The sequence below is a fragment of the Salmo salar genome, chromosome 10 (assembly GCF_965601325.2).
Source record: "Salmo salar chromosome 10, fSalSal1, whole genome shotgun sequence".
NCBI lineage: Eukaryota > Metazoa > Chordata > Actinopteri > Salmoniformes > Salmonidae > Salmo > Salmo salar.
The window spans coordinates 81,275,581-81,419,759 of NC_138300.1; the positions used below are offsets into that span (position 1 = coordinate 81,275,581).

A 144,179-nucleotide genomic window follows, 5' to 3' on the forward strand; every position below is an offset into this window, starting at 1 on the left:
AAAAATACTTGCTTGATATGTTTTCCAGTTTCCTGAAATACTTTGCAAATGAAACTTATCCTTTTGCAAACGTATTAACTTATCCTGAGTAATTTACAGTGGTGAGCAGTGCTCGACTTTGGCCAGAGCGCCATACCGGCACAGCAACTTTTTTAGGAATTGCATATTTGTTCCTCTATAAAAACGAACAAAAGTAGCCTTTGGCTGGCCTAGATTCACACATAGACAAAAAAGGTTGATCAAAGCGGAATGAAGATGGGATCTGCATTGAATAGCAATGGAGAGTGGACATTAATTCCCTGATTCCACTTTTCAGGTTTATTTGCCGCCAGTCTGAATCTGAGTGATCGCAGGCTGTTCGAGATTGCACATATTGAAAATCCGTCAGCCAATGCCCATGATGCGCTGTTTCAAACTGTAAAATTAGGGTTTGTAAGGTCATGAAAAGTCATATATAATTTTTGTTAATGTAATTCATGAAGGCACGCTTTTATATCAATCACTTAAAAAGCTACATATCAGCCATTATCGGAATGACCCTTCAGTGCGTGTCTGTGTGTGCTGCGTGGGTGCCAGTGGGCAGTTGCCTGAGGAGAGAGTGCAGCATTTCAGCAGCAGGTATAAAATAATGACAGACTAACTAGATAGCCAATCCAAAACATTACTTGTAGCAGTTCTCACTAGTTAGCTAAGCATTAATGTCGTTGTTGCTTTTCCACCGGCACTGTAGAGCCTAAATAAATCTACACCGTTGGAAAGCTGGGATTCCTCTATTAAACAGTAGCCATGTAAATGCGACAACATAAAAAAATATACATTATAAAAATAGCCTAATTGGCCAAACTTGATGTGCATTGATCTCCTGTCGTGGAAATTCAACACAGGGACACTATTTTCTATTGTGTTATTGACTGTACATTTGTTTATTGTGTAACTCTGTTGTTGTTTTTTGTGTCGCACTGCCTTGCTTTATCTTGGCCAGATCGCTGTAGTAAATGAGAACTTGTTCTCAACTGGCTTACCTGGTTAAATAAAACTCAGTCAATTTTAAATGAATCAGTCTTTATTGTCGGCAATCTGGAGAGGTGTAAGAGTAAAATTACAAGATGTTATAATATTGTTTATTTGTCAAATCAGGTTTGATGAGTACTCTCTCATCTGTGTCTGTGGGTTGAGTTGGCCCTCTGGGGCTTGAACTGACAGTTGACCTGATGATAAAACCTAAAGACCACATTCCAGAGACAAGATGTGGTGGGTGTAACTGAGATAGCCTGGAGGAATAGAACAAAACCCTTATTGTGTCTAATCATTCTTGCATCTGGGAAACAGCACCGGGTGCAGATGACCACAGGATGGCTTGTGGTGCCCCTGATCAGCATTGGAAGGGTGGAACCAGTCATGTCTAAGCATTTTTAGTGTCAGCTATATAAGAACTCTGCATTGTCTGTAAAGGTTAAGCTCTCGGCAACACACTCAAGAGTGTGGTGTCGACGGCTTCATGATAGCAATAATTAATCGATATTAAATAAAGATGATTGTTTGAAGAAATGACAGTCTCTCTCAGTATGAATATCCATGACAGAGGTTGTGGGTATTTTCCAGTATCTATACTGTTTTCTTAGAAGTAGTAAGCAGAATCAATATAGGGTTAACCATTAGACATGTGTAAGCAGAATGAAAGCAGAATCCATATGATTGTGCAAAGCTGGATCAACACAGGCCTAGTCATTCTGGGTCATACCTGGTCTTGTGAAGGCCATTGGACAGACACATTAGTTAATCAGTTACAGGCACAATTAGACACGCACCTGCATTAGGAGTGCACGCCACCAATAGAATCTACGCCAATAAGAGAATGGAAACTAAGCTAAAATGAGTGCAAGGCAAAAAGATAAGGGTGGCCAAGGCTAAAGGGTATAAGTCACTCCACTTTATGTAAATGTTTATGTATGTTATGTAAGGGTAAAACTGTATAAAAGGAGAGTGCTGAGACTGAAAAGATCAGTTGTTCCATAGAACTGCTCGGCTTGTTACATTGTAATAAAGTCTATTTGAATTCACAAGTTCCGGTATCTGAGAAATATTATTGTCCTAATATTTATACGACAAGGTCACAGTCAAACTCAGATGCATAAAGTACCAGTCTGAAGTGAGCTCTAAAAAAGGCGTTCCTTACATACGGCTACATAAAAACATACATAAACATGATTCATTGGATTGGTTCCTACATGATGGCCTCTGTTTCCTATCTTAACTTAAAGAACATATTCATATTCTCAAGCCCTGGTCTAACCATATTGTCGCCTAAACATCAGCTGATCAACAGGACCTTAAGAAGAATTGAGCTTTTCAGGGCTGGATCAAAAGCCAAGCCTCCACACCCAGGAGCTCTCCAGATGGCATGGCGGGTTGACCACATGTGACTGACAGTGCAGTTCTACTTTGTGGGGGGTTAAGTGCCGTCAAGAGCACGAAGGCAGTAGATGGTAGGCCTACATTGCATTCAGAAAGTATTCAGACCCCTTGACTTTTTCCACATTTTGTTATGTTACAGCTTATGAAAAAATGTATTAAATAAAAATGTGTTTCCTCATCAATCTACACACAATACCCCATAATTACATTTTACATTTTAGTCATTTAGCAGACGCTCTTATCCAGAGCGACTTACATTAACCGTACATTTCATGCAAAACATTTTTTTTTTGTACTGGCCCCCCGTGGGAATCGAACCCATAACCCTGGCATTGCAAACACCATGCTCTACCAACTGAGCCACAAAGAAAAACAGTTTAGACAGTTTTGATAATTTGTGACTCACCACCTGGATTCAGTTTTATGTAGCAAAAATTGAAATGGTGTTTATTTACATTATATAAAAGTAGATTCTCAGAGCTACAAAATAGTACACCATACACTGCATTTGAGGAACAATGGGAAAGTAATTCTGCTTTGAAAGTTGATCAACTTGTAAACTCACTTTTGAGAAAAATCACCTTTGAATATTTTACTATCTAGTGAAGAGCTCTTTTGCTACACGCTGTCAGCATAACTCACACCCTCACCAGCTCTGCTGGCAACAATTTTGTCAGGTCGCGTCAATTCGAATCTGGTATCAGAACAAAATAGTCAGCACATAGTAACTTCTGATTTCTTTGTAGTTTAATTAATGCAAACACTTGAATGGTAAATATGTGGTTCGTATATACGGGCTCCCTGTAACACCACGCAGGGCAGACAGAGAACTGGAATGACATTACAAGTTCTTCTTTAAATACTTTGACAGACTTAGTTCGCTCTCCTTGAGGGCCTGTCATAGTAGAGGCTAGAATATGGTTTAGACTTATTCCAGCCTACCGTTGGCGTGCAGGTTGGTCCCAACCTCTAGACGCACTCCAGCTTCCTGGCGGATGTCTCAACTTGTGACTGCACAATGCACAGTCCTCTAAAACCCTTACACCCCCCGCGTATACCTTTCACCCATATCCTGTTATTGCTATTATTCTACAGAAAATCCTGTTTCTACATCAGCATTCTATCCACATGACCCACCATCACATGAGCAACTTCCTCTTAACATATAGCTGTACTCAATTATCTATAGTTTATATACTCATTATTATAGCATCTGTGTTATATTATATAGGTTATGCAAACAAATTGTTATATTATATGGGATATGCACTCAAATAGTTGGTCAAACCCTAACAATTTCATTAGGCTTTTTTGGAGACGTTTACTGACACCGGTCATATTCAACATGTGTTGTACATGTCACGTTAGTTAACGAGCCAGCCAGCCAGCCAAAGTTAGCTAGTTAAACAATAAACAGTGGCAACAATGCCACAGTGCTGGGAGCTAACTAACCATTTTCAATGTTAGCGAGCTAACATTAGGCTCTAACTTGAACAGCACACGGCTCTGGGAAACGAATAATAACGTCAGCTAACGTTAGCTAGCTAGTTATCAGTACACTTTAGCTTAAGACATATAGTTTGCTAGCTAGGTAAACAAAGTGTAAGTTCACACACATCACGTTAGCTAACGAGCCAGCCAGCGAACGTTAGCTAGTTAAACAACAATGAACAGTGCCAACAATGCCATAGTGATGGGAGTTAACCAACCATGTTCAATATTAGCTAGCTAACATTAGGCTCTAACTAAAACAGCAAACGACTCTGGGATAATAACATCAGCTAGGGAGACAACCAGCTAACGTTAGCTGGCTAACAGTACACTAGCTTGAAATGAAACCACTTTCTGTCAAAATGAGAAAACGTGTAATATCTGACAATGTAACGTTAGCTTACCTGTATACATCATAGTGCATGGACGCGTTGTGTCGAATAAATATTGGTTCAATAATATCTCAGATACCGGAGCTTGTGAGTTCATTACAGACTTAATTACAAAGTAACAAGCCGAGATCGTCCATGGAGCAACTGCCAGTCCCAGACTCAGAGACCTCTGTATATACAGCTTCAGTCTGGCATAACATACATAGTCACTCCTCTTTATCTAAATGATCCACACCGTTTAGTATTCAGACCTTTTGCACAATGTAGCAACGCCCACTTCCGCTCAACTTCCTACCACCCGATATATAGCTTCCTCTCCCGATCGCGTCCTGTCAGCCTGTTTGTAGCCATACTAGCCTCGTTTTATCTTTATCTCAGTATATTAATATAATCATATTTCTATAGTGTTTTTTAATCATTCTTGTTGAAAATTCTGCTTATCCGTTCAGTTAGTGATTTTTGTAATTCGATTATTGTGTCAAGGCGCTTGCAAGAGCTGCCAAAGATAACAGTGACGGATGTACATCGTCTGGCCAAGACAAGTAGCAAAGCACCGACCTCCAAGTTGGAAAAAGGATTCAAACTTTGTATTCAGTTACCTTTTCAACTATGAAGGTAACTTAAGTATAGCCAAGTTGCCTATCAGACCAGACAAGGACGTTTACTGAAAGCTGTAACGTAGTTTAAGACATGCCTTTTACAGTAGATAGCTAACATTATGATTGCTCATTATTTATATTCCAAACCGTTTCGAACAGGGACAAAGTGACGAGAGGTCAGCATAAGGGCTTGCTGCTACAGGTCCATGAGGAAAAATGAGAAACCACACAGTTTGAGTATAGTGTGAAAAGTCAGCTGTTTGTGACACACTATATGCCGGTTACACAGTCAGAGATGAAGCCTAGTCTTAGACTAAGAAGTTTCTGTCAATGGAGATCTGCATTAAGAGGCATTGCTTTGTCTAGGACTAGGCTTAACCCATGTCTATGAAACCGTTCTTAGTGTAGTAATTGTTCAGTTGTCTTTGTCGTTGAAATATTCAGTCAATAATATTTCTCAAATATCGGAGCCTGTGAGTTAAAATAGACTTTATTACAAAGTAATAAAAGCCGAGCTGGTTCATGAAGAAACTGCCTTCCCAGCCTTGGCACACACTTGTTATACAGTTTTCATCCTTACGTCACACACATAGTAACTCCTCTTTATGTTAATGATTCATCCACTCTGGCATGTAGCCACCATTATCTTTTTGCCTTGCACTAATTTTAGCTTGACTTCACATTAGGGCATAGATTCCATTGCTGGTGTAACCATAGCAACAGTAAATATTAGGCCATAACAATAGTACAAAAATAAACAGACATGCAGACTCCCAAGACAGGTGCATGTCTAATGGTGCCTAATGACCTAGACACACATATAGAGTGCACTTATTCTGCTTACTACTCTAAGATGTCACACATGGACTGGAAAGTTTCCAATATCTTCCTTGCTGTTGATGTAAGCTCTGTTATGTTGGACGCATAAGATCAAATTTAAACAAGGGCATATACCCTTAATAGAAAAGTTTAAACCTGTATTGCTGTAATTAATTTAGTGGCTGTTGCATGTTGCGCCAGTCACTTCTGTTTGCTGGTCGTGACTCATGTTGAGGGATTTTATAGTCTAATCATTTTCTTTTTATATCCCCACATAGGTTGTACTGAAGCCCTCTGAGCCAGTAACAATGACACAACATCACTGTTCATGTGTTGCTGGCACTGCATTATGCAACCACACAGTTGCATTACTATTCCAGTCTGCACACTATTCCCAAATGGGAACACTAGTCGTCCCACCTGTGCACAGCTGCACAGAGGCCGAGCAGCAGTGGTATAAGCCAAGGACTATGGTATGTTTTAATAGCTGTACCACATATCAACATTTACATTTACATTTAAGTCATTTAGCAGACGCTCTTATCCAGAGCGACTTACAAAATGGTGCATTCACCTTATGATATCCAGTGGAACAACCACTTTACAATAGTGCATCTAAATCTTTTAAGGGGGGGTTAGAAGGATTACTTTATCCTATCCTAGGTATTCCTTAAAGAGGTGGGGTTTCAGGTGTCTCCGGAAGGTGGTGATTGACTCCGCTGTCCTGGCGTCGTGAGGGAGCTTGTTCCACCATTGGGGTGCCAGAGCAGCGAACAGTTCCTTTCAACATCATATGGTTATAATCACATCATAATGCTAATAAATGATTTAATGAAAACTTAAATCGTCTCATGATTAGATTTAGAATAGTGCCCTTGTACTGTCTTTTTACAGGGTCTGCAACCTGGGCCCATAGACAAAATGACCATCACCGAGCCCACCAAAAATCGCATGGCAGAAGGAGGGATTAGGTGAGTATTCCCTAATAGCCAGTATAGTAGGTAGTAGCTGCTATTACACTTTGACTATATGAATGTTTTTAATTTCAGGTGGTTTCAAGTACATTGTTTAGATTGGGAAACCACAGCGGCTGCTTTGCAGAAGTACTCTCTACAGTGCCCTTCTTGGAACGCTCCCTGACCTCTCAGTTCTCCAGATAGAAGAGGCATACAAAAGCTTTGACCCTCTATCCAAGCCATTGATCTGCAGCATGGGGATGTCTGCTGAAAAGCTTTTAGTCGACTCCCACTTTGGAAAGGTACAGGTGGGGAGCCTTCTGTCTTACCAGCAGCCTCCAATCACAACGTGACACATAGTTCACCATAAGGAGACACCACCATTCCCTTCACTGCCCCTGGATGGCTACAGACTGGAGAGCAACTTTCAAGGCTGCACATTTATGCTCAGTGAAGAACACCAGCTTCACATAGTCTCTTCAGGTGAGAGAATGCATAGAGTCCCAGTGGTGTTCTCACTAATTAGAGAGAAGGGTGACTGGTACTACTTATGTGTACATGCAAAAGTTCTTAGGCAGGAAAGACTAAATATAAAGGGGCATGCTCCTTTATCTTTCAATTAATGAAAGAGAAACAAACCAACAAATCTGTCTGCAATTAATTAATGAATCATTTAAAATAATTCAGTTACATTTTTCTGTTCTCGTCACTGTAATTAAAAACTCTTTGTAGCATTTTGTTTGGAGTATAAGCAGAGGTGTTTATTATCAATAAATGGACTACGGGGTGTTAGACAATGTGGATGGTCACAGTAAAAAAAGGAAAGATGCATTGCAGTAGTAGCTCATTGCTTCTTGGCCCATGCCTTCACAAGAGGCCCACACCGGTTGTTTTGTGAGAAGGCAAGCTACAGCCCAGATGCATTTGATGCTTCCCATCAGTGACATAAGGATCTCTTGGACATGGTAATATTCCACTGGAATAGCAAAGGTACTGCTCCCTTCTTCAGATGTCAACACCCACTAGAAGGTTCAATGAAAACTTCTTAATTTCCTAACTTTCAATAAAGATGCCGCACCAACTAATAACGTTAACGTCATTAGCACTAACGTTAGCTAGGTACTGGTAGCTAACGTTTACTGGCTAAAGAGACAAAAAAAGACAGAACACAATCGAATTACAAAAATCACCAACTGAACGGATATACAGAATTTTCAACAAGAATTATAAAAAAAAAACGCTATAGAAATATGATTGTATTAATATACTGAGGTAATGATAAAACGAGCGACTTCGAGGCTAGTATGGCTACAATCAGGTTGACAGGACAAGATCGGATAGGAAGTTGAGCAGAAGTGGAGCGTTGCTACGTTGTTCAAAGAATGATTGCCATTTCTTCAAACAAACTCTCCCACTTGATTAGAATTTTCCACCACAAGGTTCACCTTCCAACAGGACATCAACCCTAAGCACACAGGCAAGACAACGAAGGAGAGGATTCATGACAAGTTTCTGAATGTCCTGAGTTGCCCAGCCAGAGTCTGGACTTGAACCCATTTGAACATCTCTGGAGAGAACTGAAAATAGCTGTGCAGCAACGCTCCCCATCCAGCCTGACAGAGCTTGAGAGGATCTGCAGAGAAGAATGGGAGAAACTCCCCAAATACAGGTGTGCCAAGCTTGTAGCGTCATACCCAAGAAGACTCGAGGCTGTAATCGCTGCCAAAGGTGCTTCAACAAAGTACTGAGTAAAGGGTTGGAATACTTATGTAAATGTGATTTAAGTTTTGTAATTTTACTACATTTGCAAAAAAAAATGGAACTTGTTTTTGCTTTGTCATTATGGGGTATTGTGTGTAGATTTTTTTTTCCCTCAATTTAATTATTTTTAGAATGAGGCTGTAACATAACAAAATGTGGAAAAAGTCAAGGGGTCTGAATACTTTCCGAATGCACCGTACATGGGATCAGGCACAGCAGCCTTCCAGTGTCAATAATGGTTACTTTTTCCATGTAAGCTATAAGTCATGAAAATTAAATTAAGTCATAGAAAAATGTTTATGAACCCTTAACAGTGAATTATCAAAGGTCTCTACAGCATAATGTCATTTGTGAATGTCGGTGAACAACTGAGCCACATCATCATATTGTAATTACTTCGCTACTATGGCCTATTTATTGCCTTACCTCCTCACGCCATTTGCACCCACTGTATATAGACTTTCTTTTTTTCTATTGTGTTATTGACTGTACGCTTGTTTATTCCATGTGTAACTCTGTGTTGTTTGTGTCGCACTGCTTTGCTTTATCTTAGCCAGGTCGCAGTTGTAAATGAGAACTTGTTCTCAACTAGCCTACTGATAGAGGAATTTAAATGTTAAGGCAGGGGCGGAAATCCCGGGGGGGACACGATCCCCCCATCCTGGGAAAAATATGATTTGTCCCCCCCAATATATCACTGAAACATAACTATGTAATTTAAATAATATTAATAATACGCAATGAAAGCAATTGTGCTGATTATAGACACTTAATAGCGTGTTTTTAAGTTTCAAAAGATTGCGACCCCCCCACCCTTTGCCTCACAATGGTTTGATCCACTGCCAGTTCCTTAGTTGGCAAGGTAACAGAGGGGTCGTGTCTACTGTCTGAAAGGCACTCAATGAACGTAACTGACTTAAGGTTAATCCAGTCAATCGCGCACACACACTAGCTGAATATGCAGAGCTAGCGCGCAAATATTAACTATTAAGCTAGCTAGTACCTATTCCATTTATGTGGCGTCGTCAAAGATGGAATCTTTGCTATCGTCAATTTATTCCAAGATCAGCATGCAGATGATGTAAGTTAGTGCGTCAAAGTCCCTGTGATAAGGTTAGCGATAAACTGAAGTCCAAACTGAACTACACTCTCTTCTACCATTGTCTTAAATATATTTAATGGTCTCGTTGCAAAAGCTAAATTGTCGCAAGGGAACTTTTATTTATTTATTTTATTTCACCTTTATTTAACCCGGGTAGCAAAGATTATAGCAAACACTGAAACTGAATTGGTGCTCGCTAGCTTTGCAAATTCAGCTATTGTTGGAAGCCAGCCAATATGAAACAAACTATTACAATTACAAAAGGTTGCAGCATATGTTGTGTAAATGGTGCATACAGCTGTCAACTCTTGTCATTTTAATCCGTTTCACATTTGCTAGCTACCTTTTAGATCGAAGCCCAAATAGAATGATAGAAGATGATAGAAGCCCATCTCCTACTGTAAATAACCTACACACTGTGTGTGTGTGTAGCCAGCCAGCCAGCCAGCCAGGTAGAAAAATGGCAGAAAAATAAAAGACGGACATCAGAGTATTTTTCAATACACCAAAGTAAGAACTCTAGTAGCCTAATATCTCAAAGACTAGTTGATAAAATGTTCATAAGAAAGAAATGAAATTCTAATGGAAATGTTTCACAATGATGTCATTAGGCAGAGCAGGCAACAGATGGCACACAGACAGCAGAGTTGGGGACAGATATACAGGGACAGACTGGCAGAGACAGGGAGTCTCAGGTAAGTTTGTTGAGTCTTTGTTTGGCAACATTATGAAAGGTTCTCCATTTTTTTTACTTGTAAAATAGGAACATAATTGGAAAATGCCATGGATACTGTAATAAAGATAATCTAACGTTTTACCTAATGATATATAAGGAGGGCATTTGCACAACATGTTTCACAACAGCACACAACAAAATTCCAGAGACATATTGAGCAACCAAGTGATACCAATCACGACCACACCCAGAGGACAGATGGCAGACTTAAGAACTCACACAAAAATGTCAAGACATGAAGGCGCCCTAGCCACACGAACTGACCACTGGTGTAAAGAACAACATTCCATGAATATCGCAAGCACCCAGACACGAATTACCAGAAATACACACACACACACACACTTAGGTGTGTTGGACTCCGAGGACAAAGGACACTGCCAAGGGCCAATGGGAAGTTGACACCACCTGGAGAATGGACCGTCCACTCATCGACCAGTCAGGAGAGCGGACCTACTAGACTCAACGTCAACACACTGTTATTTCATTGTATAAATTGGATGTACACTATGTTTCGGGGCTCTCTCTTCTGCTAGTTCCCTAAGAGCTAAACGAACGAGCCTGTGCACGCTCAGCCAAATATCTTTGTCTCATAATAAACTGCCTTACTATATACTGAATCCACCTGGTCCATCGTCTTGACTTGGTTTCCTTCTCAAATAACTAATCATCAACAAAATTGGTAGCAGAGGATGGTTTCATACTTCTGAAATTCGGTCCATTTAGTGGTTGATGTGAGAGGAGAGAAGTTTGGGACAATTTCGCAAGGACGGGTGACCTGTTCGCAGGAGACATCGGCGATTCTGCCCGCCCCAGGAAACTGATCAACGAGCTCGACTATATAAGGTAAGCAGAGCCTGTTAAAACAAAATCTGCATATTGTAATATAGTTTTATTCAAATTCTGATCAGTAGTACTGGGAGTGAGTATGAATTGTTGTCTAAATTGTAATAAATGTAATTAAAATGTTAAGGCCGAACACAAAGATATTTGACTGAATAGATTTTAAGTTATTTAAGAGCCTGTGTGCCGTCCTGTGTGGACCCGTCCTGTGTGGACCCGTCCTGTGTGGACCCGTCCTGTGTGGACCCGTCCTGTGTGGACCCGGCCTGTGTGGCCCATCATTGATAGAATATATCTGTTGACTTGGGGGACGACTGACGTGGCAACCAGTTGAGTCCACCCATATTATTCAGATCAATTAAAAGTAGATAAAGAGTCTGTGTGACATACTTTTGATAGCATAATCATTTGTGACATTGGAGGACGGCTGGAGTGGCAACCTGCCGGGACCACCAATGAAAAGTCGGATGAATTTAAAAATAAAATAATATTGTTATAACTGTTTAGCTATGTCCCGGATGTCAGCGAACTATTCTCTGCCCGGTAGATTGTATAGGTGACACAATTTGTTATATTGTATTTGTGATATCTGATGGAACTTTATCTTAAGGGTCCAATAATTATTCTCTGTCTGGTAAATGGGTGCGAAATAAGGGTTTGTTCCATGAGACATAAACAACTAAGTCGATAACCGATTAGGACTGAAACAATTCTGAAATAAAGTAGAGGGGCCGCCGTGCTGTCGGGATTGGGGTGTATTAGACAAACCATTTGGCAATTATTAACACTTTGTTTACGAGGGTGAGGCACCAGAGTTAAGTCGGTGTCCGCACCGAGAATACATCGCTGGTCCCAACCAGCGACGGGCTAAGTTTACAAAGCTAGAGGGACTAAATTGTAAAACATAATGGCAATAAGCCAACCAATTAAACTTAAATTTAGTGAATTTTTGGATCAAAAAATACAGGATAGAGCAGGAGGTAAGGAACAATATAAGGCAATACGGAAAGTGTGGGAGGAAGTAAAGTTGAGATGGACACAGGCAGGATACTTTAGCGGGGGGGCTCCGACTAAAGGCCAATTGATGGAGATGGAGGCAGGTTTAAAGGAGGGAGTTAAAAAAAGCACAGAAAATGAAAAGGAAAGAAATAAAACGTATATGTTTAAAAAAGAAGGAACCAAGAACAGAGAGAAGGCGGAGGCAGAGTTGAGAATAGGGACCTGGGCGATAGAGGAGACTAGAAGGGCACTCCCTTATAAAAAACCAGACATGATGGGGATTGTGACTTCTACAGAGACCGACTCAAACACAGGACCAAAACAAGATGGAGAGACCCCCCTGCCGACGACCCGGTTATATCCGGAACTACCAACCGAACCACCACCCTACACTCAAGGGCCCACAGTGGGGGGGAAGTCGTTGAACCCTTTCAGAACGGGACCATTCACCCCGCCACCTGCTGTACAGGCTCCGGTATTCGCCGTAAAGGGTGGAGAATTAATGGGGTCCGTCACAATGGGTGTAAAGGGTGGACACTTGGTCTGCGAGGAAGTTGAAGAAGAAGGAGAGGGAAGTGAAGGAACCTCCTCCCTCATGACCATGCCGGGAGGAAAATACAGCTCAACCCCAAGACCGTTCACTCCTGACTTCAACCCACAACACTATGTGAGATGTGGGTTCACTTCCCCAAAGACTAGTTTGGTATCCCGTAACTCGCACGACAATCTACCAAGCGAGAATGAAGAAGGAGGAACGAGTCACACCCCCAGAGACATGGAGATCGACAACCTACGAAGGGAGGTGAATGAGTCACTAGCCCTGGCGAAATCCCTGATTGAAAAATCTGAAAAGGAAGGAGGAACTTTCCATGTGGAGGGGGTGATGACTGGAAAGATAACGGACCTGGTTGACCCGGTCAGAAAGTCAGTCCGTCTGGAGAACCTAAGGGCTCAGGGAGTGACTTCAAGGACAGACTGGGATCAGAACGGGGGTTATAGCTCCGCCATGCAGCTACCACTCAGGCCCACAACAGACCCCCGATTCGAAGAGTACCAGCCATGGAAAATGACAGATCTCACCACCCTGATGGAACAACTGCCTAGCCTTCATGGAGGGGCTTCTGCGTGGCTACTCCAGCTCCAGACACTTACCTCTGGTCTGCGCCTGTGCCTGGGAGACATGAAGGCTCTACTGGCCAGGGCAACAGACCATGTGACCATGTCCTCATTGGTAAAGGAAGCAGATCTGGACAAAGCCCCTCCCACGGCACCACTGGAGGACATTCGTCAGGCACTATGGGGTGTGTTGCGTCGGGCATATCCAACTGAGAAGAACCATGCAACCCTGTCCTCTTTTACCATCACTCCGGGGGAACAACCTGCGGCTTACTTGGACAGGGCAAAAACAACATGGAGGACTGTGCATGAGGAACCATATGACCACACTGAAACCACGCTCAGCATGTGGAAAGAGATGGTGGTGAATGGGTGCCCTGGAGAAGTGAAAGTGAAACTCAGGAACACTGTGGGACTGATGGCACTTCCCCTGCCACAGTTCAACTCTCACACTCACCACCACCTCACCCAATACTACAAAGACAAGGGGGGCGCGGACACTCAAGTCCAGTCCCTTCAAGTACAACTACTGAAATTGCAATTGAAAGAAGCCCAGAAGGGTGATAAAAAAAAAACAGATGATGGAAAAAACAGAAGATTTGTCTCAGGTCATCGAGAAAACCGTAACACAGATGATGCAGCAACAGCAGACTCAGCCGACTCCCGTCGCCGAGGGGGTCCCTCAAGTGATGCAGCCCATGCCCCAACCCATGCCTATGGCAGCCCCAGGGATCTACCCACCACCACAGCTGGGTTATCCAACACCATGGATGACTCAGCCGGCCTATCCAACACAGTGGCGAGGGGGTCAATGGAGGGGGGGAGGTATGCAATGCTACAATTGCAGACAACATGGGCATATGGCTCGAAACTGCCCGCAGGCACTGACCCAATCTACTCAACAATGGCTGGCTAACAGAGGAAGCTCTCAGTTCATGGGTAGGGGAAGAGGTGGGCCCCGCCCACAACGTTACCCTGGACCACAGCCTCATCCTGCATATAATCACCCCAACCCGGATCCTGGTCAACAATCGTCCAGCTTCCAGGGTATGGCTGATGAATACGCACCATGGCCATGAAGATGCCCACCACCACCTGACGGGGGAGGACGGGAGCTCTTTCCACTCCACACTGAACCCACTGTTCTGTGTGAAGTTGAGGGAGTAACCCATCAATTTCTAGTTGACACTGGCTGTACATACTCCGCAATCCGATCCCGTCAACAACTATCTTCGGAATTCATTCAGGTGGTGGGGGTGACTGGTAACCCCGAAGCTCAAAAGAAAACAGTTCCCTTAACCTTCTCGTGGGGAAGTATGATGCATACTCATCAGTTCTTGTACTGCCCTAACTGTCCAATCAATCTGTTGGGAAGGGACCTCTTGTGCAAACTACAATGCTCCATATATCTTACACACAATGGGGTAGAAGTCACCACGGGCCCCGTTCCCTCCACCATGGCCAAACCGGTTAAAGTCCTCATGCTTCCAATTTTACCAGCCCCTGTCCTGTCGGCTACACAAGAAATCTATTGGCTTAAGTGTGTCCAGACAGGAATAGGGACCCCACGCATCCAGTTCCAATTTAATCAGCTGAAACCAAGAATCTACACGCTACATCCATACAAGACACCACTGGCAGAGGTACACTGTACCCTGAACGTCACAGAAAATGACGACAACCCATACACAGATGACTGGGATGAAAACATGATGCCCCTCACGCCTACCATTAGGTGCTGCACCATTGTTTGTGGACAAGAGGGGGTAGCAGCCCCAGTCATATTACAACCTCACCTGAAGTCCTGGTATCTGTTGGGAGCAGAGTCCGCACCACACGTCACACTTGCTGTCGGAAACGGCTTTGAGGCCCGAAGTCTGGGTCCAATGATAAGACGTGCATCCAAACTTCAGTGGGAACCTACATCTACTCCGGGCATAAATAAGGCTACAACCGAGAACGTGGAGAATCCTGGATATAAATACAGAGGAACTCTGCAAGCCTGAACGCCTCACCCTACCAAGACACCATGGTAAACCCTACACAGATCACCCATCAACTGCGGCACTGCTCTCAACAGTAGACGAAAAGATTTGGACAACCTCCCCATTTGACGTCGGACAACTCCAGGTGGAGCCAGTTACCATCACTCTGCAGGACCCAGGACAGCAGCCTGTTTTCCGGACTCAGTACCGTTTGAAGCCCGAACAGATCACCGGGATCAAACCAACTATTGAAGGACTGCTAGGTGCAAGAGTAATCTACGTAACCGTCTCCGCATGGAACACACCGATTCTGCCTGTGCTGAAGGCAGGAGGAGAAACCCACCGGATGGTCCAAGACTTCCGAGCAGTAAATGACGTTACTGTACCAATTGACCTTCCTGTACCAGATCCTCATATTACCCTGAGGAACCTGTCTCCGAAACACCAGTACTTCAGTGTTGTGGATCTGGCCAATGCGTTTTTCAGCATTCCGTTGGATGTGGCATCTCAACCACTCTTTGCGTTTACATACGAGAACCAACAGTATACGTATTCCGTTTTACCACAGGGTTACAGGTGTTCACCTGGAATCTTCAATCACATCCTGAAAACACACCTGGGAGAACTGAAGATTCCAGACGGGGTGGTTCTTATCCAGTACGTGGACGACCTACTCTTGGCTGCCCCAACCTCCGACCTCTGTCTCCAGATGACTAAGACTCTGCTGGACTTCCTTGCAACGAAAGGATACAAAGTCAAAAGAAGCAAAGTCCAGACCTGTCGCAGAACTGTGCTCTTCCTCGGAAGGGAGATATCAGGAGAGGGGGCGGGGCTTTCCAAAGGCCACAGAGACTCTATCCTCCACCACCCTCGACCTCTGACGGTCTCGGGCATGCTCTCATTTTTAGGGCTTACTGGATACAGTCGAACTCACATCCCTGTCTACACAGCAAGAACTGAGCCTATGAGAGAAATGGTTCGACAATCGGGTGCAAGGAATCTGCACGCCTCTCTAGCCTGGACGCCGGAAGCTTCCGATGCATTCGCGCTTTTGAAAACAGACCTATCCGTGGCCGCAGCTCTCACTGCTCCTGACTACAAGTCCAAGTTCCATCTGGATGTTTCTGAAAAGGAAGGATTTACATCGTCCATCTTGTTTCAGAAACAAGAGGGGGAAAGGAGAGTCTTGATGTACCACTCGTCAAAACTGGACCACATCGAATTAGGACAAACAACATGCTCAAGGTATGTGGCAGCTGTGGCAAAAGCCATAGAGAAGACAGCCCACATAGTGATGTGCCACCCGTTGGAAATCCACACCCACCATGGAGTGGCAGCATACTTGAAAAGTAAGGAGTTCACGTTCAGTTCTGAAAGAAAAAACAAAATACAGAACAAATGCACCCAATCACACATCACATTTGTCAACACAGACAAGAACATGGCAGATGCACTCAACACAGAGGAAGGCTTACCTCACTCGTACTCTTGCTACTAGGCTGATCACCACCGCTATTGACCCTGGTCAGGCTGATAGGGGCATAATGTTTCCTTTGCTTCAGTTGGAAGACACTGAACCCGAGTATGCATTTGAATAGTTTAGAATTCTCGCTTGCCATGCGGGAGGCCCGTTGTTCGGATCCCAGCCCATGCACCATGGGACTAAAATGTAAGAAGATACAGGTGGAGTTAATTTTAAATTAACAGGGAAGGTGCACATTAAACACAGTTGTGTATAATGGCAGGGTATTCCTAACAAACAGAATGGGTAGGTTTGCAGACAAACTGAAGGGGTTTTAACGTTTTAAGCAATCTTGGGTCAAATTGGTTAAACAGTACGTTAAAATATGGGGTTTCATAGATTGAAGTACAGTATTGTATAAAAGGGTAGCGCATGTTCAATTAAGTTTAAAACTAATGATTGGGGGGAATACAATGGAAGTATAAGCATTTTTAGGTTTTGTTTGTAGGTAACTTTTGGGTTTCTGAATCGGTGAAGTATGAGGAAATGCTGACCAAATGGTTATTTTATGGAATATGGAGCGCTTAGCTCTTTGGGGAAAAATTCCTAGGGACAGGATATATTAAAGGGGTAGACACACATGACATTTTAAAGTTTTATTTTCGGAGTTTTAATTAAACACGTGAAATTCTTTTGATAGGGAATGTTCTGGGAACTTGAGATACAAAATGTAGATAAGGTTATTAGCTTTCATTTGTCTAATGTAGTAAGAAAGAAAAAACGGTTCTGAAAAGGCGGTATGACTTTTTGACTCCACTGGTGACTTTTCCTTTTGTGGTCTGATCAGCCGCAATGAAAAGCCATTGGATGATGAATTTAAGGTCATTTGGAGAACTGATAATTATGATGAAGTTAAAGTTCTTAGACACAATTGATAATTTGAACCAATGAGAAGACAAAATGACGAAAAGGGTACAATAATTTTTCTTTGGGGAGTAATTTAGATTAGTCATTTTGATCTGATAATGTTACGTGAATATAATTTGGTAAAAAGGGGTGTTTAAAAATAACAAATAAGCATAGCAAATGGGTAGAAGTGTTCCCAACTTACTTGGTGGACAAGAATATGGTATAAAAAAATAAATTAAAAAAAGAAAAGAAAAATGAAGACAAGATATTATCCCTAGTGTTGATACTGGGATCTATCTCTTTAATTGATGGATGACATTTTAGCTAATTAGGTAGAGCCTATAGAATGCCAGAGTTAGAGATACCAGAACAGGTAGACATAGAAGTGAAGAAATACTAGCAGAACACATGAGAAGACTGTTTTTTAACCAAACCCGTATGTCCAAGATTTTGTGTCCAACAGGTGAATTACAGGAGAAGGTGATTCACTCAATCCAACCAGGAGACTGGGTGTGGATCCAGTCCCTGAGGAGAAAAGCAGGGAAGCAGCCCCGTGGGGAAGGCCCATACCAGGTTCTGTTAAACCATTGCCTTTGCCATTAGAAAAGATGAGAGAGTCACTTGGGTCCACGTTACCCACTGCAAGGAGGTATGTACTCATATGACCACTGCTGATCACACACAGAGTTAGGAGAAGAACCGATACCAACAGGGTCCGGGGGTTACCTCCTTAACGAAGATTCCCTATCCCGACCGTTCATCACTGTGTGTGCTCCTAGAGGTGTGAGTATGGGGTGGTACCAAGCAGAGAGACTAAGGGCAGGAGAGGGTTGACGGTTTTTGGGAAGAGTAGAGACTCTGAGCTGCATCATAGTCTAATCTTTCTGATACATTCAGATCCAACACCTACGGGTACTAAACATAGGTTACCGTTGTCATTGAGAAGAAGTAAAAGATAAACTATATAATACACTGATGAGTGACGTACAGAATAAGGAATCAAAGAAGATCAAGATGTAGAATTGAAGGTAAACATTAAACAATTTCCTGGGGAAGCAGACAACTTTACAGGAATTGGGGTTGGCCAGATTGTACTCAGCCAACCCACCTCGGTTCACCTAAATTCCGGATGAATACCAGTGTTATAGATACAAGAATGGTACCGAGAACTAAGATGATTTTAATGGCTGAAAGTAATCGTTAATGTGACTAACTTAGGTTTGAGAGATGAATAGAACATTCTTAACCTCACAGCACCTATAACTGATGAAGGGTGGGCTAGTACCAGCAAAGGACGCATACGACAGAAATTACCACAAAGGGTGGTTAGGAATTGCGCCCTGGGGTTATTGGTCTAACCAGTTCGAGTTAGTCATCAGAGGCCAGTTATAGGAGGCTAAAGTAGGCACAGGAGGAGTTTTGACCAGGATGGGAGTAGCTTTACAAGATGGATGCTATTGGCATCCTCAGGGAAGTTCCAGATGAATACAAAGCTATGAATCAAATATGTGAAGGCTTTAACACTACATTATTTTGGTGGTTAACAATAAATAATAATGGGGATTGAATTAATGACATCTTTTAATCAACAGAGATTCATGAATGAAACAGGGGATGCAGTAAAGAGGTTCTCTGACCAATTATCCGCCACCTCCCTCATGACCTGGTAAAATAGACTGACTCTAGATAGGTTACGGGCAAAGAGGATGGTGTAGGTAGAATGATTAGGTTCATTGCTGTACGTACATTTTTGATAACACAGATCATGTTTGGGAAATGGAAAAGTGTTGCAAGAACTGTATTATGGGCTGCTTTCACCTGTATGAGTGTGTTTGGGTTGTGTGGTTGTTGTTTGGTCCCGTGTGCAAGAGGTTTAATCACCAGAACTCTAGAGAGATGGATAACGGAGCAGATGGTGAGCTACGGACCGAGTCAAAGTTCAGATCAATGAGACGACAAGTACCTACCGCCGAGCAAGCCTGTTTCCCTTTTCCTTTGTCACGTCTTGCAGACGTGAAGAGGGGGATTTGTAATAAAGATAATCTAACGTTTTACCCAATGATATATAAGGAGGGCATTTGCACAACATGTTTCACAACAGCACACAACAAAATTCCAGAGACATATTGAGCAACCAAGTGATACCAATCACGACCACACCCAGAGGACAGATGGCAGACTTAAGAACTCACACAAAAATGTCAAGACATGAAGGCGCCCTAGCCACACGAACTGACCACTGGTGTAAAGAACAACATTCCATGAATATCGCAAGCACCCAGACACGAATTACCAGAAATACACACACACACACACACTTAGGTGTGTTGGACTCCGAGGACAAAGAACACTGCCAAGGGCCAATGGGAAGTTGACACCACCTGGAGAATGGACCGTCCCTCCACTCATCGACCAGTCAGGAGAGCGGACCTACTAGACTCAACGTCAACACACTGTTATTTCATTGTATAAATTGGATGTACACTATGTTTCGGGGCTCTCTCTTCTGCTAGTTCCCTAAGAGCTAAACGAACGAGCCCGTGCACGCTCAGCCAAATATCTTTGTCTCATAATAAACTGCCTTACTATATACTGAATCCACCTGGTCCATCGTCTTGACTTGGTTTCCTTCTCAAATAACTAATCATCAACAATACCCGCACTCTCAACTTAAACTGGTGACTGAACTAAGATTTGTTAAAGGCAATGGTATTGCTGTTGTGTAGTTTTGGGTACCGGTAGTTAGGAGTACGGCAAACACCTTATTTCTTTGGTTCCTGTAATAAAGATAATCTAACGTTTTACCTAATGATATATAAGGAGGGCATTTGCACAACATGCTTCACAACAGCACACAACAAAACTCCAAAGACATATTGAGCAACCAACTGATACCAATCACGACCACACCCAGAGACAGATGGCTGACTTAAGCACTCACACAAACATGTCAAGACATGAAAGCGCCCTAGCCACAAGAACTGACCACTGGTGTAAAAAACAACATTCCATGAATATCGCAACCACCCAGACACGAATTAGCAGAAACACACACACACACACACACACACTTAGGGGTGTTGGACTCCGAGGACAAAGGACACTGCCAAGGGCCAATGGGAAGTCGACACCACCCGGAGAATGGACCGTCCCTCCACTCATCGACCAGTCAGGAGAGAGGACCTACTAGACTCAACCTACGTCTACACACTGTTATTTCATTGTATAAATTAAACGCACACTATGTTTCGGGGCTCTCTTCTGCTAGTTCCCTATGAGCTAAACGAAGGAGTCCGTGCACGCTTTGCCAAATATCTTTGTCTCATAATAAACTGCCTTACTATAAACTGAATCCACCCGGTCCAGCATCTTGACTTGGTCTCCTTCTCAAGTAACTGATCATCAACATTCCTCAATATACATTTACCATATTACAATGTAGGCTATGTGTTACAGCACTACTTTTGGTGTCCCCCTCAGGAATTGCTGTTGAGAAAATTTCATGTAATTGTCCCCTCCAAAGTTGATATCAGATTTTCGCCCCTGTGTTAAGGTAATGACTAAAGTATTCCACCCCGAAACTGTACAACTGTGTGAAATGTACTGTGTGAAATGTATTAGAATCCTAAAACTATAATCTGATGATGTGTGTAGTTTTAGTCAGAATTAGAACTAGGACATTTTGTTCCGTTTTAGCTATGTAAGCAGGGTGCAAGTGTGAAACAAATGATAAGAGGAACTATTAACAGACAAGTTGTGCAACTGTGAAACCAATAACAGGACGATTCTGTCCCCACCCAGGGAATGGAGAAACAAAGAGGCTTGTAGAGCTTGGTGAAATATGGTAACTATGTATGGGTCTAGTGGAAAAATACTGTCTGAGCAGGGAGTAGCCTATGATAAGAAAATGTGTGTGTGTGTGTATAAAAAGACTGGCTCTGCACTAGGGGGGCAGAGCGCTCTCTGAATAAAGAACTGATCATTTGTATGCTGAGACTCTATCTGTTTCTTAATACTGGAGATGTACAACCTCCAGGATACAGATAGAGTTATCAAATAGTTTAGTTAGAACATTGAGATAGAAATTCTTGTGACACCTACCTGGTTAAATAAAGGTGAAATAAAAAATAAAAAAATATTTAAAAAATCACAAACCACTTGATGTGTTAATGTACTCAATTACTGTATTGAACATTATTTTTCTTCATGGTGATGGAAAGTCTACAGGTACAAACCTAGATGACCAGCCTATGTACAATACAGTAATGTACATTTACATTAAGTGGTTTGTATGGATGGTAAATTAATACTGCACAAAAAGTGGTTGTTTTCCATGTTATTTGATCAAGAAAAATATATAATTTAATGTGGATGTTTTGGGTCTTTGCCCATAACTTTGAAACTTTTGATGTAAATTTTTAAGGAAAGGGTTTTGTTCTTTCTGGAATCCATTAGAATGATGTTATCAGAGAAAAGGGACAAGGCAACAGCCCTTACAATTCCAACTATTGAATCCTGCAAGATACAACTACCTTTTTTTCCAAAGAGGAGATGCTGAAAAAAACAATGTGGCCCTTGCTGCAGGTGTATATCGATCGGTCCACTAATACAGAACTAGTAAAGGCCACTTTTGTAGTGCACTTGACCTTTAATTAGAAAATATTTAATCCATCTGTTTAAGAAAAGAGTCAAATAAATGGAAATTATATACATAGATGTGAATAAGCCATTTGTAACTTATTATTATTTATTTTTTTACACAATACAGTTGTCGCTAAGTATTGTGTCATTACCACCAAATTACATTATAACTTCTTTTTTTTTAAGTTTGTGTACTTGGTCACCATGGAGGGAGATTCAAATGTTGATTTCCCGGGAAATTATATAAAAATGAAAGGTATATGACTTGAGAAGATAATCATTTTATTGTACGTCATTACCAAATAGACAATAATGTTATCAAATTGCTAGTTTAAAAAAATGTATGTTTTAATAGTGTATTTAGGATACATTCTATGCTAGCACTTCAACTGGAGTTAACATAGAAATCTCTTCTATTTATGACCGAATACTGTAAAAATGTAATTCCCACCATAATGAACTGTGATGGTAAGGACAAAATGTATTAGTTCATACATTTTAACTTACCTTAAGCCCTGAAAAGACAAACATTACATATGATCATGGTTAACTTGAAATCCAACACTTATTTGCTCAATAAAACCATAAAATTATGGATTATGTTAGGATGATTGAGTGATTTTGATGTCTATTTATGTGACTTACTATGGTTACTGACTTCAATGATGAATGTTTTATTTTTCTAAATCAACCAAGGACAGGACAAGGACATACACTATGCAAAAGTATGTGGACACCCCTTCAAATTAGTGGATTCGGCTATTTCATTGCTGAAAGGTGTATAGAATCGAGCACACAGCCATGCGATTTCCATAGACAAACACTGGCAGTAGAATGGCCCGTACTGAAGTGCTCAGTGACTTTCAACTGGCACCGTCATAGGATGCCACCTTTCCAACAAGTCAGTTCGTCAAATTTCGGCCCTGCTAGAGCTGCCCCGGGCAACTGCAAATGCTTTTATTATGAAGTGGAAACGTCTAGGAGCAACAACAGCTCAGCCGCCAAGTGGTAGGCCAGACAGGCTCAGAACGGGACCACTGAGTGCTGAAGCGTGTAAAAATCGTCTGTCCTCGGTTGCATCACTCACTACCGAGTTCCAAACTGCCTCTAGAAACAACGTCAGCACAATAACCGTTCGCCGGGAGCTTCATGAAATGGCTTTCCATGGCCGAGCAGCCGCACACAAGCATAAGATCACCATGCGCAATGCCAAATGTCTGCTGGAGTAGTGTGAAGCTAGCCGCCATTGGACTCTGGAGCAGTGGATACACTTTCTCTGGAGTGATGAATTACGCTTCACCATCCGACAGACTAATCTGTGTTTGGAGGATGCCATGAAAACGTGTCGTGGAAATTCAGTACTGAGAGAGACTTGGTCTTCAAACAATCATCTTTATTTAATATTGATGAATTATTGCAATAATGAAACTGTCATCCCAACAGTCTTGAATGTTAGGCTGAGCCTCCCCTTTACAGACAATGCACAGTTTATATAACTAATATCCAGAATGCTTGGTTCCACCCCTCCCATATAGATTGGGGGGCACCATATGCCACTTTGGGTTCATCCTCTGCTCATCTGCCTCTGGTGCTGTCTCCCAGATGCCAGTATAATTAGTAATACTGAGGTCTTTGTTCTGTTTCTTCAGGCTATCTCTCTCAGTTACAACCACCCCACATCCTGTCCATGGAATACATCTCATCTCCCTTAGTGCACCACTGATCATAGAATGGAATGTGTCTGTAAAGTTTTATCACCCTCTAGTAAAACCCATTTCCTCAGTGCCCAGACTAGCTGCAGGAAGCTAGAATGGACACCATAAAAACTCAGCCTTAGCAGGCCAGTCTTACTCTTAGTTAAATATATAATCGTTTACTATGATTATCAAACAAATCAGGTAAGTATGTAATTTTTCTATCACTAACGCAACCTGCCCGAATCCATAGCACCAACTGTAAAGTTTGATGGAGGAGGAATAATGGTCTGAAGCTGTTTTCATGGTTCGGGCTAGGCCCCTTCGTTCCAGTGAATGGAAACCTTAACATTACAGCATACAATGACATTTTAGACAATTCTGGGCTTCCAACTTTGTGGCAACAGTTTGGGGAGGGCCCTTTCATGTTTCAGCATGACAATGCCCCCGTGCACAAAGTTAGGTCCATACAGAAATGGTTTGTCGAGATCGGTGTGGAATAACTTGACTGGCCTGCACAGAGCCCTGACGTCAACCCCATCAAACACCTTTGGGATGAATTGGAACGCCGACTGCGAGCCAGGCCTAATCGTCCAACATCAGTGCCCGACCTCACTAATGCTCTTGTGGCTGAATGGAAGCAAGTCCCCATAACAATGTTCCAACATCTAGTGGAAAGCCTTCCCAGGAGAGTGGAGGTTTTTAAAACAGCAAATCCATCTCACAACTTTCTCAGTGAGAACAAAAGGAGGCTATAGAAAATCAACCAAAGAAACAGAAGATCAACTATCCAGAAAATTGTGGTTATGGAGTCATACCTGTAAAGGAACACACCACCACATTCACCTGAAGTCTTACTGCTACAGAATGATGACATAACTGCCCCTCAAATGACTCTACATCTATGCGATTGTTTTGGCCCATGCACAAACCGTGATAATTCAACAAACAGAGGCAGACAAAGCACAAACTTCCACTTCCACAGCCATCTCCTAGCACAATACAGCCCATTGCAGACATACATGAGGGACTGATTTGAAAGTCGTGTTGTGAAATATGATGAAGACCCTTACCCTCGTATTATACAAGATGTTGATGCAGAGCGCTGCACTTTACTCAAGACAATGAGTTGTGTGGGAGCCAACTGATTCTTTTGGCCAATGAGAGAGGACATTGTATGGTACCAACCAGAGAATGTGCTTGAGCTTCTCCCTGAGCCTCATCCAGCGACAAAACAGTATATGATGCTTGATGGCGCAGTCTGGGAGGAAATTCTCTCTCTCGTTAAGCAATAGAGTGCATTAAAGGCAAACCTAATCTTGAGTGAGCACACACCTGTCTCATGAGTCTGAATCAATAGACTGCAGCCAGTGAACAATCATTTGTTTAATGTCAACCAGTTTCCAACACTACATGCATTTCTGCCTAATGCATTAAATCCCAGAATTGTTCCAAAAGATGCTTAAGTTATTGAGGCATCAATTTTATTTTGTTTGGTTTTGAATGGTGTGTTCTATGTCTTCAATAAAATTACAACTGTGATATTAAAATGTTTAATGGTACTTTTCTTCAGTTGTTTTGTATGAAATGTCATTTCCACCACTGTCATTACCACAGCGCTAAGTCATTACCATCATGGTACAGGAAAAGGTATATTAAATTACAATTGATATTGATGATTTTTCCCATGTCTGAACCTTGCATGCTTGTTATTAAGAATTCCTAAAATAATGTAAAATATTGAGATTGATGTGGTAAATACATGTTTCTGAATATCATCCAGGCATATATGGGTATTTAGACATGACAATGATGAATACATATAATTAAGACAACTTCAAAATAGTAAAGAAATATGATTTAAAAAATAATAATGTAATATAAAATACCTTAGGCACAATTTCTGTAATTTCCTTTTCAACTAAAATAGCTAATTTTATGTGGTGGTAATGACGTTTCCCCTCTAGGATTTGGGGGAACCGATAAAAATCTTTATATTCTTAAATAGTATGGTCTCAGCCACTATTAGATCTTGTTTGCAGACAGAGTGAAGAAAGTATTCAGATTTTTCAGTACCTTGAGAACTTTCCAGTACCTATACTGTTTTCTTAGAAGTAGTAATCAGAATCGATATAGGGCTAACCATGAGTCAATACAGGCTTAACAGTTCTGGGTCATCCCTGGTCTTGTGAAGGCCATTTGACAGGCACATTGGTTAATCATTTATAGGCACCATAGGCCTGGACTTGTGAAGGCCATTGGACAGGCATGTTGGTTAATCATTTATAGGCACCATAGGCCTGGACTTGTGAAGGCCATTGGACAGGCATATTGGTTAATAATTTATAGGCACCATTAGACATGCACCTGTATTAACAGCTGCATGTCTAATGGTGCCTATAAATGATTAACCAATGTACCTGTCCGTTGAAGTCGGAAGTTTACATACACTTAGGTTGGAGTCATTAAAACTCGTTTTTCAACTACTCCACATGTCCTGTTAAGAAACTATAGTTTTGGCAAGTCGGTTAGGACATCTACTTTGTGCATCACACAAGTAATTTTTCCAACAATTGTTTACAGACAGAATATTTCACTTATAATTCACTGTATCACAATTCCAGTGGGTCAGAAGTTTACATACACTAAGTTGACTGTGCCTTTAAACAGCTTGGAAAATTAAAAAAATTATGGCATGGCTTTAGAAGCTTCTGATAGGCTCATTGCCATCATTTGAGTCGATTGGAGGTGTACCTGTGGATGTATTTCAAGGCTTATCTTCAAAGTCAGTGACTCTTTTCTTGACATCATGGGAAAATCAAAAGAAATCAGCCAAGACCTCAGAAAATAAATTGTAGACCTCCACAAGCCTGGTTCATCCTTGGGAGCAATTTCCAAACGCCTGAAGGTACCACGTTCATCTGTACAAACAATAGTACGCAAGTATAAACACCATGGGGCCACGCAGCCGTCATACCGCTCAGGAAGGCGACACGTTCTGTCTCCTGGAGATGAACGTACTTTGTAGCGAAAAAGTGCAAATCAATCCCAGAACAACAGCAAAGGATCTTGCGAAGATGCTGGAGGAAACAGGTACTAAAGCATCTATATCCACAGTAAAACAAGTCATATATCGAGATAACCTGAAAGACCGCTCAGCAAGGAAGAAGCCACTGCTCCAAAACAGCCATAAAAAAGCCAGACTACGGTTTGCACAATGGAACGAAGATCGTACTTTTTGGAGAAATGTCCTCTGGTCTGATGAAACAAAAATAGAAATGTTTGGCCATAATGACCATGGTTATGTTTGGAGGAAAAAAGGGGGAGGCTTGCAAGCAGAGGAACACCATCCCAACCGTGAAGCACAGGGGTGGCAGCATCATGTCGTGGGGGTGCTTTGCTGCAGGACGGATTGGTGCACTTCACAAAATAGATGGCATCATGAGGCAGGAAAATTATGTGGATATAATGAAACAAAATCTCAAGACATCAGTCAGAAAGTTAAAGCTTGGTCACAAATGGGTCTTCCAAATGGACAATGACCCCAAGCATACTTCCAAAGTTGTGGCAAAATGGCTTAAGGACAACAAAGTCAAGGTATTGGAGTGGCTATCACAAAGCCCTGACCTCCATTCCATAGATAATTTGTAAGCCGAACTGAAAAAGCATGTACGAGCAAGGAGGCCTCAGTTACACCAGCTCTGTCAGGAGGAATGGGCCAAAATTCACCCAACTTATTGTGGGAAGCTTGTGGAAGGCTACCCAAAATGTTTGAGCCAAGTTAAACAATTTAAAGGCAATGCTACCAAATACTAATTGAGTGTATGTAAACTTCTGACCCACTGGGGATGTGACGAAATAAATAAAAGCTGAAATAAATAAAAGTAACAAGCCGAGCTGGTCCATGGATCAACATTTCCCAGCCTCAGCACACTCCTTTTATACAGTTTCATCCTTACATCACATACATAGTCACTCTATGCAAATGATCGACTCTTTCTGGCTTCGTGCCACTATTGTTTTCCCACCCTAAGTTCTTCTTTGAGGGAGAAGCCCCTGACTGCAGTGTGCAGTTCGGGGCCGGGCTCAATGTGGGCGGAGTCAGGGGTACTTGCTTTGAGGCGGGCTTTTTCCCGCCTCTACAAATCATTTAACGCTCTACAAATCACTGAACCGATTATATTGGTGGCGCAACTGTGGCAGTTTGGTTAAAAACATAATAGGGGCCCCTACCAGGCTGTAGTCATAAGTACATTCATTATATTGATTATGACATTTCTTATCCAGGCGTGCATCTGGATTACAATGTGTGTCTATTTTCTTTGTATATTGGCTTTTCGTATGCTATACAGGTGTGGTTACAGTATGTTCCATGTACTTCTGTTGTAACAAAACGTCTCGATTAGACCGACAGTTTTTTCTGTACACCAGAAGTACATTCATTTCCAATGGTACTCTGCGTTTGCCTTACAGCAATGCGTTGCACAGGAAGTTGCAGTTCGTTCTGTCCCACTCTGCACGTGACGTCATGGACTTCGAATTTTGGGCATATCATATCTGTTTTGGCCTCTTTTCCCCCCCAAAAATGTCCTCCCAAATTCGTACAAATTTAGCCTAAGATCAGCTGGACACCTTGATCACACAAAATGTTATGCAGCATCATCTGGATATGTGTGCAACAAAAGGTCAACATTCACCTTCAAATCAAATGTATTTATTAAGCCCTTCTTACATCAGCTGATATCTCAAAGTATTGTACAGAAACACAGCCTAAAACCCCAAACAGCAAGCAATGCAGGTGTAGAAGCACGGTGGCTAGGAAAAACTCCCTAGAAAGACCAGAACCTAGGAAGAAACCTAGAGAGGAACCAGGCTATGAGGGGTGGCCAGTCCTCTTCTGGCTGTGCCGGGTGGAGATTATAACAGAACATGGCCTAGAAGTTCAAATGTTCATAGATGACCAGCAGGGTCAAATAATAATAATCACAGTGGTTGTCGAGGGTGCAATAGGTCAGCACCTCAGGAGTAAATGTCAGTTGGCTTTTCATAGCCGATCATTCAGAGTATCTCTACCGCTCCTGCTGTCTCTAGAGAGTTGAAAACAGCAGGTCTCGGACAGGTAGCACGTCCGGTGAACAGGTCACAGGGTTCCATAGCCGCAGGCAGAACAGTTGAAACTGGAGCAGCAGCAAGGTGGACTGGGGACAGCAAGGAGTCATCAGGCCAGGTAGTCCTGAGGCATGGTCCTAGGGCTTAGGTCCGCCAAGAGAAAGAAAGAAAGAAAAAGAGAGAGAATTAGAGAGAGAATTGGAGAGAACATACTTAAATTCACACAGGACACCGGATAAGACAGGAGAAATACTCAAGATATAACAGACTGACCATAGCCCCCTGACAAAAACTATTGCAGCATATATACTGGAGACTGAGACAGAAGGGGTCGGGAGACACTGTGGCACGTCCGACAATACCCCCAGACAGGGCCAAACAGGCAGGATATAACCCCACCCACTTTGCCAAAGTACAGCCCTACACCACTAGAGGGATATCTTCAACCACCAACTTGCCATCCTGAGACAAGGCCGAGTATAGCCCACGAAGATCTCCCCTATGGCACGAACCTGAGGGGGGCCGCCGACCCGGACAGGAAGATCACGTCAGTGACTCAACCCACTCAAGTGACGCACCCCTCCCAGTGACGGCATGGAAGAGCACCAGTAAGCCAGTGACTCAGTCTCTGTAATAGCGTTTGAGGCAGAGAATCCCAATCGGGGAACCGGCAAGGCAGAGACAGCAATGGCGGTTAGATGCTCCAGTGCCTTTCCGTTCACCTTCACACTCCTGGGCCAGACTACACTCAATCATAGGACCTACTGAAGAGATGAGTCTTCAATAAAGACTTAAAGGTTGAGACCGAGTCTGCATCTCTCACATGGATAGGCAGACCATTCCATAAAAATGGAGCTCTATGGGAGAAAGCCCTGCCTCCAGCTGTTTGCTTAGAAATTTTAAGGACAGTAAGGAGGCCTGCGTCTTGTGACCGTAGCGTACGTGTAGGGCAGGACCAAATCGGAAAAATAGGTAGGAGCAAGCACATGTAATGCTTTGTAGGTTAGCAGTAAAACCTTGAAATCAGCCCTAGCCTTAACAGAAAACCAGTGTAGAGAGGCTAGCACTGGAGTAATATGAGGACATTTTTTGGTTCTAGTCAAGATTCTAGCAGCCGTGTTTAGCACTAACTGAAGTTTATTTAGTGCTTTATCCGGGTAGCAGGAAAGTAGAGCATTGCAGTAGTCTAATCCAGAAGTGACAAAAGCATGGATACATGTTTCTGCATCATTTTGGACAGAAAGTTTCAGATCTTTGCAATGTTACATAGAAGGAAAAAAGCTGTCCTTGAAAAATTCTTGATATCTTCGTCAAAAGAGAGATCAGGGTCCAGAGTAACGCCGAGGTCCTTCACAGTTTTACTTGAGATGACTGTACAACCATCAAGATTAATTGTCAGATTTAAAAGATCTCTTTGTTACTTCTGACCTAGAACTAGCATCTCTGTTTTGTCCGAGTTTAAAAGTAGAACATTTGCCACCACGCACTTCCTTATGTCTGAAACACAGGCTTCCAGGGAGGAGCATTTTGGAGCATCACTATGTTTCATCGGAATGTACAGCTGTGTGTCGTCCGCATAGCAGTGAAAGTTAACATTATGTTTCCGAATGACATCACCAAGAGGTAAAATATATAGTGAAAACAATAGTGGTCCTAAAATGGAACCTTGAGGAACACCGAAATTTACAGTTGATTTGTCAGAGGACAAACCATCTACAGAGACAAACTGATATCTTTCCGACAGATAAGATCTAAAGCAGGCCAGAAGTGCAGACCATTTTGGGTTTCCGATCTCTCCAAAAGAATGTGGTGATTGATGGTATCAAAAGCAGCTCTAAGGTCTAGGAGCACGAGGACAGATGCAGAGCCTCGGTCTGATGCCATTAAAAGGTAATTTACCACCTTCACAAGTGCAGTCTCAGTGCTATGATGGGGTCTAAAACCAGACTGAAGCGTTTCGTATACATTCTTTGCCTTCAGGAAGGCAGTGAGTTGCTGCGCTACAGCTTTTTCAAAAAGTTTTGAGAGGAGTGGGAGATTCGATATACGCCGATAGTGTTTTATATTTTTTGGGTCAAGGTTTGCCTTTTTCAGAAGAGGCTTTGTTAGTGCCACTTTTAGTGAGTTTGGTACACAGCCGGTGAATAGGGAGGAGTTTATTATGTTCAACATAGGAGGGCCAAGCACAGGAAGGAGCTCTTTCAGTAGTTTTGTTGGAATAAGGTCCAGTATGCAGCTTGAAGGTTTAGAGGCCAAGACTATTTTCATCAATGTGTCAACAGATAATAGTATTAAAAAACTTGAGTGTCTCCCTTGATCCGAGGTCCTGGCAGTGTTGTGCAGACTCAAGACAACAGAATTTTGGAGAAATACTGTCACGATTCCCACCGACGGTGGCGCCCCCTCCTGCTCGGGTGGCACTCGGCGGTCGTCGTAACCGGCCTATTAGCTGCCACTGTTTCCCTTTTTTGTTTTCCCCATGTTTGTGATTGTGTGCACCTGTTCTTAGTGGGGGTGATTAGCGGGGCTATTAGTGTTAGCTGGTCCGCTTGTTCATTGTGCGGGATTATTTTCCTGTTGTGCTTGGGTTTACGCTTGTGCGTTTGTTTTTGCGCCGCATGTTATTTCCCCTGTGTTTGGGACACATTATTTTGTGTGCGCATTATTTCGCTGTTTGGGGTGGCTTGTGTGTGCTCACCTGTTGCAACTATTAAAAGCCACTACCCTGTGCTCGCTGCTTCCTGCGTTTGATTCCTCACTACGACGCCCGAGCCTTACAGAATCCCGCACCAAGATACTATGGAATCAGCAGGAGCAGCGGCCAACCCCCTTCCGTCGATGGAGGAACGCGTACTCCACCACACTACTGTCCTCCACCGAATCGGATCCGCAATGGACCAGATGATGGAGAGGATGGACCGATGGGAGAGGAGTGGTCTCCTCTCTCCACCTCCGGCTCCTCCGACGCAGCCACCTCCGCCTCCCACTGCATCTGGCTCTGGCGCGCTTCGTCTGTCGCTCCCGAGGGAGTATGATGGATCGGCGGTTGGGTGCCAGGGATTTCTGCACCAGCTCGAGCTGTACCTGGCCACCGTCAGACCTGCTCCCTCGGTAGAGGAGAGCGTGAGTGCCCTCGTTTCCTGCCTGACGGGCCGAGCTCTGGAGTGGGCAAATGCTGTCTGGAATGATCCATGCTGTCTGGAATGGTCACCCGCAGCTTTCGGGCCGTGTTCGACCACCCTCCGGAAGGAAGAGCGGCGGGTGAGCGGCTGTTCCACCTCAGGCAGGAGACGAGGAGTGCACAGGACTTCGCGCTGGAGTTCAGGACCTTGGCTGCTGGGGCGGGGTGGAACGACAGGGCCTTATAGCCCATTACCGGTGTAGTCTCCGGGCGGACGTCCGCAGGGAGCTAGCCTGTCGAGACACCACTCTATCCCTTGATGAGCTCATAGGTATGTCCATCCGTCTGGACAATCTGCTGGCTGCCCGCGGGCGTTCGGAAAGGGTCCACCTCCGTTCCACCTCCATGCACCCCCGCTCCTACTCCTATGGAAGTAGGGGGGGCTGTGCCAAGGGGCACCGGAGGAGGTGGCTCCTCCTGCACCAGCTGTGGTCGGAGAGGACACACGGCCGACCGGTGCTGGAGGAGCCAGTCTGGGAGTCGAGAGGGCAGGCAGAACACTTCTCGGTCACCCCAGGTGAGTCAGCACCAGATTCACCCAGAACCCCCTGTTGGTCACGTATTCTTACCTATTTTGTTTTCTGATTTTTTCCCCTCTTCCCAGCATAGTGCGCTAGTCGATTCAGGCGCAGCTGGGAACTTTATGGATCGCGGACTTGCCATTAAGCTGGGCATTCCACGAGTGCCGATAGATTCCCCCTTCCCCGTGCACTCCCTAGATAGCCGACCATTAGGGTCAGGGATAGTCAGGGAGTCTACGGTTCCACTGGACATGGTAACGCAGGGGAATCATAAGGAACGGATTTGTTTTTTCCTTATTGATTCGCCTGCGTTTCCGGTGGTGCTGGGGGTCCCCTGGCTGGCTGATCACAATCCCTGGATTTCGTGGAAACGGGGTTCTCCAGGGGTGGTCAGAGGAGTGTTCAGGGAAGTGTCTAGGAGTTTCCATAGGTGCCACGTCGGTGGCGAGTCCAGACCAGGTGTCCACCGTGCGCATTCCCGCTGAATACGCCGATTTGGCGATCGCTTTCTGTAAAAAGAGGGCGACCAAATTACCACCTCATCGACAGGGGGATTGTGCGATAGATCTCCAGGTTAACGCTACGCTTCCCAAGAGTCACGTGTACCCCTTGTCACAGGAGGAGACGGTGGCTATGGAGACATATGTCACGGAATCCCTGGGACAGGGGTACATTCGGCCCTCCATCTCACCCGCCTCCTCGAGTTTCTTTTTTGTGAAGAAAAAGGAGGGAGGTCTGCGTCCGTGCATTGATTACAGAGGTCTAAATGCGATCACGGTGGGGTTTAGTTACCCGCTACCTCTAATTGCTACGGCGGTGGAATCATTTCACGGAGCAAAGTTCTTCACAAAACTGGATCTCAGGAGCGTGTATAACCTGGTGCGTATCAAGGATGGAGACGAGTGGAAAACCGCATTTAGTACCACATCGGGCCATTATGAGTACCTCGTTATGCCGTATGGGTTGAAGAATGCTCCAGCCGTCTTTCAATCCTTTGTAGACGAGATTCTCAGGGACCTGCACGGGCAGGGCGTGATTGTCTATATCGATGATATTCTGATATATTCCGCCACCCGCTCCGCGCATGTGTCCCTGGTACGCAAGGTGCTTGGTAGACTGCTGGAGTATGACCTATACGTTAAGGCTGAGAAATGTGTGTTTTCCAAACAAGCCGTTTCTTTCCTGGGTTATCGCATTTCCACCACGGGGGTGGTGATGGAGTGTGACCGCGTTAAGGCCGTGCGTAATTGGCCGACTCCAACCACGGTGAAGGAAGTGCAGCGGTTCTTAGGCTTTGCCAATTACTACCGGAGGTTTATCCGGCGTTTTGGCCAGGTAGCGGCTCCCATTACCTCACTGCTGAAGGGGGGGGCGGTGCGTTTGCGGTGGTCGACGGAGGCGGACGGAGCCTTCAAGAAGTTGAAGACGCTGTTCACCGACGCACCCGTGTTGGCGCACCCGGACCCGTCTCAAGCATTCATAGTGGAGGTGGACGCATCCGAGGCTGGGGTGGGTGCCGTGCTATCACAGCGCTCGGGTACGCCACTGAAACTCTGCCCCTGCGCTTTCTTTTCAAAGAAGCTCAGTTCGGCGGAGCGTAACTATGATGTGGGGGACAGGGAGTTGCTAGTGGTGGTAAAAGCCTTGAGGGTGTGGCGACACTGGCTTGAGGGGGCTAAGCACCCCTCTCTCATCTGGACCGACCACCGAAATCTGGAGTACATCCGGGCAGCTAGGAGACTGAATCCGCGTCAGGCAAGGTGGGCCATGTTCTTCGCCCGGTTTAGGTTTACGATCTCCTATAGACCAGGCTCCCTGAACACGAGGGCCGACGCGCTGTCCCGTCTTTATGACACAGAGGACCGGCCCATCGATCCAACTCCCATCATTCCAGCGTCTAGGCTGGTGGCACCGGTGGTATGGGAGGTGGACGCGGACATCGAGCGGGCATTAGTATTGGAACCTGCGCCTGCACAGTGTCCCGTGGGTTGCATGTACGTGCTGCTCGGTGTTCATGATCTATTGATTCGGTGGGCGCACACGCTACCCACTTTGGGTCATCCTGGTGTTGCGAGGACAGTGCGGAGTCTCAGGGGGAAGTACTGGTGGCCCACCTTGGCTAAGGACGTGAGGTTCTATGTCTCTTCTTGTTTGGTGTGCGCCCAGAGTAAGGCTCCTAGGCATCTCCCGAGAGGGAAGTTACAGCCCCTCCCCGTTCCGCAACGGCCATGGTCGCACCTGTCTGTAGACTTCTTGACAGATCTCCCCCCGTCTCAGGGGAACACTACGATTCTGGTGGTTGTGGATCAGTTTTCAAAGTCCTGCCGTCTCCTCCCGTTGCCCGGTCTCCCTACGGCCCTGCAGACTGCGGAGGCCCTATTTACCCACGTCTTCCGGCACTACGGGGTGCCGGAGGACATTGTCTCTGATCGAGGTTCCCAGTTCACATCCAGGGTCTGGAAAGCGTTTATGGAGCGGCTGGGGGTCTCGGTCAGTTTGACCTCCGGTTATCACCCCGAGAGTAATGGGCAGGCGGAGAGGGTAAACCAGGAGGTGGGCAGGTTTCTGAGGTCGTATTGCCAGGACCGGCCAGGGGAGTGGGCGAGGTACATTCCTTGGGCGGAGTTAGCCCAGAACTCACTTCGTCACTCCTCTACTAACATGTCACCCTTTCAGTGTGTTTTGGGTTACCAGCCGGTCCTGGCACCATGGCACCAGAGCCAGACCGAGGCTCCTGCGGTGGAGGACTGGGTACAGCGCTCCAAGGAGACCTGGAGAGCCGTCCAGGAATCCCTGAAGCAAGCCAGTGGACGGCAGAAGAGGAGCGCTGACCGCCACCGCAGTGAGGCCCCCGTATTCGTACCGGGTCTGGCTCTCGACCCGGAACCTGCCCCTCCGCGTGCCCTGCCGGAAGCTGGGGCCGCAGTGTGTGGGGCCCTTTAAAGTCCTGAGGAGGATAAACGAGGTGTGTTATCGGTTACAACTCCCTTCCTATTACCGTATTAACCCCTCGTTTCATGTGTCTCTCCTCAGGCCGGTGGTAGCTGGTCCCCTGCAGGAAGGTGAAGTGCTGGAGGTCCCTCCGCCCCCTCTGGACATCGGGGGGTCCCCGGCGTACAGCATACGGGCCATTCTGGACTCAAGACGCCGGGTGAGGGGCCTGCAGTACCTCGTAGACTGGGAGGGGTATGGTCCGGAGGAGAGGTGCTGGGTGCCGGCGGAGGACGTCTTGGACCCATCCATGTTGAGGGATTTCCATCGCCTCCGTCCGGATCGCCCTGAGCCTCGCCCTCTGGGTCGTCCTCGAGGCCGGTGTCGGCGCGCTGCAGGAGCCACGTGTCAGGAGGGGGGTACTGTCACGATTCCCACCGACGGTGGCGCCCTCTCCTGGACGGCTCTCTGCGTTTGATTCCTCACTACGATGCCCGAGCCTTACAAATACGCAGATTTAAAGAGGAGTCCGTAATTTGCTTTCTAATGATCATGATCTTTTCGTCAAAGAAGTTCATGAATTTATCACGGCAGAAGTGAAAGCCATCCTCTCTTGGGGAATGCTGCTTTTTAGTTAGATTTGCGACAGTATAAAAAATACATTTTGGATTGTTCTTATTTTCCTCAATTAAGTTAGAAAAATAGGATGATCGAGCAGCAGTGAGGGCTCTTCGATACTGCACCGTACTGTCTTTCCAAGCCAATCGGAAGACTTCCAGTTTGGTGTAGCGCTATTTCCGTTCCAATTTTCTGGAAGCTTGCTTCAGGGCTCAGGTATTTTCTGTATACCAGGGAGCTAGTTTCTTATGACAAATGTTTTTTGTTTTTAGGGGTGCGACTGCATCTAGGGTATTGCGCAAGGTTAAATTGAGTTCCTATGTTAGGTGGTTAACTGATTTTTGTACTCTGACGTCCTTGGTTTGGTGGAGGGAGTCTGGAAAGGCATCTAGGAATCTTTGGGTTGTCCGAGAATTTATAGCACAGCTTTTGATGATCCTTGGTTGAGGTCTGAGCAGATTATTTGTTGCGATTGCAAACGTAATAAAATGGTGGTCCGATAGTCCAGGATTATGAGGAAAAACATTAAGATCCACAACATTTATTCCATGGGACAATAGTAGGTCCAGAGTATGACTGTGGCAGTGAGTAGGTCCAAAACCCACTGAGTCGATGATGGCTCCGAAAGCCTTTTGGAGTGGGTCTGTGGACTTTTCCATGTGAATATTAAAGTCACCAAAAATGTGAATATTATCTGCCATGACTACAAGGTCCGATAGGAATTCAGGGAACTCCGTGAGGAACGCTGTATACGGCCCAGAAGGCCTGTAAACAGTAGCTATAAAAAGTGATTGAGTAGGCTGCATAGATTTCATGACTACATTTACATTTTAAGTCATTTAGCAGACGCTCTTATCCAGAGCGACTTACAAATTGGTGCATTCACCTTATAATATCCAGTGGAACAACCACTTTACAATAGTGCATCTAAATCTTTAAGGGGGGGTTAGAAGGATTACTTTATCCTATCCTAGGTATTCCTTAAAGAGGTGGGGTTTCAGGTGTCTCCGGAAGGTGGTGATTTACTCCGCTGTCCTGTCCTAGAAACTCAAAAGATGAAAACGCAGTCATTTCTTTTTGTAAATTGAAATTTGCTATCGTAAATGTTAGCAACACCTCCGACTATGCGGGATGTGCGGGGGATATGGTCACTAGTGTAACCAGGAGGAGAGGCCTCATTTAACACAGTAAATTCATCAGGCTTAAGCCATGTTTCAGTCAGGCCAATCACATCAAGATTATGATCAGTTCATTGACTATAACTGCCATGGAAGTGAGGGATCTAACATTAACTAGTCCTATTTTGAGATGTGAGATATCACAATCTTTTTCAATAATGACAGGAATGGAGGTCTTTATTCCAGTGAGATTGCTAAAGCGAACACTGCCATGTTTAGTTTTGCCCAACCTAGATCGCGGCACAGACACGGTCTCAATGGGGATAGCTGAGCTGACTACACTGACTGTGCTAGTGGCAGACCATCCAGTGAGGCACCCAGGATCCCAGACCCAAAGCCCAAAGCCCTGACTCCTGCACACCATCCCTGTAGCCATTTTGAATGCCTTGATGCCCTGCTCTTCATTATCTGTGCCCCACTCAGACAACACCCCATCCAACGGCTGAACACCTTGAAATGCATTCGTTGTAAGAAATGTTCTATATAAATAAAGTTTGATATGATTGATGACATTACAGCTGTAGAATATTTAATCAACTGTAATTTTCACATGAGGACAAGTGCAGTTTTTCCATAAACTTTTAATTGATAACTTGGGATTAATCACTTGACATATCAACAGCAAAACCAAAAAAAGTACTTCCTAAAAGTGTGTATAACCAGACACATGGAAGCAGAAATTGGTCCCTTATTTCCTTGTAATGTTGGCTGACCTTCACTCAGACCAGCTATACTGAAATAATGATACGGAGATAGTCATTCATATCATTTAAATCTGTCAGTGGTTTTAACCAATAAAACATGGTCCCCCTCTTTTTACCACCCGCCCATCAAAACAGAAAAAAAAGTTTAATGAATCGAATTAAACACAAACGCAGTTGTCTGTGACATACCGCCATTTTTATGGCTGTTGATGGACTGCACTGAGGGGAGACGTAAGAAAAACGGGCTGCAGTTAAATCGCAGACTTAACGAACGGATTCTCTAAATCAAGACTGTGTGAATGCATGTACCACTCCGAATAAATAAATACTGTGCCTTTGAAGATTTGTCTCTGGTTATGAAACTACAATACAGGCTGGATATTTACACAGTCAATTTTGAATGTCAATCGATTTTTTTTTAATCATTCTCATCAATGACAACATTCTAAAACTGAGTTATCACTCATCGAAGTCTGGTATCCGGGGTAATGTGGTTAATGATTATATAATTGATTAAGTGGCTCTTTCCTTGTAGAATGTTGACCGCTGTATTGAAAACATTGTTTTGCTAAGATACTTAAACTTATCTTAATAGCTACACTCACAGACACAGGATAAACTTTATCCGTCATGGTGGCACTGACCAAACCGGTAAGTTTCCCCTCACTATAGCTGCACTTCTTATAGTGGTCTTCTCCCCTTTTAATGCTTTTATACTCATCCTTAAAACATGTCATAAGGTCTGAAATAGACACCAAAAGCAACATATTGTACAAAAAATTATCTAAGCTAAGTAATTTAAAAAAATGGGGGGGGGGGGGGGGGATCTACTGATCTGCTAACTTGCGTAGGCAGTGGCTAGCTAAGACAGAGAAAGGGGAGAAAATTAATGGATTGGGCACAAAGGTCTCTGATCGCGCTGGTGAAAGGTAGATGACCGTGTCAGCAAGAGATGACTTGCAGAAGCTTCATGCAGGAATTTGTAGTCTTGAGGTCTTCTCTGTTGCTAATTAGAGTTTCGAATGTTTGATAGTCATTTGAGGAGGTGACAATGTTGAAAAAACGTGCCTAGTCCGAGAGAGAATTACATGGCTATCAAAACATCACGCCAGGGTAAGCCTACACTAAAACCATATGAAGTAGTTCTAAAATCCCCTACAAAAAAATGAATGGAGAAAAAACTATTGGAACCATTACCGGGTTTTACCGCTAGATTGTATGGGTATTATGATCCGTCCACTGTGCGGTCTATTGGCCATTCACGCCACTTGTTCTTAGAAGCCACACAGCACAGGGAGAACTTTCAAGAAGTTAAGGACAAGCAAGAGTGGGGACTGTAAGTACACATTTTTATCAGAATATTATTTGAAACATTATCTGTTCAGGTTGCAAACGCTTGTTTTCTCTAGACTTTTCTCTAGATTGCAGTTGCTAGCTAGCAAGCTAACTAACTAGCTAATTTTGCAACAGAAAGAAGTGGATAGCTAAATATCTTTGGCTAGAAACAAGGCAGGAAAGCATAGCTAACTGATTTGCTAACTATCTAATTTGCTGTATGGGTAAACTAGCTATCTAACTAGCAAACAAAAAGATTATTTCTCTCAAATTGTGTGCACAAATTTGCTTATATCCCTGTTAGTGAGCGTTTCTCCTTTGCTAAGATAATCCATCCACCTGACAGGTGTGACATATCATGAAGCTGATTAAACAGCATGATCATTACACAGGTGCACCTTGTGCTGAGGACAATAAAAGGCCACTAAAATGTGCAGTTTTGCCACACACTGATGTCTCTAGAATTTTGGCCCATCCCTCCTGACAGAGCTGGTGTAACTGAATCAGGTTTGTTGGCCTCCTTGCTCGCACACACTTTTTCAGTTCTGCCCACAATTTTTCTATGAGATTGAGGTCAGGGCTTTGTGATGGCTACTCCAATACCTTGACTTTGTTGTCCTTAAGCCATTTTGCCACAACTTTGGAAGTATGTTTGGGGTCATTGTCCATTTGTAAGACCAATTTGCGACCAAGCTTTAACTTCCTGACTGATGTCTTGAGATGTTGCTTCAATATGTCCACATAATTTTCCGTCCTCATGATGCCATAGATTTTGTGAAGTGTACCAGTCCCTCCTGCCGCAAAGCACCCCCACAACATGATGCTGCCACCCCGTGCTTTACAGTTGGGATGGTGTTCTTTGGCTTGCAAGCCTCCCACTTTTTCCTCCAAACATAACGATGGTCATTATGGCCAAACAGTTCTATTTTTGTTTCATCAGACCAGAGGACATTTCTCCATGTGTAGTCTGGATTTTTTATGGCTGTTTTGGAGCAGTGGCTTCTTCCTTGCTGAGTGGCCATTCAGATTATGTCGATATAGGACTCGTTTTACTGTGGATATAGATACTTTGTACCTGTTTCCTCCAGCATCTTCGCAAGGTCCTTTGCTGTTGTTCTGGGATTGATTTGCACTTTTCACACCAAAGTACATTCATCTCCAGGAGACAGAACGCATCTCCTTCCTGAGCGGTATGACGGCTACGTGGTCCTGTAGGGGGTGGGTCCCAAAGACCCTCCCCATTATTGATTAAGGGGACCTTAAGATTCATATGTTTTGCTGCAGGCCTTATAATAAGAAACTGCTGCTATGTGTCTAAAAACTCTGCCACTATACGTTGCACAAGCTATCTATATTAGTCTTTGTGGTTAAGCCCTGGCTGTTGCGAGTGTGTGCTTGCAGGCTAGGTCTGAGTCAGACCGAAACTAGATAAAGAGAAGTAACCACTGTCTGGTTTTTATATTTTGATCTTGTTACACAGTGGACAATTCTAATAAATTCAGAGAAGCTTCTGTACTAGGTTGCCTTATAAGGTAGCCTCAGTTTATTGATACACACATGCATTGACGTAGGTGATCAGACCACTAGGGAGTGATCACATGTATAAAATCAGCTGTGCCCTGAGGTGGGGTGCAGAACTTACTCTGAAACATGCGTGCTGTGTTTTTGTTGTCAACTTCTGTCTGCAATTGCATTAAATAAAGGTTTGATTGATTTACTTAAAGAAGATATTGCCTGACTGCTGATTTCACCAATAAGCCAAAGATTGACAAGGGAGAAGGAACATACCACGACAGTCCCATGGTGTTTATACTTGCATACTATTGTTTGTACAAATGAACGTGGTACCTTCAGGCATTTCGAAATTGCTCCCAAGGATCAACCAGACTTGTGGATGTCTACAATTGTTTTTCTGAAGTCTTGGCAGATTTCTTTTGATTTTCCCATGATGTCAAGCAAAGAGGCACTGAGTTTGAAGGTAGGCCTTGAAATACATCCACAGATACACCTCCAATTGACTCAAATGATGGCAATTAGCCTATCAGAAGCATCTAAAGCCATGACATAATTTTATGGAATTTTCCAAGCTGTTTAAAGGCACAGTCAACTTAGTGTATGTAAACTTCTGACCCACTGGAATTGTGATACAGTCATTATAAGTGAAATAATCTGTCTGTTAACAATTGTTGGAAAAATGACTTGTGTCATGCACAAAGTAGATGTCCTAACCGACTTGCCAAAACTATAGTTTGTTAACAATAAATGTGTGGAGTGGTTGAAAAATGAGTTTTAATGAGTCCAACCTAAGTCTATGTAAACTTCCGACTTCAACTGTAGATTGCTGGATGATACGGTACAATTAATTGCATACAAGGTTCATAGTCTGTGTCTTGAGATAACACCCAAGGATGAAAATGAAAGAGACGGAATGGAGATCAGCATCACATGGGCATAGAATGGAGTGGATGGACAGTTCTTTCCCCAGTCTTAGGTTGGTGTGAATTATTAAACATGTACTTTTTCTCTTTCCTTTTGAAGTCAATATGTTTTTAGGTTTTGTGGAACATAAGAGTGATCATTGTTCCAGAGGAGGGATTGATGTATATTGACTAATTGATTTGAGAATGTTTTAGTATGTTTATAACTGTAGAAGTGCATTAGGAGTAGTGACTATTGTGTATTGGGTTAGATGGAATGATACCACTCTATATATATTGTTACAGGAGGACCGCTAACTGTGCACAATGTAGGAACTATTATGAAGTTAAATTGAACATTTCACATACCCAGATCATGGTGAAAGTAGCAGAGATGGTGTTGGTATTTCAGACTCTATTGTCAACTTTCAAGAAACCTGTGACTCAAAGTTTTATTAGGTTGGATATTATTCCAACATCATTAATCTCTTTCCCAATTTCTAACAGCCGACGAACACTTGACAGATTACATGCAATAGTTATTCTGAGGCTATAGTCATGGGCCATGTTCGTAGTAGCAGGGGTTACTTTAGTAGCATTGTTGGGATATCATTTTATGAGGCCTCATGCCACATGGCTTGGTAGCTGGTAAATGGGAGAACGATGGGAGTCCCGGGGGCTGTTATTCACGTCACAAATTAGAGATCTGTCCATAATGGGAGAGTCTATGTTGTCAGGAAATGACTCATGTGTTGCAGTGTGTATATTCCCAGGTGGAAGCGGCACATGAGGAGCAGGGGATAACCGATGGCACGGGCGGAATTCTGGAGATTGAGTATACATCAAGATACCAGGCGGGGGTGTTGGGACAGCGTTGGTCTGGTCCACACACAGTACTCCTTACAGCACCTGCAGCGGTAAAGATCGTCACGCCGCTCCTCGGTGGGTGCATAGTTCTCACGTGAAGTGGGGTCCAGCTGCATAATGGGTGTGCTTGAAGACGTCATGACAGAGGAAGCGGAGCTAATGAGAGAAAGAAAGACTAGATTCACTGTAGATAGACAGATGGGTTGGGTCTGGGAGCTACTTTAAACACCATAGTTGGGTTGGGTTAGCTGCTTTATTGGTTAATGCATCATATGAAAGGATCGATTTTGGGGTAATTGTACTCTAAACAACATTTTGGAGGCATTGATGTGAAAGTCAAGCCATGGTTGAAGCCGTTTTAGGTTTGGTATATAAAGACCCGGTATTCTCTGTATGATTCAAGCGCTCGGTCCGACAGTCAAGGCTGTTGGGCTGACGGTTTCATCATTGCATAAAGATGATTGTTTGAAGAAATGACCAAGTCTCTCTCAGTACTGAATTTCCATGGCAACAGCCAATATATCTCTGTTGCTAGTCAGGAACTTAATTGGTTCCTCTCGCTGGTGTAGTCATTGTGTGTGTTATAGGACTGTTCCATCTCACTTCATCTTACCTGACCTCAGGCCGAATTCCTCGCTCCTCCCAACTCCAAGGCTGTCCTACCTTATCAGTGACTGAAACCAGACTGTTGCCCTTTGCCTCCCGCCTTAGAATCCATGAGATTTAACAATAACATATTTGACAGAATGTAAACTTCCTGCCTCCCCCTCTTGTCTCACTCAGTAACTTTCCATACACTTAGTTCTTATCCACCCTCCATTTACCAGCATATACAGTACCAGTCAAAAGTTTGGACACCTACTCATTCCAGGGTTTTTCTTTATTTTTACTATTTTCTACATTGTAGAATAATAGTGAAGACTTCAAAACTATGAAATAACACATATGGAATCCTGAAGTAACCAAAAAAGTGTTAAATATACTGCTCAAAAAAATAAAGGGAACACTTAAACAACACATCCTAGATCTGAATGAAAGAAATAATCTTATTAAATACTTTTTTCTTTACATAGTTGAATGTGCTGACAACAAAATCACACAAAAATAATCAATGGAAATCCAATTTATCAACCCATGGAGGTCTGGATTTGGAGTCGCACTCAAAATTAAAGTGGAAAACCACACTACAGGCTGATCCAACTTTGATATAATGTCCTTAAAACAAGTCAAAATGAGGCTCAGTAGTGTGTGTGGCCTCCACGTGCCTGTATGACCTCCCTACAACGCCTGGGCATGCTCCTGATGAGGTGGCGGATGGTCTCCTGGAGGGATCTCCTCCCAGACCAGGACTAAAGCATCCGCCAACTCCTGGACAGTCTGTGGTGCAACGTGGCGTTGGTGGATGGAGTGAGACATGATGTCCCAGATGTGCTCAATTGGATTCAGGTCTGGGGAACGGGCGGGCCAGTCCATAGCATCAATGCCTTCCTCTTGCAGGAACTGCTGACACACTCCAGCCACATGAGGTCTAGCATTGTCTTGCATTAGGAGGAACCCAGGGCCAACTGCACCAGCATATGGTCTCACAAGGGGTCTGAGGATCTCATGTCGCTACCTAATGGCAGTCAAGCTACCTCTGGCGAGCACATGGAGTGCTGTGCGGCCCCCCAAAGAAATGCCACCCCACACCATGACTGACCCACCGCCAAACCGGTCATGCTGGAGGATGTTGCAGGCAGCAGAACGTTCTCCACGGCATCTCCAGACTCTGTCACGTCTGTCACGTGCTCAGTGTGAACCTGCTTTCATCTGTGAAGAGCACAGGGCGCCAGTGGCGAATTTGCCAATCTTGGTGTTCTCTGGCAAATGCCAAACGCCCTGCACGGTGTTGGGCTGTAAGCACAACCCCCACATGTGGACGTCGGGCCCTCATACCACCCTCATGGAGTCTGTTTCTGACCGTTTGAGCAGACACATGCACATTTGTGGCCTGCTGGAGGTCATTTTGCAGGGCTCTGGCAGTGCTTCTCCTGCTCCTCCTTGCACAAAGGCGGAGGTAGCGGTCCTGCTGCTGGGTTGTTGCCCTCCTACGGCCTCCTCCACGTCTCCTGATGTACTGGCCTGTCTCCTGGTAGCGCCTCCATGCTCTGGACACTACGCTGACAGACACAGCAAACCTTCTTGCCACAGCTTGCATTGATGTGCTATCCTGGATGAGCTGCACTGCCTGAGCCACTTGTGTGGGTTGTAGACTCCGTCTCATGCTACCACTAGAGTGAAAGCACCGCCAGCATTCAAAAGTGACCAAAGCATCAGCCAGGAAGCATAGGAACTGAGAAGTGGTCTGTGGTCCCCACCTGCAGAACCACTCCTTTATTGGGGGTGTCTTGCTAATTGCCTATAATTTCCACCTATTGTCTATTCCATTTGCACAACAGCATGTGAAATTTATTGTCAATCAGTGTTGATTCCTAAGTGGACAGTTTGATTTCACAGAAGTGTGATTGACTTGGAGTTACATTGTGTTGTTTAAGTGTTCCCTTTATTTTTTTGAGCAGTGTATATCAAAATATATTTTATATTGTTCAAAGTTGCCACCCTTTGCCTTGATGACAGCTTTGCACACTTGGCATTCTCTCAACTAGCTTCATGAAGTATTCACCTGGAATGCATTTCAATTAACAAGTGTGCCTTGTTAAAAGTTCATTTGTGGAATTTCTTTCCTTCTTAATGCATTTTACTCAATCAGTTGTGTTGTGACAAGGTAGGCGTGCTAAAAGACCAAGTCCATCTTATGACAAGAACAGCTCAAATTAAAAAGGGAAACAATAGTCTATCATTACTTTAAGTTATGGAGGTCAGTCAATGCGGACATTTCAAGAACTTTGAAAGTTTCTTCAAGTGCAGTCGCAAAAAAATGTTTTGGTGTTATTACCATTTGGATATCAGAGTGACGGTAAATCACCACCTAACTGAGGACCTAAATGTAACCTCTTCGCTATAGGGGGCAGTATTTTCACGGCTGGATGAAAATCGTACCCAATTTAATCTGGTTACTACTCCTAGAATATGCATATAATTAGTAGATTTGGATAGAAAACACTCTAAAGTTTCTAAAACTGTTTGAATGGTGTCTGTGAGTATAACAGAACTCATATGGCAGGCCAAAACCTGAGAAGATTCCATACAGGAAGTGCCCTGTCTGACAATTTGTTGTCCTTCTGTTGCATCTCTATCATAAATACAGCATCTGTGCTGTAACGTGACATTTTCTAAGGCTTCCATTGGCTCTCTAAAGCCGCCAGAAAGTGGAATGGGGTGTCTGCTGTCTCTGGGCGAAGAACAGCAGGAGAGTTTGTAAATGGTCAGCCTGGGGACAGTGAGACTGGAGATGCGCGGTCACGAGACTACTCCATTTTTTTCTTTCAGCCTTTGAATGAATACAACTTTGCCCGGTTGGAATATTATCGCTATTTTACGAGAAAAATAGCATAAAAATTGATTTTAAACAGCGTTTGACATGCTTCTAAGTACGGTAATGGAATATTTAGATTTTTTTTTTGTCACGAAATGCGCGCGCGTCACCCTTCGGATAGTGACCTGAACGCACGAACAAAACGGAGCTATTTGAATATAACTATGGATTATTTGGAACCAAAACAACATTTGTGTAACGGCCGTCGTCAAAATGAGACCAAGGTGCAGCGGAGGATGTGTTCATCTTGAAAGATTTTAATGGACCGAATGAACACTTACAAAATAAACCAAAAACGACCAGCAACAGTTCTGTCAGGTTACCAAAACTGAACAGAAAACATTCACCCACAAAACCCAAAGGAAAAACAGGCTGCCTAAGTATGACTCCCAATCAGCAACAACGATGTACAGCTGTTCCTGATTGGGAGCCATACCCGGCCAAAACAAAGCAATCCCAAACATAGAAAAACAGACATAGAATGCCCACCAAATCACACCCTGACCAAACCTAAATAGAGACATAAAAAGGATCTCTCAGGTCAGGGCGTGACAATTTGTTGTTGAAGTAGAAGTCCTGGGAGTGCATTCTGACGAAGAACAGCAAAGGTAATCCAATTTTTCTAATAGTAATTCTGAGTTTAGTGAGCCCCAAACTTGGTGGGTGTCAAAATAGCTAGCCGTGATGGCCGAGCTATGTACTCAGAATATTGCAAAATGTGCTTTCGCCGAAAAGCTATTTTCAAATCTGACACCGCGATTGCATAAAGGAGTTCTGTATCTATAATTCTTAAAATAATTGTTATGTAATTTGTGAACATTTATCATGAGTAATTTAGTAAACTCACCGGAAGTTTTCGGTGGTTATGCTAGTTCTGAACATCACATGCTAATGTAAAAAGCTGGTTTTTGATATAAATATGAACTTGATTGAACAAAACATGCATGTATTGTATAACATAATGTCCTAGGAGTGTCATCTGGTGAAGATCATCAAAGGTTAGTACTGCATTTAGCTGTGGTTTGGGTTTATGTGATATATATGCTTGCTTGGAAAATGGCTGTGTGATTATTTGTGTCTATGTACTCCCCTAACATAATCTAATGTTTTGCTTTCGCTGTAAAGCCTTTTTGAAATCGGACAATGTGGTTAGATTAACGAGAGTCTTATCTTTAAAATGGTGTAGAATAGTTGATTGTTTGAGAAAATTGAATTGTGGTAATTTAGTTGGTTTTTTATTTTGAGCCGTGCGATGCCATTGGCAGTTGGCTAGGGGTTCCGCAGGCGGAACGGGGTTCCGCTAGCGGAACGTCTGTCCTCAACAGGTTAACTTCTATGGGCTAGGTGGGACACAGCCAGTGAAATATCAGGGCGGCAAATTCAAAAACAACAAAATGTCATAATTCAACTTTCTCAAACATACAACTATTTTACACCATTTTAAAGATACACATTGTCCGATTTCAAAAAGGCTTTACAGCGAAAGCAAAACATTAGATTATGTTAGGAGAGTACATAGACAAAAATAATCACACAGCCATTTTCCAAGCAAGGACATGTGTCAATAAAACCCAAAACACTGCTAAATGAAGCACTAACCTTTGACGATCTTCATCAGATGACACTCCTACAACATTATGTTACACAATACATGTATGTTTTGTTCGATAAAGTTCATATTTATATCCAAAAACAGCATTTTACATTGGCGCGTGATGTTCAGAAAATGTATTCCCACCAAAACGTCCGGTGAATGTGCACATCAATTTACAAAAATACTCATCATAAACGTTGACAAAATATATAACAATTATTTAAAGAATTATAGATGGACTTCTCCTGGAGGCAACCGCTGTGTCAGATTTTAAAATAGCTTTATGGAGAAAGCACATTTTTAATATTCTGAGTACATAGCTCAGCCATCACGGTGAGCTATTCAGACACCCGCCAAGTTCGGGGCAACCTAAACTCAGAATTAGTATTAGAAATATTCTCTTACCTTTGCTGATCTTCATCAGAATGCACTCCCAGGACTGCTACTTCTACAAGAAATGTTGTTTTTGTTCCAAATAATCCATATTTATGTACAAATACCTCCATTTTGTTCGTACAGATCACTTATCCAAAGGCATAACGCGTGAGCGCAGAACGAGAGACGAAAAGTCTAAATGTTACATTACCGTACTTAGAAGCATGTCAAACGCTGTTTAAAATCAATCTTTATGGTATTTTTAACGTAAAATTGCGATAATATTCCAACCGGACAATAGCATATTCATTCAAGAAGAAAAAGAAGGAAAGGCGTGCGCGCGTGACCATGCATATCCAATCCCTTTGTTGCCAGGCAGACCACTCAGTGAATGAGCTCCTATACTCTGCCCAGTGACAGGAAAATGCTCAAACCACTTTCTGAAGGCTTTAGACAGCCAATGGAATCCTTAGGAAGTGCAACGTCACCCCACAGACACTGTAGCTTCGATAGAGAATCAAAAGAAGAACTACAATTCTCAGACTTTCCACTTCCTGCTTGAATTCTTCTCAGGTTTTTACCTGCCATATGAGTTCTGTTATACTCACAGACACCATTCAAACAGTTTTAGAAACTTCAGAGTGTTTTCTATCCAAATCTACTAATAATATGCATATTCTAGTTTCTGGGCCAGAGTAGTAACCTGTTTAAATTGGGTACGTTTTTCATCCATCCGTGAAAATACTGCCCCCTAGCCCAGACAGGTTAAACAATAATGTTCTCATACCCTACATTGCTCATCTCATATGTATATACTGTACGCTATACCATCTACTGCATCTTGATGTAATGTATCACTAGCGACTTTAAACAATGTCACTTCATATAATGTTTTCATACCCTGCATTGCTCATCTCATATGTATATACTGTACTCTATACCATCTACTGCATCTTGCCTATGCCGTTCGGCCATCACCCATGTATTTATTTTTATGTACATATTCATATTCATTCCTTTACACTTGTGTGTATAAGGTAGTTGATGTGAAATTGTTAGGTTATATTACTTGTTAGATATTACCGCATGGTCGGAACTAGAAGCACAAGCATTTCGCTACACTTGCATTAACACCTGCTAACCATGTGTATGTGACAAATAAATGTGATTTGATTTGACAACCAGAGCATCATTGCAGCTAGGACAGTGGTAGACAGTGTCCAGAAACTCATTCTTGAAGAACGGGTATATGCAGCAGTCCACCACACACCTCGAGAATGACAGAGATGTGAGTTATTAGTTTCGTCATTACAACAGGGTACCACAGAAATTACAACAATTAAGTCGAGAAGAAGGGTCTAAGAACCCACCTCACCCCATAAGTAAGAACAAGGCAGTCATTGACATTGCAAGGGAGCCGGACCTATAGCGATTTACAGGCATGTCATATTTCTGACAATTAGGGCAGAAAACTAAATGGAGACAGAGAGGGGAAAGGGATAAATAGTGCAGCAAAGCGCCATTCACCCAGGTAACAGTAACAGACACATTCAAAGCAAGGCAAGCTACCGCAATGGTAAGCAATGAATAAGGTGAGTGCAGCTGATAAGGCACACCCACCACACACATCACCGTCCTGTAGATATGACTCCTGAGTTGACATAGTATCAACACTTTCGGCTGAATCAACTGTGGAATGTGATGAGCCGAAAGAATCGTTTCCAGAGTCCCCATCGACCATAGTTGCGATTGAAATATAATCAAAGGGACGTATAGCCAACAGAAGTGCTACGAGCGTGTTAGAAGAAAGGTTATGCTGCAGAGATGTATAGATAGAGAACACTACCCTCCGTAGCCTCAGCCTACTATCACCCTTACTGTCAAGCTGACTACTAAAGTTCACTGTCACAGCGTAGCTCATGCCACAGTTGAGGCGCTTTATATACAAGCATGTCCACTGAAGTGTATAGATATACATGCAAACAGCACACGGTACATCAGCTCACATCAGCCAACACCACATAAACCGCTCCCAGAGAGCCAAGAGTCTACAGGCCATTGCCAGGAATGTACTTAAAGCCTCCAGACCTCACACACGGGGGTACTATCAGTCCATTAGCCATACACACAGAAGGAACACTGTGTACTGCTGGCCGTGGCCTAATGCGGACATTGGTTAGAAGTTTCCAATATAGACAATGTAAAACTCTGAACAGCTCTTAGTGTACAGGAGGGTCACAGGGAGCGATGTGATGAAGCATATAAAGGTTAAAGGCTACAGTGCCCTGTAACTGAGGGCTCATCTCCCTTCTCACAGGGCTATTTACTGACAGCCTGCTCAACAAACCGTTTCATAGGTTACTAATCCAAGTCCTAGTCAAGGCAACAAGGAGTAAAGAACGTTAACCAGTGTAAACTATTATCTCAGGCAACAGCAAACTCCGCCCGGTTAGTGTCTCTGACAGCAACTCCCTTCGCTTTCTAAACAAACCCTTAGGACAACCTAAGCTTACCCCATATCCTATCCTATCCTACCCTCATAACCCCGCCATCCACCTCAGGAAACCACAGACTTTACTAAGGCTATGGCAGCCTGGTACGACTGCCTCCTCTTGAAGAACAGGACCCTGACAGATTACGAGAAGGAAAAGCTGGACCGCGTCAACGTGAGATCCGTCAGCGACGACGGTGTCGATGTGACGATAGGCCCAAAGGACAGTGTCTTCACCAGACCCATGTAGGTGCCGTTGACGCACTACCACCATCTCGACGCCCTATTAGCCATCATGGCGTGCGACGTCTACCCGAGAGTGGGAAGTTTGTACGACTATCCCGTGAGACACGTTCACGGTGGAGCAGGGACGCCACTCCACCACGCATCACAATCCCCTGTCAAGTCAGGGAGGAGAGGAGAAGAGTAAGGAAAGTATAGATACGATAAGGCTAAAAGTGAATATTACCATCCTATTCACACTACACCCACAAGTGGAAAGACCATGTTCCACTCTGGACCTGTGCCCCATAGCCTTAGGCGGTCAGGGAGCACAGCCATTGCTGGAACAGCCAACCCTCACGACATTGACGCGACCGCCAGCTACCAAGAACTGAGCCTCATTTCGATCGTTACACCTTGGCCGTACAGCATGTATGTACTACGGTGATGAAAAACAATATGAATAAATAGCTCAACAGTCCATCTCACAGATCCGTGTCTGTTATTACACTGACTATGTATCGACACCCCTACACCTGTCTCTCCCTCATTACTATGCAAGGCATACCTCGCAGTGTTTCATATCCCACATTGGATAGGCTTTGCACTCCCATCACTTACAGAGACGAGTGGTAGCACTATGCATCAATTTCCCAAATCTATTGTCAGGTCCAAGTTAGTGTTTACATTGGGAGGGGAATTTAGCATATACCCCCCTGACAGAGATACGGTAAATTAGTCAGCCCTGCCAAGCAACTCCCGAATGCACTCTGTGAGACTGTGATATGTGGTGACTTGGATAGAGTAGCATATTGTAGCCTAGGTCAGTTGCATATATTGTAGGCGCAGAGACATTTAGACAGAGAGTAGGCACAGAGGCATGTAGGCAGAGAGTAGGACAGTGTTTAGGAGAGACACCACAATAGCCATGGGTGAGAAAAAGCCGGACACGCTTCATATCACAGGCCTTGTGTTAGGTGGCCGAATGCCACTGTTATCCCACGTTCATCTATCACCCGGTTCCTGTGCTGTACACACAACCTACCAAAGGTCCTGGTACATGACACCTATTTCATGTGCTGCATCCGAATGAACAGTGAGGAACGGACCCTTACCCGCAATTCAACAGCACCCCTGTGGAAGCCAAGTGCAGCGACTATTACCTAGATCGGATAAAGCAGGACATGAGACCAACAGTAAGGGGAGACGATGGGAAAGCACATGCCGAAGCACACCGGGTGTGCGGCTGCTCAGGATGAGTGTTATGCTCACCTGCCACCGTGTTCCTAACCAACAGATATGTTATTGATATAGTTTTAGAAGAGTTTGAGAAAGAGGTAGTTAATAAGGGCAGACTGTGCGAACGCACACAGTGGCCTGTCCCCGGAATGTGGACGCTGTGAGTTCTGAGTCAGGACGTTCCACTAGTGTCCACCCGGGGGTAGTGTAGTTTAATATAAGTGAAATGTGTTTGTGTATAAAGAAAATTAAAGAAAAAAATCTTTGTCCAGTACTAGGTGAGAAATCGCTGTTTTGATGTCCAGAAGCTCTTTTCGGTCATAAGAGACAGTAGCAGCAACATTATGTACAAAATGAGTTACAAACAATGCAAAAAAAATTACAAAATAGCACAGTTGGTTCGGAGCCTCCGTAAAATGGCGGCCATCCCCTCCGGCGCCATTACAATCTCTCCCTATCCCAGTCTGCTGTCCCCGCTTGCTTCAAGATGTCCACCATTGTTCCTGTACCCAAGAAAGCAAAGGTAACTGTACAAAATGACTATCGCCCCATAGCACTCACTTCTGTCATCATGAAGTGCTTTGAGAGGCTAGTTAAGGATCATATCACCTCTACCTTACCTGACACCCTAGACCCAGTTAAATTTGCTTACCGCCCCAATAGATCCACAGATGATGCAATCGCCATCGCAGTGCACACTGCCCTATCCCATCTGGACAAGAGGAATACCTATGTAAGAATGCTGTTCATTTACTATAGCTCAGCATTCAACACCATAGTACCCACCAAGCTCATCATTAAGCTTGGGGCCCTGAGTCTGAACCCCGCCCTGTGCCACTGGGTCCTGGACTTCCTGACGGGCCACCCCAAGGTGGTGAAGGTGGGAAACAACACCTCCACTTCGCTAATCCTCAACACAGGGGCCCCACAAGGGTGTGTGCTCAGCCCCCTTCTGTACTCCCTGTTCACCCATTACTACGTATTCACGCACGCCTCCAACTCAATCATCAAGTTTGTGGATGACACAAAAGTAGTAGGCCTGATTACCAACAATGACGAGACAGCCTACAGGGAGGAGGTGAGGGCCCTGGGAGAGTGGTGCCAGGAAAATAACATCTCACTCAACGTCAACAAAACAAAGGAGCTGATCGTGGACTTCAGGAAACAGCAGAGGGAGCATTCCCCTATCCACATCGACGGTACCGCAGGGGAGGAGGTGGAAAGCTTCAAGTTCCTCGGCGTACACATCACTGATGATCTGAAATGGTCCACCCATACAGACAGTGTGGTCAAGAAGGCCCAACAGCGCCTCTTCAATCTTAGTATTAATTTGGCTTGGCCCCTAAAACCCTCACAAACTTTTACAGATGCACAATTGAGAGCATCCAGTCGGGCTGTATCACCGCTTGGTACGACAACTGCACCGCCCGCAACTGCAGGGCTCTCCAGAGGGTGGTGCGTTCTGCCCAACACATCACTGGGAGCAAACTACCTGCCCTCCAGGACACCTACAGCACGAGATGTCACAGGAAGGTGTGAGAGATAACTCAATGTAACTAGGTGCAGTTGCCATATGAGAAGACATCAGGACAATAATTACATTGGCCAGATGCAGAAATGATGTCACCTAGTGCATTTGCTGTTTCTGAGTAGAATAACATGCCAAAGATTACATTAAGCTAATGCACATAAGTAGATTAGCCAAGACCATAATTACATTTGTTACATCTGGACATACTAATGTCAGGAGAACATAGGAAGGAGAATGGTAGCAAAATGACTAACATGTGAAACATAAGCATACAATAAATGTATTTTTTGCATTACGTACGGGGTCCTGCTACCATTATAATCTAACTCGAAGCAGATGTGGCTGTTATTGGGCGTGAACAAGCAAAGAACTCAGACTGAAAGATAATGGTGGCAAAATACAAGGGGAGTGATTTCATTTACATATGGGATGTACCCATATGCTGTATGTCTATAAGAGCAGAGCTCTTTGCTCAGAAACGTTGGTTGTTCCGCGGATCAGCACGGCTTTGCTTCTTTGTATTAAAGCCTATATTGAATTCGCAAGTTCTTGTAAGAGTGTTATATTTCTGAGGCAATATTCCACCACAAAGGCCAAAAAGATCAAGGACATCAACCACCTGAGCCACGGCCTGTTCACCCTGCTATCACCCAGAAAGGGAGGTCAGTACAGGTGCATCAAAGCTGGGACGAGAAACTGAAAAACAGCTTCTATCTCAAGGCCATCAGATTGTTAAATAGCCATCACGAGCCGGCTTCCACCCGGTAACGGCTACCCTGCACCTTAGAGGCTGCTGCCATATATACAGAGACTTGGAATCACTGGTCACTTTAATAATGGAACACTAGTCACTTTAATAATGTTTAAATAATGTTTACATACTGCTTTACTCATCTCATATGTATGTACTGTATTTTATTCTACTGTATTTTAGTCAATGCCACTCCGACATTGCTCAATCTAATATCTTTATAGTTCTTTATTCCATTATTTTACTTTTAGATGTGTGTATTGTTGAGAATTGTTCGATACTACTGCACTTTTGGAGCTAGGAACACCAGCATTTCGCTACACCTGCAATAACAAATATGTGTATGTGACCAACAAAATTTGATTTGACTAAGCTATGGTGTGACTTGCAAGATAAAGAGGAAGTGAGACTGGCAGAAAACAGTCCCATATATCTATAGACGAGCTGACTGCAACCGCACCGGAACAAACCAAGCTACTGTTGAGCTTTACTCTTCGTGAACTGCAAACAACTGTGCTGTCAAATAAGGAACCTTGATGTGAATCATGTGTTGTTTTCTTGAGCAATAAAAGTTCTGTGTGGCTCAATCGGTAGATCTAGAGCAGTGGTCCCCAAACTTTTCATAGTCCCGTACCTCTAGGAAGAGTCTTGGTGGTTACAAACGTCTTCCATTTAAGAATTATGGAGGCCACTGTGTTTGTTCTTGGGGACTTTCAATGCTGCAGAAATGTTTTGGTACACTTCCCCAGATATGTGCCTCAACACAATCCTGTCTCTGAGCTCTGACATGCACTGTCAACTGTGGGACCTTATATAGACAGGTGTGTGCCTTTCCAAATCACGTCCAATCAATTTAATTTACCACAGGTGGACTCCAATCCAGTTGTAGAAACATCTCAAGGATGATCAATGGAAACAGGATGTACCTGAACTCAATTTCGAGTTTCATAGCAAAGGGTCTGAATACTTTTGTAAATAAGGTCTTTCTGTTTTTTATGATAATAAACATAGCCTAAATGCATTGTACCTTAAAGCAAACAAACATCTACTTCTTAACCATTTTACAATATTACTTTAAACACCCTTTAACATTTCCCAATGTTTTCAACCTTCAACATATTTAGCCTTTAATTACTATTTTAATAAATTCCAGTTCCAAATAATTTCTTGAAACGTATTTTCTAGGGTCAATGTCAATTTTCTCTCAATGTTCATTCTTCTTTGTGCTCCATGTGTGTGTAAGTGAAACTTCTTAAGTGTGTGGATGTGAGAGTGGGGCCTTCCTATTCATGCTTTATGCCACTACAATGTCATAGAAAACTAGGCCTTAGCCTGTCATTCTTGACAACACCTTAAACATCATCATTATCACTCTATCCCCTCACCATTATGACAGGTTGACTGTCCCTCTAGACACTTTCCAAACGGATCGTTCCTGCTTTGAATATTCAGATGTGATCTGACCAGACCTGATATCAACTATTATATAATGTTGGAACAGTTATTACGCCCAAGGAAAGGGAAAACAGTTCCTATTTTTTGGTTGTTTTGATCACCGCTGAACACAGGCAGCTGGGGTATCCATCCTCCTTTACTCCACACTGTGGATTGTGTGAGAGAAAAATCAGGTAAATACATCTTGTTTTGACATTTAACAATTATACCCTTAACAGTAGTAAGACATTTATGTTCTACTAATGCTGTGTTTTTATGGTCTCCACTCTAGTTCCCTGCAGCTAATCTGGGTGTATGTGTAACAGATGGATATCGTACTCTCCTTGCGTTGTGTTTTCTCCTAATAAATCACATCAGCCAATGGTCCCAGTTGAGCATCATTTATTTCTGTTGTTAAATGGGAAACAGTACGTTAGTTGTGCAGGGCTTAACAATATTGATGGCTGTCGATGGCAAAATCCCTTGCATCACATTTTCATACTGGGCGAACAAAATACAAAAATACAATACAAAATATAACATGTGTAAATACCTGTTGTTAAATGGGAAACAGCACGTTAGTTGTGCAGGGCTTAACGATATTGATGGCTGTCGATGGCAAAATCTGTAGCATGAAGACAACTGTGTTAGCAGTGGGTTTATGTGACCATTACATCGGTGTATGCTAGCTAACACTTATTTACAGCAATCATATGCCAAAGCACATCCCAGAAAGCCCCTCAATCCCTAACAGGTACCATATACCCACACATGTATAAATCAGTAACGTGCAGCAAACTTCTACACATTGTAAAATAGAAAATAGAAAACAGTATTCAGAACGTGACCTACCCCTTGCATCACATTTTCATACTGGGAAGACCTGATCTCCCCCTAGCTGCAAGCGGGGCCAATCACAACACGCCTTATTGTCATCAGAGTTGAACCAACCAATAAGAATGCTTGAACATTAAATACATATTTCTTTAGAGGCAAGTGGAAACATAACCAACCCTGTTACATATGGTTACTAGAGATGGCTTGTGCTGACAATTGATTTCAGCCTGTATTCCATAGACAAGATCTGGTGGGTGTAACCGAGATAGAGATAGCCTGGAGGAATGTAACAAAATCATCATTGCTCCTAATCATCCTGGCATTTGGCAAACTAAGCCGGGTTGGGGGTTAAAACAAAACCGGTTGCAGATAACCACAAGATGAACCCAAAGTGGCTTATGATGCCCTCCGATCTGCTTGGGAGGGGTGGAACCAGCCATGACAAAGCATTTTTAGCATCAGCTATATAAGAACCAAGATTCCTCTTTAAGGGTACACTCTCGGCAACACACACTTCAGAGTCATCGACCAGCTTCATTATTGCAATAATTAATCAATGTTAAATAAAGACTGATTGTTTGAAATTGTCCAAGTCTCTCTCAGTATACATACATTTCCACAACAATTGCCACATGCTTTTCCCACCTCAAAGTGGGATATGTACACATTTGAATTCCAATCTATCCCACTCACTATGTAAACACTTTTAGTAAGACTGACATGTATAACTACAGTTGAAGTCAGAAGTTTACATACACCTTAGCCAAATACATTTCAACTCAGTTTTTCACAATTCCTGACATTTAATCCTAGTACAAATTCCGTGTCTTAGGTCAATTAGGATCACCACTTTATTTTAAGAATGTGAAATGTCAGAATAATAGTAGAGAGAATGATTTATTTCAGCTTTTATTTCTTTCATCACATTCCCATTGGGTCAGAAGTTAACATACACACAATTATTATTTGGTAGCATTGCCTTTAAATTGTTTAACTTGGGTCAAATGTTTTGGGTAGCCTTCCACAAGTTTCCCACAATAAGTTGGGTGATTCCTCCTGACAGAGCTGGTATAACTGAGTCAGGTTTGTAGGCCTCCTTGCTCACGCACGCTTTTTCAGTTCTGCCTACAAACTTTCTATAGGATTGAGGTCAGGGTTTTGTGATGGCCACTCCAATACCTTGACTTTGTCATTAAGCCATTTTGCCACAACTTTGGAAGTATGCTTGGGGTCATTGTCCATTTGGAAGACACATTTGCGACCAAGCTTTAACTTCCTGACTGATGTCTTGAGATGTTGCTTCAATATATCCACATCATTTTCCTCCCTCATGATGCGATCTATTTTGTGAAGTGCACCAGTCCCTCCTGCAGCAAAGCACCCCCACAACATGATGCTGCCACCCCCGTGCTCACGGTTGGGATGGTGTTCTTTGGCTTGCAAGCATCCCCCTTCTCCTCCAAAAATAACGATGGTCATTATGGCCAAACAGTTATATTTTTGTTGTTTCATCAGACCAGAGGACATTTCTCCAAAAAGTACGATCTTTATCCCATTGCGCAGTTGCAAACCGTAGTCTAGCTTTTTTATGCCGATTTTGGAGCAGTGTCTTCCTCCTTGCTGAGCGGCCTTTCAGGTTATGTCGTTAAAGGACTCATTTTACTGTGTATATAGATAGTTTGTACCTGTTTCCTCCAGCATCTTCACAAGGGCCTTTGCTGTTGTTCTGGGATTGATTTGCACTTTTCGCACCAAAGTACGTTCATCTCTAGGAGACAGAGCGCATCTCCTTCCTGAGCGGTATGACGGCTGCATGGTCCCATGGTGTTTATACTTGCGTATTATTGTTTGTACAGATGAACGTGGTAGCTTCAGGCGTTTGGAAATTGCTCCGAAGGATGAACCAGACTTGTGGAGGTCCACAATTTTTTTTCTGAGGTTTTGGCTGATTTCTTTTGATTTTCCCATGATGTCAAGGAAAGAGGCACTGAGTTTGAAGGTCGGCCTTGAAATACATCCACAGGTACACCTCCAATTTACTCAAATGATGTCAATTAGCCTATCAGAAGCTTCTAAAGCCATAACATCATTTTCTGGAATTTTCAAGCTGTTTAAAGGCACAGGCAACTTAGTGTATATGTAAACTTCTGACCCACTGGAATTGTGATACAGTGAATTATAAGTGAAATAATCTGTCTGTAAACAATTGTTGGAAAAATTACTTGCGTGATGCACAAAGTAGATGTCCTAACCGACTTGCCAAAACTATAGTTTGTTAACAAGAAATTTGTGGAGTGGTTGAAAAACGAGTTTTAATGACTCCAACGTAAGTGTATGCAAACTTACATTTACGTCATTTAGCAGACGCTCTTATCCAGAGCGACTTACAAAATGGTGCATTCACCTTATGATATCCAGTGGAACAACCACTTTACAATAGTGCATCTAAATCTTTTAGGGGGGGTTAGAAGGATTACTTTATCCTATCCTAGGTATTCCTTAAAGAGGTGGGGTTTCAGGTGTCTCCGGAAGGTGGTGATTGACTCCGCTGTCCTGGCGTCGTGAGGGAGCTTGTTCCACCATTGGGGTGCCAGAGCAGCGAACAGTTTTGACTGGGCTGAGCGGGAACTGTGCTTCCTCAGAGGTAGGGGGGCCAGCAGGCCAGTGGTGGATGAACGCAGTGCCCTTGTTTGGGTGTAGGGCCTGATCAGAGCCTGAAGGTATGGAGGTGCCGTTCCCTTCACAGCTCCGTAGGCAATCACCATGGTCTTGTAGCGGATGCGAGCTTCAACTGGAAGCCAGTGGAGAGAGCGGAGGAGCGGGGTGACGTGAGAGAACTTGGGAAGGTTGAACACCAGACGGGCTGCGGCGTTCTGGATGAGTTGTAGGGGTTTAATGGCACAGGAAGGGAGCCCAGCCAACAGCGAGTTGCAGTAATCCAGACGGGAGATGACAAGTGCCTGGATTAGGACCTGCGCCGCTTCCTGTGTGAGGCAGGGTCGTACTCTGCGAATGTTGTAGAGCATGAACCTACAGGATCGGGTCACCGCCTTGATGTTAGTGGAGAACGACAGGGTGTTGTCGACCAACTGTAGCTTCCCAGCTTGCAAGTAATTCTGCTTCAGAATACTCACAAGTCTAGTAGATCTCCAGCATCATAGACAACAAATAAAAAAAAAATTCTATCATTCTCCTCCTCCCTTTTATAATCAAGTTGAGCTGTATTCTATGGAAACCCCCTACTGCAATAACTGCACAATCAAGTTGCTTAATTTGGAAGCTCAAGTTTGCAAAGCGATAAGTTGTATTTTTTTATGAACTTACCAAAGCGATCAGCAGAAGCTCAAACATGCAACAGACAAAATATGCAATGATCTGATAACTATAGGTGACTGACAAGACACCTGTTAATGTCAGTCAAAGTTCACTTTTGGTTCGTTCTCTTACCAACGTTCAGCATCGAGAGTAAGACTCAGGCAGCAGTGTAGCTCGCGTTAACAGGAAGCTGTACACTAGTGCCCTGCACGGGCATGAATTTTAAGTCCGAGCTCTAGCCATGACAGACGTTCAGGCCCTAACCTACCACCGGCCCGATTGCTTCTGCCAAATTTAAGGCTCGGCCCTGATCTAAATAACTTCCTCAGTTAGTAAATCCATTAGCTGCTCCTCTCTGTCTGTCACTCGCTCCTGCACGTTGCTCGCTCTCTCCATACTCTTCTCATTCTCTGGGCAGCAGGAAACCATAGGCCCCACCCGACTAGGTTAGTACTTTAGGTGGTGCTGTAGTTTTATAGGATCTTGACAGAGTGGAGATTAGGAGAAAGACGTGCGAAAAAAATAAATAAATGGAGACTTGCATCACGCTAACATTTTTATTAAAAGGACTGACATAAAATAACTTTACAGAAATTATAAAAGAGTTACATGAATCTAATCTTAAATAATGTAATTCCACTCACAATTGTTCACAATGGAGTTTAGAGTGCAGAAGTCAACGTTCAACAACTTTTGTTTTTATTGCTTCAAAGAGGTCACCAATTCCCTCGACACACATTTCAACTTTGCTTCTCATGTTCACGCCCCCCACCCCCAATTAATTCCCGCCCTCAAACTCGGATAAAACTCAAAAAGTGATACACAACATGGAGGAAAACCAAAAAAATGTAATATTATGAAAACAATCTCCAATAAACAAACAAACGAAAAACAGCCCGAAAAAATGGCTCCAGATCAGGTCGAGTCTGGTTCTTTATCATGACCAAAACATTAATCTGATTCTGATTCAAACCCAAATCTGCAAGTTCTGCATACGCTCCCCTCTCACTCGCTCGCCCATGGGTGTTCCAATCTTCCCACCACCATCTTTTGACCTGAGTGTTCAGTATTGCAGTAATCTCCTCCCAATTCCAAACGACGTGTTCTGATTCAGAATGAGGAATTCCGGAACCTCATCAAGAGAACTGGATCTGCTGCACTCCAGGAATCTGGAGGAACGAGAGCAGAACTTACATGTAGAGATATTTGTTTCTCACTTCTTTATGGTTAGCTGCAAGCCATGGGTTACCCAGATGTTTCTTCTATTACATATTCATTAATCATGATTTAACATTTTCCGGGGTGCACAAATTGTGTGTGGGTGTGTACTTTTGTGGTGGTGGTGAGTCAGATGGCCCCTGTGCACATGGGTGTGTCCCCAGAGAGGTGCGGGACGGGACGCCTGTGCCACTGCAACCAGCGCCCCGACTGATGGTGCAACTCATCACTCTCACGTGTTTGGTCTTTAATGAGTACTAGCAGCGTGCATGGAGACTCAGGACCAACCTTACCTGTTGGTACGAGGTGGTGTAAACCATGACATTCTGTTGTTGTCCATCAGCAGTTATTATTCCAGCAGGCAACTGGTTCGCTGCAAGAGGAAACAGATCAATTGAAATATGAATAGCATATGCAAAAGTATGGTAGCAACTGAAAGGGAACAGTTTGGAGATTAGGGGAAAATTATTAGACCAAAGATGAGGACAACAGTTAACCTGACACAACTGAATCCAAAACATTACTGTTGATTTGATATGCATTTTACATTTAAATCAAATCAAATTTATTTATATAGCCCTTCTTACATCAGCTGATATCTCAAAGTGCTGTACAGAAACCCAGCCTAAAACCCCAAACGGCAAGCAATGCAGGTGTAGAAGCACAGTGGCTACTGTACTTTGCCGCATTTGTTGATAACAAAATCAGAAAATACTCTGGATAAATTCAGTAACATGATGAGAATATTCCTTGAAAATGTGGGGTAGGTGTAACATTTGACAAAAAATGGCAAGGGTTTGAGTGAGAGGACTAACTGGTGTCTCCAAGGGGCCACACACCTCTCCAACAGATGCACAGTTCGTTCCTAAGTCATGTCAATGCACTTGTAGTTTATTTGTTTGGAACATAACCCTAAATCCCCGCCATCACACAATTACTGTTGTTTACACAATCCAAAAACGTCTGATTATAAATCACAATCTAGGCCAGGTGGGCATAATTTGAAAGCTTGTTATATTGTCAACATGGCTAGCTAAGCTATAAAGTCATTTATAGCAGGTTACTGTACAGCCAATGTGTTCCAATTTAGGCCCTTATCAGTCCCCAAATCTGCCATCTTCAACCCGCATACAGGAACGAGTGTAAAGGGTTAACATTATTCAGACTCACGGTTTCCCTGAAGCAATGGTCTGTGTCACTTATTGTTACCCATTGTTCAAAACGAATAAAGGACAGAATACATTTTAAACATTTTGTTCCTAGCTCCTCAGGGTCCTAAGAATCTATTTCCCCAGGGAGACCAGGATGAAAGGACCATAACTTATCTGTTGATGTTCAGGGGAGGAATAGGCCTGGGGCCCAGGGGGAAGAACAGCAGTAAATAAGGCCATCATGACAGTTAGAGCAACTACACCATAAAGTCTACCGAACAAAAATATAAATGCAACGTGTTGGTCCCATGCTTCAGGAGCTGAAAAATAAAAGATCCCAGAAATTGTCCATATGCACAAAAAGCTTACTTCTCTCAAATTTGGTGCACAAATTTGATTACTTCCCTGTTAAGTGATAATTTCTTCTTTGCCAAGATAACCCATCCACCTGACAGGTGTGGCATATCAAGAAGCTGATTAAACAACGTGATCATTATACAGGTGCACCTTGTGCTGGGGACAATAATAAGCCTTTCTAAAAATGTGCAGTTTTGTCACACAGCACTGTAGGGTTAAAATTGATTTTGGGGGTCTTCTAAAGACCCCCACCATTAATTATGTTGTTATTAATTTGCTTATATGCCATCATACTTATGCTCACTGTATAGCTGAATATTGAGGCCTCTGTCTGTGTCTAGCTCTCCGCCAAATCCCGAAGCCCCGCGTCTTTGAGAGAAGGTGAGAAAAGGGACTGAGGGTGATAACGAGGCACAGAGACAGCTTCTGTTTTTCTCTGAAACAAGGGCAGATTGCATACCGCTGAGACAGGTTCTCAGAAACCTTGTGTTAAGAATAACTTGTTCTTTTAGCTGCACATGCAGGGTTTGACATAGGAGATCACACCATAAGGTCCTGTCTTTTGTTGGGGGAAGAACTCAGGAGAGACATCAGTTGTATGGCTGATGTTTGATCTTTGACTTCTGTCTACAGCTGTATTTTGATTCAAATTGTTATGATTTATAAGTACACATTTTGAGTGTTCCTTATTTGTCAAGTAAATAACGGAGCCCAGAAAAGTGGAACCAACAACACAATGCCACATGCAACCAGGAAAAGGCGGAGCGATTTCTGCATATTGCACCTTTAAATAATTTGTACACATTTGTTTCCTAAAATAGAGAATCAAATAGCTTGCTGGTCCATGTTCTTAATATCTGTATTTGGGCAGTAAAGAGAAAGAGCGTCGGTTTCAGAAGATTTTCAATTAACTAATTACTTTTAGCAACATTTAAGTGCTTTATATGGTGTGTACTTTTTTTGATAACAGTTCTTCAGAAGATTTTCATGTGTTGCGACAAGGGCCCACGAGGAGGATATGCACAACGGTGGTGATTTACAATTAAACATTAAAACAGGAACCAGGGTCACCCTTCTTGCCCTTGAGTGGGTTACCAGAGTCACCGGAATGTGCTTCATTATATGACGGGCCATAAAGGACATCAGGGACCATTGCTTAAGTGCTAAACCTCGGCTGAATCTGGTAATGAATGGTGTGGCGGTTGAACAAGTTGAGGAGCCTAAATTACTTTGCGTTACCTTAGATTGTAAACTGTCATTGTCAAAACATAGATTCAACGGTTGCAAAGATGGGGAGAGGTCTAGAAGTAATAAAGAGATGCTCTGCTTTTTTGACACCACACTCCAAAAAGCAAGGTCTGCGGGCTCTAGTTTTGTCTAATCTTGATTATTGTCCAGCCGTGTTTTCCAGTGCTGCAAGGAACGGCCTAGTTAAGCTGTAGCTGGCCCAAAACGGAGCGGCCCGTTTTGCTCTTAATTGTAATCAGAGGGCTGATATAAATACTTTGCATGCCAGTCTCTCTTAGCTAAGAGTTGAGGAGAGACTGACTGCATCACTTCTTCTTTTTATAAGAAACCATGTGTTGAAAATCCCAAATTGTTTGCATAGTCAACTTTCACACAGCTCTGACACACACACTTATCCCACCAGACATGCCACCAAGGGTCTTTTCATAGTCCCCAAATCCCGAACAAATTCAAGAAAACGTACAGTATTATATAGAGCCCTTATTGCATGGAGCTTCCTTCCATCTCATATTGTTCAAATAAACAGTAAACCTGGTTTCAAAAACCAGATAAAGCAACACCTTGTGGCACAACGCCTCTCCCCTATTTGACCTAGATAGTTTGTGTGTATGCATTGATATGTAGGCAACGTGTGCCTTTTTAAAAATGTATGTAGTTCTTTTGTCTAATGACGTTCTGTATTATGTCATTCTGTATTATGCTTAATGTTTTATGTGGACCCCAGGAAGAGTAGCTGCTGCTTTTGCAACAGCTAACGGGGATCCTAATAAAATACCAAATACCAAAGCTCATCTGTTTCCCCCCCATTTCTTTCCGACCCTGAGTGCCCCCTGCAGTCAAAAATACATCTTTGTGAATAAAGAGCAAAAAAGGGTGCTAACGCCAGAACATATTAAACGTTTCTTATCAATGTATTAACCTCTCTAGGGTAGGTGGCACCAAATCGTCCCACCTACGCAACAGCCAGTCTAATCCCGTGGCGCGATATTCAAATACCTTAGAAATGCTATTACTTCAATTTCTCAAACATATGACTATTTTACACCATTTTAAAGACAAGACTCTCCTTTATCTAACCACACTGTCCGATTTCAAAAAAGCTTTACAACGAAAGCAAAACATTAGATTATGTCAGCAGAGTACCCAGCCAGAAATAATCAGACACCCATTTTTCAAGCTAGCATATGTCACATAAACCCAAACCACAGCTAAATGTAGCACTAACCTTTGATGATCTTCATCAGATGACAACCCTAGGACATTATGTTATACAATACATGCATGTTTTGTTCAATCAAGTTCATATTTATATCAAAAACCAGCTTTTTACATTAGCATGTGACGTTCAGAACTAGCATACCCCCCGCAAACTTCCGGGGAATTTACTAACAATTTACTAAATTACTCACGATAAACGTTCACAAAAAGCATAACAATTATTTTAAGAATTATAGATACAGAACTCCTCTATGCACTCGATATGTCCGATTTTAAAATAGCTTTTTGGTGAAAGCACATTTTGCAATATTCTAAGTACATAGCCCAGCCATCACGGGCTAGCTATTTAGACACCCAGCAAGTTTAGTCTTCACCAAAATCAGATTTACTATAACAAAAATGTTATTACCTTTGCTGTTCTTCGTCAGAATGCACTCCCAGGACTTCTACTTCAATAACAAATGTTGGTTTGGTCCCAAATAATCCATCGTTATATCCAAACAGCGGCGTTTTGTTCGTGCGTTCAAGAAACTATCCGAAATGGTAAATCAGGGTTACGAGCATGGCGCATTTCGTGACAAAAAAATTCTAAATATTCCATTACCGTACTTCGAAGCATGTCAACCGCTGTTTAAAATAAATTTTTATGCAATTTATCTCGTAAAAAAGCGATAATATTCCGACCGGGAATCTGCGTTTCGGTAAACAGAGGAAAAAAAAGAAAGACGGGGGCGACCAGTGCACGCGCCTAAGCCCACTGTCCCCTGATCGGCCACTTGACAAAGGCGATAATGTGTTTCAACCTGGGGCTGGAATGACGACATTCAGCTTTTTCCCGGGCTCTGAGAGCCTATGGGAGCCGTGGGAAGTGTCACGTTACCGCAGAGATCCTTTGTTTTGGAAAGAGATGTCAAAGAAAGCCAATAAATGGTCAGACAGGCCACTTCCTGTAAAGGAATCTCTCAGGTTTTTGCCTGCCATATGAGTTCTGTTATACTCACAGACACCATTCAAACCGTTTTAGAAACTTTAGGGTGTTTTCTATCCATATCTAATAAGTATATGCATACTCTAGTTACTGGGTAGGAGTAGTAACCAGATTAAATCGGGTACGTTTTTTATCCGGCCGTGTAAATACCGCCCCCTAGCCCTAAGAGGTTAAACTGAAAAACTCATGTTTTGGTATGAACCCAATATACATTGTGATATTTTTCCTATGTTATTAAAAGTATAATATGTATTTTACTATAAACATAAAATGTATGCAACTTACTCAAGTCATGTTTAGAATTATGAATAGCCTATTTCCTTTTAAGATAGAAATTGTCCTCTGATCAGAAAAAAAAAACTGAACACGTATGAGGAAATCTCAGTTTTATCTCATATGAACATTAAACGGGTCATTCCTAATGTCACACTGTCCGGCCATTAGAGCCCGCCTTCTGTCAGACTCCCAATAAATTAGAGGACTTACTAAACATATAATAGAATGAAGGAGAATCAAGTTTCGCGTCACTGGCCTACACACAATGCCGCATAATGTCCAAGTGGAATTCTGTTTTTTGAAATGTTTACAAAATTATAAAATTGAAAAGCTGAAATGTCTTGAGTCAATAAGTATTCAACCCCTTTGTTATGGCAAGCCTAAATAAATTCAGGAGTTGACATTTCCTGAACTTCTTAAAGTGTAGGGGGCAGTATTTTCACGGCCGGATGAAAAACGTACCCAAATTAAACTGGCTACTACTCTGGCCCAGAAACTACAATATGCATATTATTAGCAGATTTGGATAGAAAACACTTTTTTAGTTTCTAAAACTGTTTGAATGGTGTTTGTGAGTATAACAGAACTCATATGGCAGGCAAAAACCTGAGAAAAATCCAACCAGGAAGTGGGAGATCTGAGAATTGTAGTTCTTCTTTCTAATCCCTATCGAAACTACAGTGTCTGTGGGGTTACGTTGCACTTCCTAAGGCTTCCATTGGCTGTCAAAAGCCTTCAGAAAATGTTTTCATCGTTGTCCCGTTACCGGGCAGAAAATAGGAGCTCAGTCAATGAGTGGACTGCCTGGGGACAAAGGGATTGGTGATGCGCATTCCCGCGAGCGCACCTTTCCTTCTTTTTCTTCTTGAATGAATACGCTATTGTCCAGTTGGAATATTATCGCATTTTTACGTTAAAAATACCATAAAGATTGATCGTAAACAACGTTTGACATGCTTCTAAGAACGGTAATGGAACATTTAGACTTTTTGTGTCTCGAATTGCGCTCGCAGGTTATGCCTTTGGATAGTGAACTGAACGCACGAACAAAACGGAGGTATTTGGACATAAATATGGATTATTTAAAAAAAAAAAAAAACATTTCTTGTGGAAGTAGCAGTCCTGGGAGTGCATTCTGACAAAGATCAGCAAAGGTAAGAGAATATTTATAATACCAATTCTGAGTTTAGGTAACCCCAGAACTTGGCGGGTGTCTGTATAGCTTGCTTTGATGGCGAGCTATGTACTAAGAATATTGAAAAATGTGCTTTCGCCGAAAAGCTATTTTAAAATCGGACACAGTGGTTGCATAAAGGAGTACTGTCTCTAAAATTCTTAAAATAATTGTGTATTTTGTCAACGTTTATGATGAGTATTTTTGTAAATTGATGTGCTCATTCACCGGACGTTTTGGTGGGAATACATTTTCGCGCCAATGTAAAATGCTGTTTTTGGATATAAATATGAACTTTATCGAACAAAACATACATGTATTGTGTAACATGATATCCTAGGAGTGTCATCTGATGAAGATCGTGAAAGTTTAGTGCTTCATTTAGCTGTGTTCTGGGTTTTTGTGATATATCTCCTTGCTTGGAAAATGGCTGTGGTTATTTTTGTCTATGTATTCTCCTAACATAATCTAATGTTTTGCTTTTGCTGTAAAGCCTTATTGAAAACCGGACAACGTGGTTACATTAAGGAGAAGTGTATCTTTAAAATGGTGTAAAATAGTCGTATGTTTGAGAAATTGAAATTATATTTTTGCTGTTTTGTATTTCGCGCCATGCTATTTCACTGGCTGTTGAATAGTGTGGGACGGTCACGTCCCACCTTGCCCAGAGAAGTTAACAAGTCTCTGATAATGTTGCTTATGTGTAACATTTATGATTCCATATGACAGTTGGCGTATCAGTGTGTAATATCTAGTCATAATGTGCATTGATAAGGGAATTTATATGTTTACGGTAATGACTAAAGAATTCCACCCTGAAACGTAATTATTAGATTATGTAACATGTATAATGAATAATTAGACAAACGTAACTATTAGTAATTATTAGATTATGTAACATGTATAATGAATAATTAGACAAACGTAACTATTAGTAATTATTAGATTATGTAACATGTATAGTGAATAATTAGACAAACGTAACTATTAGTAATTATTAGATTATGTAACATGTATAATGAATAATTAGAGTGATAAACTTAAGTCCAATAAGGTTTGGTCGAGCCTAGTAAGGGAGAGAAATGTGTGTGTGTGACTAAGAAAATACAGAGGACATATAAACTATTCATGACCTGACCTGGTTGGAACTCAAAAAAAAACTTATGACAGGAAAGGGAGTCCTGTCAAGGTCCCTCTAATCTCGGGAGGATGGAACTGCCAGCCTGGTAGTGATAAACGAGGAATGAGGACTGTGGGGAAAGATACATCCCACCTACTGTTTGTGTGTCTGTGTGTGCGTGTAAGTAGGTAGGGGGGTGGAAGTTATAAAATGACATGTCTTTGTATTTTGGACTTCAGAACGTTCTCGTGAATAAAGAACCAACCTTTTGCAGAAGCTGAGTCTTTGCCTAATTATTATTAAACCCAGGATCTTACAAATCTCGGGGATTGGTCAAAGATTAAATAATCGTTAGTTATCATCATTGGGATTGAAAATTCTCGTGACAGTCTCATAATAAGTTGCATGGACTACCTCATCTCTGTACCCCGCACATGCAATTATCTGTCCCTCAGTCGAGCAGTGAATTTCGAAACACAGATTCAACCACAAAGACCAGGAAGGTTTTCTAATGCCCCGCAAAGGGCACCTATTAGTAGATGGGTACAAATAAAAAAGCAGACATTGCATATCAATTTGAGCATGGTGAAGTTATTCATTGAACTTTGGAAGGTGTATCAATACACCCAGTCACTACAAAAACACAGACGTCCTTCCTAACTTAGTTGCCGAAGAGGAAGGAAACCGCAGGGATTTTACCATGAGGCCAATGGTGACTTTAAAACAGTTTAATGACTGTTATAAAAGAAAACTAAGGATGGATCAACAACATTGTAGTTACTCCACAATACTAACCTAAATGACAGAGGGAAAAGAAGGAAACCTGTTCAGAATAAAAAATATTCCAAAATATACATCCTGCTTGCAATAAAGCACTAAAGTAAAACAAAATAATCTGTCAAAGAAATTAACTTCATGTCCTGAATACAATTTGGGGCAAATCCAACAAAACATCACCGAGTACCACTTCATATTTTCAAGCATGGTGGTGGCTGAATCATGCTATGTTTTCTAATTTCTTCATAAAAAGAAACGTAATAGAGCTACGCACAGGCAAAATCCAAGAGGAAAACCTGGTTTAATCTGCTTTCCAACAGACACTGGGAGACAAATTCACCTTTCAGCAGGACAATAACCTAAAACACAAGGCTAAATATACACTGGAGTTGCTTGCCTAGATTACATTTTATGTTGCCGAGTGGCCTAGTTACAGTTTGACTTAAATCTGCTTGAAAATATATGGCAAGACTTGAAAATGGCTGTCTAGCAATGATCAACAACTAACTAAAATATCTTTACCCAGGGAGACCAAGCCCAGCCCTGAGCTTGAACTAGCAGCCGAAAGGTTTCTGGTTTAGGCCCCGGGCCACTCTAATCTCTAGGTTACTGCCTAATAATCTATTTTCCTAGGGAGACCAGGATGAAAGGCCAACCTCTTATCTGTTGATCTTCAGGGGAGGAATATGCCTGGGTCCAGGGGGAAGAACTGCAGTAAATAAGGCCATGAAAGTCAACTGGACCATAAACTAGCTGATGACCCTGTCACATAAATAACAAAAGAGTACATTTATACACACAGCACTTCTCATCCTTTCATCTAGGCCTAATCCTTGAGCTTTTAACAGAGTGCTGGAGGAAGATAACGACTGTTGATACTTTCTATGAGGATTGAGGCCCCACTTACCGAAGCTGTCGTCAGTGAGTTCTTCTCCGAGTCCCTCTGTTACAGATACGCCTCCGATTCCCTTCTCCCCTTTCATCGCCTATAGATACACATTAAGAATATGTTAGTATTATACATTGAGCTGTATTTCCACAGCATCACCCGTGTGATAATTTAAAGGGGAATGGAAACACTATGATTTACAAACGCCAGCTAACTAACTGTAAACCGCCATATTGGCATTGTTGCGTCACTGGCAGGAGAGCATTTTGGAACTCCCCAAAATAACTGAATTTACAGAGTACACTCAAGTCTGCGAATTAGTTTATTACAGAGAATTAAATAATTGCTAGTTAGGGAGCCAATAGTCCTACTGAAGCCGTTCATGTTTGAGCCGATCGTTGCCCCAGATCAAAAAGTATATTCTCGTAGCAGTAACAACACAGATATGCCGCCTGAAACACCTCAGCTAGAGGGTTGGCGTAGGCAAACACAAACTGGTGTGAGTGGGGATGCTGCCAGGTAATGGCTAGAGTAGGAGTGTGTGTGTTGTAGAGAGATGGTGGCGATACAGCACAAAATCCCAGCGGATGGTGGCTGGGTTCCTGTCTGTCTGGATGGCGATGTAGTTATTGAACGCGTCACTAATCCTTACGAAGGACTTCCTGGCAGAAGAGGTTACTCGACCAGTCAGCAGCCGATATGTCAGTTAAATCATTTGTGACATTTTGCTTGATAATCAATTGTTTAAGGTTAATATCAGTAGTGGGTAGGTGTCCAATATATATAGTATTCGTTATAGTACTCTATAACGATGTTTATCGTCAGCGCTGTTTGGCGCGTTGGTAACACATTTACCTTTAGATTAGAGGACCGTAGTTGGAATCGCAGACAACATCGTGATTCTTGAAATCTCATTCTAACCAATAATGGGGCGTGCTCATTATAAATACATTGTGATTTAGTTTAGGTATCAGACTAACTTTTCTTATGATTTTGTTTGCAGAGCATACAGGCTGGCAGCTTATTGCCAGTTCACCCTATCCGCACAAGGGAGAATAGCCAGAAGCAAAGGCATTGATTAAAAGTAATTTAGTAAATCTAGCCTAGCCTAAGACATATACCCAACGCCTTGGTCTTATGTAAAAGTAGTATTTGCTAGCTTGTCCACTATAACAACAGGTTCAAGTGTAACCAGATAAACTTGCTTTGAAGATAAAACTACTTTCAATGCGCACTAACCCTGTGTCCCTGTCGCTAGAGTAGTGACTTCAACTAGCTTTGGCTGTCATCTATTGGAAAGGAATGGTACCTACACTGGCAACTAGTTGGCAGTCAAAAATAGACTTTAATAATATATGCCATTTAGCAGACACCTTTATCCAAAGCAAACTGGCTACATGGTAGTGGAAACAGATCATAGAAACAGGATAACAATTTTGTTATGATGGATGGTCAGTCCTTGCATCTATAGCTCTGTCTATGAATTTGAGAGTGGTTACATTTCTCCAGCCCCATCCCTCAGCTTTTTACCAAAAGAGGAGCAGGGGGCCACTTTGTTATTACTTCTACTGCTGATTGCCACTTTAAGAAGTTAAAAGGCAGATTAAATACAGATACTATAAAAATGTCCCATCACTCAGACAGTGAATACACAGCATCCAGCACAGCAAACAATCAAATGTATTTTACAAAAGCCCTTTTAACATCAAAATAATAACCACAGTGGTTAGAGGGTGCAACAGTTTAACACCTCAGGAAATGTCAGTTGGCTTTTCCTAGCTGAGCATTCATAGGTTGAGAGAGAGAGTCGAAACAGCAGAACCGGGACAACATCCATTGAAAAGGGTAAAAAAAATATGCGGAAAAACAATTCCACTCCGATTCCCTTTATGGATGGGTGTATCTTGGAATTCGCTGTTGAATGGCCTGCTCCTTCTCCATTTTCGGAACACCATCCCGCTCCCAGAAGTGATCGATAGTATATCTTGGCTCGCACTGAGATGATTGTGATTCTGAGCTCTCAGGTTCATACAGCGAGTTATGGTCCTCACTGATCTCACTCTCCGTCAGCTCCATCTGTGGCGTATAGGGGCAGGACTCGATTATATACTGATGGTTGTGAGCTCAATCTAGCTGGGCCCCGAGCTCTTTAGTGATGGTCCCGGTGGACCTCTTCTCCACCGCAGCACAGGAAAACTCTGGCACCTAGGGGTCAGTTTGGCATGCTGTACTAACCGTTCTTTCCTGTTGGAAGAAAATAATTAAGGCATCTATTAAGCTAGTTATATAGAATTACTGCATATACTTGAAATAAACAATAGCCTTGGAAATAACACGGATTTGCAGGTACCACCTCTGCCTCCTGCACAGTCTCCTCCTGGATGAAAACATTTCAGGGATGAAGATGTCATCCTGAAAACAAACAAACGTTTTGTTAAGACAACTGAACCCAAATATATCAGTTGGCATTAACAAGCTTCCTGTCTTGTATGCTTTGTCAACACACACACACAATACGGGACATGTATTTTTCAGCAAACATTGTGGGAGTTAATGTAATGTAACTAGTGGCAGCTGCTATGCTGAAGAAACATAATTGAATAGCAGGAAGTAGTAAGGGCAATGAGAACATTGACCGGATAGAAAGGTGGGGGCATGTAACATAAATACCATCTCTGAGTAGGATGTCATGACAGAGATTGCATTATCTGAGAACATAATAACATTTCCGCCTTCTAACATACTATTGTCAGGAGGAAACAGGAGAAGAATGGTGGCAAATTGACTGACATGTGAACCATATACAATAAGTGTATTATTTGTTGTATGAGCTAGGGGGTTCTGCCACCATTGTAATCCAAACCGGAACAGATGTGTGCGTCATCAGGCGTAAACAAGCAAGAAACTCGGGTTGGAAGACAATGGTGGCGGAAGGGCTAAGGGGATGTACCCATATGCTGTATGTGCATAAAAGCAGAGCCAATGCTCAGGGAAGGGAGATGTTCCGCGGACCACCTCGGCTTTGCTACTTTGTATTAAAGCCTATATTGAATTCATAAGTTCTTGTAAGAGTATTATATTCTTAAGACAATTTTCCACGACAACATTTTCTATGTCAACTTCATAGCTAAATGAGGCAGAGCTAACAAAACATTACAAAAATAAATCTGTTGAAGTTGCAGTTGAGTTGCTTGCTAACGTTATTTGCTGGGGGGTGTTACATAAAACACTTCAGACGCAATAAGCTTGTTACCTTCATCTGGAGTTGCAACAAAGTTGTCCAGTGTCAAACGCTAGTCTAGCCCTTCATCGCGAAGTCTCCCTCCGCGAAGTGCTGTCTGCAGATCCTGCAAGCTCGAGCTGGCACGTCCTTCCTCTTCAGGACATGGAGCCACTTCTTCAAAAGTTGTGCGTCCTTGGGCAGCCGATGGAAGTTTACTGGGATTTTTTTGGAGCCAATTCATACAGCATAGCGCTATACAGTTCATGTTTGAATTACTACTTGTTGTCGCCGTCTTCATTGTCTGCGCCTAACCTCACTTTCTTCGATTCACTCTCTGCGCAAAAATTCAATACCACAGACAATTTGCTGATTCCTGCCAGTGACGTACTGGCATCAGTCGTTTCTATGGCAATTTAAAATGGCGCTGATCATAGCTCAAACAAACCTTGTCAATGATCAAAATACTAAATATAGAGATGTTTGGCACCCCAATGGTGGAACAAGCTCCCTCACGACGCCAGGACAGCAGAGTCAATCACCACCTTCCGGAGACACCTGAAACCCCACCTCTTTAAGGAATACCTGGGATAGGATAAAGTAATCCTTCTAACCCCCCCCTTAAAAGATTTAGATGCACTATTGTAAAGTGGTTGTTCCACTGGATATTATAAGGTGAATGCACCAATTTGTAAGTCGCTCTGGATAAGAGCGTCTGCTAAATGACTTAAATGTAAATGTAAAAGTAATGTTTTTATGTTAAATGCACATGTTTAGAATTAGTGGATTGAATACACATACATACATACATACATATATACTTCCTAAAGTGTTTACATTCCCCTTTAATGGCCAGGTAAGGGAAGGACACAGCAACATCAAGCCCTTTGTGTTTGAGTCAAGGCCACACATAGAGATTTCCTGAGAACTCGTACGCACCAGTCCACAGGCAAATGTCTTAGGTCGAGAAATTGCACGCACCCACACCCAGGCTCTCTCCTCCCTCTCACCTCTCTGAACTTCTGAAGGTAGAGTTTCAGGGGCTCCACGTACATGTCGAAGCCCAGGGTGGACATGGCAAACAGGATGTCCTCGCCGTTGATGGTCTTCCTCTTCTCCTGGTGGCAGCGCTCGCTGGCCTCCGACGTGATGAAGCTGATGAACTCGCTCACACACTCCTGCACACACTCCTTGGCATCTTTTGCTATCTGGACAGAATGAATAGGAAAAAGGTGGATCTGTGTCAAAATGCAGACTAAAAAGGTTGATTTTGCACATGGAGACTACATTCAGGGCCAGTTTCTTGGACACATTAAGAAGTAGTGATGGGGGGATCGATAGTTACATATTGTGATATTATTTTGGAACGATATTTCGATATTTTACTATATATTTGTTTTTTTATAGCATTAGCTTGCGCTAGTCAGCGCCAAAACTATGATATTTTTCATACTATAGCTTCTCTTTTTAAGTAAGCCAACATGTTTTCAGCACTTTTATTATCAAAACACGTTTTCTCACGCTCTCTTGTCTCTCTGCAGCTGTTATATAGTGACCAATATGTTTGGAACATCAAATCGCAATAAAAATGCAGTATCAAATTGCAATAAATATAAACTCAGCAAAAAAAGAAACGTCATGTGTGTTTATTTTCAGCAAACTTAACATGTGTAAATATTTGTATGAACATAAGATTCAACAACTGAAACATAAACTGAACAAGTTCCACAGACATGTGACTAACAGAAATGGAATAATGTGTCCCTGAACAAAGGGGGGGGGGTAAAATCAAAAGTAACAGTCAGTATCTGGTGTGGCCACCAGCTGCATTAAGAACGGCAATGCATCTCCTCCTCATGGACTGCACCAGATTTGCCAGTTCTTGCTGTGAGATGTTACCCCACTCTTCCACCAAGGCACCTGCAAGTTCCAGGACATTTCTGGGGGGGGGGGGGGGGGGAGGGGGGGAGAGGAATGGGCCTAGTCCTCACCCTCCGATCCAACAGGTCCCAGACGTGCTCAATGGGATTGAGATACGGGCTCGTCGCTGGCCATGGCAGAACACTGACATTCTTGTCTTGCAGGAAATCACACACAGAACGAGCAGTATGGCTGGTGGCATTGTCATGCTGGAGAGTCATGTCGAGATGAGCCTGCAGGAAGGGTACCACATGAGGGAGGAGGATGTCTTCTCTGTAACGCACAGCGTTGAGACTGCCTGCAATGACAACGAGCTCAGTCCGATGATGCTGTGACACACTGCCCAAGACCATGACCAACACTCCACCTCCAAATCGATCCCGCTCCAGAGTACAGGCCTCGGTGTAACGCTCATTCCTTCGACGATAAACGTGAATCCGACCCTCACCCCTGGTGAAACAAAACCGTGACTCATCAGTGAAGAGCACTTTTTGACAGTCCTGTCTGGTCCAGCGATTTGTGCCCATTGGCGACGTTGTTGCCGGTTTCCGTACAACAGGCCTACAAGCCCTCAGTCCAGCCTCTCTCAGCCTATTGCGGACAGTCTGAGTGCCGATGGAGGGATTGTGCGTTCCTGGTGTAACTCAGGCAGTTGTTGTTGCCATCCTGTACCTGTGTGATGTTGTGTGATGTTCGGATGTACCGATCCTGTGCAGGTGTTGTTACACATGGTCTGCCACTGTGAGGACGATCAGCTGTCCGTCCTGTCTCCCTGTAGCTCTGTCTTAGGCATCTCATAGTACGGACATTGCAATGTATTGCCCTGGCCACATCTGCAGTCATCATGCCTCCTTGTAGCATGCCTAAGGCACGTTCACACAGATGAGCAGGGACCCTGGGCATCTTTCTTTTGGTGTTTTTCAGAGTCAGTAGAAAGGCCTCTTTAGTGTACTAGGTTTTCAGAACTGTGACCTTAATTGCCCACCGTCTGTAAGCTGTTGGTGTCTTAACGACCGTTCCACAGGTGCATGTTCATTAATTGTTTATGGTTCATTGAACAATCATGGGAAACAGTGTTTAAACCCTTTACAATGAAGATCTGTGAAGTCATTTTGATTTTTACAAATTATCTTGAAAAAAAGGGACGTTTCTTTTTTTGTTCAGTTTAGAATCTAGAAAATCGCAATATATATTGTATCTAAGAGCAACTTGCTAAGAAAAGACAAACTAGCTGTTTGCTGATGTAAGAAACACAAACTAAAAGTGTCATAGAACGCTAGTGGATTTATTTTAAGAAGCAAAATGAAAACTGCGTTGTTGTCATCAACATTGTAGCATGTGCTGCATTGACCATGCAGACGGAACGCAAGTGTCTCGTGGTCGAGGAACATCAAATGCGCTCCTTGAGTGACGGGGGGGCGTGGCTAAGTCTGTGTGGAATGTGGCACAGAGAGAAAGAGCGGAGAGAGATGACTCAAGTAGCGAAGTAAACTATAAAAATTGACATTACACATGGCATATCACATTTAAAAAACCAAACAGTCAAATAACGGTATAGAAGGTAAAGTAAAAACCAGGTCCCTGCATCAATACCGGTATATCATAAAATACGGTATACTGCCCAGCCCTACATAGACCACATAATCATCATATAGGGCTTCCAACAACCCCTAAATTACTGTCATAACCAATTTGAGGCCATGTATTTTAAAGAAAGCTGGACTCATGCAGTGGTAGAGGAAACACTGAGACTGAGAACTCTGTTCAGCACATAAGCGCCTTTCAGGTCACCCAAAGACGCACTGTACATTTTTTAAATTTTTATATATAATTTGGCATGACTAAATATTCACCAGTGTTGGTGTGTTTCTCCTTTGCCTTGGCCCAAACATACAGTAGGCTACATGTCCTGTGGTGGAATTTTTGTAATCAAAGGGGGGGACCTTTAAGATTTCTTCAAAATAATCAAACTTTATTATTTAATTACTGCAGTAATGGAGCTGGTCGGTAATCACCCCTGGAGGTGATCACTGAGAACTCTACGAGCTGGTTGGAGCCACAGCATTTTATAGCAAAGTCCATCCTCCTTCAGTCTACACGACACACAACAGATGTATGGAATGGGTCACAAGGTTAAGATTTGTATGAAAGATACTTATAATTCACAGCAGACAGTATCTGCTGTAAAAACATGAGAACTCATTGTGTTAATACCAGTGTCTGGCCCCCCAACTCCATACTAGAGCCATCTCTCCCTGGTACCGTATAGAACATATACATTAACTCTTGCTCTGGAATGCGGAATCCCCAAAGACATCGTAAATCTTTCAGAGGCCCATCCTCAGTAGAACACACACAGATGAGAATTCTAACAACCCCTTATTATGTTGCATAAAACAACCATCTGATGCAATAACAGCATTATAACATAATCTTGTAATTTCCACCATAGTCCTTGAGCCTCCTTATACTCCCTCGTTCCAGCTCCAGGTGGTAAAGCTCTCGAAGGCTGCATGTTTGCTGCCTGACTTTCGTTCAGTGTGTTCCCACCCAGCATGGCTTCCATGACTGATTACCAACAACAGATGTTACATTCCACCTAAGTTGCACATGTCAGGTTGACCTGGCCGTGTTTGTTTTTCACCAGATCCATTAACAACACATCAAATATGAACACTGATGGGGGGTTTCCCGAACACACTTTCCAGAGATGATGCAATAACCATGCATTTTATTAACGCTGGGAATTGCCAGGGACCTCACGATAATTATGTGATTATGTGATGATTATGTGGTCTATGTAGGGCTGGGCAGTATACCGTATTTTATGATATACCGGTATTGATGCAGGGACCTGGTTTTTACTTTACCTTCTATACCGTTATTTGACTGTTTGGTTTTTTAAATGTGATATGCCATGTGTAATGTCAATTTTTATAGTTTACTTCGCTACTTGAGTCATCTCTCTCCGCTCTTTCTCTCTGTGCCACATTCCACACAGACTTAGCCACGCCCCCCCGTCACTCAAGGAGCGCATTTGATGTTCCTCGACCACGAGACACTTGCGTTCCGTCTGCATGGTCAATGCAGCACATGCTACAATGTTGATGACAACAACGCAGTTTTCATTTTGCTTCTTAAAATAAATCCACTAGCGTTCTATGACACTTTTAGTTTGTGTTTCTTACATCAGCAAACAGCTAGTTTGTCTTTTCTTAGCAAGTTGCTCTAAACATTGAGACACTAATTGTTAGCCACTAATGCTAATAGCTAGCTAGCTAATAAATGTACTGAGTAAGAGCAAACGTAGCTAGCTAATACAGCCTGAATATTCCAGTGATGGTGGAGACCTAAATCAGCATGTTGTTTGTGCAACAGTATCTTCTAAATCAAAGAGGAATAAGCAAAGCAAGAATATGTTAGCTACATGAAGTAGCTAACAGAAAACATGCAATGTAGCCAAAGCTTATAGGGTCCCCTAGGAAACACTTATCAACACTTTAGTTCCTATCCTGTCACAATAACTCATCCCTGGCATTTTAATTCGTTGTCATCTCAAACACTGTATTCAAAGTGCCCACTATTATATTCTAACTATAGAATTATAATAATCATTCTATTTCCATGATTCCAACAGTTTTCCTCTAATTCGCAAGTCAAATCGGAATTGCAACATTTGGTTAAAAATAAATCCTAGATTATTTGCCCATATCGTGCAGCCGTACGTGGCAGTGTGGAAATGATCAATTGAGCACTGGTGTAAAGTACTAAAATAAAAATACTTTCAAGTACTACCTACGACGTTTTTTGGTATCTGTACTTTATTTTTTGACAACTTTTACTGCACTACATTCCTAAAGAAAATACTGTACTTTTTACTCCAAACATTTTCCCCTGACACCTCAATGCTTAGCAAGACAGGAAAATGCTCCAATTCACACACTTGTCAAGAGAACATCACTGGTCATCTACTGCCTCTGATCTGGAGGACTCACTAAACAAATGCTTTGTTTGTCAATTTTGACTGAGTGTTAGTGTGCCCCTGGCTATCCGTAAATTTAAAAAACAAGAAAATGGTGCCATCTGGTTTGCTTAATTAATATAAGGAATTTGAAATTATTTACTTTTATTTTTGATACTTATGTACATTTTATCAATTACATTTACTTTTGATACTTAAGTATATTTAAAACCAAATACTTTTAGACTTTTACTCAAATAGTATTTTACTGGGTGACACACTTTTACTTGCGTAATTTTCTGTTAATGTATCTTTACTTTCACTCAAGTATGACAATTGGGTACTTTTTCCACCACTGCAATTGAGTGCAGGAAAAGCAGAAATGATAAAAGTGCTGAAATTTGTTTTGGTTGAAGTTGAATTGAACAGTATAAAACAATCAGAATGGAGAAAGACTAATTGAAATCACTTAGAATGTATGTGTTGCCACCCTAGGATCACTCACTACTAATAAAGCAAATGTAGAACTTTTATTATTCAAAAACAAAAAATACCGTCATTTATTTTTAAATACCGTGATATAATATTTGGGACATAGCACCCAGCCCTAGGTCTATGTATCTGGCTTTTCACTGTTTCAATCTTGATTTGTGTAGATGTACAGTGAGGGAAAAAAGTATTTGATCCCCTGCTGATTTTGTATGTTTGCTCACTGACAAAGAAATGATCAGTCTATAATTTTAATGGTAGGTTTATTTGAACAGTGAGAGACAGAATAACAACAAAAATCCAGAAAAACACATGTCAAAAATGTTATAAATTGATTTGCATTTTAATGAGGGAAATAAGTATTTGACCCCCTCTCAATCAGATAGATTTCTGGCTCCCAGGTGTCTTTTATACAGGTAATGAGCAGAGATTAGGAGCACACTCTTAAAGGGAGTGCTCCTAATCTCAGCTTGTTACCTGTATAAAAGACACCTGTCCACAGAAGCAATCAATCAGATTCCAAACTCTCCACCATGGCCAAGACCAAAGAGCTCTCCAAGGATGTCAGGGACAAGATTGTAGACCTACACAAGGTTGGAATGGGCTACAAGACCATCGCCAAGCAGCTTGGTGAGAAGGTGACAACAGTTGGTGCGATTATTCGCAAATGGAAGAAACACAAAAGAACTGTCAATCTCCCTCGGCCTGGGGCTCCATACAAGATCTCACCTCGTGGAGTTGCAATGATCATGAGAATGGTGAGGAATCAGCCCAGAACTACACGGGAGGATCTTGTCAATGATCTCAAGGCAGCTGGGACCATAGTCACCAAGAAAACAATTGGTAATACACTACGCCGTGAGGGACTGAAATCCTGCAGCGTCCCCAAGGTCCCCCTGCTCATGAAAGCATATATACATGCCCGTCTGACGTTTGCCAATGAACATCTGAATGATTCAGAGGACAACTGGGTGAAAGTGTTGTGGTCAGATGAGACCAAAATGGAGCTCTTTGGCATCAACTCAACTCGCCATGTTTGGAGGAGGAATGCTGCCTATGACCCCAAGAACACCAGCCCCACCGTCAAACATGGAGGTGGAAACAGTATGCTTTGGGGGTGTTTCTCTGCTAAAGGGACAGGACAACTTCACCGCATCAAAGGGACGATGGACGGGGCCATGTACCGTCAAATCTTGGGTGAGAACATCCTTCCCTCAGCCAGGGCATTGAAAATGGGTCGTGGATGGGTATTCCAGCATGACAATGACCCAAAACACATGGCCAAGGTCCTGGAGTGGCCTAGCCAGTCTCCAGACCTTAATCCCATAGAAAATCTGAGGAGGGAGCTGAACGTTCGAGTTGCCAAACGTCAGCCTCGAAAGCTTAATGACTTGGAGAAGATCTGCAAAGAGGAGTGGGACAAAATCCCTCCTGAGATGTGTGCAAACCTGGTGGCCAACTACAAGAAACGTCTGACCTCTGTGATTGCCAACAAGGGTTTTGCCACCAAGTACTAAGTCATGTTTTACAGAGGGGTCAAATACTTATTTCCCTTATTAAAATGCAAATCATTTTATAACATTCTTGAGATGCGTTTTTCTGGATTTTGTTGTTGTTATTCTGTCTCTCACTGTTCAAATAAACCACCCATTAAAACTATAGACTGATCATTTCTTTGTCAGTGGGCAAACGTACAAAATCAGCAGGGGATCAAATACTTTTCCCCCCTCACAGAATACAAATAAAGAGAAGCAAAAAAACAGCAAAGCAAAAAATGGAGGGATGCACGATATATCGGTGAACATATAGGAATCGGCCGATATTAGCTAAAAATGCCAACATCGGTATCGGCCAATGTCTAGTTTAACGCCGATGTTAACCTGTTGGGGCTAGGGGGCAGTATTTTCACGGCTGGATAAAAAAACGTACCCGATTTAATCTGGTTACTAATCCTACCCAGTAACTAGAATATGCATATACTTATTATATATGGATAGAAAACTTTCTAAAACTGTTTGAATGGTGTCTGTGAGTATAACAGAACTCATTTGGCAGGCAAAACCCTGAGACATTTTCTGACAGGAAGTGGATACCTGATGTGTTGAATTACCTTTAAGCCTATGCCATTGAAACACACAGGGGTTGATTAATGTTTTGGCACTTCCTATTGCTTCCACTAGATGTCACCAGCCTTTACAAAGTGTTTTGAGTCTTTTACTGTGAGATCTGACCGAACAAGAGCCATGGAACGGTGATGGCCGATTAGACTCTGGCGCGCGAGTTCATGTTGGGTACCCTCGTTCCAATACGTTATAAAAGAGAATGCATTCGTCCACCTTGAATATTATTCATGTTCTGGTTAAAAAAAGGCACTAATGATTTATGCTATACAACGTTTGACATGTTTGAACGAACGTAAATATATTTTTTCCCCTCGTTCATGACGAGAAGTCCGGCTGGCTTAGATAATGTGCTAACAACACGGAGCTTTTTGGATATAAATGATGAGCTTTTTTGAACAAAACTACATTCGTTATGGACCTGGGATTCCTGGAAGTGACATCTGATGAAGAGAATCAAAGGTAATGGATTATTTACATAGTATTTTCGATTTTAGATCTCTCCAACATGGCCCTTTGTCTGTATAGCAAAGCATATTTTTCTGGGCGCAGTGCTCAGATTATTGCAAAGTGTGATTTCCCAGTAAGGTTATTTTTAAATCTGGCAAGTTGATTGCGTTCAAGAGATGTAAATCTATAATTCTTTAAATGACAATATAATATTTTACCAATGTTTTCTAATTTTAATTATTTAATTTCTGGTGCTGACTTGACTGCCGGTTATTGGAGGGAAACGATTTCCTCAACATCAATGCCATAGTAAAACGCTGTTTTTGGATATAAATATGAACTTGATAGAACTAAAAATGCATGCATTGTCTAACATAATGTCCTAGGAGTGTCATCTGATGGAGATTGTAAAAGGTTAGTGCATCATTTTAGCTGGTTTTATGGTTTTGGTGACCCTGTCTTTGAATTGACAAAACATTACACACAGCTATTGTCAATGTACTCTCCTAACATAATCTAACTTTATGCTTTCGCCGTAAAACCTTTTTGAAATCGGACAACGTGGTTAGATTAAGGAGATGTTTATCTTTCAAAGGGTGTAAGATAGTTGTATGTTTGAAAAATTTGAATTTTGACATTTATTTGGTTTCAAATTTGCCGCTCTTGAAATGCACCTGCTGTTGATAGGGTGCACCACGGGTGGCACGCTAGCGTCCCACATAGCCCCAAGAAGTTAAAAACCTATGCCAAAGCTACCGTGCATTCCTATATAACGTAGGTACATGACATAATAACACCACGTAAACGTTTTCGCTACATGTGCAACACAGCATTCCTAACCTAGCCCACATAACGTTTGCTGTGCGCAGTGTTGCCAACTTAGCGACTTCGTCGCTATATTTAGCAAGTATTCAGACCCCTCTAGCGACACATTTTCAAAAAAGCGACTAGCGACAAATCTAGCGACTTTTTCTGCTGTTATTGGAGACTTTTGGAGACTCTGACGTGAAAGAACGCATCGTTCTTACTCTTCTCAACGAGCAGCGGGTGCTGCCGTCGGGCCCCACCCCCGACCCAAAGCACTCACAGGCAACCCAGTCCTCGCGCAACAGTCCCTCCCAGCTGCAGTCAGAGCAGGAGATGTTCACCCCTCCGCGTCCAGACTACAAATGAATCGCGCATGAGGGAAGCCGCCGCTGGCTGATCCCGCCCTGGCTTCCATAATTTTAATTTTTTTATTTATTCCTGAATTAGGGCCAGACTAGTTACCATAATTTTCTCACATTGCCATTGACAGTTTTTTCTATTGTTTATTTTTGGTCCATTTAGATTAATGTAGATTGTATACAAAAAAAAGAAAAAAAAAAGGTAATGGTTAAAAATGTTCATGTTTTACTGTGACTTGTTGTAGGCTCCTAAGTGGACCATAAGGTTAAAAACCAAACCAAATTAAGAAAACTAAACTAAAAAACAAAAACATTAAATAAAAAAAATAAACAAGTAACTCCGCCAGTGTTTCTTTTGGGTAATTTTTGCCGGTCCCAAGCCTGGATAAAAGGAGGAGGGTTGGAATTGTGACATAAAAAAAAGGAAAAAAAAGAAAGAATCGACAGAAGAAAGTTCATGTGTAGTTCTTAACATATTTAGGGTGTTTTTTTTTTACTCACTTTTTGTCTCTCCCATGACGTTATTCCTCTCTCCTACAACGTCCATCACAATTACATGCACATGGCCAATTATGCAAATTAGGTGATGATGTCATTTAACAACTTTTAGGACAGCAAATAGCTACTTTCCTTACTGAGGAGTTGGCAACTGGCTGTGTGGATCGAGCAATAATTTGAAAGAGTAAGAAAATTTCAGCGAGACAACTCAAAGGCCAAATCTATTAAAGCCAAGATAATGGAATTCATTGCCCTTGCTAATCAACCGTTCTCTGTCGTGGGTGATGTTGGCTTTCGCCGACTGGTCGAGCACCGTTACCAAGTGCGCTGTTTTTCTGATGTTGCCCTACCGGAGTTGCACAGTAATAGCGTCACTGCTATTAGCTTCACGACATACAAACTATGGAATGCCGCATTGTTTGTTCGACCACATACAAACTATGGAATAAAGCATTGTTTGTTCGACCACAGCTTCTGGGGTAGCTAGCTTTAGCTTGGTACCTAGCTAGCACCAATACAACCAGCCTGAAAACAATGACCAGTAGAAACTGCAGTCATTTTCATTATTCTTAGCAATGATTTAGGAATACTTGTGAGTAAGTATTAGCTAGGTTGCCACTGTTGTTCATCCGTTGAAATTAAACTTCAGTTCATGAAAATAAATAGCTAGCCAGTTACTTAACCCTGTTGCCCAAAGCTAACGTTATAAGCAGCCAGCTAGCTTCATCTGGCTAGTGAGGCTCGACCGGACTGGGTTATGTGTTGTAAAACTATTTATTTATTTCACCTTTATTTAATTAGGTAGGCAAGTTGAGAACAAGTTCTCATTTACAATTGCGACCTGGCCAAGATAAAGCAAAGCAGTTCGACACATACAACAACACAGAGTTACACATGGAGTAAAACAAACATACAGTAGAAAAGTAAGACTATATACAATGTGAGCAAATGAGGTGAGATAAGGGAGGTAACTAGCCACAATAAGGATTAGGCACAATAGTGGAATTTGCAGTTTGCCTTCAAAATAAAAGTATGTAATTGACAGTGATGCAAATGAATACAAATAGTAGAATTATGCCATACTTTTATTTTGAAGGCTAACCACAAAGTCCACTTTTGTGGCTAATCCTTATTGTAGCTAGCTTCACATAGATGGATCTGACCACCATTAATCAATTAAGAACTGTCTTATAAATTAGGGTTATTTTTAGATGACACTTAGCTATATAGTTACTTAGCTAACTATAGCTACTGAAACAGATTGTTATTTGACGTGTATCTTTTTTTGACACGCAAACAGCGTTCCATAGAAATCCTGGTTGAGAATGAAACGACTGAACAAAGAAACATCACAGCAAGTAAGTGAAAGTACGGTGTGTGTGTGTGTGTGTGTGTAACCTTTATTTAACTAGGCAAGTAAGTTAAGAACAAATTCTTATTTACAATGACGGACCAAACGACCCTGGGCCAATTGTGCTCTGCCCTATTATGGGACTCCAATCACGGCCAGATGTGATACAGCCTGGATTCGAACCAGTGACTGTAGTGACACCTCTTGCACTGAGATGCAATGCCCGAGACCGCTGCGTCCATGTGTGTGTGTTAACTATTTAACTGTACTATAATGTTTAAATGGCAGCAAAAACATTTTTTAATCGGTATTGGTAACGTTTTTTTGGGGCAAGAAAAATATCGGATATCGGCCAAAAATGTCATATCAGTGCATCACAAAAAAAATTATGCTTTAAGCATACACCATCATCAAGTCTGCTGACAACACGACGGTGGTAGGCCTGATCATCGACGGCGACGAGTCAGCCTATAGGAAAGGAAGTCAGAGACTTAGTAGTGTGGTGCCAGGACAACTACCTCAACGTCAGTAAGACCAAGGGGCTGATTGTGGACTATAGGAGAAAGAGGGGAGAGCACGCCCCATCCACATCAACGGGGCTGTAGTGAAGCGGGTTGAGCGTTTCAAGTTCCTTGGCGTCTACATCACTAAGGACTTAACATGGTCCACACACACCCGCACAGTCCTGAAGAGGGCACGGCAGTGCCTCGTCCCCAAGAGAGAATCTTGACTGGCAGCATCACAGCATGACCACAAGCGCCACAAAGAGTGGTGCGGACAGCCCAGTACATCACTGAGGGCTGAGCTCTCTGCCATCTAGAACCTCTATATCAGGCGGTGTCAGAGAAAGGCCCGAAAAGTTGCTAAAGACTCCAGTCACCCAAGCCATAGACTGTTCACTTTGCTACCGTCCGGCAAACAGTACCGGAGCATTGGCTCTCCAACCAACAGGCTCCGAGACACCTTCTACCCCCAAGCCATACGACTGCTAAATAGCCAGACTGCAGTCAATTAATGGTACCAAAACTATCTTGCACTGACCCTATGCACACTCACTAGACTTTATATACACAAACTCACTCACACTATACACTACTGTCACTCCCACACAAATCCCTTATACATTCGAACACTACTTCCACACACACACACACACACACACACACACACACACACACACACACACTGCATACGGAAAGTATTCAGACCCCTTGACCGTTTCTGCATTTTGTTACGTTAAAGCCTTATTCTAAAACTGATTAAATAGTTTTCTCCCCTCATCAAATCAACACACAATACCCCATAATGACAAAAGAAAAACAGCTTTTTAGAAATTTTACATATCACATTTACATAAGTATTAAGACGCTTTACTCAGTACTTTGTTGAAGAACCTTTAGCAGCTATTACAGCCTCAAGTCTTCTTGGGTATGATGCTACAAGCTTGGCACACCTATATTTGGGGAGCTTCTCCCATTCTTCTCTGCAGATCCTCTCAAGCTCTGTCAGCTCTGGGTTCTTAGGGACTTCTGTGATAGAAAAAGTACATATGTACCTGGTTTATTTGATATTAACAATTAACAATTAAATATTTGACTAATAATAAGACATTTCTGTCCCCTTAGTGTCGGTTTTCATGGGCTCTAGTTCCCTGCAGCTAATCTGGGTGTATGGTCACTTGAGATGGCTTGAGCTGACAAATGGGTTAAAGACTGCATTACATAGACAAGAATGTGTTTTACTAAGGGATAGCTTAGGAGTAGAACAATCACTCATTGTCTCAAAACCATCATTGCATCTGGGAAACTAAGCTAGGGTGGGGTTAAGACAACAACCCACTTGCAGATAACGACAAGATGAAGCCAGAATGGTTTATGATGCTCCTTGGTCTGCATTGGGGGGGTTGAACCAACCATGACGGAGCATTGTTAGTATTAGCTATATGTAGTACTCTGCATTTGTGTAAAGGTTAGGTTACTTGGTCCAACACTCAAGGGTGGGGGTCGACCAGCCTCATTATTGCAATAATTAATCGATATTAAATAAAGATGATTGTTTGAAGAAATGACCAAATCTCTCTCAGTACTGAATTTCCACGACACTTTCAATGCTGCAGAAATGTTTTAGTACCCTTCCCCAGATCTGTGCTTCAACACAATCCTGTCTCTGAGCTCTACAGACAATTTCTTCAACCTCATGGCTTGGTTTTTGCTCTGACATGCACTGTCAACTGTGGGACCTTATATAAACAGATGAGTGCCTTTCCAAATCATGTCCAATCAACTGAATTTACCACAGGTGGACTCCAATCAAGTTGTAGAAACATCTCAATGATGATGAATGGAAACAGGATGAACCGGATCTCAATTTCGAGTCTCATAGCAAAGGGTCTGAATACTTATGTAAATAAGATATTTCATAGAATTCTTGTGATTTAAAAAAAAAAATAACTGTTTTCGCTTTGTCATAATGGGGTATTGTGTGTAGATTGATGAGGAAAAACATTCATTTAATACATTTTTTAATAAGGCTGTAATGTAACAAAATGTGGGGGAAAAAAAATCAAAGGATCTGAATACTTTCTGAAGGCACTGTAACACACACACACACACACTAGGGCTGGGCGATATGGCCAAAATATCAATTCACAAAAGAAAAAATACATTGGGATGGTATGGTGGTATTTTGTTTTTTTTTAATAATAAAAGTTCTAAATTTGCTTTATGAGTTTATTTATTTCACCTTTATTTAACCTGTTGGGGCTAGGGGCAGTATTTTCACGACCGGATAAAAAACGTACCCGATTTAAACTGGTTACTACTCTTGCCCAGAAACGAGAATATGCATATAATTAGTAGATTTGGATAGAAAACACTAAAGTTTCTAAAACTGTTTGAATGGTGTCTGTGAGTATAACAGAACTCATATGGTAGGCCAAAACCTGAGAAGATTCCATAAAGGAAGTGCCCTGTCTGACAATTTGTTGTCCTTCTGTTGCATCTCTATCAAAAATACAGTATCTATGCTGTAACGTGACACTTTCTAAGGCTTCCATTGGCTCTCTAAAGCCGCCAGAAAGTGGAATGGGGTGTCTGCTGTCTCTGGGCAAAGTACAGCAGCAGAGTTTGTAAGTGGTCAGCCTGGGGACATTTAGACTGAGATGCGCATTCACGAGACTTCTCAATTTTTTTCTTTCAGCCTTTGAATGAATACAACGTTGCCCAGTTGGAATATTATCGCCATTTTATGAGAAAAATCGCATAAAAATTGATTTTAAACAGCGTTTCACATGCTTCTAAGTACGGTAATGGAATATTTTGAATTTTTTTGTCATGAAATGCACTCGCGCGTTACCCTTCGGATAGTGACCTGAACGCACAAACAAAACGGAGGTATTTGGATACAGCTATGGATTATTTGGAACCAAAACAACATTTGTTGTTGAAGTAGAAGTCCTGGGGGTGTATTCTGACGAAGAACAGCAAAGGTAATCCAATTTTTCTAATAGTAATTCTGAGTTTAGTGAGCCCCAAACTTGGTGGGTGTCAAATTAGCTAGCCTGTGATGGCCGAGCTATGTACTCAGAATATTGCAAAATGTGCTTTCGCCGAAAGCTATTTTAAAATCAGACATAGCGTTTGCATAAAGGAGTTCTATATCTATAGTTCTTAAAATAATTGTTATGTATTTTGTCAACGTTTATCATGAGTAATTTAGTAAATTCACTGGAAGTTTTCGGTGGGTATGCTAGTTCTGAATGTCACATGCTAATGTAAAAAGCTGTTTTTTGATATAAATATGAACTTGATTGAACAAAACATGCATGTATTGTATAACATAATGTCCTAGGAGTGTCATCTGATGAAGATCATCAAAGGTTAGTGCTGCATTTAGCTGTGGTTTTGGTTTTTGTGACATGTATGCTTGCTTTGAAAATGGCTGTGTGATTATTTTTGGCAGGGTACTCTCCTGACATAATCTAATGTTTTGCTTTCGCTGTAAAGCCTTTTTGAAATCGGACAATGTGGTTAGATTAACGAGAGTCTTGTCTTTAAAATGGTGTAAAATAGTCATATGTTTGAGAAATTGAAGTTATAGCATTTGAGGTATTTGTATTTCGCGCCACGCGATTCCACTGGCTGTTGACTAGGGTTGGACGCAAACGTCCCACCTAGCCCAGGGAGGTTAACCAGGTAGGCAAGTTGAGAACAAGTTGTCATTTACAATTGCGACCTGGCCAAGATAAAGCAAAGCAGTTCGACACATACAACAACACAGAAATTACACATGGAGTAAAACAAACATGCAGTCAATAATACAGTAGAAAAACAAGTCTACATACAATGTGAGCAAATGAGGTGAGACAAGGGAGGAAAAGGCAAAAAAGGCCATGGTGGCAAAGTAAATACAATATAGCAAGTAAAACACTGGAATGGTAGATTTGCAGTGGAAGAAAGTGCAAAGTAGAAATAGCACTAATGGGGTCCAAAGGAGCAAAATAAACAAATAAATAAATACAGTAGGGGACGGGGTAGATGTTTGGGCTAAATTATAGATGGGCTATGTACAGGTGCAGTGATCTGTGAGCTGCTTTGACAGCTGGTGCTTAAAGCTAGTGAGGGAGATAAGTGTTTCCAGTTTGAGATTTTTGTAGTTTGTTCCAGTCCTTGGCAGCAGAGAACTGGAAGGAGAGACAGCCAAAGGAGGAATTGGCTTTGGGGGTGACCAGAGAAATATACCTGCTGGAGCGAGTGCTACAGGTGGGTGCTGCTATGGTGACCAGTGAGCTGAGATAAGGGGGGACTACCTAGCAGGGTCTTGTAGATGACCTGGAGCCAGTGGGTTTGGCGACGAGTATGATGCGAGGGCCAGCCAACGAGAGCGTACAGGTCGCAGTGGTGGGTAGTATATGGGGCTTTGGTGACAAAACAGATGGCACTGTGATAAACTGCATCCAGTTTATTGAGTAGGGTATTGGAGGCTATTTTGTAAATGACATCGCCGAAGTCGAGGATCGGTAGGATGGTCAGTTTTACGAGGGTATGTTTGTCAGCATGAGTGAAGGATGCTTTGTTGCGAAATAGGAAGCCAATTCTAGATTTAACTTTGGATTGGAGATGTTTGATGTGAGTCTGGAAGGAGAGCTTACAGTCTAACCAGACACCTAGGTATTTGTAGTTGTCCACATATTCTAAGTCAGAACCGTCCAGAGTAATGATGCTGGACCGGCGGGCAGGTAGAGATCGGTTGAAGAGCATGCATTTAGTTTTACTTGTATTTAAGAGCAGTTTCAGGCCACGGAAGGAGAGTTGCATGGCATTGAAGCTCGTCTGGAGGGTTGTTAACACAGTGTCCAAAGAAGGGCCAGAAGTATGCAGAATGGCGTCGTCTGCGTAGAGGTGGATCACAGACTCACCAGCAGCAAGAGCGACATCATTGATGTATACAGAGAAAAGAGTTGGCCCAAGAATTGAACCCTGTGGCACCCCCATAGAGACTACCAGAGGCCCGGACAACATGCCCTCTGATTTGACACACTGAACTCTATCAGAGAAGTAGTTGGTGAACCAAGCGAGGCAATCATTTGAGAAACCAAGGCTATTGAGTCTGCCGATGAGGATGTGGTGATTGACAGAGTCGAAAGCCTTGGCCAGGTCAATGAATACGGCAGCACAGTATTGTTTCTTATCGATGGTGGTAACGGTATCGTTTAGGACCTTGAGCGTGGCTGAGGTGCACCCATGACCAGCTCTGAAACCAGATTGCATAGCGGAGAAGGTGCGGTGGGATTCGAAATAGTCGGTAATCTGTTTGTTGACTTGGCTTTCGAAGACCTTAGAAAGGCAGGGTAGGATAGATATAGGTCTGTAGCAGTTTGAGTCAAGAGTGTCCCCTCCTTTGAAGAGGGGGATGACAGCAGCTGCTTTCCAATCTTTGGGAATTTCAGACGACACGAAAAAGGTTGAACAGGCTAGTAATAGGGGTTGCAACAATTTCGGCAGATCATTTTTAGAAAGTAAGGGTCCAGATTGTCTAGCCCGGCTGATTTGTTGGGGTCCAGATTTTGCAGCTCTTTCAGAACATCAGCTGACTGGATTTGGTAGAAGGAAAAATGGGGAAGGCTTGGGCGAGTAGCTGTGGGGTGTCATGACGTTGGCCTGTGGGTAAGGTTTATGACCCCCCCCCCCCCCCCCCATAAATACATTTCTCCCTTCCCCTCTCTGAATCTACTGAAGGACTTGAATAGCCTGTGTTAAATATAGAGTCTGGGAACATCAAACAAATGGGGAAAGGAACCATATTTTGTTCATAAAACCAGTTGGAAATATGCTTGATAACGTAATGAGTATGGATTTCATTTCAGTTGTCATCTGAGACATTATGATTGATGACAGGACGACATAAACTGTACCTGGGAAAGTATCCACCCTCTAGTTATCAGAGTCACATGGAATTGTTATGCAATTGAAATGTTTGATATGGAAATTGTTTGTTAGGAGATTAAATGTAATTTTAGCTTCCAAATGAGAGAATTGGGTTTTCATAAGGAAAGTGCCCTGCTCGATCAGTGGCCCAACCCTGTGAAGAGACAGGGGTTATAAATGATGAAACACCTCCCTCCCCCTCTCCACTATATAAGCCTTTGACGAAAAGATAACCAGTGGTTCCAGTACGGGAGGTCTGCAGCCTCTACGTTAGAAGGACACACATGTCAACTAAGCCAACCTCGGCGTGAGCTATGGTATGAACTGGTATGAACTTTGAGCTTATTCACTACAGAAGTGATACTTCCTAGCCGCTGGGCTAGGAAAGGACGGACGACGGATCCAGTCTAACAGACGGACGAAGATACCACCACGTATCCAATTGACCACCATTGACATTCTTCCGGCCAGGAAGATCTGTGGGCCAACCCGGCCAGCATCTACGACCAATCTACCGAAGCGCAGCTCAGAGTAAATATTTATTGCATTTTCCTTTTCCAAATGGGCGGTAATTTAGAATGCATAAGATAATGTATTTACGATAGCATAGCTGCTGTTTCTTTGTTCCTAAATCTTCCCGCTCTTTCATTCAAGCCCAACCCCCTTTCCTTTGTGTAGCCAGGTTCCGTCCACCGGGACGTTTTCTGTATGACATCATCTGTATTCTGTGTATTTGTAATTCTGTGTGATTAGTTAGGTATTTAGTAAATAAATAATTAAACCCAATTTTGTATTGCTGATTCAACTTGTTAGCCAGGGTTCGTGAAGATAGCCAGGAATTTACAACTTTCATTATGAGACTGAAAATAAGACAAGGGTTAATATTGACTGCTATCGATGTAAAATATTACAAAGTATTTTAAGAGTTTATTCAGAATATAACGGCTCTATAAACGTTCTTCCGTGGTGCCCCGACTTTCTAGTTAATTACATTTACATGATTAGCTTAATCAGGTAATATTAATTACAGAGAAATCATTTTATAAGTTAGCATGTCATATCACTTAATCCGGCATAGCCAAAGACACGACAGGGGGGTGCAGTGCTGTTGACCGCGGTAGGGGTAACCAGGTGGAAAGCATGGCCAGTCGTAGAAAAATGCTTATTGAAACTCTCAATTATAGTGGATTTATCGGAGGTGACAGAGTTTCCTATCCTCAGTGTAGTGGGCAGCTGGGAGGAGATGTCCTTATTCTCCAAGGGCTTTACAGTGTCCCAGAACTTTTTTCAGTTTGTGTTGCAGGAAGCAAATTTCTGCTTGAAAAAGCTAGCCATGGCTTTTCTAAATGCCTGTGTATATTGGTTTCTAATGTCCCTGAAAAGTTGCATATCACGGGGGCTGTTCGATGCTAATGCAGAATGCCACAGGATGTTTTTGTGTTGGTTAACCTGTTAGGGCTAGGGGGCAGTATTGACACGGCTGGATAAAAAAAACATACCCGATTTAATCTGGTTACCACTCCTACCCAGTAACTAGAATATGCATATACTTATTACATATGGATAGAAAACACCCTAAATTTTCTAAAACTGTTTGAATGGTGTCTGTGAGTATAACAGAACTCATTTGGCAGGCAAAACCCTGAGACATTTTCTGACAGGAAGTGGATACCTGATGTGTTGTATTACCTTTAAACCTATCCCATTGAAAAACACAGGGGCTGAGGAATATTTTGGCACTTCCTATTGCTTCCACTAGATGTCACCAGCCTTTACAAAGTGTTTTGAGTCTTCTGGAGGGAGATCTGACCGAACAAGAGCCATGGAACGATGATGGCCCATTAGACACCTGGCGCGCGAGTTCATGTTGGGTACCCTCGTTCCAATACGTTATAAAAGAGTATGCATTCGTCCACCTTGAATATTATTCATGTTCTGGTTAAAAAAGGCCCTAATGATTTATGCTATACAACGTTTGACATGTTTGAACGAACGTAAATATATTTTTTCCCCTCGTTCATGACGAGAAGTCCGGCTGGCTTAGATCATGTGCTAACAAGACGGAGATTTTTGGACATAAATGATGAGCTTTTTTGAACAAAACTACATTCGTTATGGACCTGTGATACCTGGAAGTGACATCTGATGAAGAGAATCAAAGGTAATGGATTATTTACATAGTATTTTCGATTTTAGATCTCCCCAACATGACGTCTAGTCTGTATCGCAACGCGTATTTTTCTGGGCGCAGTGCTCAGATTATTGCAAAGTGTGATTTCCCAGTAAGGTTATTTTTAAATCTGGCAAGTTGATTGCGTTCAAGAGATGTAAATCTATAATTCTTTAAATGACAATATAATATTTTACCAATGTTTTCTAATTTTAATTATTTAATTTGTGACGCTGACTTGACTGCCGGTTATTGGAGGGAAACGATTTCCTCAACATCAATGCCATAGTAAAACGCTGTTTTTGGATATAAATATGAACTTGATAGAACTAAAAATGCATGCATTGTCTAACATAATGTCCTAGGAGTGTCATCTGATGGAGATTGTAAAAGGTTAGTGCATCATTTTAGCTGGTTTTATGGTTTTGGTGACCCTGTCTTTGAATTGACAAAACATTACACACAACTCTTGTAAATGTACTGTCCTAACATACTCTAAATTTATGCTTTCGCCGTAAAACCTTTTTGAAATCGTAAAACGTGGTTAGATTAAGGAGATGTTTATCTTTCAAAGGGTGTAAAATAGTTGTATGTTTGAAAAATTTGAATTTTGACATTTATTTGGATTCAAATTTGCCGCTCTTGAAATGCACCTGCTGTTGATGGAGTGCACCACGGGTGGGACGCTTGCGTCCCACCTAGCCCATAGAGGTTAAGGGCAGTCAGGTCTGGAGAAAACCAAGGGCTATATCTGTTCCTGGTTCGAAATTTCTTGAATGGGGCATGCTTATTTAAGATGGTGAGGAAGGCATAAAAAAAAAATAACCAGGCATCCTCTACTGACGGGATGAGGTCAATATCCTTCCAGGATACCCGGGCCAAGTCGATTAGAAAGGCTTGCTCGCTGAAATGTTTCAGGGAGCATTTGACAGTGATGAGGGGAGGTTGTTCGACCGCTGACCCATTACGGATGCAGGTAATGAGGCAGTGATCGCTGAGATCTTGGTAGAAAACAGCAGAGGTGTATTCAGAGGGCAAGTTGGTTAGGATGATATCTATGAGGGTGCCCATGTTTGCGGCTTTGGGGTGGTACCTGGTAGATTCATTGATAATTTGTGTGAGATTGAGGGCATCAAGCTTAGATTGTAGGATGGCTAGGGTGTTAAGCATGTCCCAGTTTAGGTCACCTAGCAGCACGAGCTCTGAAGATAGATGGGGGGGCAATCAGTTCACATATGGTGTCCCGAGCACAGCTGGGGGCAGAGGGTGGTCTATAGCAGGCGACAACGGTGAAAGACTTGTTTTTAGAGAGATGGATTTTTAAAAGTAGAAGTTCAAATTGTTTGGGTAAAGACCTGGATAGTAGGACAGAACTCTGCAGGCTCTCTCTGCAGTAGATTGCAACACCGCCCCCTTTGGCCGTTCTATCTTGTCTGAAAATGTTGTAGTTAGGGATAAAGATTTCTGAGTTTTTGGTGGACTTCCAGGATTGAGACAGGGCTAGGACATCCGGGTTGGCAGAGTGTGCTAAAGCAGTGAATAAAACAAACTTAGGGAGGAGGCTTCTAATGTTAACATGCATGAAACCAAGGCTATTACGGTTACAGAAGTCATCAAAAGAGAGCGCCTGGGGAATAGGAGTGGAGCTAGGCACTGCAGGGCCTGGATTCACCTCTACATCACCAGAGGAACAGAGGAGGAGTAGGATAAGGGTACGGCTAAAAGCTATGAGAATTGGTAGTCTATGACGTCCAGAATAGAGGGTAAAAGGAGCAGGTTTCTGGGGGCGATAAAAAAGCTTCAAGGTATAATGTACAGACAAAGGTATGGTAGGATGTGAATACAGTGGAGGTAAACCTAGGCATTGAGTGATGATGAGAGAGATATTGTCTCTAGAAACATCATTGAAACCAGAAGATGTCATAGCATGTGTGGGTGGTGGAACTGAAAGGTTGGATAAGGTATAATGAGCAGGGCTAGAGGCTCTACAGTGAAATAAGCCAATAAACATTAACCAGAACAGCAATGGACAAGGCATATTGACATTAAGGAGAGGCATGCTTAGCCGAGTGATCATAAGGGTCCAGTGAGATTCAGACAGCTAGCCGGGCCATAGGTAGCAAGCTGGCAGAAGATGGAGGGAGGTCTGTTTTTAGCCACCTCGTGCGTCTGTAGATTAGTGGGGTTCCGTGTGGTAGGGGGGACCAGTCCAATTGGCAAAATAGTTATAGTTATAGTGGCCCAAGAAAATTGTCCGATAGGCATATTCAGATAGCAGCCGATAAGACAGCTAACGATTAGCGGGCCGCAGATGGGTGTTCAAGTTACGTCGCAACGGAGGGGCCAGTTGGAATACTCCCTCGGGCAGATAACGTTGGTAGTCCAGTCATGAAGGCCCGATGGGGCTCCGCATTGGCAGTAAAACGTGTCCGGATAGGTGATTGTAGCCCAGGAGTGGCTGATGGAACTCTTCAGCTGGCTAGCTCCGGAAAAATTGATGTTAGCTCCGGGACCGACGTTAACCAATAGTCACTCGGATAACAGCTAGCTAGCTGCAAGATCCAGGTGTAAATATCCAGAGCCTGCGGTAGAAATCCAGGGATATGGAGAGAAAATAGGTCCGGTATGCTCTGGTCTGAGTCGCGCTGTACAAAACTGGAGATAGCTTTTCGAGCTAAGGGATAGCTGATGACCGCCAACCGTGGCTAGCTGAACTCCAACGTTAGCCAGTGAACTGGCCAACCTCTGGCTAGCTTCTGTTGTGGATTTCAGATTGCAGGTAAATAATATATATATATTTTTAAATTGGTGAGGCGGGTTGCAGGAGAGTGTTTTGAGGTTGAGTTTTTAGAAAAAGATACGCGAAGAAAAGATTAAAAAAATATTATTATTTATATATTTATATATATATATATTTATATATATATATATACTGCTCAAAAAAATAAAGGGAACACTTAAACAACACATCCTAGATCTGAATGAAAGAAATAATCTTATTAAATACTTTTTTCTTTACATAGTTGAATGTGCTGACAACAAAATCACACAAAAATAATCAATGGAAATCCAATTTATCAACCCATGGAGGTCTGGGTTTGGAGTCACACTCAAAATTTAAGTGGAAAACCACACTACAGGCTGATCCAACTTTGATGTAACGTCCTTAAAACAAGTCAAAATGAAACTCAGTAGTGTGTGTGGCCTCCACGTGCCTGTATGACCTCCCTACAACGCCTGGGCATGCTCCTGATGAGGTGGCGGATGGTCTCCTGAGGGATCTCCTCCCAGACCTGGACTAAAGCATCCAACAACTCCTGGACAGTCTGTGGTGCAACGTGGCGTTGGTGGATGGAGCGGGACATGATGTCCCAGATGTGCTCAATTGGATTCAGGTCTGGGGAACGGGCTGGCCAGTCCATAGCATCAATGCCTTCCTCTTGCAGGAACTGCTGACACACTCCAGCCACAAGAGGTCTAGCATTAGGAGGAACCCAGGGCCAACCGCACCAGCATATGGTCTCACAAGGGGTCTGAGGATCTCATCTCGGTACCTAATGGCAGTCAGGCTACCTCTGGCGAGCACATGGAGGGCTGGGCGGCCCCCCAAAGAAATGCCACCCCACACTATGACTGACCCACCGCCAAACCGGTCATGCTGGAGGATGTTGCAGGCAGCAGAACGTTCTCCACGGCGTCTCCAGACTCTGTCACGTCTGTCACGTGCTCAGTGTGAACCTGCTTTAATCTGTGAAGAGCACAGGGCGCCAGTGGCGAATTTGCCAATCCTGGTGTTCTCTGGCAAATGCCAAACGTCCTGCACGGTGTTGGGCTGTAAGCACAACCCCCATCTGTGGACGTCGGGCCCTCATCCCACCCTCATGGAGTCTGTTTCTGACCGTTTGAGCAGACACATGCACATTTGTGGCCTGCTGGAGGTCATTTTGCAGGGCTCTGGCAGTGCTTCTCCTGCTCCTCCTTGCACAAAGGCGGAGGTAGCGGTCCTGCTGCTGGGTTGTTGCCCTCCTACGACCTCCTCCACGTCTCCTGATGTACTGGCCTGTCTCCTGGTAGCGCCTCCATGCTCTGGACACTACGCTGACAGACACAGCAAACCTTCTTGCCACAGCTCGCATTGATGTGCCATCCTGGATGAGCTGCACTACCTGAGCCACTTGTGTGGGTTGTAGACTCCGTCTCATGCTACCACTAGAGTGGAAGCACCGCCAGCATTCAAAAGTGACCAAAACATCAGCCAGGAAGCATAGGAACTGAGAAGTAGTCTGTGGTCCCCACCTGCAGAACCACTCCTTTATTGGGGGTGTCTTGCTAATTGCCTATAATTTCCACCTGTTGTCTATTCCATTTGCACAACAGCATGTGAAATTTATTGTCAATCAGTGTTGCTTCCTAAGTGGACAGTTTGATTTCACAGAAGTGTGATTGACTTGGAGTTACATTGTGTTGTTTAAGTGTTCCCTTTATTTTTTTGAGCAGTAAATATATATATATATATATATATATATATATATATATATATATATATATATATATATATATATATATATATATATATATAAATAAATGGGACACGACAAGAGGAGGACAAAGGACGTCTGACTGCTATGCCATCTTGAAATATAACATGAGTAGTGCGTGACCCTAGGGTGCTTTTGGATTCTAGCTTGAAATATATACATATCCATGTTAACTATACAATAACTACTTTACATCTATAATGTAATTGTTAAATCTAATGGATCCTATGGAGGGCCAAAGGGTAACAGTCTGGTTTCAGTCACTGATAAGGTTGGATAGCCATGGATTAGGGAGGAAGAAGGAATGTGGGCGGAGGTCAGGTCAGATGAAGTGACAAGGACAGTACTATTACACAGATTATACTATTGTTCCTTCCGATACGTTACCGTCATCGACGGTAGACATGTTTACGTGCTGCTGTGCGGTTTGTTGCTAACGTTTCTTTGCTACCTGCCAACTTAACATTTTTTACTTTTTAATTACTGTTAAATATTTTTTATTTTTCATTCAACTTTTTCACCCCGGACATGGTTCTACACGATCTCCACCAACCGAAGCTAAGTAGTAACAGTAACATTATGCCTTCTAATTGTCGCCGTACTCATAATATACAGGAGAACGATCGCCTTACAGCGAGGATAGCCATGCTGCAAGCCCAGCTTCAGACGCAATCGTTAGGCAAGGGTAATTTAAGTGTAGGAAAGGATGAAACAGCGCCTGTGCCACCAATAAGTACAGAGGGCAGTATAAATCCCCTCGCACAGTCCCGGCAGCTGGACAATTTTCTCATGGCTTCTGGAAGGAAATGCTGTAGGAATGCTCAACTGGTGTCGCTCATTCAGCCGACAGAAACTTTCAACCGGTTCTCCCCATTAAGCAGTGAGTTGGAGTCAGAGGCCGAGCCTTCTCTGGGCTCTACTCCTCCCGTTTCGGGGTCTGAGACGCCGAAGCCTCCCACCATTAGCTCTGACAAATTGAACACCCTAGTCATTGGTGACTCCATTACCCGCAGTATTAGACTTAAAAAGAATCATCCAGCGATCATACGCTGGTTACCAGGGGGCGGGGCTACCGACGTTAAGGCTAATCTGAAGATGGTGCAGGCTAAGGCTAAAACTGCCGAGTGTAGAGAATATAGGGATATTGTTATCCACGTCGGCACCAACGATGTTAGGATGAGACAGTCAGAGGTCACCAAGCGCAACATAGCTTCAGCGTGTAAATCAGCTAGAAAGATGTGTCGGCATCGAGTAATTGTCTCTGTCTGGCCCCCTCCCAGTTAGGGGGAGTGATGAGCTCTACAGCAGTCTCACAACTCAATCGCTGGTTTAAAACTGTTTTCTGCCCCTCCCAAAAGATAGAATTTGTAGATAATTGGCCCTCTTTCTGGGACTTACCCACAAACAGGACCAAGCCTGGCCTGCTGAGGAGTGACGGACATCCTAGCTGGAGGGGTGCTCTCATTTTATCTATGAACATAGACAGGGCTCTAACTCCCCTAGCTCCACAATGAGATAGGGTGCAGGCCACGCTGTTAGCCACCCTGCCAGCTTAGTGGAGTCTGCCACTAGCATAGTCAGTGTAGTCAGCTCAGCTATCCCCATTGAGACCGTGTCTGCCGCGATCTAGGCTGGGCAAAACATGGCAGTGTTCGCCTTAGCAATATCACTGGAAAAAAGACCTCCATTCCTGTCATTATTGAAAGCGATATCTCACATCTCAAAATAGGGCTACTTAATGTTAGATCCCTCACTTCCATGGCAGTTATAGTCAATGAACTAATCGCTGATCATAATCTTAAGCCTAATGAATTTACTGTGTTAAATGAGGCCTCTCCTCCTGGTTACACTAGTGATCGTATCCCCCGCACATCCTGCATAGGAGGAGGTGTTGCTAACATTTACGATAGCAAATTTCAATTTACAGCAAAAAAAATACTTTGTTTTCATCTTTTGAGCTTCTAGTCATAAAATATATGCAGCCTACTCAATCACTTTTTATAGCTACTGTTTACAGGCCTCCTGGGCCGTATACAGTGTTCCTCACTGAGTTCCCTGAATTCCTATCCGATCTTGTAGTCATGGCAGATTTTGGTGACTTTAATATTCACATGGAAAAGTCCACAGGCCCACTCCAAAAGGCTTTCGGAGCCATCATCAACTTAGTGGGTTTTGTCCAACATGTCTCCGGACCTACTCACTGCCACAATCAAACTCTGGACCTAGTTTTGTCGTGTGGAATAAATGTTGTGGATCTTAATGTTTTTCTTCATAATCCTGGACTATCTGAACACCATTTTATTATGTTTGCAATCGCAACAAATAATCTGCTCAGACCCCAACCATGGATCATCAAAAGCCGTGCTATAAATTCTCGGACAACCCAAAGATTCCTAGATGCCCTTCCAGACTCCCTCCACCTATCCAAGGACGTCAGAGTACAAAAATCAGTTAACCACCTAACTGAGGAACTAAATGTAACCTTCCATAATAACCTAGATGCAGTCGCACCCCTAAAAACAAAAACCATTTGTCATAAGAAACTAGCTCCTTGGTATACAGAAAATACCCGAGCCCTGAAGCAAGCTTCCAGAAAATTGGAACGGAAATGGTGCTACACCAAACTGGAAGTCTTCCGAATAGCTTGGAAAGATCGATACTGCACGGTACTAAGAGCTCTCACTGCTGTTCGATCATCCTATTTTTTCAACTTAATTGAGGAGAATAAGAACAAACCAAAATGTATTTTTGATACTGTCGCAAAGCTAACTAAAAAGCAGCGTTCCCCAAGAGGATGGCTTTCACTTCAGCAGTGATAAATGTATAAACTTCTTTGACGAAAAGATCATGATCATTAGAAAGCAAATTACGGACTCCTCTTTAAATCTGTGTATTTCTCCAAAGCTCAGTTGTCCTGAGTCTGCACAACACAGCCAGGACCTCGGATCAAGGGAGACACTCAAGTTTTTTAATACTATTATCTGTTGACACATTGATGAAAATAGTCTTGGCCTCTAAACCTTCAAGCTGCATACTGGACCCTATTCCAACTAAACTACTGAAATAGCTGCTTCCTGTGCTTGGCCCTCCTATGTTGAATATAATAAACGGCTCCCTATTGTTAGGTTCTAATATTTCAGAGTAAATAACTCACGGACACTAGAGAAGCTTAACCAAGTTTCATTATTCCCAATTGGTCGACACAGCTGTATTCAGACAAAAGCATGTTTCCACCATCACAAATATATATATATACTCCACTTTAGGCACTCCTCCTTCTCTCAAATCCTTACATCTTATGGTTCGACAGGAAGAGGGTAACAGGGTAATGAACCATCATTCTCCCTTCAGGGGATCTGACCTCCTGACCTCAACCTAATCCAAAGATGTCCATCCACTTCCCCTATAGCAATCCTGTGACTTCCTCCCGTCCACCCAACACATTCCAAAGCCATCTGTCTTTCTACAGAGAACCATTAACTTCTAATGTAAAAACCAGTCTCTTACACGCCTTAATATACTATGCTCCTGATCTATCATGTCTCCAGTATATCAATGTTCAAAGTTTACCTCGAATCCAACACTATCCACCAGATGTGAACCAAACTTACTAAAAGTGGCAGTAATAAAGCCTCTCATGAAATACCAAACCTTGACCCAGAAAATATAAAAACTATTGGCATATCGAGTCTCCCATTCCTCTCAACAACAAAAAATGAAAAAGCTGTTGTGCAGACTCTCACTGCCTTCCTGAAGACAATGTATACGAAATGCTTCAGTCTGGTTTTAGACCCCATCATAGCACTGTGACTGCACTCGTGAAGGTGGTAAATTACCTTGTAATGGCGTCAGACCAAGGCTCTGCATCTGTCCTAGTGCTCCTAGACCTTAGTGCTGCTTTTGATACCATCGATTACCACATTCTTTTGGAGAGATTGGAAACCCAAATTGGTCCACATGGACAAGTTCTGGCCTGGTTTAGATCTTATCTGTCGGAAAGATATCAGTTTGTCTCTGTGGATGGTTTGTCCTCTGACAAATCAACTGTAAATTTTGGTTTTCCTCAAGGCTCCGTTTTAGGACCACTATTGTTTTCACTATATATTTTACCTCTTGGTGATGTCATTCGGAAACATAATGTTAACATTCACTGTTATGCGGACGTTTCACAGCTTTACATTTCAATGAAACATGGTGAAACCCCAAAATTGCCATCCCTGGATGCCTGTGTTTCAGCCATAAGGAACTGCATGGCAGCAAATGTTCTACTTTTAAACTCAAACAAAACAGAGATGCTAGTTCTAGGTCCCAAGAAACAAAGAGATCTTCTGTTGGATCTGTCATTGATGGTTGTATAGTCATCTCACATAAAACTGTGAAGGACTTCGGCGTTACTCTGGACCCTGATCTCTCTTTTGACGAACATATCAAGACTGTTTCAAGGACAGCATTTTACATCTTCGTAACATTGCAAAAATCTGAAACTTTCTGTCCAAAAATGATGCAAAAAAAACTTAACCATGCTTTTGTCACTTCTAGATTAGACTACTGCAATGCTCTACTTACCTGCTACCTGGATAAAGCACTAAATAAACATCAGTCAGTGCTAAACACAGCAGCTAGAATCTTGACTAGAACCAAAAATGTGATCATATTAATCCAGCGCTAGCCTCTCTACACTGGCATCCTGTTAAGGCTTGGGCTGATTTCAAGGTTTTACTGGTAACCTACAAAGCATTACATGGGCTTGCCCCTACCCATCTTTCTGATTTGGTCCTGCCGTACATACCTACACGTACGCTACGGTCACAAGACGCAGGCCTCCTTATAGTCCCTAGAATTTCTAAGCAAACAGCTGGAGGCAGGCCTTTCTCCTATAGAGCTCAATTTTTATGGAATGGTCTGCCTATCCATGTGAGAGATGCAGACTCGGTCTCAACCTTTAAGTCTTTATTGAAGACGCATCTCTTCAGTAGGTCCTATGATTGAGTGTAGTCTGGCCCAGGGGTGTGAAGGTTTACGGAAAGGCACTGGAGCGACAAACCGCCCTTGCTGTCTCTGCCTGGCCGGTTCCCCCCTCTCCACTGGGATGCTCTGCCTCTAACCCTATTAAGGGGGCTGAGTCACTGGCTTACTGGTGCTCTTCCATGCCGTCCCTAGGAGGGGAGCGTTACTTGAGTGGGTTGAGTCACTGACGTGATTTCCTCTCCGGGTTGGCGCCCCCCTCGGGTTCGTGCCATGGGGGAGATCTTTGTGGGCTATACTCGGCCTTGTCTCAGGGTAGTAGGTTGAAGATATCCATCTAGTGGTGTGGGGGCTGTACTTTGGCAAAGTGGGTGGGGTTATATCCTGCCTTTTTTGGCACTGTCCGGGGGTATCGTCGGACGGGGCCACAGTGTCTCCCGACCCCTCCTGTCTCAGCCTCCAGTATTTATGCTGCAATAGTTTAATGTGTCGGGGAGCTAGGGCCAGTCTGTGATATCTGGAGTATTTCTGTCTTATCCGGTGACCTGTGTGAAATTAACTATGCTCCCTCTAATTCTCTCCACCCGGCACAGCCAGAAGAGGACTGGCCACCCCTCAGAGCCTGGTTCCTCTCGAGATTTCTTCCAAGGTTCCGGCCTTTCTAGGGAGTTTTTCCTAGCCACTGTGCTTCTACATCTGCATTGCTTGCCGTTTTGGGTTTTAGGCTGGGTTTCTGTACAGCACTTTGTAACATCGGCTGATGTAAAAAGGGCTTTATAAATACATTTGATTGATTGATAGACACACACCACATTAGTTCCTGCCTAGCAACAGATATGTATTGGCTGTCTAGTTATGCAAGGACGATTGAAAATTAAAAATAAGCCCTAGATTGTTTGCCCATATGGTGCGTAGTGTGGAAATGGTCTCAAATGAGTGCAGAAATTGATTAAAATATTATTTTGTTCTTTAGTATAAAACAACCAGAATGGAGAAAGACAATATATGTGTTGCCACTGTTGCAACGCATACATTCTAAGTGATTTCTATGGGTCTTTCTCCATTCTGGTTGTTTTATACTATCACACCGGTATTTTTAACCAAATGCTGCAATTGCAATTTGGAGCAAAAAAACTTGTGTGAACTGTTGGAATCATGAAAGAATAATCATTATTCTAATTCTATAGTTAGAATATAATAGTGGACACTTTGAATACAGTGTTGTTTGACATGACAATGAATGAAAATGCCAGGGAAGAGTTATTGTGACAGGGTAGGAACCAAAGTGTTGATAAGTGTTTCCAAGGGGACCCTATAATCTTCTGCTACATTGAATGTTTTCTCGTAGCTAACATATTCATGCTTCATGTATTCCGATTTGATTAACCTGTTAGGGCTAGGGGGCAGCATTGACACGGCTGGATAAAAAACATACCCGATTTAATCTGGTTACCACTCCTACCCAGTAACTAGAATATGCATATACTTATTACATATGGATAGAAAACACCCTACATTTTCTAAAACTGTTTGAATGGTGTCTGTGAGTATAACAGAACTCAAATGGCAGGTCAAAACCTGAGAGATTCCTTTACAGGAAGTGGCCTGTCTGACCATTTCTTGAACTTCTTTTCCATCTCTATCATTTACTAAGGATCTCTGCTCTAACGTGACACTTCCCACGTCGTCCATAGGCGCTCAGAGCCCGGGAAAAAACAGAATGTCGTCATTCCAGCCCCAGGCTGAAACACATTATCGCCTTTCTCAAGTGGCCGATCAAGGGACACTGGCTTATGCGCGTGACCCCGACCGCCCCGCCTTTGGGATTTTTTCCTCTGTTTGCCGAAAAGGAGATTCCCTGTCGGAATATTATCGCTTTTCTACGAGAAAAATGTCGTAAAAATTGATTTTAACCTCTCTAGGCTAGGCGGGACGAATTCGTCCCACCTACGTAACAGCCACGGCTATCCTGTGGCGCGATTTTCAAAACCTTAAAAATCCTATTACTTCAATTTCTCAAACATATGACTATTTTACAGCCATTTAAAGATAAGACTCTCGTTAATCTAACCACACTGTCCGATTTCAAAAAGGCTTTACAACGAAAGCAAAACATTAGATTATGTCAGCAGAGTACCAAGCCAGAAATAATCAGACACCCATTTTTCAAGCCAGCATATAATGTCACCAAAACCCAGAAGACAGCTAAATGCAGCACTCACCTTTGATGATCTTCATCAGATGACAACCCTAGGACATTATGTTATACAATACATGCATGTTTTGTTCAATCAAGTTCATATTTATATCAAAAACCAGCTTTTTACATTAGCATGTGACGTTCAGAACTAGCATACCCCCCGCAAACTTCCGGGGAATTCGCTAACATTTTACTAAATTACTCACGATAAACGTTCACAAAAAGCATAACAATTATTTTAAGAATTATAGATACAGACCTCCTCTATGCACTCGATATGTCCGATTTTAAAATAGCTTTTTGGTGAAAGCACATTTTGCAATATTCTAAGTACATAGCCCAGGCATCACGGGCTCGCTATTTAGACACCCGGCAAGTTTAGCACTCACCATAATCATATTTACTATTATAAAAATGTCATTACCTTTTGTTGTCTTCGTCAGAATACACACCCAGGACAGCTACTTCAATAACAAATGTTGGTTTGGTCCAAAATAATCCATCGTTATATCCGAATAGCGGCGTTTTGTTCGTGCGTTCCAGACACTATCCGAAATAGTAAAGAAGTGTCACGCGCTTGGCGCAATTCCTGACAATAAAATTCTAAGTATTCCATTACCGTACGTCGAAGCATGTCAACCGCTGTTTAAAATCAATTTTTACGTCATTTTTCTCGTAGAAAAGCGATAATATTCCGACAGGGAATCTCCTTTTCGGCAAACAGAGGAAAAAATCCCAAAGGCGGGGGCGGTCGGGGTCACGCGCATAAGCTAGTGTCTCTTGATGGGCCACTTGAGAAAGGCGATAATGTGTTTCAGCCTGGGGCTGGAATGACGACATTCTGTTTTTTCCCGGGCTCTGAGAGCCTATGGAAGACGTGGGAAGTGTCACGTTAGAGCAGAGAACCTTAGTAAATGATAGAGATGGAAAAGAAGTTCAACAAATGGTCAGACAGGCCACTTCCTGTAAAGGAATCTCTCAGGTTTTGACCTGCCATTTGAGTTCTGTTATACTCACAGACACCATTCAAACAGTTTTAGAAAATTTAGGGTGTTTTCTATCCATATGTAATAAGTATATGGATATTCTAGTTACTGAGTAGGAGTGGTAACCAGATTAAATCGGGTATGTTTTTTATCCAGCCGTGTCAATGCTGCCCCCTAGCCCTAACAGGTTAAACAGCGGTTGACATGCTTCGAAGTACGGTAATGGAATACTTAGAATTTTATTGTCACGAATTGCGCGTGACACTTCTTTACTATTTCGGATAGTGTCTGGAACGCACGAACAAAACGCCGCTATTCGGATATAACGATGGATTATTTTGGACCAAACCAACATTTGTTATTGAAGTAGCAGTCCTGGGTGTGTATTCTGACGAAGACAACAAAAGGTAATGAAACTTTTATAATAGTAAATATGATTATGGTGAGTGCTAAACTTGCCGGGTGTCTAAATAGCGAGCCCGTGATGCCTGGGCTATGTACTTAGAATATTGCAAAATGTGCTTTCACCAAAAAGCTATTTTAAAATCGGACATATCGAGTGCATAGAGGAGGTCTGTATCTATAATTCTTAAAATAATTGTTATGCTTTTTGTGAACGTTTATCGTGAGTAATTTAGTAAAATGTTAGCGAATTCCCCGGAAGTTTGCGGGGGGTATGCTAGTTCTGAACGTCACATGCTAATGTAAAAAGCTGGTTTTTGATATAAATATGAACTTGATTGAACAAAACATGCATGTATTGTATAACATAATGTCCTAGGGTTGTCATCTGATGAAGATCATCAAAGGTGAGTGCTGCATTTAGCTGTCTTCTGGGTTTTGGTGACATTATATGCTGGCTTGAAAAATGGGTGTCTGATTATTTCTGGCTTGGTACTCTGCTGACATAATCTAATGTTTTGCTTTCGTTGTAAAGCCTTTTTGAAATCGGACAGTGTGGTTAGATTAACGAGAGTCTTGTCTTTAAATGGCTGTAAAATAGTCATATGTTTGAGAAATTGAAGTAATAGGATTTTTAAGGTTTTGAAAATCGCGCCACAGGATAGCAGTGGCTGTTACGTAGGTGGGACGAATTCGTCCCGCCTAGCCTAGAGAGGTTAAGAAGATACTGTGGCACAAACAACATGTTGATTTAGGTCTACACCATCACTGGTATTTTCAGGCTGTATTAGCTAGCTACGTTTGCTCTTACTCAGTACATTTATTAGCTAGGTAGCTAATTATTAGCATTAGCAGCTAACAATTAGCGTTTCAAAAGATTTAGGGCAACTTGCTAAGAAATGACAAACTAGCTGTTTGCTGATGTAAGAAATACAAACTAATAGTGTCATTATGGAACGCTAGTGGATTTATATTAAGAAGCTAAATGAAATCAGCATTGTTGTAATGGGTTCTGACTTCTAAACTTGAAATATCCTTGTTCATGGTACTGAGGGAGAGAGGGGAATGCAGAACATTTAGATTCTGTCAGAACATGTTATTGTTAGACATCAGGTATCCTATGGAAAGGAGAAGGGTCTGGTACAAGCCAACATGACAGCCGTGAGTTGGGGAGAAGTGAGAAATTTGGGCTGAGGTCAGGTCAGCGATAGAGCTACTGTTCTGTTTGGAGCCTGTTTCTGGGCGAAAGATTCATGTTTTGTGTGTGTGTGACCAGTACGACCATACATCATCTGGGCCGTCAGTCAAAGGTGCTTGCTTGCCCAACTTCAGGGAACCGTTGAGCTACCTTTAGAGGTAGTATGTCTGGAGTGACATCCTATCATTTTGGCCCCTTTATCCTCACTCAGTTGCGACAGACTGAGGCAACCTTTTACATTTACATTTAAGTCATTTAGCAGACGCTCTTATCCAGAGCGACTTACAAATTTTCACCCAGTTGTCTCCCCTCACACACATACACGTACATAGGGTCACGTGTTTTGCAGATGCTTGTATGGGGTAACTTGACTATATAAATGCTCCTGTACTCTTTGTACAGGGAGGCTCACTCCATTTCACCTGCGTGGGTGGTGCGACCAGCCACCTTATTATAATATGTTTTTAATAAAAGTAATACCTTGATTGATTATTGATTTCGCCTCTCCTCATTATTAGTTAAAAGGTAGAATTGACATCACACTGTTCAGCTGTCTGATCCATTGGGTAAATAAACTTGGTTTGAGCTTTTCCTAGTTGTCCGTTAGGTTCTAAATAAACAGAGTAAAAACTAACAGTTGTCATCAACATTGTTGCATGTGCTGCATTCACCATTCAAATACCGTTATAGAAGATAAGGTAAAAACTAGAGGTCGACCGATTATGATTTTTCAACGCCGATACCGATTATTGGAGGACCCAAAAAAGCCGATACCGATTAATCAGACGATTTTTAGGTATATATTTGTAATAATGACAATTACAACAATAAAGAATGAACAATGAACACTTATTTTAACTTAATATAATACATCAATAAAATCTATTTAGTATCAAATAAATAATGAAACATTTAATTTGGTTTAAATAATGCAAAAACAAAGTGTTGGAGAAGTAAAAGTGCAATATGTGCCATGTAAAAAAGCTAACTTTTAAGTTCCTTGTCAGAACATATGAAAGCTGGTGGTTCCTTTTACACGAGTCTTCAATATTCCCAGGTAAGAAGTTTTAGGTTGTAGTTATTATAGGACTATTTCTCTCTATACCATTTGTATTTCATATACCTTTGACTATTGGATGTTCTAATAGGTACTTTAGTATTGCCAGCGTAATCTCGGGAGTTGATAGGCTTGAAGTCATATACAGCGCAACGCATTGCGAAAAGCTGCTGGCAAATGCAGGAAAGTGCTGTTTGAATGAAAGCTTACGAGCCTGCTGCTGCCTACCACCGCTCAGTCAGACTGCGCTATCAAACCATAGGCTTAATTATAATAACACACAGAAATACGAGCCTTAGGTCATTAATATGGTCAAATCCGGAAACTATCATTTCGAAAACAAAACGTTTATTCTTTCAGTGAAATACGGAACCATTCTGTATTTTATCTAACGGGTGGCATCCATAAGTGTAATTATTGCTGTTACATTGCACAACCTTCAATGTTATGTCATAATTATGTAAAATTCTGGCAAATTAGTTTGCAACGAGCCAGGCGGCCCAAACATTTGCATATACCCTGACTCTGCGTGCAATGAACGCAAGAGAAGTGGCACAATTTGCCTAGTTAATATTGCCTGCTAACATTAATTTCTTTTAACTAAATATGCAGTTTTAAAAATATATACTTCTGTGTATTGATTTTAAGAAAGGCATTGACATTTATGGTTAGGTACATTCGTGCAACAATTGTGCTTTATTCGCAAATGAGCTTTTGTTAAATCATCCCCCGTTTGGCGAAGTTGGCTGTCTTTGTTAGGAAGAAATGGTCTTCACACAGTTCGCAACGAGCCAGGCGACCCAAACTGCTGCATATACCCTGACTCTGTTGCACAGAACGCAAGAGAAGTGACACAATTTCCCTAGTTAAAAGAAATTCATGTTAGCAGGAAATATTTACTAAATATGCAGGTTTAAAAATATATACTTGTGTAATGATTTTAAGAAAGGCGTTGATGTTTATAGTTAGGTTCACATTGGTGCAACGACAGTGCTTTTTTCGCGAATGCGCTTGTTAAATCACCCGTTTGGCGAAGTAGGCTGTGATTCAATGATAAATTAACAGGCACTGCATCGATTATATGCAACGCAGGATACGCTAGATAAACTAGTAATATCATCAACCATGTGTAGTTAACAAGCAATTATGTTAAGATTGATTGCTTTTTATAAGTTTAATGCTAGCTAGCACCTTACCTTGGCTCCTTGCTGCACTCGCATAACAGGTAGTCAGCCTGCCACGCAGTCTCCTCGTGGAGTGCAATGTAATCGGCCATAATCGGTGTCCAAAAACGCTGATTACCGATTGTAATGAAAACTTGAAATCGGCCCTAATTAATCTGTCATTCCGATTAATCGGTCGACCTCTAGTAAAAACCCAAACTGGTGTGAGAGAAAAATGACAAGATAATGTTATAATACTGTTTACGCAACGAATTGTTGTTTTATGCAATACTTTAGGTTTTTTTTAACTTTCTCATCCGTGTGGTCTGACTGAGCCTGTGGTCTAACTGAGCCTGGGGGAGTATAACATAATCCTTCATTGTCTCAAAATCATCCTGGCATCTGGAAAACTAAGCCAAGGTGGGGTTAAGACAATAGGCCCCAGTGCAGATAATGATAGGATGAACCCCGAGTGGCTTATGATCCCCCTTAATCGATTTTTAACAAAGATGATTGTTTGAAGAAATGACAAAGTCTCTCTCACTTGATTAGAATATTCCACCACACCGGGCCGTGCATCAATACCGTTATATCGTAAAATACGGTATACCGCCCAACCCTAAGACAACACAAACACGCACACTTTTACACTCATAATTTGCTGCTGCTACTCTGTTTCCATTTTACTCTTATTATTATCTATCCGAATGCCTTGTCACTACCTTGCCTTCATGTGCATATCTACCTCAAGTACCTCTGCACGTTGATCTGGTACTGGTACTTCCTGTATATAGCTCCATTCCTGTGTATTTTATTTTATTCCTCGTGTTAGTTACTATTTTATTTTGTAACCTCCGCATCGTTGGAAAAGGTTCGTAAGCAAGCAGTGCACTGTAAAGTCTACACCAGCTGTATTCGCCACGTGATAAATAACATTTGATTTGAATCCATACCTTTCCTGTCTGTGGGACGGCGTTCTTCATGATGCGAGCCACGTTAGCGATGGGGAGGTAGATGTCCTGCTCACGGAAGTTTTCCTTGCTGCCGTTGCCTTCCTCATGGTCATGCAGGCTCTCATCCCCATCATCTGTGAGGGAGAGGGGCATGTTAGATCCCTATTCAACACCACATTGTGCCTAAACAAATCTTCTCTACTTCTATCTAGATAGAATCTACATGTGACTTGGTTCATGTCAAGCCTGATAATTTATGATTACTACAGTATATGTAAGCCTGGTTATTTGTGAAGCATCGTTGGGCTTGTGAAAGGTGGTAGTGCCATGTCAGTATCTTTGTTTATATAGGGGTGCTCTGATTGTGTCCAGCATCATTGGGCACCCAAGTTATTATGACCAAGGGATTGTGGATGTCGGAAAAGAGGGTGTTGCTGATTAGGGGTGCTTAGTCTGTGCGGTGAGTTCCACCACCCACCGTCCTGTGACTGAAGAACGTAGTGGCTTCCTGCCATGTACTCCCCTGACATTCCCAACTGAGAGGCGTCGGTGGTTGAACTGTCGCCGTCCATCTGTAAACAGACAGAAGTTATAACTCAGTTATTTTTAGGGCATTCATGCAATAATGTCTATCTGCAGACTGCAGTTACTATATGCTGCACCCACTATATATGTCACTAACTACAAGTATTGGGAACTTTCCAGTACATGTGTGACATCTTAGAGTAGTAAGAATAAGTGCACTCCATATGTGTGTCTAGGTCATTAGGCATCATTAGACATGCACCTGTCTTGGTAGTCTGCATGTCTGTTTATTTTTGTACCATTGCTATGACCTAATGTTTACTGTCGCTGTGGTTACGCCACCAATGGAATCTATGACCTAATGTGAAACCAAGCTAAAATGAGTGCAAGGCAAAAAGATAATGGTGGCTAAATGCCAGAGGGGATGAGCATTAACATAAAGAGGAGTTACTATGTGTGTGACGTAAGGATGAAAACTATATAAAAAGTGTGCGCCACGGCTGGAAAGGCAGTTGCTTCATGAACCAGCTCGGCTTGTGTTACTTCGTATAAAGTCTATCTGGTATTTGAGAAATATTATTGACTGAATATTTCCACGACACATGCCGTGTCCACTGCCATTGAGGCTGCTAGCTCTGTCTCTGGGCCACACTCCAGCACAGTAGCTTGCAGTAATGCACCAATGCCAACCACAAAAAAAAAAAACACCAAAGGAGGCTTCTAGCTAGCGAGGCTAGGGGACACCGGTACAGTGTTTTTCGCCCCCACCTGCCAAGCACTGCTTTCCCGCAGTTCTGTTAATGTTATGATGGGGGAAGGAACTAGCTAATGTCGACAACTCAACTCCCACGCGGCACTACCGGGTTGTGATTACCATCGTCGTAATATTAAAATAACTGCGGGAAAGCAGTGCTTGGCAGGCGGAGGCGAAGGACATCTTGAGGTTGTTAGTTGGCATGAAACAAGTGGTCTTGAGCTGAATGGTGCTACATGGGAATCATGGAACAAGATCAGGAATATTGGGGCATGGACACAGAAACATGAATTTCTGACGAGGAATGGAGGCACAAAAAGAGGAAGACGGCGATAACAATGAATGGGGTGTCGAAGTAGATTGGTGTTGTGAAGTGCAAACAGAATGAGCCGTGTGCTGGACCGAGTTCTGGAGGGGCAATAGAAGTGCATGAGGGTAAATTAAGTGAGGTGGAAGGTGTTGTGAAGGGCTTGGAACCCAAGCTTAGCATCATTGGACTTGATAAAGAAGAATCTGGTCCACCAGGAGTGACATTTTTGGAGAAAGTGGACCTTTCCCTTGGGCTGATCCATGTGGCTTCAGGGTGGGTGAGAAACGAGTTGGGTGCAGTTGAATCAGTGAAGGTAACCTGTAGTGGACTTGTGATATTTGTTTGTTTCTTCTAATCAGAGGGAGCAGGCACTCCGTGTCACACAACTTGGGTCAAGATCGGTTTCTTACTTTGATCTTAGGAACAGGGTATCATTGAAAGCAGGGATTTCTGGGGTAGTGTTAAGTGTGAAGGTGGAGCAATTGAAGTACAAGCTCCTTGGAATTTGCGTCGCCCGCGCTGTTTGGTGCGACGCCCGCGCTGTTTGGTGCGACGCCCGCGCTGTTTGGTGCGACGCCCGCGCTGTTTGGTGCGACGCCCGCGCTGTTTGGTGCGACGCCCACGCTGTTTGGTGCGACGCCCACGCTGTTTGGTGCGACGCAAACCCGGTGGGGAGGGTGGTGAAACAGAGGAGCCACCGGCAGTCCTTATGAGGTGTCAGAATCTCTACCTGACAAAGTCATGTTAGGATATATCTGTTATCCGGTTAGAGCTTTTGTGCCAAATCCACTGAGCTGTTTCAGGTGCAACGTTTATGGTCATGTAGCAGCAGTTTGAAGGAGGGAGTTTGCAATATGTGGGAAGTGTGCAGGAAGGCATGGGATAGAGGATTGTGTAGTTTCGGAGGATAAAGTTGTGTGTGTCAACTGTAGGAGTGCCAATGTTGCTGGGGATCGGAAGTGTTCGGTGTGAGAGAGGCAGGTTGAGGTGGCTAGAGTCAGTAGTGTAGAAGTTGTTGTATGCTGAGGCAGTGAAGAAATTAGAGGATGGGTCAAGGGTGTGAGTAGATTTGTGCCAGCACAAAGGGATAAGCCAACGAGTGATTTATGCTTCAGTAAGTTTGGCTTCTTATTGTTCATAGCAATGGCTTATCAATTGTACCGCAGCAATGGAACTTAAATTGAAGAAAATAGAGGTGGTGGCAGCTGCAGATAAGTATTAGGTACAGTACCAGTCAAAAGTTGGAAACACCAACTCAACACCACATCAAAGGTTGTTCTTTATTTTTTACTATTTTCTACATTGTAGAATAATAGTGACGACATCAAAGCTATGAAATAACACATGGAATCATGTAGTAACCAAAAAAGTGTTAAACAAATCAAAATATATTTTATATTTGAGATTCTTCAAAGTAGCCACCCTTTGCCTTGAAAGCTTTGCACACTGGTGGCATTCTCTCAACCAGCTTCATAAGGTAGTCAGTTGGAATACATTTCAATTAACAGGTGTGCCTTGTTAAAAGTTAATTTGTGTAATTTCTTTCCCTCTTAATGCGTTTGAGCCAATCACTTGTGTTGTAACAAGATAGGGGTGGTATACAGAACATAGCCTTATTTGGTAAAAGACCAAGTCCATACTTTGGCAAGAACAGCTCAAATAAGAAAAGAGAAATGACAGTCCATCATTACATTAAAACGAAGTTTAGTCAATCCAGAAAATGTCAACAACTTTGAACGTTCAGTCGCAAACAACATCAAGTGCTATGATGAAACTGGCTCTCATGACGACCGCCACAGGAAAGGAAGACCCAGAGTTACCTCTGCTGCAGAGGATAAGTTCATTAGAGTTACCAACCTCAAAAATCACAGCCCAAATAAATGCTTCAGTGTTCAAGTAACAGTCACATCTCAACAGCAACTGTTCAGAAGAGACTGCGTGAATCAGGCCTTCATGGTCAAATTTGTGCAAAGAAACCACTATTAAAAGGACACCACTTGCTTGGGCCAAGGAACACGATCAATGGACCTTAGACCGGTCGAAATGTGTCCTTTGGTCTGATGAGTCCACATTTGAGATTTTTGGTTCCAACCGCCATGTCTTTGTGAGAAGTAGAGTAGATGAACGGATGATCTCTGCACTTGTGGTTCCCACCGTGAAGCATGGAGGAGTGGTGTGATGGTGCTTTGCTGGTGACACTGTCAGTGATTTATTTAGAATTCAAGGCACACTTAACCAGCATGACTACCACAGCATTCTCCAGCGATACACCATCCCATCTGGTTTGCGCTTACTGGGACTATCATTTGTTTTTCAACAGGACAATGACCCAACAAACCTCCAGGCTGTGTAAAGGCTATATGACCAAGGAGAGTGATGGAGCGCTGCATCAGATGACCTGGCCTCCACAATCACCCAGACCTCAACCCAATTGAGATGGTTTGGGATGTGTTAGACCACAAAGTGAAGGAAAAGCAGTCAACAAGTGCTCAGCATATGTAGGAACTCCTTCAAGACTGTTGGAAAAGCATTCCTCATGAAGCTGGTTGAGAGAATGCCAAGAGTGTGCAAAGCTGTCATCAAGGCAAATGGTGGCTACTTTGAAGAATCTCAAATATAAAATATATTTTGATTTGTTTAACACTTTTTTGGTTACTACATGATTCCATGTGTTATTTCATAGCTTTGATGTCGTCACTATTATTCTACAATGTAGAAAATAGTAAAAATAAAGAAAAACCCTGAGAATGAGTAGGTATCCAAACTTTTGACTGGTACTGTTTATGAGATTTGACTTCAGAAGAGTTACAGGGTGCGTTGAGTGGTGGTGTCCCGTCCTCCCAGGCTGTTTGCATAGTTCTGGAATGGGGTAGTGGATTTTTAATCCCCCTTCCTTTTGATATCACAAATGTAACGTGACTGAACACACACTACAGCACAGTAGGAGGCTGCATGCACAAACAAAATGTGCGAACGCAATGATACCAAAGAAGAAAGCATAGGTTGTTGTAGCCAAAGATTTGTATAACTATACAAAGACCACAGCCTGTCGTTTGAAATGGAGTCAGTGGACAGAACAAGCAAGGTGGGCAGAGTCAAGGACGAGCTACCGAGATCCTATTGGCACATTCTAGCGAACATTTGCATATTTCCATTAGGGAACGCATGTGAAATAACTCAATTTGTCTTCGCATTCCTAAACAACGCAACTTTTTAAATCGTTTGAAAAAGGTAAAGTTTACAAAACTTTGTTCACTCTGTAAGTAACATATTTTAGTTTTGCAATAAGAAAACTGTATTGAGATCAAATGTTTAATCGATTAGAACATTAGCAGAATGTCGGCCAAAATCCATCTCCCACTGCCGGTGTTGTCGAAAATCTCCCCCCCTTCACGTTCTTCAATGCTGCGACTTGATTGCTAGTTGAGATTTCTGCTCTTCACTCCGTTGTCAGTTTAGCCTACATTTCACCGATCTTAGTAGCAGAAAGCATTTTTTTGTCTACAGTTTTCGGTTTGGCTATTTGTTTCAAGTGTATGTGGCGGTTCTAGCTTGTATGGAGCCCTGGGCGAACCCCCCACTTCAGCGCCTACCCGCACCCGGGGGCGCCACGTGTGCGGGTGGGCCCCCGGTAAGTTGCCACCCTGGGCGGCTGCCCATGTCGCCCCTACCTAAATCCGCTACTGATTTGTATTAGTCTATAATTAAATCTCTGCTAGAATGTGTCATCTCTCCCATGTCTTACTCGACTAGTATTTTTGAAAGCGTAAGGATAATAATTCAGCCATTTATTGCTTGCCAACATTTTACTCCCTCTGTTTAATATAACACACATACATTCATTATTAATTTCGGTTGCCTCTCCTGACGTGAAGTGTGTTCTATAGAAAGTATTTGACTCTAGCCACAAAATTAGAAGGGGGGATTCTGGTAGGGTGGTGATTTTAGGCACAACACCGCCATCCCCTCGCTACTAGAATGGAAACGCCAAGCGGATGCTTCACATTTATACATCCGGTGAAATATCTGTCTCGTTGTTCCATCTGTGAGTACAGCTGTCTAGTCGCGGCTAAAACAGAGTACATTCACATTAGCATGGAATGGAGAATCTAACATACAGTTGCATAAAAACTACGATTTGTTACTAATTCAGACATGGATGGTCATGAATCTATAAGCCGCTTGCTACCCAGCTAACTTTTCCAGAGCCCATGGCTCTGCAACATTCTCTTTGTTCCCGCGTTGACTGACAACTAGCCAGAGGGGAAATACAATGGCTAACTGGTTGGCTAGTAGTAGCGAGTATAACGTTAACTGGCTTATGTCGACGAAGCGAACTTGCCAAAAACCCAGAGACGACTTTGAGGTCGAGGTAAATACGCGGAGACGGAACAGTTAGCATTTTTACTTAAGATAACTAGCTATGATAACAAGATGCGCTAGCTAGATGGGAAGGAGAGCTAACGTTAATGTTAGCTCGTACTAGCCAACTCACATTCATACTAAATCAAAAAACGCACCATTTAATGACCATTGTTAAATCGATTAGTAACTCACGATTTGGAAAAATTCTTCATGTTTAAACAATATTCAAGATGTCCCGTCGACTTCACCAGTTTGACCACCATGCCTAACATAGCCAATTACCATAGCTACATATGATTTTAGGAATTCTTTGAGCAAGTCTTTGTTTGGAGGGCCTGTGCGTGAGAACCCATAGCAGGATACCATTTACTAGCGAGTCCTGCAATTTAACAACTCGCAGTCTTCATTTCTACTTTCCCGCTGCTAATTCCCATTCACACTACCATCAAATAAAAAGAAACAGTCAAACGCGGAGATTTCGATTCGAGGTAAAGCGAAATCGGATAGCAATCATTGGCCGGAGCCAGCCACAAACCTCCAATACAGCCCTGGTTGGTTAGCTTCTCTAAACGGCCGTGTGGTTGGACAGAAAATGGCTGCGAGAGAACCAGTCCCAGCGCGAAGCTCTGCGCCCCAAAAGCACTATCTCACTCTGCCGCTAGGGGAGCAACCTGGAAATTAGGCTACTCGTCATATTGATGCAGAGGCAGAACAAGCTTTTTAATAAAAACAAATTATTCACTAGACAGTTTGTTGGACTCATTCTCAGCTCACAAAACAATGCAAGACAAGTCACACAAATAAAAATAATAAAAAAACAAGTCACACAAATAACCCTTAACAAAGAAAGATTGACTGTAATATTTTGGACACAGTAAATGTAGAATAACAGCAATTATACTTCACTATAACCAAAGTTATACTGCATTGTATGTGGCACTCTGACTGCAATCTTTTTTCATAAGGGGAGGAAGTAACTGCAATATTATTGTCTCACATTGTCAAAATTAGGGTATGGTAACTTTGGTAATTTAGACTTTATTCACTTTAAAAAAAAATACATATGCTATTTTTATATATATATATATATATATATATATATATATATGTGTCAATTAGTTTATAGGGGATAGAACATATGGTTCAAGAGAAAATAGCATAATTAATGAAAAAAGTATCTAATCAACAATGGCATTCTTTTCAATTAACTGAAACTCTTCCAACTATTCACTTTTTTCATAACTGCCACCAGTTTGGTGCCAAAACATTTACAACAAAGACATTTGGACATAGCAAAATAAATAAGTGTGTAAAAAAAAGAAGGATATTTCATGCTGAAACCTGAGGCCTCATAATAAACACCAATGTTATTTACTAAGTTGATGGTTTATATTTAGGATAATGTTTTACAGCTTGGTCAGTAAATATTTTATTTTAAAATCATCTTTCATTATTTTATATATTTTACGTGAGATTGTATTATTTTATAAAATGGCATCTAGTGGTATTTTTGGGTACTGCAGATTATCAGATGTGTAATTATTGCTGTGGGTAGAAATAATTACACACCTGTGATAATCTGCAGTACCCAAAAAGACCACTAGATGCCATTTTATAAAATAATAAAAATATACATGTGTACAAAACATTAGGAATGCCTGTTTTTTCCTTGACATAGACTGACCATGTGAAAGCAATGATCCCTTATTGATGTCACCTGTTAAATCCACTTCAGTCAGTGTAGATGAAGGGGAGGAGACAGATGCCTTGAGACAATTGAGACGTGGATTGTGAAGAAGAGATTGAGAGGGACTGGAGTTTAGACACACCGTAAGATCGCGAACAAGAAAAAAAAATGAAGAAAATGGACCATATTATGAATAAATATGGAGTGGGGATTGCACAAGCCTTCTGGAAGATCTGGTGAAGGACAAGATGGTGGACAAGAAAAAAGGGAGAAAAGTGGAATATGTTTTGAGTAAATAGAAGTGTGCAGAAGGGCATGAGACGAAGGAATGTATGGCATCGGTGGAGAAAGTTGTGTGTTAGTTGTAGGGGTTGCCCATGGGGCTGGAGATAGGAGGTGTCCGGTGAGAGAAAGGCAGATTGACGTTGCCAGGTTTAGAGTAGTACAAAAAGTGTTATGTGCCGAAGCAGTGAAGAGTGGTAGAGGAAGATGGGTACAGGGTGAGGGATTCTGAGAGGATTCCTGTGAGTAGGCAGAGACAGAGAGAGTGATTATGAAGAATATGTTCTTCAGTATGGTGGGCTTTTGAGCATTTATAGCCATGGTTGTCAATTGTACTTCAGAAATGGATGGAAAGTCACAGAAAAGGAGGTTGTGGTGGCAGCGGCAGAGAAGTACTTGGGAAGTACATCATTGCCAATCAGGTGCATCCCTTCATGGCAGCAGTGTATCCACCTGTGAATAGATTTTTAAAGCAGGATAATGCCCCATGCCATATTGCAAGCTGGCAAGTAAGTATTTTGTGCAAATGGGGAAAAAAGAAACAAGCTCAACCATTTGCCATTAGTGAGAAGAGCAAAAATCTATTTTAACTTCAGAGATACCACGACAAGATCCTGAGGCCCATTGTCGTGCCATTCATCTGCTGCCATCACCTCATGTTTCAGCATGATAATGCACGTCACCATGTCGCAAGGATCTTTACACAATTCCTGGAAGCTCAAAATGTCCCAGTTCTTCCATGGCCTGCATACTCAGACATGTCACCCATTCAGTATGTTTGGGATGCTCTGGATTGACATGTACGACAGCGTGTTCCAGTTTCCGACCAATATCCAGTAACTTCACACAGCCATTGAAAAGGAGTGGGACAGGCCTCCCAAGTGGTGCAGTGGTTTAAGGCACATTTACATTTTAATCATTTAGCAGACACTCTTATCCAGAGCAACTTACAGTAGTGAATGCATACATTTCATACATTTTTTCTCCATACTGGTCCCCCGTGGGAATCGAACCCACAACCCTGGCGTTGCAAACACCATGCTCTACCAACTGAGCCACACGGGACCACAAAACACAACCCAACCAAGGCATCGCAGTGCTAGCTGTGCAACTAGAGATTCTGGGTTCGAGTCCAGGCTCTGTCGTGACCAGGAGACCCATGGGGAGGTGCACAATTGGCCCAGTGTCGTCCGGGTTAGGGGAGGGTTTGGCCGGCAGGGATGTCCTTGTTCCATCGCGCACTAGCAACTCCTGTGGCGGGCCGGGCGCAGTGCACGCTGACACGGTCGCCAGGTGTACGATGTTTCCTCTGACACATTGGTTTTCTGGCTTCCGGGTTAAATGGGCATTGTGTCAAGAAGCAGTGCGGCTTGGTTGGGTCGTGCTTCGGGAGGACGCATGGCTCTTGACCTTCACCGCTCCCGAGTCTCATCGCTGCAACTCCCCAACTGACAAGACTGTAACTACCAATTGGATACCACAAAATTGGGGAGAAAAAGGGGTACAAATAAATAAATAAGAAGATTTTTTTTTTAAAGGAGTGGGACAACATTCCACAATCAAATTAAATGTTATTTGTCACATGCGCCGAATACAACAAGGTGTAGACCTTACAGTGAAATGCTTACTTACAAGCCCTTAACCAACAATACAGTTTTAAGAAAATACTTTAAAAAAGTAAGAAATAAAAGTAATAAATAATTACAGAGCAGCGGTAAGATAACAATAGCGAGGCTATATACAGGGGGTACTGGTTTGTCGAGGTATTTGAGGTAATATGTACATGTAGGTAGAGTTATTAAAGTGACTATGCATAGATAATAACAGAGAGTAGCAGCAGCGTAGAAGCGGGGAAGGGGGGCAATGCAAATAGTCTGGGTAGCCATTTGATTAGATGTTCAGGAGTCTTATGGCTTGGGGGTAGAAGCGGTTTAGAAGCCTCTTGGACCTAGACTTGGTGCTCCAGTACTGCTTGCCGTGCGGTAGCAGAGAGAACAGTCTATGACTAGGGTGGCTGGAGTCTTAGACAATTTTTATGGCCTTCCTCTGACACCGCCTGGTATAGAGGTCCTGGATGGCAAGACGCCATCCAAGAGCCAGTCAACAGCCTGATCAACTCTATGCGAAGGAGATGTCGCGCTGCATGAGGCAAATGGTGATCACACCAGATACTGACTGTTTCTGATCCAGGCCCCTACCTGTGACCAGAAGCATATCTGTATTCCCAGTCGTGAAATCCATAGATTAGGACCTAATGAATTTATTTAAATTGACTTATATCAACTAACTCTGTAAAATTCTTTTAATTTGCATTGCATGTTGCGTTTATATTTTTGTTCAGTATTTGAACTTTACCGGTTGTCTGTGTGGTTGGTCCTTCAGCCAGTCGAAATTTGAGACAAAATATCCACAAAAAAGTATTGTTTATCTGACTTTTTAGAGCGCCTGTACTGCCGTTTAAATTTATATAACCTGGCACATGTGAAAAACCATGTAAACACCTGCAGACTTCGGTTACTTTTGTCATGTGCAAGAGCAAAAAAATCTTGATTGTCACATGCAGAGAACCGCATTTTGAAGTTGGATTAATAACACTTTCCTGTGGATATTGTCTCAAATTTCAACCAACTGAAGGTCCAACACCACAAAACAATCGTCTGAATAAATTCAAATTAATTTATTAGACATTTGACTTGTAAAGGGAATGTTTAGAATTTCTCAACTGTCTGTGGAGTTACCTCCATAATTTGAAGGCATTGCCATGTTTCGTGCCTACTTTTACCCAGGCAGAATGAAAGGAGAATAGTATAAGATGAAGCACCCAGGGTGTCAGTCTCCAGTGGGAACCTGCTCCCCTATGAGCCAGAGCAGGAAGAAGGCCAGAGCGAGGAGGGCCGTGCCCAATAGATCCCCAGAGCGGTGAGGTAGGGGCTGGAGTAACAGTCTGTGTCCTTGCCCGTCCGCCACAGGCAATGGACCATCCAGTCAGCAAGACACAGCAGAGTGAAGACCTGAGAGAAGACAACACTGAGGAAGATATACGGAAGGGGGAAAAAGAGAGAGAGAGTCAGCCCTTTATTATAGTATACACTGACTATACCAAACATTAAGAACACCCCCCTTTTGCCCTCAGAACAGCCTCAATTCGTCGGGGTATGGACACTACAAGGTGTCAAAAGCATTCCACAGGGATGCTGGTCCATGCTAACTCCAATGCTTCCCACAGTTGTGTCAAGTTGGCTAGATGTCCATTGGGTGGTGGACCATTCTTGATACACACGGGAACCCGTTGAGCGTGAAAAACCCAGCAGCATTGCAGTTCTTGACACACTTAAACCTACTACCATACCCTGTTCAAAGGCACTTCAATCTTTTGTCTTACCCATTCACCCTCTGAACGGCACACATACACATTCCATGTCTCAAAAGGCTTAAAAATAATTTGCCCCTTCAACTACACTGATTTGGAGTGGATTTAACAAGAGACATCCATAAGGGTTCATACAGTAGCTTTCACCTGGTCAGTCTGTCTTGGAAAGATCAGGTGTTCTTAATGTTTGGTATACTCAGTATGAGTGTTAATGAAGGAGCAGAGGAGAAATAATCCACTTATGACTACTGAGACACATGAATTGGCCTAACTGATCTCTCTTGCTTCATGGTTTACCTGTAGAAGGGCTGCAGCTAATAAGGTGATAGACAGGAGCAGCACCTGGGCAGAGCGATGATTGGCTCTTGTCAGAGAGGTAGAGGTGGTTAAACTGACAGGTAAAATACACTGACAACAGAAGATTTAATTAATTTTGTGTTCACATGCATGTTAAAGGGATTGGTCATGTGTGTGTCATTACCTGAGCCACAAAAGGTCCTGCAGGGGTTGTAGCAGCTCCTTTGATCCTCAGGCACCTCTCCCAAGTTCCCCCCAACGCCGAGATTGAGATGAGGAGGAGAGACACAATGATCATATGCATTATGACTTACCATTTTCTTGAAGGATCCTGAATGTGTGCTCCTAAAAACCCAGCTCCCCGTCTTACTATTCATAACTGGCGTGTAGACTATCATTCCATATGATACCATATGTCGTTCTGCCCCTGAACAAGGCAGTTAATCCACTGTTTCTAGGCCGTCATTGAAAATAAGAATTTGTTATTAACTGACCTGCCTAGTTAAATAAAGGTCAAATAAATAAATTCCCACCATGTTCAGGTCTGATACAGTTGTGTTCAGGATGAGTCCTCCGATAGTAGAGAAAAAAATAAATTGAAGCATGGTATTTCCATGAAGTTCACAAGATTCGAATGCTGTGACTGGACTTCATGGGCACGGAACAGGGTAGCAGATCTGCTGATGACCATGGCAGTGATGATTGGTTCCCAGCCTGTGTAGAGTAGAATGCAACTGGCTGGGTTTCTGAAGGAGACGACCACCCACAGATGGGTCAGGCAGAGGCAGATCAGACACATAGGGATAATACTCTGTGGAGACAGAGAGGAGCAGACATACTTGCTAAACAAACACAGTTGATAGCTGGACAGACTAGTGTCAGAGCCATAAATGTAGCTATGACTCTCCAGTAAATGGGCCAGACTGCCCCCTAGTGACCTAAACCTCTCTCTCTTTCTCACTGCCCCTATCAACTACCCACCCCCCGTCCTTCCTCTTCTCTATGCCTGCTGCACTCTCCCCTCACCTATGCATTCATAGTGCCCCTGGCTGAGGCAGGCCAGGGTGATGAGGTCACCGAAGCTGGCAGCAATGGGTGTGGCCACATTGTCTGGGTTGATGCTTATCCTCTTGGAGCCGATGATCACTCCCACCACGATCATCCCTGGGAGGACATAGTCGAGTGTGGTTCAGTCAACTATTCAGAGTTGCATGGCTCTCCAACCAAGGTGCATGAATTGAGGAGCAAAGAGGTGCACAAATGAAAGCAATGTGGTTACAGCTGGGAGAAGCAGCAGACTGGGGGAAGGCACAGGGAACGAAATAGCCTTCAGTGGCATTATTCACTTCCCCCTTATATCCAGTGGTAAATTAAAATGAACCCGTAAACACAGATGGTGAAGTTGAAATTGTTGAAATAGAGTTTATACGTGTCTGGTATCTGGACCAACCAGGAAGTAACCTAGGGGCAGCAGGTAGCCTAGTGGTTCGAGCATTTGGCCAGTAACCGAAAGGTTGCTGGATTGAATCCCCAAGCTGACAAGGTAAAAATCTGTTGTCCTGTCGCTGAGCAAGGCAGTTAACCCACCTCTCTGATTCAGAGGGCTTGGGTTAAATGCAGAAAACACATTTCAGTTGAAGGCATTCAGTTGTACAACTTTCCCTAACCAGCATTCAAAATATAAAACCACATTAATAATTGATTTGACTGTCCTTGATCACAAGCTCTACAGAGTCTGGTCTGTCTCGCAGATTTTAAGCATTGGTTTTATTTGAGTCATAAAATTATTTTGCAACCAAAAGGTCTCTAAGATGGAAGAAACCTACAGTTTTAGTTGTTTCCTGGTCTCTTTGCTGAATGTTCTGTGTCCCATAGACAGAAAGAGCATGCAGGCTTTTGCAGGAATCCCGCAGCTGTATTCAATATGGTAAATAGTCATTAGTAATAACGATTAATGGATACACGCGTGCCCCCGTGATAGAGAGGGCATGGTATGTAGAAAGACGCACCTTCCCTATAGCAACTGCAGTCTCACACTAAGATGCTAGTGAAGAGGGCCTTATTGCAGGGAGGAATTGGCATGCATGAACCTATGTAGGACAATGAGGTGATGTGAGGATAGGGATAAATTGTGTTTTTAAACTAGTGTTGGTATTCGTCCGTTGCTGCAAATACCTAGCTAGGTGTTAAAGCTGTAATTTACAACCTGGGCCTCCCAAGGTCAGTATGGTACACTATATATGCACAAGAGTATATGGACACCCCTTCAAATTAGTGGATTTGGCTATTTCAGCCACACCCGTTGCTGACAGGTGTATAAAATCGAGCACACAGCCATGTAATCTCCATAGACAAACATTGGCATTAGAATGGCCTTACTGAAGAGCTCAGTGACTTTCAATGTCGCACTGTCATAGGATGCCACCTTTCCAACAAGTCAGTTCGTACATTTCTGCCCTGCTAGAGTTGCCCCGGTCAACTGTAAGTGCTGTTACTGTAAAGTGGAAACTTCTAGGAGTAACAACGGCTCATCCGTGAAGTGGTAGGCCACACAAGCTCACAGAACAGGATCGCCAAGTGCTGAAGCTTGTAGTGCATAAAAATCGCCTGTCCTCGGTTGCAACACTCACTACCGAGTTCCAAATTGCCTCTGGAAGCAATGTCAGTACAAGAACTGTTCGTCGGGTGCTTCATGAAATGTGTTTCCATGGCCGAGCAGCCGCACACAAGCCTAAGATCACCATGTGCAATGCCAACGCGTTCTCTGGAGTGATGAACCACGCTTCACCATCTGACAGCCCGACGGATGAATCTGGGTTTGGCAGATAACAGGAGAACACTACCTGCTCCAATGCATAGTGCCAACTGTAAAGTTTGGTGGAGGAGGAATAATGGTCTGGGGCTGTTTTTCATGGTTCGGGCTAGGCCCCTTAGTTCCTGTGAAGGGAAATCTTAATGCTACAGCATACAATTACATTCTAGAGCTTCAACTTTGTGGCAACAGTTTGGGGAAGGCCCTTTCCTGTTTCAGCAAGACAATGCCCATGTGCACAAAGCGAGGTCCATACAGAAATGGTTTGTCGAGATCGGTGTGGAAGAACTTGACTGGCCTGCACAGAGCCTCAACCGAAACAAACACCTTTGGGATGAATTGGAACGCTGACTGCGATCCAGGCCTAATCACCCAACATCAGTGCCCGACATCACTAATGCTTTTGTGGCTGAATGGAAGCATGTACCTTCAGCAATGTTCCAATAAGTAGCGGAAAGCCTCGCCAGAAGTGTGAAGGTTTTATAGCAACTGGCACCAGGATGAAGATCTCTGTGACACCTCCCAATGCTGCCACAACACCACACAAACAGTTGAATACACCAACATAACATGCATTCGACCAGGGCTCTTCAACCCTGTTCCTGGAGAGCTACCCTCCTGTCACTCCAACTCCAGATGTAATAACCTGATTAATCTTTTAAACCAACTAATTATTAGAAATAGGTGCGCTAGATTAGGGTTAGGGATTACAGTTGGATTAGGGTTGGAATGAAAACCTACAGGATGGTAGCTCTCAAGGAGCAGGGTTGGAGAGCCCTGTAATAAACTGACACACAATGCAGTGTACACACCAACACACAATACACTACTAGACAGACCAGTAGACAATGCAATAGATCAATATTCAGACACACAATACAATACATAAACATACCATGCACCACACTAAAACACAATACAGTACACGCCCATATACAATGAAATAACAGATCAACAAATAAACACACCATGCAATTTATCAGTACCTCACCTGAACTACGTCCGGTAGCATCCCAGCTGACACCGTCCCCAATCCAGCCAGAAAAAAAAAACTGTTACAGAGTTTAATCGCTGTGAAAGGAGAAAACTGAGGACTGATCAACAATACTAACCTAAATGACAGAGCGAAAAGAAGGAAGAATGAAAAATATTCCAAAACATGCATCCTTTCCGTTTTATTTTTTATTCTTTCAAGAAAACGTACAATATTATATAGAGCCCTTATTGCATGGAACTTCCTTCCATCTCATATTGCTCAAATAAACAGCAAACTTGGTTTCAAAAAACAGATAATGCAATACCTCACGGCACAAAGCCTCTCCCCTATTTGACCTAGATAGTTTGTGTGTATACATTGACATGTAGGCTACGTGTGCCTTTTTAAAAAAGGTATGTAGTTCTGTCCTGGAGCTGTTCTTGTCTATTGATTTTCTGTATTATGTCATTCTGTATTATGTTTGATGTATTGTGTGGACCCCAGGAAGAGTAGCTGCTGCTTTTGCAACAGCTAAAATACCAAATACATCATTACATCAAAACTGCATGCATGTTATCAAGTTGCGTGCTCCTGTTTGTAGCTAACTCGTCAGATTTATCTAGTTTGGCGTGGACTTTGTCTTATTTATTTTTGGCTACATCGAGTTGTTCCTGTAGAAGATGATTTTGTTCCTGTAGAAGACGATTTTGTTCAAGAGTTTGTGCTCATTCGTCATCATAAGTTTTTGCCATTTCTTTTAATTGTTCAGTTTTCAAACACAGTTCCTCGGCTAGCAGTATCTTTTCCTTTTCTGCTTTTGTTATTAGTTTCCTGGTTCTCTCCACCTGTCACGCCCTGACCTTAGAGATCCTTATTATTTCTCTATGTTTGGTTAGGTCAGGGTGTGACTCGGGTGGGAAAGTCTATGTTTTCTATTTCTTTGTTTTGGGCAGAGTGTGGTTCCCAATCAGAGGCAGCTGTCTATCGTTGTCTCTGATTGGGGATCATATATAAGTTGTCATTTTCCTTTTGGGTTTTGTGGGATCTTGTTTTCTGTTTAGTATCTGTGCCTGACAGAACTGTTCACTTTTGCCTTTTGGTATTTTGTTTCCACGCTGCGCTTTGGTCTACTCTTCCTACCACCAACGAGAGCCATTACACCACCTGTCCTTTCATGTCAACCATTTCTTGCTCGTGCTTCTGCTGTGTACTGCGGTACTGGACCGATGTCAATCTGCTGGCGGCCATACTTCAGGGCTAAACTGGAGAGAACCTTCACAAGGCCTGCGCCTGATGGTTTATTTTGGAGGGTGTTTGTTGTTATTTCTGCTGTTCTTTCGCTTATGGCATAGTTTGGGTTTATATCGCTGCTGAGGTCATCGATCAATCTTTCTGTGGGTGAGGGTTCATTAATTAGCGGGGGAATGGGGGCCACCCCCTCTGATAGCTTGGTCATTACTATAAAAAATAAAATACGTTTGGGTTTTGACTCGTTGGAAGCTGCAAAAAGGATTTTAAGTAATTTATGAATCATCAATTTGAAGTTAATGAATCATCAATACTGGAAAAGTAATGCGGGAGTTGGACATCTATGAACTTGCAAAAGCAAATTTAATTGATTTAGCAATGTTAATGATTAACCTTAAATGTATAGGCTATCTGGGAATTAAACTTGAATTAACCTGAAAGCGTCGCTGTATCTAGGTTAAGATTGATAAGTTTAAAATGTCTTATTGGTTGGAACAAATTAATTTGATCCTTAGCCGAATGATCAACCTGGTAAAAAGGCAATTTAACTTCCTTGTTAAATCAAATGAGACAACGATATCCAATCAGTTGATATTGGTTGGATATTATAAAGTGGAACCAGTTGTTACAAATGTGAGAAGACGTTTTGCTCTCACATTGGATTTTTTTTTTGTCTTCACAAAAACATTGTTGGCAATTCACCACAAGGGGTCAGTTACTCCTGAAAGCTGAAATCACACGGGATTCCAGCAAAGATGGGACTTCCATCGCCCAAAGCGCGGGATTTCTGTTATAAACAAAGAACAATGTCTTCTCTCTGTTTGTTAGCTTAGCTTCTAATGCAAAGCTAGCCATTCTTGTACAAGCATGTTCACTTCAAGCACAAAAAGTAACCCTTCAATTTGGGACCGGAGGTTTACAAACAACGTCTCACATTCAACACAATAAGCGTTTCTTGTTAGCAATGTTACCAGAATACGTGGTAACATAAACACTCACCACGTCTACTCATGCTCATGAAGCGTGAGAGACAGAGAGATAATACTTTGCTTCGGCCAAACTAATATATCGGCTGACCCTTATGTCCTAGCTCTGGAAATTAATAATTCACCATACACACTCTGACCTTTTGTCAGATATACAACACAGGAGAAACTTTGTACATGTAGTGTGTATACTTTCCAAGTTACAGTATTTCCTTCATAACATTTTTAATGACTTCACAAAATAACATACAAAATGACATTTGTGTCTCTGACCATTCTCCATGTCCTATGTTAGAAATATTGTTCCAGTATTTGCTTTGAACGTGTTAGAGTTTCGTCAGGAAAAGTCTCTTGAAACAAAGCACATTCCTTTGGTGAATATTAGAGAGGGAGACCTGAATCTTCTCCCCTTGATTTATGACAGGACATGAGTTGTTAATCACCTCTAGTTCTTTCCTCTTCCCTCTGCGGGTGAGAGGGGGTCTGATTGATGTTATTCCTTGCAAACCTGGTCTGACCTATTTGGTTTCTCGTGGACAGTCATGAAACAATCCAATAACCCCCGCTCTCACTTGAAACCCAATCCAGTGCCCACTCGAAACCCAATCCAGTGCCCACTCGATCCAGAAACAAGCCCACAGGCTTTGACAATAGACTCCGATACAAATGCCATAACACAGGAGGTAAACAACATCGCAATAGCCAATACCACTCAAACTTCGATAAGTTGCTGTTTTCACCATGAACACAAATGATACATTACGCCGTTGCGAACAATCACTCCACTTTGTGGGGAATATAACCACAAAACACAACTCTTTAAGTCACTACCTGGAAACAGTCCTAGAGGACTGCTTAACCCGTAATGCGCTAATTGATTTCGGCTCGATAATATCGCTCATCTCTCAAACATTGTTCAATGATCGCAAAAGGGCTGTGAACCCAGCTAATCGTAGGTTAAAAACGGAGCGATGCGACTCTGAACTTTGAGGTTTCACTCAGACTACCTCGCCTCTCACAATGTGTCTCATGCTGAAACTACACTTCCCAAACGTATTGCTTGTTCCCCCTGTGTATGTTATCAGCCTCAACACTGAACACCTGCTATTTGGAGCAGACTATATGGATCGTTTGGTCTCACTGATGAATTGGAAAAACAACCAATTGTGGTCACAAGTCACCGTGCCATCTCTTCTGACCACACTGTTTTTTCCTAACGCTGGCAACAACACAGTCATCCACAAGGAGTATCTGTCAACATGACCCCTTAGGAAAAAGACGTTTCGATACCTCTTGGTGCAGAATCTGACTCAGATATCCTCGTCTCAGTTGGCAGGTACTGGAACGGTTGCCACACGCGGACGCTGTGGTGAATGGCAGGCCACGACAGCCACTGAGAGTTTTGAAGCACAAACACCAAGAGATTTGGTTGAAAGGTTACATCCAATCTACTAACAACACGGCTGCTGACAACTCGTACAAAGGGCACAACCTTTTTGTTTGTGCCTCAGACACCAACACCAACCGCTGGTTGGGGGGTCCCAAGACACAAAGGAGGGGAATACTAGCCCAGACCCATGATGTGCCTCGTCGAGGCTACGTGCAACACTGTACGAGGCCGACTGCTAAGGAAACAAATCAAGTTGTATACTTCCCCACGAGAACAGAGAGGGGTGGACGACCTTGGAATACATCTTGAGATATCACTGAGATGTCCCACACTGATCGTAAAATAAATCCTGTGGACTTTCCACCTCCCCCCCAAAAAATTGTAACAGTAGTCTCAACTACAATGCAACTAGTAAAATGCTCTAATCATGTGTTCCGGTAGGATACAGTGGCTTGCGAAAGTATTCACCCCCCCTTGGCATTTTCCTATTTTGTTGCCTAACAACCTGGAATTAAAAGTTATTTTTTTTTGGGGGGGGGGGGGTTGTATCATTTGATTTACACATCATGCCTACCACTTTGAAGATGCAAAATATTTTTTATTGAAATAAGACAAAAAAAACTGACAACTTGAGCGTGTATAACTATTCACCCCCCTACAAAGTCAATACTTTTTGCAGCAATTACAGCTGCAAGTCTTTTGGGGTATGTCTCTATAAGCTTGGCACATCTAGCCACTGGGATTTTTGCCCATTTTTCAAGGCAAAACTGCTCCAGCTCCTTCAAGTTGGATGGGTTCCGCTGGTGTACAGCAAACTTTAAGTCATACCACAGATTCGCAATTGGATTGAGGTCTGGGCTTTGATTAGGCCATTCCAAGACATTTACATGTTCCCTCTTAAACCACTCGAGTGTTGCTTTAGCAGTATTCTTAGAGTCATTGTCCTGCTGGAAGGTGACCCTCCGTCCCAGTCTCAAATCTCTGGAAGACTGAAACAGGTTTCCCTCAAGAATTTCATGGTATTTACCGGCATCTATCATTCCTTCAATTCTGACCACTGTCCCAGTCCCTGACGATGAAAACATCCCCACATCTCGGGGTGAAGAGAGGTGTTGAGTTTGCGCCAGACCTAGCGTTTTCCTTGATTGCCAAAAAGCTACATTTTAGTCTCATCTGACCAGAGTACCTTCTTCCATATGTTTGGGGAGTCTCCCACATGCCCTTTGGCAAACAACAAACGTGTTTGCTTATTTTTTCCTTTAAGTAATGTATTTTTTCTGGCCACTCTTAGGTAAAGCCCAGCTCTGTGGAGTGTACGTCTTAAAATGGTCCTATGGACAGATACTCCAATCTCCTCTGTAGACCTTCGCAGCTCCTTCAGAGTTTTGGTGGGCTGCCCTCTCTTGGCAGATTTGTTGTGGTGCCATATTCTTTCCATTTTTTAATAATGGATTTAATGGTGCTCTGTGGGATGTTCAAAGTTTCTGATATTTTTTTATAACCAATCCTGATCTGTACTTCTTCCCCACTTTGTCCCTGACCTGTTTGGAGAGCTCCTTGGTCTTCATGGTGCCGCTTGCTTTATGGTGCCCTTTGCTTAGTGATGTTGCAGACTCTGCGGCATTTCAGAACAGGTGTATATATACTGAGATCATCTGACAGATCATGTGACACTTAGATTGCACACAGGTGGACTTTATTTAACTAATTATGTGACTTCTGAAGGTAATTGGTTGCACCAGATCTTATTTAGGGGCTTCATAGCAAAGGTGGTGAATACATATAACACTTTTCTGTTATTTAATTAAATTTCACTTCACCAATTTGGACTATTTTGTATATGTCCATTACATGAAATCCAAATAAAAATCCATTTAAATGACAGGTTGTAATGCAATAAAATAGGAAAAACGCCAAGGGGGATGAATACTTTTGTAAGGCACTGTAATATTACAGAATACATCTTGTAGGGTAGCTAGTCTCCTGGGGTACCAATGCCAGCAACAGTTAGCCCAGCCACAGTCAGTAAGAAGGTTAGAGACCTAACAAGTCGAATTGCCCTTGATAACAGCGACAGAGGTAGTAGTCACTCAGATTGCAACACGTGGAAGGTAATCTTCAAAACACTCTTCTGATGGTTAACACACATGCCGCTGGTTCAGTGCTTATATAGTACTTCCGTCATGAAGTTAGCTCCTCCGTGGATAACATAGCTATGAAAAAGACTCCTTCACACCTATCGCCACTACAATGGTGTAAGACACATTGACTAGTAGAAAACCCACTACCGGTCCCCTTGGCATATGGCTTGAGGTCGGCACTGATTCTTACTGACACGGTCATTGACATGGAAATTATCTGATGACGTCAGACTCACTGCCCAGGTTGCAGCCTACCATGATACTTGGTTTTCTTGCCCTTGGCATGTGCGCTTGTGCAAGCAAAAATTGACATGCACAACTGAACATTTAATTACAATTTATACTAAGATCACTTAAGGGTCAAAGCAAAATACCAGTGTTGGTAATGTTGTAAATAGACCGTGAAGCCCCTTTGACTCTACAGCTACATTAATCACCAGTTTCTCCCCAGAGGTCCATAGGTCATCCCTGTAGACTGTCCGAAGCTAATGCCTTACAGCTGTAACCTCATCATGTAGTTATCAACTTAAGATAGTGCCCTAAGCAACACACCACTAAGTAGGATTGCCCTAGATATGACATTAGACAAAATGTCATGATAGAGTAATTTAGCCAAGACCATGGACGTATGTAGAATAGAGTCCAATTAGATTATTAAGGTGTTGTAACTATATCATGTATATTGTTTTTTTTATTTAAGTTGGGACATTTAGAAAGTAATACGGCCCTTAATTAACAAGTTCCCCATTCGACCACCAGTTGATGCCACAACGCCGCTTATTTGGGGAAGAAATGTAAAGAATTATTGCATGAGTGTGGTGCGTTATTAACATCTGCCTAAGTTACTGGCTAGATCAACCGGACGACGGGTCCGGAATGACGATCCGCAACCAGGACATCCCATGGCCATTCTTGTGGTGGTCTGCAGCTTGCAGAAATCCTACCAGGTTAAACCACCAGAGGGGGACTGTCACGACAGTCCTCAACCAGGACATCCCGTGGTCATTCTTGTTGAGGGTTGAAACTTGCAGAATCCTTCCAAAATGTAACCCACCAGAGGGGGACTGTCATGACTGTCCACGAAAATCCAAATAGGTCAGATCAGGTTTACAATGAATAACTTCAATCAGACCCCTCAAACCCGTAGAGGGGGAAGGAAAGAACTAGTGGGGTTTAACAACTCACATCCAGTTGTAAATCAAGGGAGAAGATCCAGGCCTGTGCTTTGTCTCAACAGACTTTTTCCCACTGAAACTCTAATACATTCAAAAGCAAATACTGGAGCAATATTTCCAACGTAGAATGTGGGGAATGGTCAGAGGTGATCTATAGGACACTAATGTCATTCTATTTATTTTTTTGTGATGTCATTCAAAATGTTATAAAGTAAATACAGTACCTTGGAAAGTATACCCACTACATATATGAAGTTTCCATACTATGCGTTGTCCATAGTATATGTAATATATATTACATATGAAAAATTATGAAAGTGTTGATGTGATTTGAGAAGTTATAAGAGAGAATTGTTTTCCAGAACTTTTCACAGTGAGTGATCACCACCCCGGAGTGAGGTCAGGGAGCGTGCCAGCCTGCCAGAAGCGCCCCTTTCAAGCCAAAGGTATAAAGAATGGGTGAAGAAGTTAACACATTAGACCAGAAAAGCGTGAAGCTGCAGCTGCGTGTTTAAAATGGTTTGAACTTTGAATCTTAACACGAAGTGGAGGCGATAAACTCACCTCCCGGTCAATCACTGGTACGGCTGATTAGCTGTCCTAAGTAAAGTATCTTCGAAAGCAAATTTAAGTAGGACCATCCTGTTACTCTGCTCAAACCATCATATTACACTACTCTCATCACACCACTGGTGAACCATTGATACGGCCAACTATGTCCAGGCATTTCACGGAAATACATTCATGTTTTCTTTCTCAAAGAGGGCAGCGGTTCGTGTGCAAATATATGGTTACTGTAGGTGAGAGTAGTTTCTGAATGTGGAAATGTTAAGTGCCTCTATCCCTCTCTCTCCCTCTCCAACTCTTCTTTAAGATTCTTTTGGGAAACCGGGCCCAGGTTGGTTCATTTCAGCCATCAGCTTGTCACATCCTAATTCGGATGTCTTGTTTGTTTTATTAACCTTTTGTAAATCCAAGGCATTTGTGTATATTAACCATATACTTACAGATACAATGTCATAGTAATAAAATTGATCTCTAAAGAAATGTATTGTATAATTCCTCATTAGGCACAAGCTATCACACCCTGATCTGTTTCACCTGTCTTTGTGCTTGTCTCCACCCCTCTCCAGGTGTCGCCCATTTGCCCCATTATCCCGTGTATTTATACCTGTGTTCTCTGTTTGTCTGTTGCAGGTTCGTCTTGTCTCCTCAAGCCTACCAGCGTATTTCCCGTACTCCTGTTATCGCTCTAGTCCCTGCCTTCTTGTTTTCCCGGTTTTGACCATTCTGCCTGCCCTGACCCTGAGCCTGCCTGCCGTTCTGTACCTTTCGGACTCTGCTCTGCCTGCCCTTGATCTGTCGTTTTCCTGCCCCGTTTTTGTAATAACATTTTGTTACTTCGAACTGTCTGCATCTTGGTCTTACCCTGACTGACCCAGTAGACTCAGACAAGCTCCGCAACGCCATCTCCTCCCAAGGAGCCACCATTGGGAGACACGAGGAGTTACTTCGAGGTCTTCTGGACAGATTCCAGACCTTGGCAGAACCCCATGACTGTGCCTTGAATACATTGCTGGAGCAATTCCGTGGATTATCTGTGAGGCAGCCGGCCACAACAGTAGCCTTCCAGTAACACAGCTGTCAGCAGTGCGTCTCTCCAGGCCAACCCGGCTTCCCGAGATCCCTGCTTACCTCCTCCGGAATTCTTTGCTGGAGGGTCAGGAACCTGTCGGACGTTTCTCTCCCAGTGTTCCCTCATCTTCGAGTTCCAGCCCTCGTCCTTCCCCTCGGACCGCTCGAAGATAGTGTATCTCATAACGCTAATGTTCGGGAGGGCTCTCGCCTGAGCTACGGCGGTGTGGGAACAACACTCTGCCGTGTGTTTCAGCCTGGAGGAGCTCGTGGCTAAGGTGACAAAGGTTTTTGATTCTCCGTTGTTCGGGAGAGAGGCTGCCCGGAAGTTAATCCAGCTTCGCCAAGACTCCCACAGTGTGGCAGTCTATGCCGTTGATTTCCGTACGTTGGCTGCCGAGAGTGCCTGGAACCCGGAATCCCTGTTCGACACATTCCTTCATGGATTATCGGAGGAGGTTAAGTACGAGCTCGCAGCCCAGGAACTGCCTACGGATCTCAATTCACTCATCACCTTGACCATGGGCAGCTATGGGAATGTAGGAGGGAGAGGAGGTCTGCTGACTCGCCTTTTTCAAAGCCAATGCAACTTGGCAGAGCTAGGCTGTCTCCAGCAGAACGCTTATGCAGACTTAACACCCAGAGTTGTCTGTATTGCAGAACTGCCGGTCATTATGTGTCTACCTGTCCTTTAAAAAGAGACCAGGCTCATCAGTAGGTATAAGTACTCTGGTGGACCATACAGAGAATTTTTCTTCTTCCCTTATTCGCATGCCATCCTGCTGTGGGGCGACCAGTCTAAATCTCTCCAGGTTCTCATTGACTCTGGGGCCAACGAGGGATTCATGGACGCCACGCTGGTGTCTGAGCTGGGCATCACCACTCAGTCCCTCTCCAGCCCCCTGGATGTTAGAGCACTGGATGGGCGCTCTATAGGCAGGGTCACCCACAACACTACTCCTATCCACCTGCGTGTGTCCAGAAACAACAGTGAGTCTATATAGTTTATGCTCATAAAGTCTTCTCAGGTTCACGTGGTATTGGGGTTTTCTTGGCTCCAGCACCACAATCCCCTTATCAACTGGACTGCTGTTACTATCGTGGGCTAGAGCCCGTTCTGCCACGACTATTGCCTGAAGTTGTCGCAGCCTTCCCCGGGACGTCTTCCTGTGGGCTCGGAAGAAGCCTCGGACCTCTCCGCCGTTCCAGAGTACCAGGATCTCCGGGAGGTTTTCAGCAAGGCCCAGGCCACTTCGCTTCCTCCGCATCAACCCTATGACTGTGGGATTGACCTTCTCCCGGGCACTACACCACCCCAGGGACGGCTGTATTCACTGTCAGGTCCGGAGACCAAGACTATGGAGACGTACATCGAGGACTCCCTGGCTGCAGGGGGTATCCATCTTCTGCCTCCCCCACCGACGCATTGTTCTTCTTTGTGGAGAAGAAGGACAAAACCCTGCACCCGTGTATCGACTACCGGGATTAAGAACCGCTACCCGCTACCAATCATCGCCTCGGCTTTTGAGACACTCCAGGGGGCCTCTATCTTCTCTAAGTTAGACCTGCGGAATGCCTACCACCTGGTACGGATAATGGAAGGTGACGACACTTCAACACTGCTAACGGACACTATGAATACCTGGTGATGCCATTCGGTTTGACCAATGCTCTTGCTGTGTTCCAGGTCCTGGTTAATGATGTTATCCGGGATATGTTGAACCGGTTCGTGTTCGTATACCTCGACGACATCCTCATCTTTACCTACTCGGCTCAAGAACATGTTCTCCACATCCGACAAGTCCTCCAGTGTCTCCTGGAGAACCAGTTGTTTGTCAAAGCCGAAAAATTTGAGTTCCATCGCTCCACCATTTCCTTCCTTGGATACATCATCGCTGCTGGGAATTTGCAGATGGATCCGGGAAAGGTGAGAGCGGTGGTGGATTGGCCCCAACCCCCGTCCAGAGTGCAGTTGCAACGTTTCTTAGGATTTGCCAAGTTAAAGTTGCCAAAAGCAATTCCGGAACTCCAATTTGAGCAGCAGGAGCTGAAAAATGAGCTCCTACAAATATTGAAATTTACATGGTTTTTTGAGTGAAGTACATCGGAAAAAAGCAAAAGAAAACTGCAAGACTGAATAGGAGAAAAAAACAAGCAACAAACAAAGAAGATAGGCTTTTGAAAAAGAACTATTTTTCATAAAATTGTAGTTATCTTAGCTAGCTGAATTGTTTACCAGTTGCTAAGCAGTTGCTAGGGACTCTTTTGGAAGAAGCTAGCTAGCTAACGAAGAACAACAAAGAATATCTAGTTAACAGAAGAAAAGAAAGAGAAAATCAGAACAGAAGAAAAAGGATATCAAAGTGAAACAGTTCTCTAAAGACACAAGAGACAATAATACAAGAAACAACACTTCTGTAGCTTGTCAACTGTGTCTGTCTATCCCTGTTCTCTCCCCTCTGCACAGGCCATACAAACGCTTCACACCGCGTGGCCGCTGCCACTCTAACCTGGTGGTCACAGGGCGCACGACCAACGTGGAGTTCCAGGGCTCCGGCAACCTCTGGAACTGCCGGTCTACAGCCTACAAGGCTGAGTTCATCTCAGCCTATGCTACCCTCCAGTCCCTAGACTTCCTGGCGCTGACGGAAACATGGATTACCACAGATAACACTGCTACTCCTACTGCTCTCTCTTCGTCTGCCCACGTGTTCTCGCATACCCCTAGAGCATCGAGCCAGCGGGGTGGTGGCACTGGAATCCTCATCTCTCCCAAGTGGACATTCTCTCTTTCTCCCCTGACCCATCTGTCTATCTCCTCATTTGAATTCCATGCTGTCACAGTTACCAGCCCTTTCAAGCTTAACATCCTTATCATTTATCGCCCTCCAGGTTCCCTTGGAGAGTTCATCAATGAGCTTGACGCCTTGATAAGTTCCTTTCCTGAGGATGGCTCACCTCTCACAGTTCTGGGTGACTTTAACCTCCCCACGTCTACCTTTGACTCATTCCTCTCTGCCTCCTTCTTTCCACTCCTCTCCTCTTTTGACCTCACCCTCTCACCTCCCCCCCCTACTCACAAAGCAGGCAATACGCTTGACCTCATCTTTACTAGATGCTGTTCTTCCACTAATCTCATTGCAACTCCCCTCCAAATCTCCGACCACTACCTTGTATCCTTTTCCCTCTTGCTCTCATCCAACACTTCTCACTCTGCCCCTACTCGGATGGTATTGCGCCGTCCCAACCTTCGTTCTCTCCCGCTACTCTCTCCTCTTCCATCCTATCATCTCTTCCCTCTGCTCAAACCTTCTCCAACCTATCTCCTGATTCTGCCTCCTCAAACCTCCTCTCCTCCCTTTCTGCATCCTTTGATTTTCTCTGTCCCCTATTCTCCAGGCCGGCTCGGTCCTCCCCTCCTGCTCCGTGGCTCGACGACTCACTACGAGCTCACAGAACAGGGCTCCGGGCAGCCGAGCGGAAATGGAGGAAAACTCGCCTCCCTGCGGACCTGGCATCCTTTCACTCCCTCCTCTCTACATTCTCCTCTTCTGTCTCTGCTGCTAAAGCCACTTTCTACCACTCTAAATTCCAAGCATCTGCCTCTAACCCTAGGAAGCTCTTTGCTACCTTCTCCTCCCTCCTGAATCCTCCTCCCCCCCCCCCCCCTCCCTCTCTGCGGATGACTTCGTCAACCATTTTGAAAAGAAGGTTGACGATATCCGATCCTCGTTTGCTAAGTCAAACGACACCGCTGGTCCTGCTCACACTGCCCTACCCTGTGCTTTGACCTCTTTCTCCCCTCTCTCTCCAGATGAAATCTCGCGTCTTGTGACGGCCGGCCGCCCAACAACCTGCCCACTTGACCCTATCCCCTCCTCTCTTCTCCAGACCATTTCCGGAGACCTTCTCCCCTACCTCACCTCGCTCATCAACTCATCCTTGACCGCTGGCTACGTCCCTTCCGTCTTCAAGAGAGCGAGAGTTGCACCCCTTCTGAAAAAACCTACACTCGATCCCTCCGATGTCAACAACTACAGACCAGTATCCCTTCTTTCTTTTCTCTCCAAAACTCTTGAACGTGCCGTCCTTGGCCAGCTCTCCTGCTATCTCTCTCAGAATGACCTTCTTGATCCTAATCAGTCAGGTTTCAAGACTGGGCATTCAACTGAGACTGCTCTTCTCTGTGTCACGGAGGCTCTCCGCACTGCTAAAGCTAACTCTCTCTCCTCTGCTCTCATCCTTCTAGACCTATCTGCTGCCTTTGATACTGTGAACCATCAGATCCTCCTCTCCACCCTCTCCGAGTTGGGCATCTCCGGCGTGGCCCACGCTTGGATTGCGTCCTACCTGACAGGTCGCTCCTACCAGGTGGCGTGGCGAGAATCTGTCTCCACACCATGCGCTCTCACCACTGGTGTCCCCCAGGGCTCTGTTCTAGGCCCTCTCCTATTCTCGCTATACACCAAGTCACTTGGCTCTGTCATATCCTCACATGGTCTCTCCTATCATTGCTATGCAGACGACACACAATTAATCTTCTCCTTTCCCCCTTCTGATAACCAGGCGGCGAATCGCATCTCTGCATGTCTGTCAGACATATCAGTGTGGATGACGGATCACCACCTCAAGCTGAACCTCGGCAAGACGGAGCTGCTCTTCCTCCCGGGGAAGGACTGCCCGTTCCATGATCTCGCCATCACGGTTGACAACTCCCTTGTGTCCTCCTCCCAGAGTGCTAAGAACCTTAGCGTGATCCTGGACAACACCCTGTCGTTCTCCACTAACATCAAGGCGGTGACCCGATCCTGTAGGTTCATGCTCTACAACATTTGCAGAGTACGACCCTGCCTCACACAGGAAGCGGCGCAGGTCCTAATCCAGGCACTTGTCATCTCCCGTCTGGATTACTGCAACTCGCTGTTGGCTGGGCTCCCTGCCTGTGCCATTAAACCCCTACAACTCATCCAGAACGCCGCAGCCCGTCTGGTGTTCAACCTTCCCAAGTTCTCTCACGTCACCCCGCTCCTCCGCTCTCTCCACTGGCTTCCAGTTGAAGCTCGCATCCGCTACAAGACCATGGTGATTGCCTACGGAGCTGTGAAGGGAACGGCACCTCCATACCTTCAGGCTCTGATCAGGCCCTACACCCAAACAAGGGCACTGCGTTCATCCACCTCTGGCCTGCTGGCCTCCCTACCTCTGAGGAATCACAGTTCCCGCTCAGCCCAGTCAAAACTGTTCGCTGCTCTGGCACCCCAATGGTGGAACAAGCTCCCTCATGACGCCAGGACAGCGGAGTCAATCACCACCTTCCGGAGACACCTGAAACCCCACCTCTTTAAGGAATACCTAGGATAGGATAAAGTAATCCTTCTAACACCCCCCCCCCCCCCCTTAAAAGATTTAGATGCACTATTGTAAAGTGGTTGTTCCACTGGATATCATAAGGTGAATGCACCAATTTGTAAGTCGCTCTGGATAAGAGCGTCTGCTAAATGACTTAAATGTAAATGTAAATGTAAAGTTCTATCGCTGTTTTATCCGGAGTAACAGCACCCTGGCTTCCCCCCTTTCAGCACTCACCTCTCCCAAGTTCCCATTCACATGGTCCCCAGCGGCTGACCGGGCATTCCAGGACCTTAAGCACCGCTTCACCACAGCTCCCATATTGATCCATCTGGCTAACCGGATGTTTGTCCCAGACGCTGCCTGTTCCCCGGTCTTGGAATGGGCTCATTCCTTCAGGCTTGCCTGCCACTCTGGCTCCCGTCAGACCCTGGCCTTTGTGCAACAACACCTTTGGTGGCTTACCATGGTTCCGGACGTATCCATGTGTGTTGCAGCCTGCACCATCTGTGCTCAGAACAAGACTCATCGGCAAGCTCCTCTGGCTGGCATCCTTCAACCTCTTCCTGTCCCTCACCGTCCCTGGTCACATAGATCTCTGGACTTCGTCACTGGTCTCCCTCCGTCTGATAGCAACATCACTATCCTCACAGTGGTGGACAGGTTTTCTAAAGCCGCCCATTTCATTCCCCTCCCCAAGCTACCTTCTGCCAAGAAGATGGTGCAGCATGTCTTCCGGATCCATGGACTTCTGTTGGACATGATTTCCGACTGTGGTCCTCAGTTCTCGTCCCGGTTTTGGAAGGCGTTCTGCACACTTATTGGGTCATCGGCCAGCCTGTCCCCCGGGTTTCATCCCCAATCCCACGGCCAGTTGGAGCGTGCCAATCAGGACCTGGAGACAACACTTCGGTGCCTCATCTCGGCCAACCCCACCACCTGGAGCCAGCTACTCATGTGGGTGTAGTACGGTCGGAACACCCTTCCCTGCTCGGCCACTGGGTTCTCGCCCTTCGAGTGCTCTGTGGGTTATCAGCCCCCGCTCTTCCCGGAGCAAGAGGAAGAATTCAACATACCCTCTGCCCAGATGTTCGTCAGCCGCTGTCGGCGTACCTGGAAGAGAGCTCGGTCCACTCATCTCAAGACCACCTCCAGGTATCGTCGACAGGCGGACCGCCACCGGATCCCGGCTCCCAACTATCATCTTGGGCAGAGGGTATGGCTGTCCACTCGGGATCTGCCCCTCCGGGTAGAGTCCAGCAAACTTTCACCTCGTTTTATTGGCCCATTCCCCATCTCCAAGATTATTAGCCCCTCTGCTGTTCGTCTTCTGTTGCCCCGTACCCTCCGTATACATTCCACTTTTCATGTGTCTAGGATTACCTATGTCTCACAGCCTTTTGTCTCTAGTCCCTGTTTTCTTGTTTTCCCAGTTTTTACCATTTTGCCTGTCCTGACCTTGAGCCTACCTGCTGGCAACGTTGAACATGGTCTTTTGCCTGCTAATACCTGCAATGCAGTGAAGAAAACGATATGACAACAATAACGTTAATGTAACTGGTCCCTCTAACAGTACAACTGGCCCCAGCTTGCCCCCCCCAGTTGAAATGGTCTAGAACCGCCACTGCCTATAGCTCAATATGGTGTAATTGCAGACCGTAATTCGGGGGCCTTTCTTAATGTAGTTGTAACGCCCATTGGTGCCTGCCTTTGGTCAGTTCCGGTGTTATGAGACTGATGGTTTCTCAACACAGATGATTTGTTTAAATAGCAGGTTAGGGTTAGGGTTCGGCTTAGCTACAATGCTACAGTTGTCCCTGACGCGAAATAAACAGCCACAGACCAATAGCGAGCATCATATACCGATATCAGAAAATGCCCTTTTCATATAGCTAACACAGCTGATTAAACAAATTGCATTCTAAACTGGCCTTCCCTGTGGCTCAGTTGGTAGAGCATGGTGTGTGCAACGCCAGGGTTGTGGGTTCGATTCCCATGGGGGGCCAGTACAAAAAATAAATAAAAATGCATGAAGTGAAAATGAAATGTATGTATTCACTACTGTAAGTCGCTCTGGATAAGAGCGTCTGCTAAATGACTAAAATGTAAACTGAAGACCATGATATGAGGTTGATTATTGGAGGTGTGTTTGCTGGGGCAAAAAGTGTATCACCAATCAGGTCCCAGATGACTGGAGTTGCCCATCGCTGGCCTCGCCCTTATATACTGAACAAAAATATAAGTGCAACAATTTCAAAGATTTTACTGAGTTACAGTTCATAGAAGGAAATCAATTAATTGAAATCAATTCATTAGGCCCTAATCTATGGATTTCACATAACTTGGCAGGGTTGCAGCCATGGGTGGGCCTCGGAGGGCATAGGCCCACCCACTTGGGAGCCAGGTCTACCCAGCCAATCAGAATATTTTTTCTCTCCCATAAAAGGGCTTTATTACAGACAGAAATCCGCCCCCCCCCCCCCCCCTCCTCAGTTGGCATGGTTAAACGTGGTCTGCGGTTGTGAGGCCGGTTGGATGTACTGTCAAATTCTCTAAAACAACGTTGGAGGAGGCTTATGGTAGAGAAATGAACATTGAATTCTCTGGCAACAGCTCTGTCGGACATTCTTGCAGTCAGCATGCCAACGTGGCATTGTGTTGTGTAACATAACTGTACATTTTAGAGTGGTCATTTCGTGTCCCCAGCACAAGGTGCACCTATAATGATCATGCGGTTTAATCAGCTTCTTGATAGGCCACACCTGTCAGGTGGATGGATTATCTTGGCAAAGGAGAAATGCTCAGTAACAGGGACGTAACCAAATTTGTGCACAGAATTTGAGAGAAATACATTTTTGCTAGTTTATATATAAATTAATAAATATCACATTTACATAAGTATTCATACCCTTTATGAGCTCTGACAGAGTGACCATCAGATTCTTGGTCACCTCCCTGACCAAGTGCCTTCTCCCCCGATTGTTCAGTTTGGCCGGGCAGCCAGCTCATGGAAGAGTCTTGGTGGTTCTAAACATCTTCCATTTGAGAATGATGGAGGCCACTGTGTTCTTGGGGACCTTCAATGCTGCAGAATCTTTTTGGTACCCTTCATCAGATCTGTGCCTCAACACAATCCTGTCTCAGAGTTCTACGGACAATTCCTTCAACCTCGTGGCTTGGTTTT

General features: G+C 43.2%; 1 protein-coding gene, 1 long non-coding RNA gene and 1 other non-coding gene across 4 annotated transcripts in view; all 3 read right to left on the reverse strand.

Annotated features, from left to right (window-relative positions):
• The window catches only part of LOC106561001 (uncharacterized), a 20,019-nt gene extending 15,484 nt beyond the window's left edge, over window positions 1-4,535 (reverse strand). The window contains exon 1 of the long non-coding RNA XR_014379064.1: window positions 4,311-4,535. This is a non-coding gene — a long non-coding RNA (uncharacterized LOC106561001). The remainder of the gene's footprint in view (window positions 1-4,310) is intronic.
• Window positions 4,536-60,588: 56,053 nt separating this feature from the next.
• On the reverse strand, window positions 60,589-118,291 carry LOC106561000 (nuclear transcription factor Y subunit beta). Of its 2 annotated transcripts, none has more exons than XM_014124521.3 (7): window positions 118,183-118,291; window positions 112,172-112,265; window positions 111,694-111,827; window positions 74,692-74,889; window positions 70,480-70,558; window positions 61,557-61,636; window positions 60,589-61,214 (listed from the first exon to the last, which is right to left on the reverse strand). In XM_014124521.3, the coding sequence occupies exons 2-7, from the start codon at window positions 112,263-112,265 to the stop codon at window positions 61,182-61,184; spliced, it is 618 nt and encodes a 205-aa protein (XP_013979996.1). In that variant the 5' UTR covers window positions 118,183-118,291; the 3' UTR covers window positions 60,589-61,181. The 2 variants fall into 2 exon arrangements, with proteins under 2 accessions (XP_013979996.1, XP_013979997.1); XM_014124522.3 differs by lacking the exon at window positions 118,183-118,291 and adding an exon at window positions 117,840-118,132.
• On the reverse strand, window positions 61,387-61,500 carry LOC123724998 (small nucleolar RNA SNORD67). The gene has a single exon (XR_006757474.1). It is a non-coding gene; the product is annotated as a small nucleolar RNA SNORD67 (small nucleolar RNA).
• Window positions 118,292-144,179: the final 25,888 nt, after the last annotated feature.

Coding starts and splice junctions, on each gene's coding strand:
- LOC106561000 (XM_014124521.3), bottom strand. CDS start 112,265: ATGGACGGCGACAGTTCAACCACCGACGCCTCTCAGTTGGGAATGTCA. Junction 70,559..74,691: donor ACCTTCAGAAGTTCAGAGAG/GTGAGAGGGAGG, acceptor GTGTATCTATAG/GCGATGAAAGGGGAGAAGGG. Junction 61,215..61,556: donor ACACCACCTCGTACCAACAG/GTAAGGTTGGTC, acceptor TCGTTCCTCCAG/ATTCCTGGAGTGCAGCAGAT.